The 144,179-nt window shown below is 38.4% G+C and overlaps 1 protein-coding gene across 1 annotated transcript; it reads right to left on the reverse strand.

Annotated features, from left to right (window-relative positions):
* Window positions 1-19,904: 19,904 nt before the first annotated feature.
* On the reverse strand, window positions 19,905-95,684 carry TACR3 (tachykinin receptor 3). The gene is made up of 5 exons (XM_058549836.1): window positions 94,416-95,684; window positions 65,780-65,968; window positions 63,886-64,036; window positions 22,698-22,894; window positions 19,905-20,464 (listed from the first exon to the last, which is right to left on the reverse strand). Exons 1-5 carry the CDS (start codon window positions 94,859-94,861, stop codon window positions 20,161-20,163), a joined length of 1,287 nt encoding a protein of 428 aa, XP_058405819.1. The 5' UTR covers window positions 94,862-95,684; the 3' UTR covers window positions 19,905-20,160.
* Window positions 95,685-144,179: the final 48,495 nt, after the last annotated feature.

Genomic DNA, 144,179 nt, shown 5'->3' on the forward strand with positions numbered 1-144,179 from the left:
AGATCCTTCAAAAAATTAAGAATAGAACTAATATATGATCCAGGTATTCCACTGCTGGGTATTTATCCAAAGAATGTAAAAATGCCAATGCATAAAGATACATGCACCCTGGTGTTCACTGCAGCATTATTCACAATAGCCAAGACTTGGAAGCAACCTAAGTGCCCATCAAGGGACGAATGGATAGAGAAGATGTGGTATATATACACAATAGAATACTACTCAGCCATAAGAAATGATGAAATCCAGCCATTTGTGACAACATGGATGGACATTGAGGGTATTATGCAAAGTGAAATAAGTCAGAGGGAGAAGGTCAAATACCATATGATCTCACTCATAAGTAGAAGATAAAAACAACAACAAGCAAACACACAGAGACAGAGGTTGGATTAGTGGTTACCAGAGGGGAAGGGGGATAGGGAGAAGGGTGAAAGGCGGGACAGAGCACATGTGTGTGGTGATGGATAGTATTTAGTATTTGGGTGGTGAACATGATGTAATCTATGCAAAAATAGAAGTATAATGATCTACACCTGAAATTTATATAATGTTATAAACCATTGTTACTGCAATTAAAAAAAGGAGACTAGGAGGAGCAGCTGGTGAGATAGGAAGAAGACCAGGAGGGTGAAGTATCATGATCCAAGGGAAGCATTTCGGGAAGGAAGTGACCATCTGTGGTGAATGACCCAAGTAGTGCCATAAGGTAAGTAACTATTGGATTTACAACACGGTACCCTTGACAAGAGAGTCTCTGTGGAGCTGTGGGAAATGGAGAGGAAACTGGACATTCTTTGTTGGTCTCATTGAGAGTCCAGTGAAACCAGTGGTGTCTGCTGGTCTCTAGTTATTGTTTAATGCTGACAACAACAGCAACAGCAAGTCCCCATGGGGTCTAAGACACATGGACACAGTAAATAAGCATGGATTCTCCTTCCATGGAGGTTAGCTCCCTGAGAGGCCAATGTAAGAATTTGTGGGATGCTTCTTCTCTGATAGGGTAAGTACTTATCCCCTGAAAAGTTACAACAGGCAGAGGTACAGCGACCCCCACATGGCCCTGCCTTCCTCTTGTGTCACCCCCTCATGCCTGCGCTGGAGCCTTGTTAACCTTCTTTCAGTTTCACAAACAGGACAAGTTCCTGCTTCAGGGCATTTGCACACACTTTTATCTCTGCCTAAAAAAATCATCTCCCATTTTCTTCTGGTGATCTCAACCAGGACCAACTTAGGTTTAAATGTCTCTTTCTCAGGAAATCTTCCCTGGTCTCTCAGATTAGGTTATGTTTCCCTGCTACGCATTCTCATTGTGCATTTTTCCTTCACAACTCTTCCATGGTAATAATTAAATGCATATCCGTGAATTATTTGAGTACTATCTCCTTCACTTGACTATAAGTTCTATGAAGTCTTGGTCTCTATTTGTTCTTAACAATATTTCAAGTGCTTGGCACAGTCCTGGCCTAATGTGAGTGAACAATAAATATGATTGTTCTCTTCTCAGTCATAAGTGGAAATGGAAGGGATTCATTCAATAGTAAGGAAAAGGACAAAACACATTCAAATTGTTCATTCATTTTACCTTATGCCTAAGATACCTTATTGGAATAATTTTGTTAGTATTGCTGAACTTATTGTTAGCTTCTGTGTTCAATTTAACCCTTTTAAAAAAATCTATTCAGAGTTTGAACTATAATATTGACTTAAAAATAGTAATAATTCCAAGGAGGACTACCCTAGTTAATATACAGTTCTGTAACAAAGTTATTCCATCTATCATCTATCTATGTATCTATCTATCTTTCTGTCTATCTATCAATCATCTATCTGTCATCCATCTACCTATCTATCTCTATCTTTGTTATTTTTATATTGCATATATCTTTTAAATATTAAATGATAAATATGGGAAGATTTTGTCAGTAATGGCATAGTGCCTCAGAGTTATTTTTCTGTTATTCTATGGACTTCAGTGTTGGTAATCTACTCATGAGCAGTAGAGAAGGTTCCAAGGGAGGGCATTTTGACACGAGTCCATTACTTTTTCTCCGAACATGATCCTCAACCCAACTTTGACTCACTCTGAACTTGATGTCACTCCATCCTTGGTCTTTATATCTTTCTTCCCTCTATCGTGAGTCCCTTACCTCTGCACTCAAACTTGACCCTCATCTTTTCCTTCATTTCAAACCTAACCTTAAGAGGTTGTTTTCAGATATGGAGTGAACACGTCTGTTCTAAACATTAAACGGTAATAAAACAAAGCTGAATATTTCATATTAAAGTCTTCCTGAATAAAAATGATTACATTAATGTTGTTGGGTCAAAAGAAAATGTTGTGTATTCAGTAGCTCCCATAGATTGTACAAATAGTGTAAAATAATAAAAAAAAATATTTTCATTGCTTATGTCTCAAGAAACACACTGAACACTGAGTTCGATCTGAAATGTTACAGACAGGAAAGGCCTTGATCGTCTCTAACCTGATTAGTGTCCATTCATACGACTTTGATGTATGATGGGAGGAATCTAGGGAGAATGTGAGGAGGACATGAGCCCTTCTTTGTTTGTGTGAATCTAAACTGATACTATAAAAGGTAACTGACTCTGTCTGGAAGAAGTAATTTATTATTTTACTTTGTCAAACCTCAAGATAATTGTAGTGTTGCCTAATGATGGACCATTAGCTTTCTTTACTCTTAACTTTGAAAGTAATTTAACAGTTAGTGGAAAAACAATTGTGGATTATTTAGGCCTCCTTGCCCCTCTACACTCTGTTCTCTATGCTTGACTTTTTCTTCTCTTGGGAGAATTCCTATTTATCCTTCAAGATCCGGCTCAAGCATCAACTCTTCTGTGAAAATTATTCTCGATTCATCTCTTCTTTCCTCCCACTTCTTCCAGGTAGGCAGAGATGTTCTCCCTCATCTGTTCCATGGCACCTTATACATGTATTCTTTAACCATTTGTTACAATGCAGTGAAATTATTTGTTCACAAATGTAACTGGGGCTTAGCATTTTGAGGATTCAACAAGATAGATTCAACAAAGATAGATGCTATATCAATCAACAGTGTCTTAGTCATACATAAGAATTGCTGTCCAAGGAAAAACAGAGAAAACCAATAAAAGAAAATGACTATATAATAACACTTTTTTCTGATTCCATGTTCATCAGTTTCCAGAATAATTGTTTTTTAAATATAGGAAGTTAATATGCTAGTTAGCCAATATTCTGATATTTTCTCCAGTGTCCTGTAAGCTTTGCTAACATTACTTAACTGTCCTGGTTTGGAATCAACCCTGGGGCACCTCCAGGCTTAGAATAAGACCGAAGACTGGGGTTTACTCATCAGGATGACTAGACCTCATTAAATATCTTAGCATCCAACTGGTCGGGGTCTTCTCTGAAAACACTGCATGTTTTGAAATGTTTGGAGATGTTCATGAAATGTTTGAAGTTCATCTACTTCAAAACTACCACATGAAATACATAATGTCCACACTTTAAAGATTAAAATATCAGAGGGTGACAGAATTGTTTGTTTCCTAATATTATTGTCAGAGTCAGAGACAGATATATAAGCCTTTGCTTCACCAAAGTCACGTGGCTGGATCTCACAGTCCCCTAGTCATAGGTATAGGTGACTTCTGGAGTCAAACCACCTGAGTTCAAAACTTGGTTTTACCAGTGGAAATGTGTGATTTGGGCAAGATGCTTAAAATCTCTGTGTTTTAATTTCCCTATTAAATTAATAAATTACTATGGGGATAATACACTACTTCATATGTTGTATAAAAATTAATAAGCCATGTATGACTTTAAAAACACAGACTAAGTTCTTAAATTGGTAACATGGAGGGTGAGGTTGATTGAAGATGGTGATCAATTTTATTTGCTGAAATAAATGTGTTAACTTTAAAAAAATCTCTTACTAAATTGGACATGATTTTCTCTTGCCTTCACGTAAATGTTTCCTGTTGAAAACAGATAAAATAAGAGGAAGAAGTTGAGCAATCTCTAAGTCTGTGTGTTAAGGAAATCCTGTGTCCTCGGTATAATGTTATGGACTATTGTGAATGTTGTCTGCCCTAATTTTCTATATACATACTCACATTCTCTGAGGATGAACATAAAGACAGACAGAAACATTACAAAGTCTCAACCCCATTCTGAACAATGAAATTTCACATGATAACTGAAGAATATTAGTGATGCGGTTATGTAATGTTTAGATATTTTTAGTTGCTTTCACCTCTATCTATAAACATCCGTCCTTCAAAGTCTGCTCTTCTGTGTCATATGAGGTGGGAGGACTACATTTTATCCTTGACCATGTACTCCATGGACTCTGACAGGCTGAAGGGAAATGGCTGTTTCATGTTTGTAGAAACTCCTTTGATTCCTGAGAGAACTCAGGAGGTGAAATCTAAGGAATGTTAAGCCCCAGAGAGGAAGCAGCATCCCTCTGAACTTCAGGTGGGGTGATGGGTCTCAGTCTTAGGAGAAGAGCTGGCGTCTCTACTTCAGTTTCACGCTCAGGGTCAAAAGAACTCTCAAAGCAGTGGCTTGATTTGGGTTCACTACGAATCTGGAGCTCCAAGTTCGAAAGAATGTCTCCCATGATACAAGGTCAGAGAAGGATACTTCCTATGAAATCTTGCTTGTATGTATACTTACAAAACCTGAAAACAAGTTTTTATAAAATATTTAAATCTTTTGTATTAAAAGTTCCGTTCTTCAACATTTACACATGTTAAAATATTTGTTAATCACTGAAGAAAATACAGCACCTTGCAGTATGGAAGAGTAAATGATCGAATTACAGACCAGAATATTAAGAAAAACTTCTGCATAATTGGCGAAAAATGTGTTATGCTTAATTATTTTATATGCTTATACTCATATAAGGAGTATTTTTACTTATTTTGTGTTTTGACATCCAGTATCTATTTTCCCATTTGAGTATATACATATGTTTGTGGTGTGTGCATTTTCAGACATGACAACCGTTGAACTCAAATACTGAAATACTCTGCTGCCAGGAGAAGAGGTACACACAATGCCTTTTCTCTAGAATTTCTTCATTACTAAGGACCAATGCCTGCTGTGTGCTTCCCACTCTTCCCTTTTCTCAATTCAAGTTTGTAATCATGTTTATTCTGTCCCTTCTCCACCATTGTATATTGGATGTGGGGTGGGACACATGGCTTGTCATTTTAGATTGTAGATTGCAGAACCACGAGCAACCCCATCCAGGTCAGATGGAGAGGGCTGCACACACTTGGATATCCTGATCTTTGAGCTGGCAGTAACTGGACGCCATTTTGTGATGCCTACAATAGGGTGTGGGGGAAATAGTTTCTTGAGCACAAATGGTGCTCATAGACATTTGGTCGTCAGATAGGCAACCTGTGGCAGAAGGCTAAATTTCCACCAGAGAGTGATGCTGCCTTCTCATAGTGCAAAGTTGTTGCTGACAACTAGCTGCCTAGACAGGGTCTACATTTCTCTGGCTTGCTTGCATCTGGTGGTGCTGTGTGTCCAGTTCTTGTCAGTGGAATGCAATTAGGAATCAGGTGTACCCAAATTTTCTCTCTCATGATTCAAGAGAACATACTCACATTGGAAGCTGGGTTTTGAAGATACCAAAGACACAGAGGAAAAGAGCTCTGATCATTGACTCAGAGCTTGGAAGAGAACCAGATCCTCCAAGAGCAGGAATTCTATCTTTGGACTTCATGTGAAAAATAAACTGTTTAAGATATTATACATTTCTGAATAATACATTTAATTGATCACAACTTAAGCTAATGCAGGTATGTATTTGGTATTTAAAAGTAAAATTCTCAAGATAAATGAATCATTTAACTTTTATTTTTTGGTCACTGTGAATAGACCATATATTTGAGAGGACTATTTTCAATTTTTGTCTTTAAATGGCACATCTGATTTTTTAAATCATTTTTCATTTTTTATTGAGGTAGTTAAGCCAACATTTTTAGTAAATTCATCACAAACCTATGTTTTCCATACTATCACCTTTTTCTTTAAATTGTACAGGACTAAGAAATCTTTTGTCTCTCATGTTCTTCTTAAAGCTTTTGGGTTGGCAGGCAGCTACCTCTTTGCCATTCCCACTATTTGTGTTGCAGACCCACTTGGGATGGCGTGAGGGTGGGAAAAAGGCAGAGCCCTGACCTCACAAGAGGTGGTTCGGGGGGATGCAACACGAAGGGAAGAGGTGGGATGAGAGGAAACGCCTGGGTAGCATGGGGGTCTATTCTGGTGTGTAGGGAGGAGAATTTCACAAGTTTTTGGACGACATTAGCCTGGATGACTCTTCTCAGTAAAGAGACAATGTTATTCTGACCTGTACTTGCAAGGCCTGGGAGTAAGAAGGTAAAGAGTACGGCCTGGGGAATCTGCGCTCTTCTTGAGCTCTCTTGTCTTTACTGCGTAAGCAGAGAAAGTTCCAGTTCAGCCAAATCCTTTCACTCTTTAGTAATTGGCCATATTTGTTAGATGTGCATTTTAGCACCAACTTTTTAAATATATAAACACATTTTTAAGTACGCAAAATTGTCTTTGAGATGCCTGGGCTCTTGCCCTAGCACCCAACTTTTCTGAGTCGGTTTCTCTTGCTTAAAACCCTCATACAACTCTTCATTGATCCAGAGTCCCCACCGGACCTCCGCTAGGTCCATTCCACTTGGTTTCTCCTCACCTAGTTCAGATTCTCAGTGGCTTCCCTGGTGCTCAGAATTTGTTGCTATCGTGATTACATATTCTGAAATCAATTTATTCAACCGTGCATCGTGCAAACTCTCTCCACCCACTGCACTTGCCTGTCTAAGACTTCATGATGCTCTGCTAGTAAAGGGTGTGTACTTTTGCAGTCTCTGCCTTTTAGGAACACAAAGCTGAGTCTTTACATGTTTCGGTGCTTTCTTCAGCCTGGTGCATAAACACAGACTCAGGGGTTGAATTCATTAAAATCTACTTGTCCTCCTAGGCCACCTAGGACTGCAAACACAGATCTACTCTTAGGCTATTTGGAAACTGGAGGAAGAAGGAGCTCAATAATTGAGACCTTTGGTACAGGTGAGAATTCTGATTTAGAACATGGAACAATATTCTGATGGCTTTTTATTCATGTGCTAGGATCCCTTGCTATAGCCTTTCCGATACATTTTAGAATGAACTGCAGACCTCCTGTTATAAACTAAAAAGAACATTTCATTGATAATAAAATATAAAGTTAATTGAAAGAGGTCTTCACTTCACCTTGTCCTGAAATCTCAGACCAGGCAGAGGTTCAAGTTCTTTAGGAGGAGACTAGGCCATTTATTATTGCTTGTCAGAGTCACAGGAGTTCCTTTTTAATTTATACAATGCCTTTATGAATGTGACATTATATCTAGACAGTAATTATGTTAATTTCCTCTAATTGTGATATCATTTGCCAATCAATAGACAAATAGTCTAACCTTTAAAAACCTGTAGCAATTGTTTGCAAGGCACAGTAACAATAACCTTGAAAAAAATGGAGACATTTCCTGTGAATTCAGTTAAAACAGAATGCTTTACTCTTTTCCTCAGAATCATACACTTTAAAATTTTTATTACTTATACAGTAACAGTACACGCTTATTAAGGAAAATATGGTTAACAGAGAAAAATAAAAGGAAAATTGTAAACAGTGCTTCTACCAGCTGAAGATATCTACAGAACTTTTAGATATATTTTGTTTTCCTGAGGCCCCTATGGCAGACATCTGCCTCTCTTATTGAACACCCAGCATCTGTGTTTGGGGAATTTCCACCTTACGGGGCAGACCCTGCCTCCCGTTTTAGGAGCAGAAAATCCATTACTCATCTTCAGCTGGACTCGGAGCTAAGGGCAAGCACACGGCCGCGGCTACACGAGTCTGACGCGGCCACCCGGGCCTTGGATGAAAGCTAATGAAGCGGAGCAGCGGAGATGCAGGAGAACCCGCTCCAGCAGGGTGCAGCAGGACAGTTCCAACATCCCGGGTGGAGGAGCCGGGCGGCAGCAGCGCCAGCAACACCGCGTGTTGGTTTTGGTGATGAAAGTCTTGCCGGTGGCAGCGACTGTGCCCAGCAGTCCTCGTGGTGGTGTAGTTACTTTAAGGGCTCTGGGTGTCAATTGATATAATGCCGGTGACTGCATTATATTCTTCCAGCTCTTAAAGAGAGGTTATGAGTTACCTAATATGTCTTATAAAATTCCTTTTCATTAAGTTTACCTGAGTTAGTTTTTATTGCTTGCAACTAAAAGCACTGAATCAATGGATGATTTTTTATTATATGATTGGAATCATATTTCAACATGCTTCTGAGTCTGGGGTAAATTCTACCTATTGTGGGCTAGGATTTTCTGAGGGAAATTCTTATGTTCAGTTTCAGGGTCCCTTGGGTTCCTGGACCCAATTGTGATGTGTGTGTGTAGAGTAGGGGCTTCCTGTAAAACACCAAGAAATTCTCAGACCAACAGGGTGTCTGAGAACTCAACTCAGTTCAACTCAATTCTGAAACTATCTATCTGGAGATAGCATCCACAAGTAAAGGGCTCAGTCCTAGAAGACCCCCCTCCACTTCAGGTGCCAGTTGCAAATCCAGCTTGTTATCCGTAATTCTGACCTCTGGCCGACTGGCTATTAATCAGAGGTTTCCACGACCTCCTCCTCTGCTTGGATTAATTTGCTGGAGCAGCTCAAAGAACTCAGAGAAGCATGTTACTTACTAGATAACTGGTTTATCATAAAAGGATATAATTCAGGAACAGCCAGATGGAAGAGATGCATAGGGCAGGGTGTGGGGAAAGAGCGCAGAGCTTGCACGCCCTCTCTGAGTGCAACACTCTCCCCAAATCTTCATGTGTTCACCAACTGGAAGCTCCCTGAACCCTGTCCTTCTGGATTTTTATGGAAACTTCATTACTTAGGTATAATTGGTTAAATCATTGGCCATTGGTGATTGATTCACTCTCCAGCCCTTCTCCCCTCCACAGAGGTGGGGGGTGGGACCGAAAGTGCCAGCCCTCTAATCACATGGTTGGTTCTCCTGGCAACCAGCCCCCATTCTTAGGAGACCTAGGGGCTTTCTGAAATCACACCATTAACAAAAGACACCTCTATTTCTCTCATGACAGGAAATTCCAAGAGTTTTAGGAGCTATGAGCCAGGAACGGGGACAAAGACTAGATATATATTTCTTATTATAAATCACAGTATCACACAGCATTATGTCCACCATAAGGGCAAACATTATAAAGAAAGTCAGTAGCATTTGTAAAAGAGGAACCGATCCTTCTACTGTTTTGTAAGTTCCTTATTAAAGTCTGTTCAACCAACCGTTTGCGTGCTGATTTGTTGGTTTTTTTCTTAAGGCTCTTTTAATGATATAGGTTATTGATATTCCCATTAGACTTTTGCTCCGTGAAACCGCTATTCTTTTTTAAAGGTTTTCTTGATGTATAATTTACATCTGTTTAAAGTGTACAGTTCAATGGATTTTAGTATACTTACAAAGTTGTGTAGCCAACACAATAATTTTATAACATTCTTATCATCCCCAAAAGAAACCTTGTCCCCAATAGCAGTCACTACCCGTTCCCACTCCTTCCTCTCCCCTCCAGCACTAGACAGCCAGGTAACAGAAAATCTACTTTGTTTCTCTGTAGATTTATCTATTCTGTTCATTTCACATAACCGGAATCATACAATAGGTGGTCTTTTGTGACTGGCCTTTGTCACTTAGCGTGATGATTTTGAGATTCATCTATGTTTGTAGCGCAAATCAGTACTTCATTTCTTTTTATAAATTGCCAAATAATATATTGTTTTATTGAAATACTGTGTTTTATTTATTCACTTATCAGTCAATAGGCATTTGGGTTGTTTCCACTTTTTGGCTGTTATGGATAAGGCTGCTGTGAATATCTGTGTACAAGTTTTGTATGGACATATGTTTGCATTCCTCTTGGGTAGATACCTAGGTGGAATGGCTGGGTGCTGTGGTTAATCTATGTTTAACATTTTGAGGAATTGCCAAACTGTTTTCCACAGCAGCTGCACCATTTTACACTCAATTCATTTTAAATCTGTCCACATTCAGTTTCTCCACATTCTTGACAAAATGTGCTATTGTCTGTCTTTTTGATTATTGCCATCCTAGTGGATGTGAAGTGGTATCTCATTGTGGTTTTGATTTGCATTTTCCTAATGACTAATGATGCTGAAGATCTTTTCATGTGCTTATTGGCCATTTTTGTATCTTCTTCAATAAAATGTCTATTCAAACCCTTTGTCTATTTTTAAACTGGGTTGTTTGTCTTTTTGTTGTTGAGTTGTAGGAGTTCTTTATATATTCTGGATATTAAACCCTTATCAGACATATGATTTGCGAATATTTTCTCCCATTCTGTAGGTTTTCACTTTCTTAATAATGTCCTTTGACACATAAAAGTTTTTAATTTTGCTGAAGTCTATTTTATCTGTTTTTTCTTTGTTGCTCATGTATTTGGTGTCATATTAAGAAACCATTGCTAATTCCAATGTCATGAATATTTACCTCTATATTTTCTTCTAAGAGCTTTATGATTTTAGTGCTTATATTAGGGTATTGATGCATTTTGAGTTAATTTTTGTATATGGTGTGAGGTAAGGGTTCAACTTCATTCTTTCACATGTGGAAATTCAGTTCTCCCTGCTCCATGTGTTAAACAGAGTATTCTTTCCTCATTGAACAGTCTTAGCACTCTTGTCAAAAATCAGTTGGTCATAGATGTATGAGTTTATTTCCAGACTCTTAATTCTATTCCATCGATCCAAGAATATGTCTATTCTTATGCCAGTACCACACTGTTTCAATTACTATAGATTTGTACTAAGTTTTGAAATTGAGAAGTGTGAATGGAGCCCTCCAACTTTATTTTTCTTTTTCAAGATTGTTTCATCAATGTGGGTTCTCTACAATTCTATGTGGATTTGAGGATTCCCTTTTCCATTTCTGTGAAAAAGTCTGTTTATAATTTTGATATTGCATTGACTCTTTAGATTCCTTTGGTTAGTATTGGCATCTTAACAATATTAAGTTTTCCAACTCGTGAACATGGGATATCTTATGTATTTGTTTGCTTTTAACTTCTTTCAGCAGTGTATGGAGGTTTCAGTGTACAAGGTTTTCACTTCCTTTGTTAATACGCTGTGGGCTTCAGTTTGCTAAATTCTATTGGGGATTGTTGTATCTATTTTCATAATGACATTGGTCTATAATTTTGTTTTCTTGGGATGTCTTTATCTGGCTTTGGTATCAGGTTAATGCTGGCCTCATAGAATGAGCTAAGAAATATTCTTTCCTTTTCTATTTTTTGGAAGAGTTTGAGAAGGATTTTTTTTATTCTTTCTTTAAATATTTGGTAGAATTGAACAGCAAAGCAATGTGGTCCTAGTCTTTTCTTTGTTGGGTGGGTTTTTTTGGTTTTTTTACTGGTTCCATCTTTTTACTTGTTATAGGTATGTTGAGATTTTCTATTTCTTCTTGAATAAGTTTAGGTAATTTGATTTCTAGAAATTTGTCATTTAAACTAGAGTATCTAATTTGTTGATGTACAACATAGTATTGGTGTGTTCATAGTATTCTCATATTTGTTTTTATTTCTGTAATGTCAGTATTAATATCCCTACTTTCATTTCTGATTTGAGTTATTTGCAACTTCCTTCTTTTTTTCTGTGACAATCTAGACAGGGGGGTCTAGAAAAAAGTTTTGAAATTTGTCGATCATTTCAAAGAATCAACTTTTGGTTTTGTTGATTCTCTTTGTTGGTTTTCTATTCTCTATTTTATTTATCTCTCCTCTAATCTTTATTATTTTCTTCCTCTTGGTAGTTTTGGGTTTAGTTTGCTCTTCTTTTTCTAGTTCCTCAGTGTGTAAAGTTGGCTAATTAATTTGAAATACTTCTTTTTAATGTAGGTATTTAAAGCTATAAGTTTTCCTCTGAGCACTACCTTCACTGCCTCCTATAAGTTTTGGAATGCATTTTTGTTTTCATTCATCTCAAGTATGTTCTAATTTCCCTGTGATTTCTTCTTTGATCTCTTGACTATTTAAGAATAGGTTGTTTAATTTTCCCACATTTGTGAATTTCCACTTTTCCTTCTTTTATGGATTTCTAGCTTCATTCCATTGTTGTTGCAGAAGATATTTTGTATGATTTCAATCCTTTTAAATTTCGAGACTTATTTTGTTGAACAACAATGGCCTGTACTGGAGAATGTTCTATGTACACTAGAGAAGAATGTATATTCTGCTCTTGTGGGGTGGAGGGTTCTATATCCGTATGTTAGGCCTAGTTGGTTGATAGTGTTTTTCAATTTCTCTATTTTCTTGTTGATTATCTGTCTAGATGTTCTCTCCATTATTGAAAGTGGAGTATTGAAGCTTCCAACTATTGTTGTAGAACTGTTTATTGCTCCCTTCATTTCTGTCAATTTTCAATTCACATATTTTGGGGCTCTGTTATTAGGTGCTTATATGTTTATAATTGTTATATCTTCTTGATGATTTGAGCCTTTTATCAATACATAAAGTCTTCCTTTGTCTCTTGTAACCATTTTGACTTAAAGTCTCTTTTCGTTACCATATGTGTGAGATACGTTTTTCTGTATTGAGTCATTTCTTGTTTTCAGGAGTTTTCTCTTTCCCTTTGGCTTTTAATATTTTGACTTTGAGGTATCTAGATGTGGATTTCCTTTTGTTTATAGTATTTGGAGTTCAGTGATTTGTAATTAATTTATTTTTCAGGAAGTTTTTAGCCATTATGTCTTAAAAATATATATTTTGAGCCTATTTTTCCCTTGTCTCTCTTTCTGGTGCTCGCATTATGTGTATGTTGGTGTGCTTTATGGTATCTCACTTTCTCTGTGACTGTTCCTTTTCCTTCATTGTTTTTTTGTCTCTACGTTCTTTAGATTGTGTAATCTCTTTTGATCTCTCTTCAAGTTCACTAGTTCTTTCTTCTGCCAACTCAAACCTACTGCCAGACCTTCTATTGAATTTTTCAACAACCTGTGTTGTAACTTGGCAACCCACACAACTAAGTTTTAGGAATAATTTTTAGCCATAGCTGCTCTGTGGTTACCTAAAATAAGAGATTATTTTAGGGCCATCTTGTAAGCTTGGTGGCCTTCTGATAATTACTTGTGATAAAAGTAAGTTGAAATTTAAGCTTGTCATCTTCATTCTGTAAGTTTTCCAGTGTAAATGTTAGTAGGAATACCACTACCCCCCAGTCATTGCAGTAATTAATGATCCCACAATGGGTAAGTGCAGCTGCCATTCAACTTCCCAAAGTCTTTCCTTCAATAGACCTTTTATCCCAAGTAACCACAGGTGATAGTTTAACCAATTATGATGACACCACATGCTATTGATTATTAGTGCTCAATTTTCCATTGATTAGGTGTTCAGAGAGTGTTCAGGACTAAAGATGTAATTAAACTAAACCAAAATCCCCTGTGCCCACTCTGGGTATTAAGTACTGTATCAGTCAGGATGTCTAGTGAAGAAAAGGTAAATCGCATTAGGTATTTCAGGCAGAGATTTTTGGTTCCATAGATGTTAGAAGTCTGAAAGAGCAAAAAAGAGTGTTGAAGTAACCCAGAGAGTCACACTTGCAGGAATCAGTTATATGGAGTCCTGGGATACACAAGAAAGGAATAGGAGATGTTGCTGGACTCTGAGAACTCAGAGGGGGGACCCAGGGGGCTGGCACTTGGCCTCTGTGAAGGTGTCATCAGCCTCCGGGTGAGGGAATGCAGTGTGGTTCGTAATCTGGTTGCAAAGGGACACAGTACAGTTGCTACTGTCACCTTGGAGATGCATGGAAAGCTAGTCCTGGGGGTATTGAAAGAAGTTAGAGGTAGGTGTCAGCTGTTTGCTGCTGCTGGAATGTCACTGACCAGAATTTCTTTCCTTCTACATTCTGATTTCCCTCTAGTGACTTCCATTACAGAACTGAACAGGAAGCCAGGCAACAAGGAAGAATGGAGAGTGTATTTTTCATAAAGTCTTAGCCCTGGTTATCATGGAGGAGAGTATACAAAGGGAGTTTGGTGGAGAGAGACAGTCAGAAAATACCATCTGACATTGAAAAATGATGGGTATATGAATAACTTCAATCTCACCATAGCTTACATAAAAACTCATTTACTCATTCATTTATTTGATGAGCCCATTCCCAATTCAGGGGGATAGATAATAAATATAATGAATGAGTAAATTATATGGTATTCTGGAAAATGATAAATACTGTGAAAAAATAAAGAGCAGGAAGGAGGATGGGAAAGAATAGTTTGGGGTGTGGATGAGGATTTGTGATTTTAAACAAAGTAATCAGGATTGGCCTCACTGGGCAAAGGTGTGAAGAAAAAGAGGGAGTTTGTCACCTAACTGTCTTGGCGGACAATATTCTAGACAAAAGAAGTAACCAGTACCAGAGTCCTGAGGTTGCAGCATGCTTGGCACATACCAGGAAAGAAGCCAGTGTGGATGGATCCATGGATCCCAGAGCATGGGAGAGAACAGAACAAGTTAGAAGTGACACATCATGAAGGTCCTTCTAGACCGTGGTAAGGATTTGGGCTTTGTTCTGATTGAAATGGGAAGCCCTTAGAGGGTTTTGAGCAGAGGAGTGAGATGATGTGATGCTGTTTTACCGGAATCACTGTGGTTGCTTTATTAAGAGTGAACATTAGGGAGGGAGTAGTGGAGGCTATTGTAATATTCAAGGCAGGAGATGACAGTAGCTTAGACCAGGTTTGCAGAAATTGACAGAGTGTGAATCAGTAGAACATTAGGTGTATTTTAAGAGCTGAGAGGATTTCCTGATGCTTTAGATGTGTGGTGGGCTGGTGAACATGTCTTGCTTCTTTCTGTCTTTCTCCCTTTACGATGAGATGGTGGGATAGGGTAGGGGATGCTTGGCTTGTGTCTGAGTGGGGTTGAGGGACTGGATCTGAGATGATGTCCTTGCAACTGGTTGAATGGATAGGCAGTGAGGGCCATTGCTGCCACCTGCCATGGAATTATCCCTGAGCACTCTTCCTCAGAGCGCAGGGGAGGCACGGAGAGCAGCAGTGATGTTGCTGCGCAAACCTGGAAATAGAAATGTCTGCCTTCCTCCCCTCCTCTACTATCTTCTGAAGGTTACATTCTCGATCTTCAGCCTGAAGTGAAAATGCCATAGCACCTAACTGTGTCTTTCCTAAGAGGAAAGTTTAGTGTCACATGCCCAGAGCCACCCTTCTGTTGACTGCCTTTCTGTAACACTTCTCGAGTGTGGCTTCCTCCTCAGGGCCCGGGGCCACAGGGCAGATTCCCAGAACAGTCATACACACCCATGAGACCTTGTGGGGCCTCCAAAAGCAGCCCAGTGCTGAGAGAGAGGAGGCCATCCGGCTACGCATGCCCTCAAGGAGCTTTGGATGGGGGCAGAATGATAAGGGCAGAAGAGGGTTTCTGATACTCCCCCCTGTGCACACTATGATGCTAATGATGTTTGTGAACATTGTTTTAGTGTTGAGATCTGCCGTACTCATGAATTGGCTCATTCAATCCTCACATCAGCCCTTTGAAGAAATTATTGTTTTCTTTCCATTACTGATGGGTTAACAGAGGCTCATTGCAGAGATTCATTTGCCTGAGGCCCCCCAGCCAGCAGTTGATGGGGCTCGGATCCAGACTCAGGTCTGTGGTGGAGACAGCCTGATGCCATAGCTCTAAACACTGTGCTCTGCAGTCAACTGCATGCACTTCCGGCCCCACAGTCCAATCCCCACTCCTGCCCTCTACGCAGAATACATTCCTACATTTTGATGCCTTTGCTCCCCATAGATGCTTTTTCTGAAGTAAGGTAACTTAGAAAAAGTAGATTTTTTATGAGGAAAAATAAGGAAGGAAGCACACACAGTTTTGAGGGATAGTTGGGTGAGTGTTTAGACAAGATGAGACCCTCCATAGCACATGCTTTGCTAGCCAGTAGGAAAGTATTAGGGCTGCTTTTATTTTTAATACTATTTTTAAGGTTTTTAAAGGAGAAAAAAGAGAAATCAAATCTGTCACATATTACCACACATGTAAAGAGTATGAATCCACAAACCTATTCAGTATAATTGCCACAACTTGAAAATACTTTATTCACTAGCTACAAACTTTATGTATATTTTTTTCTTATATACACAGAATTTTCACAGAGATATTTCACAGCACATAATTCCTGACCTTGTACAGATCTACTGAACGCTACTCCCCATTCCTGCTTGGCCCTAAGGGAAATTATTACAACCTTATTATTCCATATGGCAGTGTCATGTTGATTTCCTTAACTTTTGGCACATAACCAGCAAGTGGGAGCTCAAACTCTTCCTGTTAAAAGTGTGAGAAACCGGGGCTGGCCTGGTGGCATGATGGTTAAGTTCGTGTGTTCTGCTTTGGCACCCCGGGGTTCCCTAGTTGGGATCTTGGGCGTGGACCTATGCACCGCTCATCAAGCCATGCTGAGGTGGTGTCCCACATAGAAGAGCTACAACTCTACAACTATGATACACAGCTATGTACTAAGGTTTTGGGGAGAAAAAAGAAAAAGAGGAAGACTGGCAACAGATGTTAGCACAGGGCCAGTCTTCCTCAAAAAAAAAATATTAAAAAAAAAAGTGTGAGAAACTTTTGTAATTTGCCTGCCTTTGTATTTGATGAAATAATTTACCAGACATTAATCAGAAGCTTCTGGATGAAATTCTTCATTAACAAAAATCAAATTCAAATTTTGAGCTGGCCAGCACTGATTTTTCACACTTGTTCTGTGCTTCTGAGCTCCTTGGTATTCTTCTGTGAGCTTCGTGAGTGTGGAGGTCATGCTGAAGGTAGCCAGGTCTCTGTTTATAAGAGATTGGTAGGATCTGGAAAAGAATACGAGTTTGGCTGCTGGGTCAGAAATGTCACCGTCATTAAGTTGTGAGATGGAATAATGCAGCAGTAGACCAAGCTGCTGAAAAATGAAAGATGTTAGATAGGATTCTACAATAATTATGTTTACTTTAATTCTTTCCCATGCAGGTAATTGCAAAACACTTTGTCCAGATGAAAAATAAAAATACAATGTTTATTATTTGTTTCTTTTTCTTTTAAAAAGAGAATATTTAAAACAATGCAAAGCTTTTTGAGTCTTTTAGATTTCTCTCAAAATATTTTGTATTTTTCTGGTACTGATCTAAATCCAAAAAAACCTAGGGTGTTTTAACCATCTGCCTGGTATTCTGAGCCAATGTTTGCCTGCAAGCAATGAAAAAGATTCACACTGAACTTTAACATCAGAGAGTAAAGTGAATTTTGGAGGCAAAATCTTCCAAACCCTGGCCAATAGGGAAACACTGGCATAGCCTTACTTAACGTGACTCCTCCCGAAGCTGATCTCCATGTGTATTATTCTATAATTGTCAGCGTCAAAATTCAGAGAAAAAGGCTAAAATCTTATCTCTTTCATATTATCCTCATTTACTTTATCATTATTTTTCAAACTTTTGAGCTTAAAAATTTCTACTTTGTAAGTCTTCATTTAAGAGTCGAGAGTATTGAGTAAGAGTCAATTTTCCATAAAAAGTATTTAGAAAGATACTATCTGGATCTCAGGTGTGGTATTCCTTCATGCTAGAAGGAATGATACTTGGTAAGCAAAACAACAACAAATCTACTAACAAAAAAACAAAATAAACAAAACAGCTGATTGGAGCAATATTTTTCCTTAGATGTCTTAGCAAATTTTACTGAATTTCTCTAACGTGTGTGAAGGCCAAGAGTTATGTTTTTCAAATGTATTTTGGTGGTGGCTGACTACACTGAATCTGAGGGCCAAACTCCACATTAATATTCCACAGCTGAATGTGGTCCCATGTATCTAGAACATTAATTAACGCTAGTCCCATAATCATTCTAAATTTAAGAAGAAAATAATACTTGCTTTAAAATATTAGACTTTTTCTTGACACTTTTACATTACATAAGGAGCATTTACACTTTTTGGAATGAACATTTAAAATATATTCACACACATCAAATAACTAAATAATAATAAATTTGCTTATCTAAAGCATGCACACAAGATTCGTAGAGTTTATTGAGCTGTTTGTGGCAACTCTATAATGAACACTTACTATTTCAGCATTCAGCTTTGAACTTAATTCTTTGAAGTTGTGATATTCATTAAAATGATTGTATGTGTCTGCACATCAAATGTGTGTGTATGGTGTGTGTCTGTTTAATTGGTGTATTCAGAAGAAATTCTGCTCAAACACCTATGGTGGGGTTGCTTAGAATTTAAACACTATAATAACTAGATAGTTTTGGCTTTAGGTCCAAATTAGGGAGGATGATTGGAAAATTTAATGTCATGGCAGTAATAGACATGATTTTCTCTTGAATAATTGCTTTTATCTTATTCTTCAACAAACAGTTGGTTCTATATTGATGGAGGCATAACAATCCAGTAAAGTGTTACAGGTAATTATTTTAGATGGATAGCTTTAAAAATGTAACTGAATATTTTAAAGGAGAAGTTTGCACTATGCATCCACATTCTCAGAAGGTTTCTGCTTTCTTGAGCAGGATTGACCGTATCTCTAATTCAAGGAGAGACGATTTGTAAGCACTGAGGTCTGGAGATAAATTCTGCACTTAATGGTGCACCGTGTTTGTTACGGCTCTCAGAAATGTGCCAGTCCATTTTTCTTGTGGCAAAACAGGTGCTTTTTGGGGACGGTTAACCCGTGTCCTTCTGGGGGCCTTCCGTGTGGACTAAGCAGAGAGAGGGAAAGCTCCCTCTGTGGAAAGGTGTGTATTAGACTTGTGTTGCCCGGCATTGGTTCAGTGTCCAGACTGTTGTCTGGCTTTCTTTTCTAACAGCCGACACCTTTCTACATTTTGTCTGATTTACCTGTTTGTATATTAGTATACTTTTGGTTTTGCCACACTTATGAGTTTTTTCCTCTAAGGATTTGCATTTGAATATATTTTCTGATATTTTCCCCTAGTCCTCACTCGTTTTTCAATGGAGGGAGAGGAAAAGGATGCTGAGCAATTGATAAAGTTGATGTCCACCCTAAACTTTTCCCTTGGGTTTTGGAGAACACGTCTTCCTTTGGAGCTGCCTGTGTTCTTGTCTGCCTGCATAACTATGAATTACCAGCTTTGGTTCTTGCCTAAAAATTGGTTTCAGAGACAAATGAGATTCTTCCTTTCTTCTTTAGAAGGCATCTTTAGTGTTTTATAATCTACTTTCTTTTTTTTTTAAATATATGTGAAAAATAAAATAAAGAGGATCGTAGGAATTTTCTTTGTCCTTTTAAGGTCCTAACTTTGACCATCTCTTAGCTTGGCCCTTTAAAATATGTGATGGTCAAAAAAGTAAACGATTACGTTTTTATTTTGAAAACTTTTTCTCATAGAAAATAATAAAGAGAATGGTAGGTAGGTGGCTGCCTCATAATTTGACTAGATTTCCTTTTCAGTTACATTTGATGTAGCAAATCTTTAAATCTTCAAAAATTTTCATTTTACAAAATGAATTTTCTTGAGCAAAGCTTTTCACTCATTCTTACTTTTTGAGTTTAATTTTCCATCACTCTAGTGGGAGAATGAGTCATTTAATTTATTTCTATTTTATAGCTACAGATGAAAATGTTTTATTTTCTATAGATTTTGTTTATATTCGTTCACAATATTATATTTTAAAGCTTCTTTAATCTTTTGGAAAAATCTTATGTCATTTTAGTGTCACAAATGTATATTCGATTTTTAAATGAGAACACTTTACAAGTATTTTTCAGTTTGTTGAAGATAATAATTTAGAGTTTTCAAAGAATGAATTTAAAGCCCTTTTTTTTGAGGGGGGCAAATATCTTAAGTGTGTGTTTGTCGCATTCCTATGCTGCCTTTCTCAACTGAGGCGTAGCTGCCTAAAACCCTTTTGTTTCCAGAGTGTGCAGGACGGACAGACAAACAGTCAGGAGAACAGGGCCTAGGCTGGCACCGCGGTGGCCTCACGCTCCTCCTCCTCCTCCTCAGGACTGGAGTTAGGATTACTCATCCACAGACGTGTGGGATGAGCTGATGAAACTTGAAGCGGTGGAGGCAGATTTGGAATTCCTGCAGGAGCAGCCTCCACTTGGGTCTCTTGGAGTGGCCCTCTTCTTCCCACTGGAGCTGGCGGTTTCCGCGTCATTGGGGTCAAACACCACCGTCATGGACTCCATCTTGGTCACTGTGTACAGGCTGCTCTGCCGAGTCGGGTGGAACCTGGTGGTCTTGAGCTCCAGCTCATCGTAGCTGGAAACTTCAATGAAGGGACACCAGCGAAATGCCCTCTTGAAACCGGCTCGAAATCTGAGGAGAAGCAGGCCACAGAAAGAACAAGTTGTGTTTTCAAGCGGAAATTTCCTTCAACTGCCACAGAAAGCCCTACTTAAGGAAACTCAAGAGTTTTTTTTTTTTTTTTGTGAGGAAGGTCACCCTGAGCTAACCTCCGTCACCAATCGTCCTCTTTTTCTCTGAGGAAGATTGGCCCTGAGCTAACATCCGTGCCCATCTTCCGTGCCCATCTTCCTCTACTTTATATGGGATGCCGCTACAGCATGGCTTGACAAGCGGCGTGTCAGTGCACACTGTAGATCTGAACCTGCAAACCCTCGGGCCGCCAAAGCAGAATGAGCGCACTTAACCACTATGCCACCCGGCTGGCCCCATGGAAACTCAGTTTTTTAATTTAACTTTCCAGTAAAACTTTTAGAATTTTTTTTTGAGGTATAATTGACATAGTGTATTAGTTTCAACTGTACATCATAAGGATTCCTTATTTGTATACACTGTGAAATGATCACGATAAGTCTAGTTAACATCTGTCACCACACAGTTAACACATTTTTTTCTTGTGATGAGAACTTTTAAGATCTACTCTCTTAGCAACTTTCAAATATACAATACAGTAGTGATAACTATAGTCCCCATGCTGTGCATTACGTCCCCAGGACAGGCTTATTTTATAACTGGGAGTCAAATCTTAGAATTTATACCACAGTATTGCTTGTAGTGTTTTAAGTTTTTCTTGTTTGAATTGCATATTAATTTCCCAAGAAGAAGCTAGTTGTCAAATAGTAAAAGCCCAGCACCAGGTGGTCAATATGCCACAGAAACAGTGTACATTTCTTTTATAATTTTACACATTTGCACAAGTGTAGTTGAATTAGGCTTGCTGGTTAAGGCACTTAAAAATGACGTATTTCAAAATAGCTTCTTTCAGAAATAATTACACATTTATAAATTAAAGTCTCATTTAATAGAATTAATTGCTAATCTTGACAGTTTTCATTTAATCATATATGAAAGTGCAAAATCCTTGGCCTTGTAAACCATTACATGAAGCTGACTGGAAACAGATATGCTGCTGTGGGGTCACTTGAATTGATACGTGGCTTATGAAACTAACGGGAAAGGTGAGAATTAACTACTGAACAAACTCACGGCACAGCGTGGTGGACAGCAGCTTAGGATGCAGCTCAGGCAGCTACTTACGTGAGGTCCCCTTTCTCCTTGTTCTCAAAGCAGCTCAAAACACATTGGTCTATTACGGGAACTATCAACCCTGAAGCTTCACCCCACCCTCCACGTGCTGGCCTTACAAGTCAGGTGTTTTTATCCGGGAATCACATTTCACCTTTTCCCCGGTCTTAAATTTGAGTGTGAATACTCCTATTTTTTTTTTCTCTTTGGTGAGGAAGATCAGCCCTGAGCTAACATCCGATGCCAATCCTCCTCTTTTTGCTGAGGAAGATTGGCTAACATCTATGCCCATCTTCCTCGACTTTATATGGGATGCTGCCACAGCATGGCTTGACAAGCAGTGCGTCAGTGGGCACCCGGGATCTGAACCTGCCAACCGTTGGGCTGCTGAAGCGGAGCGTGAGCACTTAACCACTGTGCCAACAGGGCCAGCCCCCTGAATACTCCTACTTTTATTTTACATTCAAATTAGAAATAGCTTTCCTCCGACCACCTCGGTTTCTTCACACCCCATCCCACTGGAGGCTACACCTCTCACTCACTGACCTCACTGCTCAAGAAGGAGGATTGGGATCCCCCCATCATCCTCACAGCAATATCTTCTATTTCAAAGTCTATTTATGAGACATGATTTTTTTTTTTTTTTTTTTAAAAAGAGCCCTCTCACTCATGCCATCATCTCTCCGTCTTATAGAAATTATTTGTGCATTTCTATGAAGCATTTTCATTTCTGTGAGGACTGGGGTCCATTTTCAACATATCTCCTTTGGTCATAAGGGCATTTCCTTTCTTTGGCAGATAAAATTCTGAAGGGCTTAGAAGGAGAATTTGGCCCATATAAGAACTGCCCAGTTGGAACCTCTAAGAATGTTGTATTGATGATGTAATCGTTAAGGTGAGATATTTCATCAAGTAGGGGAGAGTCTAGAAAAAAATCAAGCTCTGTCTTTTCTCAGTGAATTTTTCAATTTTTCCTTCCTTTTGCATTTTAAATTAGCACCAAGAAGCTGGAGCAGCGTTATCTGCTTCAGAAATTCGGGTGTGGTGATTGTGTCTGTACCTCTTATTCAGGCAGCAGTAAATGATGGGGTTGTACATGGTCGAGCTCATCGCCAGCCAGAAGCTGGCCAGGTAGACCTGCTGGATGTATTTCCACCGATTCAGCTGTCGGTAGATGGCCGTGAGGACGAAGTAAACGTGATAGGGCAGCCAGCAGACAGCGAACGTCACCACGACGATTATCATCATTTTTACAACCTAGAAAGAAAGAATGAGGTTATTTTTGGCAAATTTAAAAGTTTCCAACAGCTTACTGCAAATCATATTTTTCTGCCAACAGTTAAATCCATAGCGTGCCTAAGGAATAGTCAGTCTATCAAAAAGTGGGGAGGTAGCCCAGGGACAGCCATCTGAGGTGAGTTGTCACCATCCCACCTGCACATAACCCCCATGAGTGGGGGCACTAACTCAAACAGAGACAAATGTATTTTAATTGGCCTAGAAAATAAGTGTTTACAAAACCCCACAGAGCCTGGGGGAGAGAGAAGCGGAGCTGGGATTCGACCATGTGCCTGCGTTGTCTCAGAGAACTTCATCTACAGAAACTGACCGCTGGTCTCTGTGGATGAATATTAGCTGGAAGGCTGGGCTGTCCCTCAGTAGACATCATCGCCTGAGCACAGCTTCAGACTATTCAGACTTCTTTACTCTAATACTGGGCTGGCCAGGCAACCTTCCAAGTATTAGCTTGATTCCCTGATAACCTGATATTGGGGAAGCTTTCTCCGGATAGTGATTACAAATATTCACATTACTCTGGGGAAACACCACTGACTAAATCTGTAACTAGGCGATCAACTTATGCGACTGTTTGTACATCAGCTCCCGTGGATTTGGATGGATTACTTCCTCTGTTTCCACACCTGTGGACCACAGTATTCCAGTACACCCTGGCTAAGGAGAATGTCAGCCTATGCATGAACTTGCTTTCCAACAGTAGCTGAAGACCTACACAGACTGTCAGAGGCTTTGAAAGTGGCTTCCAACCACCAACATGGAAGAAGTCCAGAATGTGGGGAAAGTAGAACGCACATGGAGAATTAAATGAAAGCACGTCTGGAACAGAGGTTTCTGATAATTTCCAATTCATGTATATGGGTCCATAAGGACCTTGTTATAAAACATTTAGAAACTTATTTGAAGACTTTTAGGAAAAATCTAAAAGACCCTAAAAGAAAAGATCTTTCACAGTGAAACACTGCTGTAATGCTGTAATATATTTCATTTATGTATTTCTATAAAATACATTTTAATGTTACCTTAGGTCTCTGCTCACAAAATCTTGTGGAGTTATTTTGGGTACCAAACTTTCAGGACCCCAGGCTTGATGTAAATACAAAAGCGGAGTCTTGGGTGGAAGAAACTGCATTGCTTTTTGAAATGCCAAAATCATGGAATTGTAGCCCTGCTCCTCATAACATGCTCAGGAAAGAGCACTCTGAGCACAGTCCTAGAGCAGCCAGGCAGTAAATGCTGAGCAGGAAATGTTAGCAGTTGGCAGGCTTCCTGAAATTCCCGGGATCTTTAGGTGAGACAAGAGACTGGGCTAGAGACGACTGAAATCTTCCACCAGGTGTTAACAAATTTTGTTGTAACTTGATCTAAAGATTGAATGATGTTGGGTGTTTCATGAAGCTGGAAGACTTATCCTGCTCCTGAGGCGGTGAGATTTGTTTTCCACGGCAACGCGGACAGTCATGGCTGTCATTTTTCTTGGGACAGCAGGAGGAAGGGAGGTGGGACAGATGATGTGGCTCTTACAGTTAAGTTGCCTGTTTTCAGTAGTTAAGAATCCACTTTACTCACATAAGCAGACTGAAATGCACGTCATATGTCTTATTATGAGAATAACTGGGCACATTTTCTTTGTGAATCAAAGAGGAAAAAAATCTGTGATTTTTGTATCCTGTACAGATTAGACTGGAATGCCTGCAGCTGTTCTTATCTATCACATGAAATTAGTTTAGGATGGATGATTTTGAGGTTTAGGTCATAAAAGAAAAAGTCTAGGAAATTAAAATACTGCCAACCATAAAAGAAAATCTAGGAGTCCTCTTCTTCAGGGCAAGATTTATTCTTTCTAAATGTCTGAACTGGAAATGGTCAAGTCCATGTGACAGAAAACTTCTCGTTTTGAAGAGAAACTTCTCAGAATGTATGTTTTGAAGAACCACCCAGGGACCACACCCACCATCTCTCCATACCTTGTCTGCACAGACGTTCTCAAATGGACCACTGTATTTCTTTAAGTCAACATTACAGGCCACTTATTCTAACCGCATATTAGCAAATTAAAGTAATATTCTCAAGAGCAAGATACGGAAAAAGATTTAATAAAAGCATCAAAATTCAAAGCACAACTTCATGGGCTGTTTAGGCGGGGCTAGTCTGCTTCAGTCTCAAAGACTATGCTTAATATATTTCAGTCCCAAGCGAGAAAACAAGAGTTAAGTAGTAATACTTGTGAAAGAACTGCAGGATGGTCCAGAAGATGAATTGAATTTTGTACGTGGGTAATTTCAGAATTAGACGAGAATATGGTCACATGGTGTTAGTGTCGCCAAATCCAACTAAGGTATATCTAATTAACATCAGCCTCACACAGTGCGTGTCAGAAATTGTGTCAGCCCAAACAAGTGAAGAAACCTATGTGTGTGTGTACAAACATGGAAAGTACTTCCGTGAGTGCTCGTGTGCTCACATACTCGTGTGTGGTGTTGTGTTTGGACCCTACCTCCTTACACTTTGTTGGTCATGTTTCATTTTTCATGTAATTTCATTTTTCCACTGGAAACTTAGACTTTGAGAGCATTGTAAGATTTTAGACCTACAGTGACCTGAAGCCAAAGAAAGGGACGCAGCCACGAAACAGAAGAAGAGATGGGATTGGAGAAGGAAGCACGTTAAGGCAAGAAGAATAAAGACTGATGTTACAGGATCTTGAGTAGAGATAGAAACTTATAGGGGCTTATTATGGACTGAATTGTCCCCCAAAATTCTTTTTTGTTTTAGTTTACAAGGTCCTTTTCTTTCTTTTTTTTTTTACTTTTTTCAGCTTTACTGAGATATGGCTGACATATAACACTGTGTAAGTCTAAGGTGTATGATGTGTTGATTTGATACACATGCATCTCGTGAGATGATTACCACAGTAGGGTTAGTTAACACCTTTATCACCTCACACACGATTACATTTTTTTGTGGCGAGTCCATTTCAGATTTACTCCCTTAGCAACTTTCCAGCATACAACCCAGTATTGCTAACTATCGTCACCAGGTTGTACCTTAGATCCTCAGAACGTAGTTATCCTACAACTGGGCCAGTTGGGGGACATGCAGGCCAGGTGTCCCAGGGGCCTGTGGGCTGGCCTCTGGATGGAGTCCATGATGGGTTAGTAGGATGCACATCCTTTAGAGATGTTCTGTTTGGAGTGTGCCTGCTGTTCTCCAGGCACTCATGGGCCCCTAGACCTGCAGCTCAGGACTCAGCCCTCTGGGTGGAGAGAGAGAGAAATGGGCCTCCGGCTGCGCCCCCACAGCTGGGGAAGCAGTGTCACTCACTCTCACCTCCCCCAGGAGAAGTCGAGGTTGAGAAGGGCCCTCTTGGCACTGAGCTGTGTGCCTTGTGGGAGGGGAGACGTGGTAAAGTCAAACCGTCCCTCTTACTCTCTCCAGGGCCCTCAGTCTCAGAATGTTTTTGCTCCAATGGTGTGCTGGAACTTCTCTGCGGGACTCCTGGACTCTCACAAAGGCTCTCTGGTCCATGGGTGATTGTCTAAATCAGTGTTTTCCAGGGGCTTCTGGACGATGGCCCAGAGGGCCAGAGCCAGTCCACGGGCCGAAGCAGAGTCCGTGGCGGTTGAGGTCTGTGTGACTGTTACCTGACCCATGGTGGGAAAGACTCCTCCTGGGTTCCTTATGTATGGTGTACAGTGCTGGTGACAGAGCCAAAACCGAAAGGTCTGTGGCCAGATCCTCAGGGTGTGGGGCTGTTTCGGGGTCTACAGCCGGGCCTACGGTGGTGAGTCCGCGCCACCCAGTGCAGGCCCGTCTTCTCCAAAAGTATCTCCTTGTTCTTGGACTGCACCAGCGTTTCCAATATCCCCCTGGATCCCTCAGCTCCCATAAAGGCACATTTTCTCTGGATAGATGCCAAATTGTTGTTGTTGAGCAGGGACATGACAAGAGACATCTTATTTGTCCATTTTGCTGATATCACTACCCAAAATTCATAATGAGAGGTACCGGGGGTTAGGGGAGAGAGCGTGTTTGGAGATGGGGTCTTTAAAGAGGTAACTAAGTTAAGATGAGATCATTAGGGTGGGGTCTAAACCAGCATGACTGATGTTCTTCAAAGAAGAGGCGATTAGGACATAGACACAGAGGGAAGACCACTTGAAGACAGAGGGTTGCAGCCATCTGCAGACCAAGGGGAGAGGCCTCTGAAGAAACCAACCCTGCTCACACCTTGAACTCAGGCTTCCAGCCTCCAGAACTGTGAAAAAATAAATTTCTGTCATTTAAACCACCAGTCTATGGTATCTGTTATGGCAGCCAGGGCAGACTAATATAATGTCTGAGATGCTGAGGACAATACATTATACAGCTCCATTCCAGCAAAGTAGGAGGCAAAATACTCTACAGGGTCCCAGAAAATGGAGATTTCCAGAGAGGTTTGGATGCCTGTAAAATTGCTTTCAGTGATGTAAGGGACAGACCAGGATCTCCATTTCCATCTGTTGAACCTCTCTTAGGTTATATGTGGTTTTCCTCACAAGCACTGTTTTCCCTGGTAACTCTTGTGCGGCAGGAATAATGACAAGCACACAGAAAGCTTGCTGCTGAGTGAGATAGATTCTTCCTGGTTGTTATACACCTCAAAAATCCAATTGAATCTGTCACTCAAACTTAGACTGAAGAGTGGTCCCTTTGATTAAGGCAAAAGGCGTCTTTGTTATCACATAGGTAGGAGCAGAGCTGGTATAGCTTGTTATGTTAGAGGAAGAGAATTAAAACAGAAAATAGTCAGAAAACAATTTCTATGGTTTATAAAAACAGTAGAAGTAGGTTTATTTCCCAATATTTCAGGTATCTAAATAATCAAGAGCAATTTCAACAAGATTTTTTTTAAATAAATTGTCACATATTATGAATATTGGGACCACGTCATGTTTTTGAGGCTTCTGTTTTATTAGAAAGGGAAGGAATGTTAAAATATGACTAAAAAAATGTGGGTTACTTCAAAGGTACCCATCCAGCAAATTAACACAAAAATGTAATACAAGTATACTATTCATAACATGGACAAAATATATAAAAATACTAATTTATAACGACTACAAGGAGGTAGTCCGGTAATGGGGATGGAGTTGGAAGTGTTTTGATCAACGTCGTCTGCTCTTGCTTAGGGAGATGGGCTGAGTGGTTACATGGTAACTGGACAGCGCTGAGAGCCCGTTCCTTACTCTGCATTTCAAACTTCTTTCTTATTATCTCTGGAAGGCACAGCAGTGTTTTCAAACTTATCCTGTGTTCTACTTAAGGACGTTCTCATCCGCGTTTCACATTTTCAATTTCCTTTTCCCTCTCCTTACCGCTTCCTGTGCCAGTTTCTGCTGATCCAGACTCCACCCCAGAACGCAGCGCTCAGCACGCAGAGTCCGCACTCGATGCGTCGTCGGCCAACAGTTCTCACACTCGTTCTGAGAATTACCGGAGGAAAATCACATGATAGTTACATTGTCCTTGGAGAGAAGCAAGGCCAGTGGACTCGTCTGAGGGCAGTGCTGATGGATGAGTTGTGTCCATCTTTTGATTTTCGTAAAAGACTTAGCGCTTTTTATATTCATTTAAAAACTTTCAAATATATAAATTTATTTAACCTTCATGGCAAAACTTTGACCACATATAGTTTCTCCATTTCATGGATGAGAGACTTAAAACCACGAAGGTGAAGTGAGTTCCCAGGATCCTAAAGGCAAGTTCAGAGCTAAGATTCCCGGGTCTCTTAGTTCTTCATTAGCTGGGGCTCATTTTGTGCTCAGTTGGCTTCTCAAGACCCTTAGAAACAGCCCTTGCTTCTTTCCTCGTTTAGCATGCTCAGGGCATGTGAGGTGAGGTATTCTCCTAAAGCTGGGGCAAGGAGAGAGAACAGCGGAAGCTGGAATGGTGGAGCTGGCCGGGAACTGGAGGTTGGAATCTGGCTTATCCATCACTATGAGAATACGACCGATTTATCTGCACTAAAACTATGAAATAGGGACTCAAGACTTCAAATATTTTATGTGCTCCTCTAGAACTGCCCACTTCCACATTCTTCATTTATGTAGAGCATGTTTAAAGGCAAATGGAAAAGAGGATAAATCTTTGACAATCTCATATATTCATGATACCTAGCTGCCATAAAGCAGGTCTGCTGAAAGGACTATTTTAGTCCCCCAAAAATAGTTACTGTTAGGGTTTAAGATCCTTTGACAGTCACAGAAGGGGAGCGAGTCAAGAGGATTTATGCCTCAGTTTCCTCTCTGGGGAAGAAGGTGGAAAAGAGGAAACAGCCTTGGTCAACTGCCAGGCTGTGGGCAGCGTGGCACGGGGCCGTCTCCTCCCTCTCTGTTCCAGGAGCTGCAGAGAGATCTGGTATCTTGAGAGTGGGCCTGGCCAGGAAAGAAGGGCGAGGCTGACGGCACTGCCAGGCCAGCAGATTCCATGTCCTGCTCTATGTTGACATATCTTGTCCTTTTAAACACACAGTGTTATTAATGAGACGTTGTGGTCTGAAGTGCTGAGCCAGTGAGTGTCTGAAGATACTTTTGCAGTTGGCTTTTTATCCTGAAGGTCTATAAACTTTAACTGATTTTTGAAACAGCATAAATCTAGAACATGTAAGATTACTCTTTTTTAATCTGGTAGAAAATAACATCAGCCACTGAAAATTAACATTTTTCTCTACAATATATGACAAACTAAGAAAGCATGGTTTATAAACCATGAAGATTGGCACGGATATAAAGCATGGTTGTCCTTATTTGTAGTTACCTTGAAATGGATCTTCATGATTTGCACATGCTCATCACTCTGCCTGGAATGCCCTGACCTGATTTCCTTCCCTGCAAAATTCTCCATCCACCCTTTGGGAGGTCACCTCCAGGTCACCTCTCTGAGCAGCTTCCCTCGCTTCTCCATGCAGGTCCTGTTAGATACTTCCTAATTAGACTCAGCTTTTCATACTTACATTTTATGACACAGATACGTGTTTTAGTCCACATGTTTCTGTTTCCTTCTCCAGATAGGGGCACATGCGTTATTCATCTTTGTGTCTCCAGGACTTACCATAGTTCTTGACATTCAATAAATACTTGTTGGCCGAGGGTATCTGGTTTTCCCACCCATTTCCTGAACACTGTAATTGCAAGGGGCATAGTTTATCCTTGTCTTGCCAGTGTTTTGCCCTATCATGCACATAATAGGAATTCAAGCATATTACTTAAGTGAATAAAACAAAAATACTTTAAAATTATCTACACCTAAATTAAAATCATTATTATTGCCCTTGGCTTTTGTGTTAGCAGGATGCCTGGAAAGAACAGCTGTTTGAACGATGTGATGGCACAGCCTTAAGAAAGAAGTTCGGAGCTGGCCCAGTGGCATAGCGGTTAAGTGCGCGCGCTCTGCTGCTGGCGGCCCGGGTTCAGATCCCGGGCGCGCACCGATGCACCCCCTTGTTAGGCCATGCTGTAGTGATGTCCCTTATAAAGTAGAGGAAGATGGGCACGGATGTTATCCCAGGGCCAGTCTTCCTCAGCAAAAAGAGGAGGATTGACACAGATGTTAGCTCAGGGCTGATCTTCCTCAGAAAGAAGTTCAATTATTTTTGCTTACTTAATCGATTGTACACTTAGGTTAGAGTTGTCCTACAATAATGCTATTTTTCTAAAGAAACCAAGGGCCTAGACTCTAGAGATACAGTGCTAAACTAAAAAAGAAAAATGTGTTATCTATTTTCACAGCACTTTCATCCTATTAAAGAGATAGTCATTATATAATAAGTCCACAAATACATATGAAATTACAAATTATAATAAATTCCATAGAGAAAAATAATCATGTCTAGATTTGTAGAATACAATGGAAGGTCTATTTGAGGAAGCAATATTTAAGCTGAAATGTAGAGGATGCTTGGACAGGAGAATGGAGGGCACATCACTCTGGGCCCTGATAATAGTGTGAGTGAAGACTGAGAAGAAGGAGAAAGTTTGATGTGTCCAAGCAGCGAGAGCAAGTGACACCAGAACACAGTGCATGAACAGCGAAGTTGCACAGAATTAGGTTGGCAGAGTAAGAGGCAGCAAGATTCTGTAGGACCCTGTGGGTTATTTTCAGGGTTTGAAATTTCTTTTATTTATTTTCTTAAATATATTGGGAAACCACTGAAAAATTGTAAGTGGACTGCATGAGTTGATTTACATTTTAAAACCATCATCTTGTAATGTACAGTGTGGTGACTATAGTTAATAATACTGTATTGTATGTTTGAAAGTTGTTGAGAGAGTAGATCTTAAAAGTTCTCAGCACAACAAGAAAAATTGTAACTATGAGTGATGATGGATATTAACTAGACTTATTGTGGTGATCATTTTGCAATATATACAAGTATTGAATCATTATATTGTACACCTGAATCTAATGTAATGTTATACGTAAGTTATATCTCAATAAAATAATCTTCCTGGATGCTGAATGGAGAATGAATTTGAGAAGAAGTGCGGATGGGGAAGTGAGTTGGAGAGGCTGTTGTAGTGGAGCTGTCAGTCAGTGACAGTATCCTGGAGAGTTATGTCAACGGAGATGGAGAGAAGCAAATAGATGGGAGATACGTTTAGGGGGAGAATCTTTGGATTTAGTGATGGATCAGATGAGGATGAGAGGGAAAGGGAGGTTTCCAGGATGACTGCTTTCGGAGTTAATGTCCGGGTGAATGGAAGTGCCATGTCCTGATATTCGGATGACTTAAGAAGAGTCTACTTTCAAAATCGTCCCATTTGCAACAACATGGATGGGCCTGGAGCGTATTATGTTAAGTGAAATAAGCCAGAAAGAGAAAGACAAACACTGTATGATCTCACTCATATGTGGAATATAAACCAACACATGGACAGAGAAAACTGGACTGTGGTTACCTGGGAAGTGGGGGTGGGGGGTGGGCACAAGGGGTGAAGGGAGTCATATATGGGGTGATGGACAAACAAAAATGTACAACCCAAAATTTCACAATGTTAGAAACCATTAAAATATCAATAAAAATAAAAAAAAAATAAAAAAAAAAAAGAAGAGTCTACTTTTATGCCAGACATGGAGACTTATGGAGACTTAGACTCAGAGACCAGATTTGAATATCACAATTTTAAAATACCTGACAAATAAGTGAAACGAGGACATCAAGCATGCAGCTGATTACATGAACTTAGAGCTCAGGGAGGAAGTATCGACTTGGAATGTATATTTTAGAGTTAGTGATCTCTACACACCCAATAATTCTGTTTCTTTGGAGAACCTTGACTCATACAGCTGTAATACCTGTTATCCTGCACAGCTCCCTATTATATACTCCGTATTTTTGGCCTTCCTTGAAGCAGCCTCATTTCTGAGCATTTTCATTTTCGTATAAAAATATATTTGATCTAGGGGAGAACACATTTTCTTTCTGGTCGTCCAACCTATTCCTCATCAATTTAGCTAATGGCATTTGGTGTTGCCTCATACTTTATTAGTTCATTGATTCTGGAAATATTTATTGAGCACTTGTATATGTATATATGATATTGGCTCACACAACTGTGGAGGCTGAGAAGTCCCTTGATTTGCCATCTGCAAGCTGGAGACGTATTGTGGAGAAAATTGATGTTCCAATTCAAGTGGTTAGGCAGAGAGCAAATTCGACCTTCCTCTGCTTTTGTGTTCAATTCAGGCTCTCAATGGATTGAACAATGCCCACCTGCATGGGGGCAGCCATCTGCTTTACTCAGTCCCCCAATTCAAATGCTAATCTCTTCCAGAAACATCTTCACAGACACAGCTGGAAATAATGTTTAACCAACTATCTGGGCATCCACAGCCCAGTCAAGTTGACACATATAATTAACCATCACAGTAGCATAGGCTTCATTATGCTATTGAACTGAATTTTGATATGTTACTGATAGAGAAAGATAGATATGTCTCCATTGTTCGTTACTTTCTATGTCAACGGTGACTACAGAAACTGTTTCCATACAAACTTATTTTTGTAGGGTGTGATATTGTGTCAGTGTAGATTTATTTATACCCTAAGGCAAATGTAAGTCAAAATACATATTCTAGAAGCTAGTGCTTTCTTCTCTTAGCAGCAATGATAAAAAGAAAGAAATTGCTTTTTATTGTAAGGAATAACTCAGAAAGGGATAACAGCGTGTGGGTACCTTTAGTTTTATTTTATTTATTTATTTTTTGGCTGAGGAAGATTCACCCTAAGTTAAGATCCACTGCCAATCTTCCTCTGTTTTGTATGTGGGCTGCCACAACAGCATGGCCACTGACAGCCAAGTGATGTAGGTCTGTGCCTGGGAACCGAACCTGAGCCACCAAAGTGGAGGGCAACGAACTTAACCACTAGGCCCTACACTTAGTTTTTTATAAGACTGTTTTATATATATATATATATATATATATATATATATATATATATAAAGCATAAAATTAATCCAAGGCATATAGTATCAGTATCTTTTTCTACTATTATTTAAGATCTCAACTGGTTTGTAAAGTTCATCTGAGAATAAAAGAAAATAACTTGTCTATATTTCTACTTTAGATGCATGAATAATTTCTGGGAATGAGTAATATCCTCTGCTCTAACAACTCCAGAAATGTATTTTAAAACATCAAATTTAAGCCCTCTCTATAATATGTCAGGAAAATGGAAGTGTTTCAGACAATTAAATGTTATGGATTTAGTTAGATGAGTAATGTCAGAAATTAGTGACTTGTGCTAGAGGAAACTCCTAGACAAGATATTGGAGAATACCAAATTATAAGTGAAACATTAGTACAAGTTTGTGAGTCACTACACAGCACAAAAGATACAACCAAAGAAAAAGGGCAGGACGTGTTATAAAGATGTTTCCAGTGTAGGAAACATCAATATATTATATAGCTTGTATATAATATACACAAATATGTATACAGAGTATATTATATTGTCTATAGTATACACAGAGTAGCTTGTATATGTATAGACACATATATATGTATGTGTATGTATATATATGTATATAAAACATTTTTCCAAAGAACAATTATAAACTCTTGAGAAAATATAAACAGCAATGACAACCACAAGACTGTTTCATGGCACTGGAGAGTGATGGGAAGCAGGCTGATACTGGAGGCTCTGTAACCCGAGTGAGACCCCTATCTCCCCTCTGTAAACCTCTCCTGCATCCCCGGCTGCCCTGTAGTGCACATGCACAGCCAGGCTGGGAGAAGCTCAGGAGGGGAACAGCTGAAAACTCTAAGAGTAGAGAGATGTTAGATGCTACCTGCCACAGCGGAGACAGTTGAGAGTGTGTCTCACCAGACGAGAGGGTCTCAGTAAACACCTTGGGTGTTCCCATAAGGTCTAGGCCTTAGGAGTAAATATTATGCCCAGGATTAAGAGATTAACCCTAAAACTAAGGGCAACACTAAAAGAGATTTATCCTAACAAAGTATAAAACCAAACCTCCACAAATTTCAAATATCTACCAGTCATTTCACTGCCTGTTAGGAGAAAGCACAGCATTTTTCAGAAGGAGATAATAGCATCCAGAGTCTTAAAATCGTATCTTACAATATCCAGTATACAACCAAAAATTATCACACGTGCAAAGAAATATAAAAATGTGATCCATAACGAAGAAAAATTGAGTCAATAGGTTTTACAATTAGCAGATAAGGCCTTTAGATAACTATGATAAAGATGTTAAAGTATTTACAGAAAAATATGGTTATAATGAGTTAAAAGATGGAGAATTTCAGGAGATATGTGAAAATTGTTAAAAAAAACCACATGGAAATCTTAGAACAATATCTGAAATCAATATAAAACATTAGATGTTTTATTTCAATTTTGAGTATGTAAGTAGTTGATAACTACTTGATGATACTTGATTGATCTCGATTGATCTCATATCCCTTTCCAATATTATGCGCCTAGAATAAGACTTTCTTTTGTTTCTATCACTACTAGAAGAGAAATATAATTTTTTAACAAAGTGATTTGAGTGTTTCATTTCCATTAATTACTGCTATTTCTGGCCGGAGTCTATTCTTGCTAGCAACTCACAGAACATGAGAATTGGTGCACAATGCCTTATCAAAAATGAAAACCAGATTTGCCCCCAAAAGAGTCATCATCTTTTAAAAAATATTAGAAGATTGTGATTCATTTGAGTCATAGTTTAAGACAAATAAGCAAGCAAAGAAACATAGGAAACTTTGATTCATTTTGAAATATTCTACCCTGAATATTGAGTATAAATTTTCACATGTAATAATAATTATTTTTTAAGTAATGAGTCACTTAGATAGAGAAATGAAGAATTTAATTAGCATCTATCCCCACTTTGAAATGAATTGTTTATCAGGCATCTAGGAGAAATGGTAATTAGGAGAAAAAGTACACCTCAAAACCCCATGAGGTTTAGGTAGAGAAAAAAAATTGAGGGAAGAAAAAGAATACAATATGCTGAAAACTCAGCATCTAAGAATTTAGAAGAATCAACTTTTCACTGGTTTTCAGTCTTTCTTCAAGGGCATTTGGTCACCAAAAAAAAAATGAAGAAAATAGATTCATTCATTAATTTTATAAGCATTTATAGGGTTGCTGAATTATGCTAGACTCTGTAAGTTGTTGAATATCTAGAGGTGAATAAGACGTGAACTATGCCCTTGACTTTGTCAAGTTTGTTGGAAGACAGAGTTAAGCAAATGGTCGTTTCCTAGACAATAATGTTGTGAGTTGATGCTTTTTGCCATGTGACACTATGGGAGCACATGGACAAACACTGAATGCAGTCTGGGGTGGAGGTATTGAAGAGGCATTCTGGAGGAAGAGGTGCCTGTGACTCATTCTGAAAGAAAAATAGGAAATATCCAGGTCTGATGAGGGGAAAACGGAAAGGGGGTGGGGAGAAGAGTGTCCCAGTCACAGAACATACAGTATGCGGAGCTCACGCCTCTCTCGGGTCTGCTGCACATGGTTAGACTGGATGTCTCGTGTAGCGGGCAGTGCTGATGAAGCAGCTGGGAGAGACAGACGGAAGTGAGATGAGGGAGGGCCAAGAGGGGTTTACAGCCCAGAGAAGCCATGGAAGGATTTTAAGAAATTTAACAAATTCTGATTTTAGAGAGATCACCTTGAAGGCGGTGTGGAATGGATTTCATTTGAGTGGGATAGAACAGCGGCAGGAGGGTTGTTGGTAGACAAGTACATTGACCTGGCAAAAAACGTCGTGGGTCTAAACAAGGGTAGAGCAGGAACTTCGGAAAGAAGAGTCTATTTGGGTGATTTTAGAGGTAATTTAAAAGAACTTGTCATTGATTAGATTTCAATTCAAGAAAGGGAGAACTTATAGATTATTTTCAGGTTTTTTTTCTTTTGGTCTGGGCCACTCTATGGATAACAGTAATATTCTACTATTCTACTCTGAAGAATTTCAGAGACAAAGATGATTATTTCGTTTTGATCAGTTTATTTTGAAGTATCTATTATACATAGGCCAGGGTGAGAGATGGTTAACAGAATTTTAATTTGGAGCTCAGAACCTGGACCTCGGAAGAGAAGTCTAGACATGAGCATAATGTAAATGTAGATTTGGAAGTAATTTTCAAAGATGTTGATGTCCTGGAAGTGGATGAAATTATCCAAATAAGACTCTATACGAAAGCTATAAAACTAGGAAGAATGGGCCTCTGGAGTGAAGACTAGCACTTAAGTGGTAGTTAGAGGAAGAAAAACCAGAAAAGGGTTCAGAAAAGGAATGGCCAGAGCAGAGAAAAGAGGAAAATATGGAAGGAGAACCTTCTCAAATGGGAAATGGTCAAAGGCATCCCTTGCTTCACTCTGGTCAAGGACTGAATCTATCCAATGAGCTAGCAACAAGGCAGGCAAAGGTAACTTTGGCAAGGGTAGTTTCAGGGGAATGGTGTGTTGGAAGCCAAAAAGCATCAACCAGAGCAGTAAAAGACTGATAAACAAGAGGGGAAAGCAAATGTGAACAGCGCAAGATGGAAGAGATGTGAGCATGCTGACATCCTGATGGGGAATCGCAGTGAAGTGAGAGAGGTCAGGGATCAGAACAGAGGTGGTTTAATTGATGGACGATTGCTCTTGGGAAGGATGTGCCAAGGATCCAGACACAGGTAATGTGTGGATAAAGAACACGAGAAGACGGTGACCAGACGAAGATGGCAGAAACTTGATGAGCTGTGCAGACAGTGAGCCTTGTGAGCAATCTGTGGCCACTTGAACCCCTAAGCCCCACAAAGTGAATCCAAATATGATGCCAGGAATTATTCGGGTACCACAGAAGAGCTGGGTTGCTATGTAGACATGGAAATCAGTTGCAAAGAGCAATCAGACTCAGAAGAGACCCAAGTCAAGGTGGTTGGAGAAGGGCATTCATCAGCTGTAAGGAACCACACTTCCAAAAGTAAAATGAAATGCATATTAAAGTTTTAATCAAAATGAATCATAGGGTTGGGGCCAGCCCGGTGGCCTAGCAGTTAAGTTTGTGCTCTCTGCTTCAGGGGTTCGGATCCAGGGCGCCGACTAACACACCACTAGTCAAGCTATGCTGTGGTGGCGTCCTATATAAAGTAGAGGAAGATGGGCACAGATGTTAGCCCAGGGGCAATCTGCCTCAGCAAAATAGAGGAGGATTGTCAATGGATGTTAGCTCAGGGCTAACCTTCACTGCAAAAAAAAAAAAAAAAAAAGAATCACTGCATAAAATTTTTGATGGGAATGCTCAGATCATTTGCTGGATCTACCTGCCCTCTAATTGGCGTATACTTCCAAGTCTCTTGGATAAAGGATTCAAAATGAATAGCTTAATCCTTTCTCCTTATACCTAAAATTAATGTAAATAAAACTATACATTTTTTTCCACTCAACTAGTATAACCTGGTACTTTAGTGGGATGAGAAAAATGAGTGTGTGCAAAACAACACATTTCGGAGAAACAAGAATCTAATATGTGCTGTTAAATCACCCGAGGACAGGGACTGTGACTTTCCACCAAAACTTTAAAAAAATATTAGCAACTTTATGTACTAGAAAATAGTTCCTTTTGCTTATGGAAAATTTCTTTTGGTTTGTCATCACAGAATATAATAGAACAGCCATTTATGTGCCTTATATGTATTAAAAAATGAGATACTAAAGGAAAATATTCCTGAACTATGTTTCCATCTCAGGCTGTGGGACTTAAGGAAGATGTGGGTAAACACCTTCAGGTCTGAATCATTTGCTCAAAGCTGCCTAAATTCGAAGTTGTCTTATAGGAACATAGGAGAGCAATAAAAACTGAGTTGTAAGGTATAGGGTCTCCCAATCAATGTATTACAGGCAATCCCTAAATAAATGTAAGTTGATTTACTTATTGCCTCAAAGCACTGCAGTTAGAGCTCCCTGATCATTCTCAGTAAAAGTCGTGGTCTGGTAATGAAATGTTCCAAGAGGTGCCTCATGAATCCTTATGGCCGGAAGGTAGACCAGTGCTGTGATGATGGCGACCTGGCCTGTATTCTCAGTCAAATGAATGACACAGAGTCCTCTAGTTCTCCACGAAACCTTGTTTGATAGAAAACACTTTCTCTTGTTTAAGCTGGATGAACTGTGGCATATAAGCTTATGGCCGCCAGTCATCGGTGTTTGATTTCCAGTGAGGCACTGTAAATGAAGGGAATCATCATCTCATAGTTGATCTTCTGCTTTTTAGTCAGCAGAGGTAGTATTTGAGGACCTGTTGTTTATTCTGATTAATATTGGAGCTTCTATTTCCTTTGATACACAACTACTATTCTGTCCATTGTTTTCGGTTCTGTTAGGATGTTTTTTCTTTACAGATTTAATATGTGAAGCATTTATGTGTTCCTTTAAGGTGTCAGCGAAAAATCATTCTTCTCATCTGGACTTAGATGGCTGGGGCAAAAGGCCTCAGAAATTCCTATTTCAGAGATTTGTATAATGCTGCCAGATCATGTTGGAGAATAATGAAACAATGAGGCAGAAATAATCTAAGGATAATACCTGAGAATCAAAAGGTAAGAATATGGACAATGTATTATTTCACCAGTTGTAAATATTTCTAAATAAAAACAGATTAAAGACACGTTTGGGAGGAGCAGAAATAATTTGAAAAATCCATAAATTTGGAAAAACACTGAGTAAAGCATATAGACGTACAGATAATCATAGAACTTTTGAGATAGACTACCTAAGCAAAACAGTAGGGGAAAGTCTATTCAGAAATGAAATAACAGTAGCAGAAAGAGGTCTGAAAAGACTTAGAGCAGGCAATTAGAATTGTGTGTATAAAGGGTCTATGCAGCATGGTGTGACAGAAAACAACAACAACATTATTCTTCTATTTATAATCCTCGCCTGACATGAAGGAGAGTGAAATTGGGTACATGGAGGATATTTTATTTGCTGAGAAGGGTACTGGATGTCAATGGGGATTTGCAAGTTTGGAATTATTTGAATTATAGGGACAGTGTTACAGTTTGAATTGTAGGAACAGCGCTAGCTAATTTGTCTTGAAAAATTGTATGTGATGGTCTTTGGAGGGGATGAATCAAGGAGGGGCTACAAGAAGGAATGGTGGAAAGGGAGAAGGGAGGGGGTAGGAGGTGAGGAGGGAGAGACACACCACTGGGAGCTGACCTGAGAAAGATGCTTCCTTTGGGCTAATCTACAAAACCCTCAGTAAAATTTACATTTTCCACTCAGGACACACGAGAATGAAAAAAAAATTATATATACGAAGTTAGTTAAAATCTGGGTCACGTAAATAATGGTAAATGAAAATAAGAGATTGCTGGGAACCGGCCATCATAAAACGCTGAAGGAGTAGGGGTCACTTGTACAGTGTTGTGCTGGGGACTGTGTCAGGCCAGGCACTTGAAAAGACTGCATTGTCTCTTGTCGCAAAGATCACCTAAAGATGGAAAGGTGAAATAATTTCAAAAGGAACTGTTTCCTCTAAGGCAGGAACGAAGAAAGAGCAATAGAGGAGAAAGGGTAAGCGAAAGGGCTCTCGAAAGCAAACTGCCAAGGAGGGATGAGAAGAAGGAGTAAGACGTTCTCGTCAAGCAGACAGCGTTTCCTCGTCTTGTATCAGCTGAAGGACAGCGTTTGCAATATGGTGGAGAGGAGCTGCCCGGGGCCCTCACGCCTAGCACTCGCTCACCAAGGAGCTGGATCTTCCCAGGGAGCAGAAGTCCTCCTTGGCACCAGGACGCTACCAGAATCCATGAAATGATTTAATCAGAGGGATCCATTTCTAAAAGTCTTAAATGTCTTTGTTATAGGCTGAATTGTGTCCCCCCTCAAACTCATATGTTAAAGTTCTAACCCCCAGCGCCTCAGAATGCAACCGTATTTGGAGATGGGGAATTTACAGAGCTAATTAGGGCACAATGAGGTCTCATGGGTGGACCCTGATTTGGTATGACTGGTGTCTTAGAAGAGGAGATTGGGTGCAGACAAACACAGAGGGTCGGCCACATGTAGACACTGGAGGAAGAAGGCCATCTACAAACTAGGGGACCTTGAAGAAACCAACCCTGCTGACACCTTGATCTTCCAGCCTCCAGGAAACTAAGTTTCAGTTTTTAAGCTACTTAGTCTGTGGTGCTTTGTCACGGCATCTCTAACAAACTAATAGGCTCTTCTTTCCAATCCTCCCTCCCGCATGACCTCACCACGCCCAGATCATGTAGGGCAGACAGCATGAAATGTAACCAACATCTGTATTCAGTTACTCAACCTGGTGACCCAGGTGAGCCACACACCTACACGTGTGTCATCCACGTAGCTGCTCTTGTGGCTGAAATGGCTGTTTAATCTGGCATCTTCCGCTGGTTACTCCCAGTGGAGAGAGGCCTGGACTGTGTCAACCTCTGTGTCCTAGCTGTCAGCCAAAGGGACGCTAAGAAAGAAAGTCTGTTCTTCATGTATTCTTTGGGTTTTAGGAAAGGATTTTTGCTTTTGGAAAAAAGATTTTTAGCTGATGTTACCAGCTGAGGGCCTGGGGCAGAATGGGAGGCTCGTGGAAAGATTTGCTGGGGTAGTAAATACGCTATGGAGATTTGCAATGCTTAAGCCTCAGAGTACACCGTGAAATACACTAGATGCCATCCATCATTCTGTCATCTGAATCTTTCTATTAGTCATTGTACTTGGCCACACAGTTTATATTTGATTTTAATAAAGTTAGTCCTGCGAAACGCTGAAATATAGCTTTCTCCTCTATGAAAGAAAGAAGACATCTTTTTTTTCATCATAGTTTAATGTTAAGGGAATTCAGAGTTTTATAATGAGTAATATATGCATGATATAAAATCTTTTTACTTACTAGAACTTTTGGTTCACTGGAATACTATATCAAGACTCTATATAATAGGGGGAGTCTTATATATTATTTTACTTGGGGCTGGGCTAAGAAATGTTTTTATTTAATGAAATATGGAAAACTTTTAATAACAGTTCAATTCATTCAGCAATAGATAAGTAGACCTCATTTTTGTCCTGAGGATATTAATGTAGTCCTGAAGACATTCGCTTTGTCCTGAAGATTCAGACCAAATTCTTTCCTATGGTGCTGGGACTAGGGGCAGAGTACTAGGTTGGAGCTCAGGAAGCCTAAATTCCAGAACTGTCTCTCCCTTTTAATGGTTTTGACCTTTAGCAAGTTACATGATGTGCTTGCACATTTTCTTGTGTATAAAATCAGAAGGTAGCTGACTCACAAAACCCTGTTCTTTCATCCTTTTATCCATCTACCCACCATCCATCCACCCAGAAGGCATTCTGCTGGGTACTGAGGACAGATGGTGAGAAAGGCGCATCTCTTGCTCAGCTGTCTACAATAGATCTGAGAATCTACTTGGGGTAAAATGCCCCACATTACTTAGGGACAATACCAAGCATCATTTTAATTTAGCCTGATTTTAATCTACCTTATTCTTTGCTCATCTATTTTTCAGTACACTCTAATAGTCACTTGAACTTATTGTTGTGAGGTTTAATTGTAAACCAAACAACTGTAAATGGTTATTAAATATTATATCATTGTTGACAGAAGTGAATATTTCAGGTATTGACACACAGCCTAGTTAAAATTATTTAAGTTTACATTAAAAACTACTCAAGGAAGGTAAAATAGGAGAACATGGATAAGATTTGGAAATGGACGTTGGTCTTAGGAGAGGGAAGTGATAGTAATTTTTGTAGAGATTTACTGTATCAGACAAGAAGTGGAAAACATTGAAATAAATTCTAGCAAGAATCTTGTCAGCCTAAAAGCTGCACTGAAAGCTCATGAACAAGGAGGAAAGAATACAAGAAGAACAAAGACTGATCTGTTTCCAGATAAGAGATTCCATAGAGAAAGGTAGAAGATCATGTCAGTGTTAAATAAAAAGAGCTAACAGTGGTTTATACCATTAAGAACGGATTTTACACAGATAATTGAAGGAGATGAGATGTGCTATGTGTTACATGGACAATAAAATGAGATATTTAGTTTACTGAAGTAATTTGCTTTCTTAAAATTTATGTATTGAGTATACATTGTAGAAAAAGCTAAAAAGTGTCAGAATGCTGATATTATGAATTATTTCCCCTCCTTTTTAAATCTGTTTTACTGACATTATCTATAACGCACTTTAATGCTGTAAAAGGAGGTAGAACGGCATGGATTACTTCCTTAACTTTGGTGTCATCTTGGGACCCAAACCAGATTCCTCTACTGACTCGACACATGTCTTAAGCAAGTTAAACTCTCTGAGCCTTGGTCACATCATCACTTAGACATACAATAAAACCTCAGAGGCTATGAGGCCACTAAATGGGATAATATATGTGACTGAGAGTGCTTAGGCATATGGTCTTATTATAATCAAAAATAACTAACTAAATAAAGAAACATTGAGCATCTGAAGGAAAATATCTCTAGAGTATGTAACCCTTATGGCCACTAGGTTCTGAATAAACAAAGCAACAGAGGTCCATGGTAGCTTATTATTAGTTTTTTTGTGTGTGAGGAAGATCAGCACTGAGCTAACATCCATGCTAATCTTCCTCTTTTTGCTGAGGAAGACCAGCTCTGAGCTAACATCTATTGCCAATCCTCCTCCTTTTTTTCCCAAAGCCCCAGTAGATAGTTGTATGTCATAGTTGCACATCCTTCTAGTTCCTGTATGTGGGACGTGGCCTCAGCATGGCCGGAGAAGCGGTGCGTAAGTGCGCGCCCGGGATCCGAACCCGGGCTGCCAGTAGCAGAGCGTGTGCACTTAACCGATAAGCCACGGGACCGGCCCCCATGGTAGCTTATTTATTATGAATTTAAATGAGTTGATTTGTATCTTCAGTTGAAGCATTTGAAAAATAGCCACGTGGTTTCCAGAGTTCATTGTCTTAGGGTTTAGGTTAGTTGTATTTGTTCTATTTTTGAACCACAGATTTCCCCAACTCCAGTTAGCTCTTTTTCCAACAAATGGGGTCTCTCAAAATAGAAGCTGGAGAAAGTGTATAAATGTGAGTCAATACCAGTCAACCCATCACCATGCTGAGTACACACTGCAAAGGCATCTCCTGCTGACAAAGGGTGGAAGCTACTGGACTACACACTGTTGACACAAGTGCATGACGATGACGCAAAATTGCATGGGAACAGAAGAAGAGAGGTGGAACCTTCCAGAAGGTGGAACCCACTCTCTTCCTTGCAAGATAGAAACAGCTGTATGACTTTCAGTCAGCAACTCGTCTTCTTCAAAGGGAATTTTATTAACCTGTTACTAACTGGTAACCTCTAGTAAAGAGGAACAATACTATCAAAAGATTTTTCTGCATTGGTTGAAAACCTTCTTTTAACTAAATTAGAAATAATAACAAGTAGAAATAATGAAACAAATATAAATAGAAGCTGGCAGTTCTGGCAAAAGGATTTTTCTCTGTTCCTCTGAGTTGGGCTTCAGAGGCGGGGGTGTGGAGCCTTGGAGGAAGGAGCAGGAGAGGGGAGCAGAGGACTCTGTGCTCAGGATCCCCACAGTCACAGTCCTTGTGTCACTCGGAGGGTGTGACAGAATGTTCTTCTCATGAGAACGTCGAAGGCGAGTACAGAATAGATTGACATGGACGTGTGCTTGTAGATGACAGAAGTGTGGTTACAGCACCAGTTGTCATCTTCCTCAGTGTGAAGAAGTGTTCCCTCTGCTGGAACACACCTCCAGTCACATACGGACCACTTCTACCTTGCTGGATTCTCCTAAAATGAATTTATCATCTTCACCCCAAATAGGTGGATTTTCTCACAGGCTTCATAATTCTTGTCAATAGTGTCATAATTTTCTCAGCAATTGAGTCTTTCAATAGATTTTTTTTTTTTTTTTGGTGAGGAAGATTTACCCTGAGCTAACATCTGTTGCCAATCTTACCCTTTTTCTCCTTTTATGTGGGCCACTGCCACAATATGGCCACTGACAAGTGGTGTAGGTCTGTGCCTGGGAACCAAACCTGGGCCACCGAAGAGTAGCATGCCCAACTTAATCACTAGGCCACTGGGGCTGTCTCCTCAATAGAATTTTTTCATTTACTCTCCCTCAGTCTTCACGTCTAATAAATCACCAAACTCTGAGGATTATTTTAAGTTTTTCACATTGATTTCCCTTTTTATTTCACTTTTACCTTCTTTAGCTTCAACTTCCTTGCTTATGTATCTCTAAAGTAAGATAAACCTTTTCTATCTATCCCAGAGCATTATTGTGCGTGTAAAATAAAATAATATACAGACTGTGAGCTATAAAAGGTTATAGAATTGGGAAATTTTTTTTGTCGTAGATTCTGAGCTAGTTTAACACTCCGTCATTGCCTCCATGTCTCACTATCTTGTGCACTGTGGCTGTGCATATAAATATATTATGCATATTTATGTATATTTCATATGTATTCATGTCTTCATATTTATACGAGTTGTGGACACAGAACTACACCTACAAACAACACGACATTGTACCATGAGTCGATACTCTAGGTATTAACGTTTCCTGGGATTTTCCTTCCTGTTTCCTGTCCCACTAGTACTCCTATGAAACACTTGCCCAAGCATGCATCAAAGAACATGTTTTTTCTTTCCCCAACTAGACAAGGCTCAGGTAGAAAAAGGAGGTGAAGGGGCGGCTGAGACTGGAGAGAGAGTGTAGGGATTGAAGTCTTAAACTGGAAGATGAACAAGTTTATCTTTGAGTGGAGGGGCTCCATGCTCAAGTGGCCTTCAGTGTGGGTCTTCCCATCCCTACCCCTGCACAATACGCCATCTGCAGACAATAGTACCACATGGTGACTGTGGTGACTTCCTGGGGTCAAAGGCACGAGGGAAAACTTAGCCTCTAACCAAAATCAACTGCACAGAACCCATTAGAAAATTTGCTATGAGGAGTTTATCAGGTTTAAATAGGGTCACTTGTGCACAATGCCCGTACACGTTAGATGCTGAATAAATATCTGATGGGTCTCAGTCGTGGGTACTTACAGTTGGAAGAGAACCTAGAGGTGATGTAGTTCAATCTTCTCATCTTACAAAAAAGAAATGAGTCCAGAGAAAAGTGGTGATTCACACAAGGTGACGCTGAAGTATAACACCAGGTCTACAGCAGCTGACCCAAGTCCCAGTTCTCCTCCTGTGTCACAGCACTTGTCGTCTCTTTTGTTTTACATCATGACATCTACCGCTCTCCTCCTAGTTTTCTCTCTCACTCTCTCAGGCACACACAAACATCGTGCTCATTTGGTTTCACAAATCCAGGTTTTCTCCAACTAACTATAAGAAACAATTACATTTATATCTGTCTACTGATATTTGGCAATGGCAATTATTATTTTTAATAATAATTACTAAAAATATCATTATACAATTACATACTTATATATTATAATAAAAATTATAATATGTAAGTATAATAATTATTTGGCAATGTAGTTATTGTGGAATTGTTTTAGTTGCAGCAAAACCTTTAATTAATATCAGCTTGCTTTAGGATGTTATATTAACTAAGGAGAATTTATTAAGGAGGGGTTCTGCACAGTTTTTATTCAGTATGTATTTAAAAGAGCTTTAGAATATTAAAAAAAAAACTCATGTGAACTAAAAACAAAAAAATACTATACATTGAGCTGATTTTCAATTTTCAATGATGAAAAACAGATTTTAGTGCACATTTTTGTACATCAAACAGATGCCTCCTCATTTTGATAATTGCATGCAGTTCCAGTTTACTGATGAACTGTTTTCCAAGAATTAATTTTTAAGTTGACTACTGTTACTGGGAAATAATTTTTCCTTAAAAACAATGTTATATATTTTGATTAATTTAACCTACGAAAGCCTTTAACTCAGAACACATCAATAAAAAATACAATAATACAATTCGATGTACTATTGATAATTAAACAAATAGAAAAATAAGTAAAGAATTACTTTATCCTATTTACTTTCTCCCCTTGAGCAAAGTACAGAAATGATCAGTACAATATGGAGATTAAGAACACATTCTCTGGAACCAGACTTTCTGGGTTCAAAACCTGACTGCTATTCAATAGACTACACAGTCACTTAGCCCATCTAACGACTGTTTCTTCATCTGTAAGATGAAAACAACAGTAGTGCCTTCCTCATGTGTCATTGTCAGAGCTCAATGGGCTGACCTATTTAAAGCATTCACATCGAGTGTCAGGCACATAGCAAGCACAATAGATGCCGGTTTATGTTTACAGAGCTGTCAAAGCATTGCTCTTTTTATTAGTGACTATAATTAGGCTTATGTTTGACTCATGGATAGACAAAAGCAAGTGCAGATTGAAATTGTATATTTATGAGCATTAGGTGCCAGATACTTTAACACATACATTATCTTGATTAGCCTTCATCAAAAAATTTCCACGCAGCCTCTGTGGAAAACAGTATGGAGATTCCTCAAAGAATTAAAAATAGAGATACCCTATGATCCAGCCATCCCACTACTGGGAATCTATCCAACGAACCTGAAATCAACAATACAAAGAGGCTTATCCACCCCTATGTTCATTGCAGCATTATTCACTATAGCCAAGAAGTGGAAGCAACCTAAGTGCCCCTCAACTGATGATTGGATCAAGAAGATGTGGTATATATATACAATGGAATACTACTCAGCCATAAAAAAAGACAAAATCATCCCATTTGCAACAACATGGATGGGCCTGGAGGGTATTATGTTAAGTGAAGTAAGCCAGACAGAGAAAGACAAACACTGTATGATCTCACTCATATGTGGAATATAAACCAACACATGGACAGAGAAAACTGTATTGTGGTTACCAGGGGCAATGGGGGTGGGGGGTGGGCACAAGAGGTGAAGTGAGACATATATATGGTGATGGATAAACAAAAATGTACAACCCAAAATTTCACAATGTTAAAAACTATTAAAACATCAATAAAACAAAAAAGAAAAAAGAAAAAAAATTTCCAGAAAAGAAATAGTATTTCAGTCTTTTATAAATGAGAAAATGGAGGGTGAGAGATTAAGAGTCAGGAACCAGTAATGGGCTGTCCAGGAATCAAACCAGGCTGTCTGACTCCACGGTTCATGTGTTTTTCCCATTAACACTGCACGGATATGTGGTGTTTGTGTCAGGTATGCTGTCAGAAATGCGAGGAAACCATGATGGTCCTTTTCTTGCAAAGAGGGTCTTTACTTATGGCTCAAGAAGCTGAGCAAAAATAAGCATATATGTGACACAATATGGTTGAAATACACACAACGTATGATAAGAATCAAGACTAGAGAACAAATATTACAAATACCAGAATCCTATGAGCAAAAGGTTAAAGTAAATGAACTTTTACTTTTTACTTTTTTAAAGTAAAGTTAACTTTTGTAAGAACTCAGTGGTAGAATTTCTAATTTTCTCCAATTCTTACTATATTATCACAACAAATGAGAGTAAACTCTGGCTGTGTAATTACTACTTGGTTTATTGTTCTTAGGGCTTTCTAAAACAGCATTGATAAAAAATATAGTAGCCACATGTGGTTATTTACATTTAAATTTATGTAATAAAATAAATTAAATTTCGTTTCTTAGTTGCAGCAACTGTACTTCGCGTGTTCATTCAATGACTACCTGTGGCTAATGGCTACACACTGGACAGCCCAGGCATGGAACATTCCATCATTGCAGACGTTTCTGCTGGACAACACTGTTCTAGAGTAAGTCAGGATGTATAATGGAACGACCAGGCAGGAAATTCTAGTGGGCAAGAGATTGATTAAGGGAAGCTGCCAGTTCTTTGCAGTTCAACGTAGCGGGAAGAACAGTCATCACATAGATATTGTGATAATTAAATAATATATATGTGGAATTTATTTACAAAATATGACTCACTATAAAATATAGGTCAACATTATGTTTAAAAAGCTAAATAGCCAGTTTTATACCTCTTTACTTTCTACCACTTGATGCTTTCTGATCTCAATCCCGGCAAATAGATTCACAGTAAATGCCTAAAGCAATGTGCCATTTACTGAGAACAGCTTCACGTACTGGGCATTGTTTGAAGCACTTAACATGTATCACTTCATTTAACCTCTATACAACCTCATGAGTATGTATTATTATTATTTTCATTTCGTTTTATAGGGATTGTAACCCCTCTGAGGCTCACACAGGTCATATTGCCCAAGCATGTACCAGACTCGGCATTTGAACTTGGCTGACTAAGAGTCTCGGTCCCCAGCCACACTTGTGTAAGAGCAGCACAGAAGAAGCCATTCGTCTACCCACTCGCCAGCCCATCCACACCTCCGTCACTAAAGGTTTATCATCGTCCAATCCTCCCACAGTTAATGCATATAAGCTAATTCCATCAACAAGAATAATTTTTAACTAGACAAAATGATTTTATAAATTTTATATGTAAAAATAAGCAAGAAAAGCTAAGAAAATTCTGGGAAAAAAAGAACCAATAGAAGTGGAGAGTGGCCCGTGCATATTAAATACATTACAAGCTTCCTTACTGAACCAGTGTGGTGACGAAGCATGAACAGCCAGATGGAACAGAACAGAAAGCCGAGTGAGTCTCAGACACACTGAGAATGTAGAGCATGATGACCATGAGATTTAAGTTAGTGCCAGAAGAGAGGGTTACTCAGTAAATGAGGGTGGGTACAGCAAGGAAGCACCTAGAAAATAAAGCTGATGTCTCATCCCACAACTTATACAAATGAACTTCAGACGGATCTAAGTTTTAAATAACAAACACATTGTGGAGCCGCTGGAACAGTCTGATTCAATCTAATCTATCCATATAGGGATTTTATAAAACATGCAATAATTGATACTGTTCACGTGTGTGTGTCCTGAAGTATTGAGAATTGTGGGATGGACGTCCAGTTCCATTCTCGTGCATGTGGCTGTCCAGTTTTCCCAACGCCATTTACTGAAGAGACGGTCTTCTCCCCGTTGTATAATCTTGGTTCCTTTGTTATAAATTAATCGACCATATATGGTCTCTCTGTTCTGTTGCATCGATTGATGTGTCTGTTTTTATGCTAAAACCACACTGCTTTGATTACTATAACTTTGTAATATAGTTTGAAATCAAGAAGAGTGATGCCTCCAGCTTTGTTCTTCTTTCTCAAGATTGTTTTGGCTATTCGGTTTTTTTTGTGGTTCCATACAAATTTTAGGATCATTTGTTCTATTTCTGTGAAAAGTGCTATTGGAATTTTGATAGGAATTGCACTGAATCTGCACATTGCTTTGGGTAATATGGACTTTTTTTATTGATTTTTAATAGTTTTTAACATTGTGAAATTTTGGGTTGTACATTTTTGTTTGTCCATCACCATATATATGTCTCACTTCACCTCTTGTGCCCACCCCCACCCCCATTGCCCCTGGTAACCACAATACAGTTTTCTCTGTCCATGTGTTGGTTTATATTCCACATATGAGTGAGATCATACAGTGTTTGTCTTTCTCTGTCTGGCTTACTTCACTTAACATAATACCCTCCAGGCCCATCCATGTTGTTGCAAATGGGATGATTTTGTCCTTTTTTATGGCTGAGTAGTATTCCATTGTATATATATACCACATTTTCTTAATCCAATCATCAGTTGAGGGGCACTTAGGTTGCTTCCACTTATTGGCTATAGTGAATAATGCTGCAATGAACATAGGGGTGGATAAGCCTCTTTTTATTGTTGATTTCAGGTTCGTTGGATAGATTCCCAGTAGTGGGAGAGCTGAATCATAGGGCATCTCTATTTTTAATTCTTTGAGAAATTTCAATACCGTTTTCCATAGAGGCTGCACCAATTTGCATTCCCACCAGCTGTGGATGAGGGTGCCTGTTTCTCCACATCCTCTCTAACACTTGTTGTTTTTTGTCTTGGTGATTACAGCCATTCTAACGGGCATGAGGTGATATCTTAGTGTTGTTTTGATTTGCATTTCTCTGATTAGTGATGTTGAACACCTTTTCATGTGCCTATTGGCCATCTGTATATCTTCTTTGGAGAAGTGTCTGTTCATTTCCTCTGCCCATTTTTTGATCGGGTTGTTTTTTGTTGTTCAGTTGTGTGAGTTCTTTATATATCATGGAGATCAACCCCTTGTCAGATGTATGTTTTGCAAATATTCTCTCCCAGCTGGTGGGTTGTCTGTTCATCTTGATTCTGGTTTCATTTGTCTTGTAGAAGCTCTTTACTCTGATAAAGTCCCACTTGTTTATTTTTTCTTTAGTTTCCCTAGTCTGGGTAGGCATGTCATCCAAAAAGATTCCTTTATGACCAATGTCAAATAGTGTGTTGCCTATATTTTCTTCTATGAGTTTTATAGCTTCAGGTCTCACCTTCAGGTCTTTGATCCATTTTGAGTTAATTTTTGTGAATGGCGATAGCAGATGGTCCACTTTCATTCTTTTTCATGTGGCTGTGCAGTTTTCCCAACACCATTTATTGAAGAGACTTTCCTTTCCGCATTGTATGTTCTTAGCTCCTTTGTTGAAAATTAGCTGTCCATATATGTGTGGTTTTATTTCTGGGCTTTCAATTCTGTTCCATTGATCTGTGTGTCTGTTTTTGTACCAGTACCATGCTGTTTTGATTACTATTGCTTTGTAGTATGTTTTGAAGTCAGGGATTGTGATGCCTCCTGCTTTGTTCTTTTTTCGTAGGATTGCTTTAGCTATTCGGGGTCTTTTGTTGCCCCATATGAATGTTAGTATTCTTTTTTCTGTTTCCCTGAAGAATGTCATTGGGATTCTGATTGGGATTGCATTGAATCTGTAGATTGCTTCAGGTAATATAGACATTTTACCTATGTTTATTCTTCCAATCCATGTGCATGGGATGTCTTTCCATTTCTTTATGTCATCATCGATTTCCTTCAATAATGTCTTCTAGTTTTCATTGTATAGGTCTTTCACCTCCTTGGTAAGATTTATTCCTAGATATTTTATTCTTTTTGATGCAATTGTAAATGGTATTATCTTTTTGAGGTCTCTTTCTGTTAGTTTGTTATTAGTGTACAGAAATGCAATGATTTTTGTAGATTGATTTTGTACCCTGCGACTTTGCTGTAGTTGATGATTATTTCTAATAGTTTTCCAATGGATTCTTTAGGGTTTTCTATATATAAAATCATGTCATCTGCAAATAGTGAGAGTTTCACTTCTTCGTTACCTATTTGGATTCCTTTTATTCCTTTTTCTTGCTTAATTGCTCTGGCCAAAACCTCCAGTACTATGTTGAATAGGAATGGTGAGAGTGGGCAGCCCTGCCTTGTTCCTGTTCTCAGAGGAATGGCTTTCAGTCTTTCCCCATTGAGTATGATGTTGGCTGTGGGTTTGTCATAGTAGCCTTTATTATGTTGAGGTACTTTCCTTCTATTCCCATTTTGTCGAGAGTTTTTATCATAAATGGATGTTGTATCTTGTCAAATGTCTTCTCTGCATCTATTGAGATGACCATGTGGTTTTTATTCTTTGTTTTGTTGATGTGGTGTATCACGTTGATTGATTTGCGGATTTGGAACCATCCCTGCATCCCTGGTATAAATCCCACTTTATCATTGTGTATGATCTTTTTAATGTATTGCTGTATTCGGTTTGCCAATATTTGGTTGAGGATTTTTGCATCTATGTTCATCAGCAATATTGGTCTATAATTTTCCTTCTTTGTATTGTCTTTGTCTGGTTTTGGTATCAGGGTGATGTTGGCCTCATAGAATGATTCAGGAAGTGTTCCATCTTCCTCTATATTTTGGAATAGTTAGAGGAGGATGGGTATTAAATCTTCTTTGAATGTTTGGTAAAATTCACCAGAGAAGCCATCTGGTCCTGGACTTTTATTTTTTGGGAGGTTTTTGATTACTATTTTAATCTCTTTACTTGTGACTGGTCTATTCAGATTCTCCATTTCTTCTTGGTTCAGCTTTGGGAGGTTGTATGAGTCTAAGAATTTATCTATTTCTTTTAGATTGTCCAATTTGTTGGCATATAATTTCTCATAGTATTCTCTTATAATCCTCTGTATTTCCATGTTATCCGTTGTAATTTCTCCCCTTTCATTTCTAATTTTATTTACTTGAGTCTTTTCTCTTTTTTTCTTAGTAAGCCTGGCTAAGGGTTTGTCGATTTTGTCTGTCTTCTCAAAGAACCAACTCTTTGTTTCATTAATCCTTTCTACTGTTTTTTTGGTCTCAATTTCATTTATTTCTGCTCTGATTTTTATTGTTTCTCTCCTTCTGCTGAATTTGGGCTTTGTTTGTTCTTCTTTTTCTAGTTCTGTTAGTTGTAATTTGAGGTTGCTTATTTGGGCTTTTTCTTGTTTGTTCAGGTAGGCTTGTATCGCTATGAGTTTCCCTCTCAGCACCGCTTTTGCTGCATCCCATATGGTTTGGTATGGCATATTTTCATTTTCATTTGTTTCCAGATAGTTTTTGATTTCTCTTTTAATTTCATCAATGATCCACTGGTTGTTCAGTAGCATGTTGTTTAATCTCCACATTTTTTTCACTCTCCAATTTTTTTTTTTTTTGTGGTTGATTTCCAGTTTCATAGCATTATGGTCTGAAAAGATGCTTGTTATGATTTCAATCTTCTTAAATTTATTGAGGCTTGCTTTGTTTCCCAACATATGGTCTATCCTTGAGAATGTTCCATGTGCTCTTGAGAAGAATGTGTAGTCAGCTGTTTTTGGATGGAGTGCTCTGTATATGTCTACTAGGTCCATCTCGTCCAGTTTTTCATTAATTCTACCATTTCTTTATTGACTTTTTGTCTGGATGATCTATCCATTGATGTAAGTGGGGTATTAAGATCCCCTACTATTATTGTGTTGTTGTTAATGTCTCCTTTTAGGTTTGTTAATAGTTGCTTTATGTACATTGGTGCTCCTATGTTGGGTGCATATATATTTATAAGTGATAAGTCTTCTTGGTGGAGTGTCCCTTTTATCATTATATATTTCCCTTCTTTGTCTCTCTTAACCTGTTTTATCTTGAAGTCTACTTTGTCTGATATGAGTATGGCAACACCTGCTTTCTTTTGTTTGCCATTAGCTTGGAGTATTGTCTTCCGTCATTTCACTCTGAGCCTGTGCTTGTCTTTAGAGCTGAGATGTGTTTCCTGGAGGCAGCAAATTGTTGGGTCTTGCTTTTTAATCCATCCTGCCACTCTGTATCTTTTGATTGAAGAGTTCAATCCATTTACATTTATGGTAATTATTGATATATGAGGGCTTAATGTTGCTGTTTTGTCACTTATTTTCCGGTTCTTTTGCATTTCCTTTGTTTCTTGTCCCATTTGTTTCAGACTGCCAATTCACTTTGGTTGTTCTGTCTTACGACTCTTCTAGTTTTCTCTTTGTTTATCATATGTGATTTTGTTTTGATTATTTGTTTAGTGGTTACCTTGAGGTTTGTATAAAAAATCTTGTGTATGAGATAGTCCATTATCTGATGGCCTCCTATTTCCTCATACTAAGTCAATTCAATCACTTTCCTCTTCTCCTTCTAAGTCGTTCTTGTTATACCTTATTCTATCTTTTGTTGTGGCTGTGTGTTTACAGTGATGAGGTTAAGTTTATTTTTGGTGAATTCCTTCCTTCGATCTTTGATTTTGGTATTTAAGTGGCTGCTAACCTATTCCAGTAAAGATATACTATTTTTCTGAGTTTGTCTACCTATTTTTCTCCTTGCTCCAAGCTTTGTATTCCCTTTCTCTTCTTTTTTCAGGCCTGAGGTCCTTCTTGAGTATTTCTTGTGGTGGGCGTCTCGTGGCCATGAAGCCCCTTAGCTTTTGTTTATCTGGGAAAGTTACTATTTCTCCATCATATTTGAAGGATATTTTTGCTGGATAGAGTATTCTTGGCTGAAAGTTTTTGTCTTTCAGTATTTGGAATATATCATTCCAGTCTCTCCTAGCCTGTAAAGTTTCTGTTGAGAAATCTGCTGAGAGCCTGATGGGAGTTCCTTTGTACGCTATTTTTTGTTTTTGTCTAGCTGCCCTTAATATTGTTTCTTTGTCATTGACTTTGGCCAGCCTTACCACTAGATGTCATGGAGTGGGCCTTTGCCTGTTGACATATTTAGGTGATCTGTTGGCTTAGCTTACTGGTATTTCCTGCTCCTTCCCCAGATTTGGGAAATTCTCAGCTATTATTTCCTTCAATAGACTCTCTGTTCCTCTTTCCCTCTCTTCTCCCTCAGGAATACCTATAATTCTTATGTTACCTTTCCTAATAGAGTCAGATACTTCTCGGAGACTTTCTTCATTTCCTTTTAGTCTTAGTTCTCTCTCCTCTTCCATCTGGAGCATATCTGTATTCCTGTCCTCTATAATGCTAATTCTTTCCTCCATATTGTCAGCTCTGTTCTTTAAAGATTCCAGATTCTCCTTTATCTTTTCCATTGTGTTCTTCATCTCCATCAGCACTGATTGGTTTTTCTTTATGATTTCAATCTCTTTTGTGAAGAAACTCCTAATCTCATTGAATTGTTTCTCTGTGTTGTCTCGTATTTCATTGAGTTTTTTTATGATAGCTATTTTGAAATATCTGTCATTTAGGTTATGGATTTCTGTGTCTTCAGGGTTGGTTTCTGGGTGCTTGTCATTTTCTTTCTGGTCTGGTGATTTCATGTGCCTTTGCACTGTGGTTCCTATATTGGCTTTGTTATTCCTTATCCTGGAAATATCTGGTTGCAATTTCCACCCGCCGCCACTGTGTGGGGGCAAAGGGCTGTGTAATCTGAGCCCCCTGTGCTCTGCCCCAGCTGTTCGCTGTGATCTTCTGGTCGCTTGGTCTGGTCTGCTCGGCTGAGCTGCAGGGTCTGGCTTGCAGGGAGGGGGAGGCTCTCTCTTTTGCCCGCTGGGTCCCTGGTGTGGGGGGCTTCTCGTTCACCCCTCATTACCCGCTCTCCTGGGGTGCTCAGATGTTGATGGTACTCTGTAGCAGTTCTGAGTCCTCTGTGTGGGAGTTTCCCACTGGCTGAGAGAGCCCGAAGAGCTACGATTTCCCCAAAGAGGGCCGCCCCTCCCCCCTCTCTGGGAGCCGCGTGGACCAGGATCACTGACCTGATGGGGAGGGAGAGGAGTTCTCCATACCTCTCCCCACTTCCTCCGGGGCCCAGCACGTTCCACTCTCAGATGTGCAGCAGTGTGGATCTTTCCGACCTTGCTTTTCACTGTCTAGGATTTCGTTGTTGGTCCATGACTGTTCCTTTCGTTGTATCTTATCAGGGGAAGAGTTTACAGGAAAGCTCACTCCGCCATGATGCTGATGTCACTAATATGGACATTTTAACAATGTTAATTCTTCCAATCCATGAGCACAGAATATATTTCCATTTATGTGCATCTTCAATATTTTTCATCAACATCTTATAGTTTTCAGTGTGCAGATCTTTTACCTCCTTCGTTAAATTTATTCTTAGGTTTTTTATTCCATTGATACAATTGTAAATGAGATTGTTTTCTTAATTTCTGTTTCTGATAGTTTCTTATCAGTGTACAGAAATGCAATAGATTTCTGTATATTGATTTTGTAGCACTTGTTATAGATTTCATATGCTAAGCTTAATTTTCCTGCAAGAAATCCATGATGCCTGAACCTGGTCCCAACCTCCCCTGCACCTATAATTGCAGAATGAGAAATATTAATGGAGAGTCCATAGAGAAATCTTCTCAAGCAATTGCCCAGCACTCAAGGGCTGCAGGTACTTCCTCCTAAGGTGCTATATTTTCTTACCTTTGTAAAAAGGAATAAACACTTCCACTTCTCAAGTACTACTGGCAAACCACAAAGAAAGATGTAGAAACTTTTTTAGGCTTCTCAGAATGATTCCTACCCACTGGCACCCATAGAGAGCAGGGAGAAGATTGAATCAAAGGGCCTAAAGAAAGAGGCATTTGCAGTTAATGCCCCACTCTGGCGGAGGAGGCAGTCCTGATGGCGGGGGGTAGCTTGGGTGGGGTAGAAGTTAGCTGAGGGGAACACACAGCTATTGGTTTTCTTTAAGCTTCACTGTTTCAATTAGAAGTATGTTATGGTAATATTATTCATATTGATCAGAAATTTGAGATGTTTTTTACTGTGTTTTGATTTTAGTTCTTTTCCTTTAAGACAATAGTTTCTAAGGACCCAACTGGATAACTTTTCATTGTATCCTGATGGATTAAAATATTTATATAATTTCAGAAATATAAAAAGCAGGTGTGTTCTAGTGGTCTTCATTGATTCATTAGCCAAATCACAAACTTTTCTCAAAATATCTAAATGAAAAATAATCATGAATTTATATACAAAATTGCTTACAATACTTATCTTTTTTTTTTTGAGGAGATATTTAGTGATACATAACAGAAACTTAAAAAGATATTTTATGGTTCTTGACTTTCATTTTCCTAGAAAATCCACTAACAAAATGTGGGTTTTTTTGATTGGATGATAATATACATTTTTAAAAGAAAGTAGAATACATGAGAATGTATTTTTTTAAAATATGGAGACATTTTTAAAGGGATCTATGGTTTATGATTAATAACATGAATAATAACACTATTATGACAAATTATTAGGGAAAGACATGGAAATAAGCAGAACTGTGTCATGGAGGCATAGACACACAGACAGGTGAGTCACACTGCATTACATACAAGCTTGTACATCTACATAATGTACAGATATTTGAAGTTTAAGTCATATGGATAATATCAAGGTTTTTTATTGGGACAAACTAAGTGCAGTACACAAAGAGAAAGAAATTGGTTATGGGGAAACAGTCAGACAGAAAAATTCTAGTTTTTTCACAAAGCCAGCATTTCAGCGGTTCTCAATTACTCTGAACATTCACCACTGCGGACATTACACAGTGAGCTCTCTTTTAGAAAAACATGTACATATCATGGTACTTTATGTGCTATAGGTGTGTAGATAAAGGAAGACAAGTGTTCAGAAAAAATTCAGATTAATAGCACAAAATGTGATGTAAATATTAAAACACAGAGAAGGAAATGTGCTATCAAATTCTTGATTCACCTTGTTTTAATGAATATTCTCCAAGACAATATCAGTTATGCTCTAATATTAGAATATTAGTTTTTGGCTAATTCTGAAAATTTGAAAATAACTCTGTCTTCCCCCATGGTTAAGCTGTTGTTGTTACTTTGGTTAAATGTAATCACAGGAAATTTGCCATTTATATTTTTTGTGAAATTAATGCATAGATAAAAACAAGCAACTTTAGGCCACTTGGAAACTGATTTTATCCTTAATTTTATTTATCTTCACTAGAAATCTTGATAAGATCTACAGCAACATTAAATACAAATTCTCAGTTAATTTCTTCTTCGTGCCCTGGAGTGGATTCTGACTCCTAGCACCCCTGTGGACAGCAGAGCTCAACCCTGTCAGCTCTTTCTGCGCCATCCTCTCCCCTTCCAGAGCTGTAACAGACAATGCTCCACTGTTATTCATAGGATTTTCATGGCCAAATTTTTGGGAAGTGGGTGGCCAGAGCCTTCATAGTCTGAGTCTGGAAGCTCCACTGAAACCTGTCCATCACAGGAGACCCTGCTGGTATTTGAAATCCCAGTGGCACAGCTTTTAGCATCACAGCAACATGCAGATGCCACAGTATGACCACCAAAGGGTGGTGTGGTTCCCTGACTGGGAAACAAAGCCTGGGCTGCAGCGGTGAGAGTGGGGAACCCTAACCACTAAACCACCAGGGCTGTCTTTTGATTAAATAAAGAGGTAAAATGAGAGTCAGATATCAATGTCTGGACATGAGCTCTGCATTCAATTTTAGGTTCTCCATATCGAAAAAGGTAGAAAGTGGCACTAGAATAAGGAATATCAGCACGAGTTGAGTGTCTACTATGTAAAAGGCATGGTGCCAAGTGTTAGAACAGTAGCATTTTAATTCCAAAAAGTCCTTCTTCAAATCTCCACCATTTTCAGTAAACAAACACTAAGAGAGTTAAAGAGATGCATCTCAGATCACACCTGGACAGGTCAAGAATTAGAATTAGGACCCTTGACACCCAGACCCCGCTCTCTAGTCAGGGTGGGATCAAGACCTCACAGTGTGAACAGCCCACTGTGCACGGGGTACTGTGCTCTTGGCCTTCCCAGTTCCTAATTCAGTCGTCTGATATTCTGCCTCTATCTACAGATATTTATCATGGCCACAGAATTGGTATTTTTGTAATTGATTGATTTTGAACAAGCTAGTGCTGAGGACAGAGCCCTGAGTACACCCCCAGAACCCTCCAGTTAGACCGACACCATTCTCTTCTCAGCACACGTGAAGTGTCCATGTTCAACCAGCAGTAATACAATTTGCAACTAGTTCAGTTTTCTTTACCTGATTTATAAAGATATCACAAGACTGCAAATGATTTTTCTGATATCAGACAGACTTTGTCTATGACATTTCCACAATAGGCACTTTTAATAAACGACCTCGATGAATGAATTGAAGTTGATATAACTATTCTCATTGTTTTCATTTTCTATCTAGCCACCATTTCTTTTTCTTATAGATGAATTTAATAATTATAATCATTTAAATATTAGCTATGTTTTATGTCTAACTCACGTATCTACTAATTAGTAAGATTTATTTTCTTCCCATCTTGCTAACCACTGGCCTTCTAGCATTTATATTCTAGGTAGTTATCCCAAGACACCAACAGACTCACACAAATACTTTGGGATATATTTTGTTATTGCCAAGAATCTTAATATCATTTATAAGAGAAGGTCACTACCTTTTTTTTCACCCAAATTGCCAAGAAAGTAGTGTTAATTTATGAGAATACTATGTGAGAAAGATGGATGGCAAATCTTCTGTTTCCAAAATGAATGAGTTCAAGCTGTAGCCATGTGGATTTAGTTACAGACAAGCTCGAATGAGCAATACAATGGCCTACGAGACAGGATCTATGCTTTCCTTACTTCTAGATAGTTAAGGAAACAGGATGATATTGGCAAGACTGAAAAAAATAGAGAGCATATTTGATTTCTTTAACCCCAAATCTTAAATCTGAGATGTTAGCCCTCTGCTCATGTCCTCCTCACACTGCATTTGATTTTAATCCAGAAGAGCAGGAAGGCAGGCGGTTCATGAAGTTTTAGGTTCTGATCAGATCTATCATTCTGGAACAGAGTTTTTAAACTGAAAATGTATTTTAAATTAGCTTGTGAGTTGAGCACTAGAATTTAAAATCTGACTTTTCATATGCCAACATTTGGTATATTAAATAGAGAGGTAAGATTTCAAATTTTGTTTTATAATTGTTGTGACATACATGGTATTTCAGTCAAGGTTTAATAGGTAGCGAAAATCTGTGACTTACCTACAAATAAGTAGAATAAACCAGACAAGGATCAGTTTCTTTTCCTGGACACTAAATTATTCTCACACTGGAATGTAAGCATTCATATAACAAGCTCAGAAAACAGAATAATGTTAAAAAAGCATCCTCTTAAAAATTCATAAAAATATTTGAATTTAAATTTTCTGTTTGAATATTATAACAATGTACTGAATAGTACACATTTCCTGAAGGAGAGCTTTGGCAAGAATATTAACCAATTACCCCCCAAAAATAGAACTCAGTTACCAAGGCTTTGGGGATTAGTGATATTAATAGGTATTTTATATTTTATTACTATCTGAAGACACTCTACGTAAAGTGCAGGGATTCTTAAGTTAGCCACTTTGTTACGTTAAACAGACGTTATCATTTCAATATACATGTTTAAATAGACTTATGTTTAAAGTCAGTGAGTAGAAAATATACAGGATTTTCAAACCCAGAAAATTTATTATAATTTAAGGATAACTTTGGTTGTGTTATGAGGTATACAAAGTGCTTTGAAATTGTAAAATACATTACATAAGAAAGAGTTTATTAATGTGCTTGCTAACATTTTTTTGAAAGACTACTTCTATATATGTGACTCAAATGTTGGACGATCCTACAGATTGCCTCCTAGAGCTTAGTAAACTGCTTGGAGCCATAGAATTTTAGTACTGATTTTCAGGTTTTATGCTCTCATTTTAACGACGAGGAAATATTTCTAGAGGTATTAACTTATTTCTCAGGACTAATATGTAGTCTTTTTACCTGGTGCCAGCCAGAACCACAGGTATTATTTTCAGACTATGTATACACTTGGGCAGAACATGCAAAGATTGAGTGGAGTGATTAATCCTAAATTATCTGAAAGCTTCATGTTAGTTTAATTTCTAGACATGCTGGGTGCTGTGTAACTTCGAAACATAATTTATTTGTACTGGCTGTTCTTCAACGAATTTAACCTACAGAACTTGAAATTGAGCACAATTCCTAAAGATTGTGGGAGAAAGAGAATTGGAAGCAATGCTTCCCAATAGCTGCAAAGATCTCAGCAATCTGACTAAAATTTCTTAAGCTTTTATTTATTCTGGTCCATGTGTCTTTGGGGGCTCAATCAACATTCACTATTCTTTTATTACCAGGAGGCTGGTTCAAAGATGTTTATGGAGTTGTTTTTCCCAACAGTCGTGATGAATTTGCACTATTGTAACCAACACTGTCTTATTTCATCTCTCAGGTCCCACCTGTAGTACTAAAGATGCGTTCTCCAGGAGACAGCATATAATTAAATCGCCCATCAAGGGTCAGATTTATATCTTTGATCTAAGTAGTCATATTAATATATGAAAATACCATAATCATTAGAAATAACTGTATTCTAAACCATATCAGACAATATTTTAATTTTAGACAAAAGGAAAGAAATTAAAAGAAGACCTAAGTATATTTTGAAATTTTAAATTTTTGGACAAAATGAGTGTCACTTCTGAGATATTGATGGTCATTTCAGTAAACGACCGTGAAAGAAATCCAAGCACAAGGTGATTTATTCTGAGAAGTCCATGGCATGAATGCCATTTTGTATTATTTCAAGCCAGAACACAATCTGAGAGAAAGACATACAGACTATATCTTTTAAATGTCTTACTCTTTTGAAATATTGCAGAAGGGTCACACTCTCATTTGAATTGATAATTATACTTTGAAATTGTAGCATAGTAAAATCAAAAGGGAATATTTATGCCTTATTCTCATCAGTTATATACGGGCAAAAGCAAAAATGTTCCCTTCTGCTTCTGTTCCTTCTGAGACTCAAGTCAAAAATAAAAAGGAATGCTCAGGGGACTGGCTTGGTGGCGTAGTGGTTAAGTTTCTGTGCTCCGTTTCAGCCACCCAGGGATCATGGGTTCGCATCCCGGTGCAGACCTACACACCGCTCATCAAGCCATGCTGTGGAGGCATCCCACATACAAAATATAGGAAGACTGGCACAGATGTTATCCCAGGGACAATTTTCCTTAAGCAAAAAGAGGAGGATTGGCAACAGATGTTAGCTCAGGGCGAATCTTCCTCACAAAAAATAAAGGAACACTCAGATTCAATTTTCACTTCTCAATAGAAAAACATTCCATGTTTCTGAAGAAAAAATAACTACAAACTACAACTACTGGATTTATTTTAATTTGTTTAGGAGGGAACAGGAAAAAAACTTTTAAAAATGCTAAACCAAGAAGAAATAAAAGACAAGAAACCAGTGGGTCCTGCAAAGACAGAAATTATTCTGTAATACGTAGAACATCATGTCAGTTATCTAATGTGATGATGCCTAAAACACAGCTCTGAGAAGATATTCCCCAAAAGAGTATCTTGCAACATGAGCAAGATATTAGAAAATGAGAGTTGAAATTACAAAAGAGAAAGAGAAACTGTTCATATAAAACGATGTTACTGAAGTTCTCTGAACTTTAGAATTTTTTTTAGGTGCTAAAGGCATAGTTTGGTTGTTTGTGTACTTCATTTTAAGGTAAGTTTTTCTGAATGGGAAATAAAATGAAATTATATATATTATAGGCTGAAATAAGTAAATTGATGTGAAAAAGGTCATGCTTACTTTCTGCTTTCAAATACTAGAGATCATGATAAAATGTTAACCAAACATATCCTGTTTTACCATGATTTGCCAATAACAGAAAAAAAAATGTTAGTATTAAAATGAAATCAATTTTCTACATTAGATTTTTAAAATTTGGTTGATCTTTGTTAAGTGAGTGTTTGTAGATATGTGGTTTTAAAATTGTTGAGTGTTTTTTAAGGGAAGTGCCCACAGAGTTGGTAGTAGTTCTACATAAATAAGTGAACCATAAATGGAATGAATAACAATTGGCATAATCAGCATGACTCTCTTGTCCTTGGAAAAACCTCTCTGGTTTGCATTAGTTGCACATCCGCTGGAGAGAGGAAGATGGAATAGATGACTCTAAGATTCCTTTTTTTCTTTTTTTTTTTTTTTTGGTGAGGAAGATCAGTACTGAACTAACATCGGATGCCAATCCTCCTCTTTTTGCTGAGGAAGATTGGCCCTGGGCTAATATCCGTGCCCATCTTCCTCTACTTTATATGGGACACTGCCACAGCATGGCTTGATCAGTAGTGTCTCATTCCGCACCCAGGATCTGAACCCATGAACCCCGGGCCACTGAAGTGGAGTGTGAGCACTTAACGGCTACCCCACCAGGCCGGCCCCTAAGATTCCTTTTAACTCCACAAATTTATTTAAAAAAACCTTAGTCATTGAGTCATATAATGGTAGTCAGAAGAAAATCTTAATGAAAAAAATAATCCTAGTAAAATGTCAACATAATAACTTTTAGAGGTCTTCTTTAATTGGAATTGTTCAAAATAGGTCTTCTCATGTCACCCAACAAGTTGTAGAAGAATATTAATGCAGCTCTCTTCTCTGAATCGGACTTAAGGATGGCTGTGTAGAAACCAGACAGGGAGAGAGGAGGAGAAGGCGTGTGGATATTAGGACATTACAGCACCTATGAGAATGAGAGAGATTCCTGGGAAAGAGGGATAAAGGAAGTTTCTGGAAGGTTATAGAGTACATCAAAGGCATTCTGTTCAGTAGAGGACAGAGATACCTAGAGCTGCAGAAATACAGTCAACTGGGATTCCACTTACAGTGAAATTTTAGAATTTTCAGGTGGAGTAATTGAAAATATTCTGAAAAAGGTAATAAAAAGCCCTGCTGTGGGGAAGTGACTATTCTGTCACAGACTGGTACTGCACATGGACAGCGGCTTATGGAAGACAAAAGCAAGTAAAAGAAAAGATTGACGAAAGGAGAGAAAGAGGAGAAAAAAATAGTAGTAAAGCAACAGATCCTGTGCTATTAAAATGCCATAACTGGTTTCTCCCTCTGCACTGCGCTGTAGTCAACAGAAACGCGAGGTAATTCCGCGGACAGTACCTTCCTCTTCGCCTTTAGCTGCTCGTGGTACTTGTCACAGGTGTCTCCCGGGACCTCCCCACCCCACAGCGTGAGTCCCACCAGGGTGTACGTGACCCCCATGACGAGCAGTGGGAAGCAGTACACCAGCACGATGACGATGACATGGTACCTGCAAGAAATGAGAAGAGCATGTTGGCTCGTAATCTGGGGGACTTTGAATTTATTCCATTTTAAGTCATAACTGAAAATGCAAACATTACTTCCACATTTTCTCTAAGTCATCATTTCACAAATCCATCAAAATATGCTACTGTCACTGCAGTCGTCCGAATGCTCCCAGTCAATCTTTGTCAGTCTTTGCCTCACATCTGAAAACCACAGCTGAGCCTCAGTGCTCAGTGAAACTACACATGTCCCCTGCCCAGAAGTTCAGGATGATGCCTGTCCTCTGCGTGTGGCTGTGGCGTGAACCCAATCAAGAGGGTCATCAGAGGAAAAGAGGTGGGACAGAATAAACCAACCAACTGACAGGCATGTTCTTCTTAAGGAAGACTCTATGCATCCCTGTAACATCAGTCGTATTTGAAATAAATTGGTTTTCATCCAAATGGAAAAAAAATGTAGCTAGATACTCTGAGCCACATTGGACCCACAAGCTATTTGTCTGTGATTTAAAAAAATCAGGTAAAGATGTTTACAAACATTTTTCCAAAGTCATAGCATATTTGGTTGCATTATTAATTTAGTAAATAACATACAAAAGTGTTAGTGACACCAAAGTCATGATACTATAAATTGTTAAACTAAATTCTAGGATTTCATGGCTTTCGATCAAATTATAAGGATGCAGTTAGGGAGGAACAGGACAGCAACCAATAATGTAACAGCCAGACTGGAATTTGTATAAGCTTCGTGCAGCTCCCACTGTCTGAGGGAGGCTGGAAGGTAATTGAAGAGGTTGGTGTGCTAGTCTCCTCACACCTGTGTCTTTTATAAACCGAGTCTTAAGCCTCCTCACCTTCCTGGTTCCTGATCAAATGAGGAAGCAATTCAGTCAACAAAAAATTTAATTTTATTATTATAACTAATTTTATTTTGTTATCATCCAACTAAGATTTATTAATAAAGGATGGAATGCAGTTCTCAGTTTAATTACTGCTGCCTGCTTTTCCTTCAGTAAATACTTCCTAACATTTTTCTTTAAAAATCTGGACTCTGGGTAAGGCAGAGTTTGATAAAATGGCTGCTTTAAAAGATGACCATTATGTTTGCATCATTTTTTATTTTTAAAGGGAAAAATAGGTCACTAAATAAGATTTTCACTGAAATAAAATTTAAATGACCAGAATAAAAAACAAAATGCAAATAATTGCACAATTAGGATTTTTTTCTTTTGCTTTTCTTAGAGTGGGTCCAAAATATGAAATACCAAATTCTATCATATACCCAGCGTCCTATTTCCTTTCCAACATAGTGTTTAAGTTTTTTCAATGCTAAAACAACAGAACACGACCAAGAACCCACCAGGACTCCCCTCCCGTCAGTCAGGCTTCCTCCAAGAGCCATCAGCACCTCGGGGCCTCTGGCCTCCCTCCTTGGTCATTTCTCATCAACAACAACCCGCTTCACTCTGTGCACTGCTTCCGTCTCCAGGGGTCTCCTCACCTCCTCCAGGAAGCACTCCAGAGTGCCCCACAGAGAAGTCATCACATTTTCCCAGTTGGAAACCTGTGTGACTTATACAGACTTATCAACCACATCACACTGTCTTACAGCATTTTCACATCTCCTTCCCCAATAGCGTGAGCCCTTGAGGGAAACGTCTGTGTCTTATTTGCTTAGTTGTTGCTCCCAGCCTACAGTTCAGTGTTCAATACGTTGAACTGAAAATCATGATGGAGAATGAACTCACGTGAAGTGTTGTTTGGGACCCTCTGGCCACTGCACGTAGCAGAGCGTGCGGCCGGGCATCACTTTGGTTTTGGAGTAAAGACACTGGGGGAAGGCGAGCAGAAACGCGAGAATCCAGATACCGCCTACGACGATCTTGGTGGCCTTGGCAGACAGTCGGGGTTTCAAGGGATCGATGATGGCCATATACCTGTATCAAAACAAACAAACCACCTTGTCAGCTCTCCATTTAGTGGGATTTAAAACGGAGTTTCAAAGGGCTGTCAATGGCCAGGGTTGTCTCTCTTCTGGTAAACGAGCTGACAGGATTTTGCTCATGTAGAGGCAGCACAGAAGAGAATCATGGCATAGTCTTAGAAATCAGGCAGACCGAGGTTCAGATCCTACTCTGCCACTTATCTAACCTTTTGAACCTCAGCTTCATTATTTTTAAAATAGAAATAAGAACACCCACCTTTTAGAGGTGAAGTCAAGATCAACAGAAACACCGTAAGTGAAAGGTGCTGATTATTCAGCGCTGTGCCTGGCCCATCATCAGAATTCATAAATGTCTGCTAAATGGAACTGCAAAGGTGTGTAACAAGTGCTTAAAAATACGAGTTCTGTACCCTAACACTTCCATTTTTAGAAGAAAATTCTGGAGAACTAATATGGATTATACCTACGTGATTGACAAAGATGAGGAACCCCTCTGAAGGATATTGTCAACATATCCATTTAACAGCAACAAGAGACAAGTTCAGGATTCAGATAAGTATGAATAAATCAAGTGTGATTAAGGCTTTGCCTTCCTGTTACCTCCAAAATTGAATTCATGCTGCATCATGAAAATCTTCTTAGTGTCTATGTTAACTATGTGTAACATAGTTATTGCAGAAAGACATATTTGAGGCTCTAAAAAAATCACACTTACATATGATTTTTAGAATGCAACTTTTTGGGAAATTGGAAACTCTCTGAATATGGTAACAGATGTCAAGCTTTATTCACCTGGGAAAATAGTAACAATATGTCTGGGAGAATCAATTTCCAATTTTAAATTGGATAATATGGCTATTTGCCAAATTCTGGCGAATATTCAGAGTAGAAAATAACATAATTATATTTTTGCATATCTATCAATAAAACATATTATTTAGATTGTTTTATTTTTACTGTTGGACATTTTGTACTTTTCAAATATATTCTGATTTATACAAAATTTTGAAAGGTAATGCCTTCATCAGAGAATGAGTATTACTTAAGGCAAAAACATTTTAACCTTCAGTATAAATATTTCAAAATAAGGATAACTCATTAATTTGCTTACTGCTCTTTGCTTTTATAACTGTTAGGCAGAATTCAATTTTCAGTAGTTATATTGGAACTTATCTATGTGCTATCTGTAATATTAACTTTAGTCATAATTTACTTACAGGAAATATCCTTAATTTATTATGTATGACAGCTAATAGGTAAAAGTGAACGTTAGATATAAAAACATCATAAAAAACAATATTTTGGCTTAGGAAAATAAAGTAAATCATACAAAGAAAATGAAATGCACATGTCTGAAGCTGAAAACAGTTTAAACTTCACCGTCATGCTTATGTTGATGAAGATAATAATAGCAACACATTAAATTGTTAACCATGACCAGGCAACTTATTATATACATTATATATATTTAAGATCCGGAATAATCCAATCAATCAAATAATATTATTATCTCTATCTTATAGAAAAGAAAACTGATGCTTAAAGAAATTAAGTAAATTGATCAAAATGACCCAGATGGTAAGAGCTGGACTAAACCAGTTCTGCCCATCTTCAGAGTCACATAGATACAGATTACGGCTTTGAATAGAACGATTCATGTAAGGGACTGTGGGAAAGGTAGACGCCTTCCAAAGAATCAGAAGTCGCATTTTGCCTCCGAACCCAAAAGTGTTTACGTGCAAAATTAAAGTCAAACATACAGAGGCTTTGAATGTAGCTCCCACCGCCGCTGTCATAACTTACAGAGCATTTCTCTCATTACATTGTTTTGTGGGTGTTAACAGAGTCAACACTGGACTTATCACTAATTTTGTTGTACTGAACTGGACCTCCTCAACTCTGTCATAATCTTTTGCTTTTTGACTTGCCCTGGAAATTTATGACTGCAATTTGAGTGTTTAGACAGTTGATTTTCTGAGACTAAAAAGAGAAGTTGAGTGACATGAGCAGGATTAGAGTGTGGTACAGCTACTGCAGCACGGATAACTCAAAATAAACTGAAAATTTCCTATTGATTTTTTTGGCCAATTAGTCTAATATTAGAGAAATTATTTCCTCACAGGTAGAATATTGTTTTACTTGAATTATATGGAAACAATCAATTTATGTTCTCACTAACACTTTAGTGAATGTAGAAATTTTGAAACCAAGCTGACATTTCTGCCATTTCTGGTCTGATTTATTATTCATTCATTCAGCCAAATATTTATTGAATGCCCTCTGTGGTGTTCCAGACACTGTAGTGATGCAACAGTGAGGAAAAATGGTCTTCGCGAGCTCACAGTGCGGTGAAGTAGATAGATACTGATCAGATAAGCTCACCCATAAATGTAAAGTTACAAATACAAGTGTTACAAAGGCAAGGTATATGGCCATGTGAATGCATTTACTGGGAAAACATATTTAGATTGTGCATCAGTCTTCCTTAAGAAAACTTATTCTGGGTTGAAACTTGGCAGGGTGGCTGGGCAAGGTGGCAGAAGGTGAGGGCTACAAAGGAGATTTCTGGGGAACAAATACCATGTGAAAAGCTCCTGTGTTAACAGTAGGTTTCTATGGGTTGAATTTGTCCCTCTAAAAGAGATATGTTGAAGTCCTAACCCCCACTATCACAGAATGCGATGTTTTTTGGAAATAGAGTCTTTATACAGATAATCAAGTTAAAATGAGGTTATTAGGGTGGGCCCTAATCCAATGTGACTGGTATAAAAGAGAAATTTGGAAACAGAGAGAAACACATGGGGAGCTCAAGTGAAGACGGAGGACAGAGGGATGCATCTACAAGCCAAGGAACGTCAAAGACTGCCAGCAAATCCCCAGGAGCCACAAAGAGGCAAGGAAGGACTTCCCGACAGGTTTCCAAGGGAACAGGGCCCTGCCAACATTTATGATTTCCAGCTTCCAGAATGTGAGACAATAAATTTCTACTGTTTGAGGTCCCTCCGTTTGTGGTACTTTGTTACAGCAGCCCCAGGAAACCAATAGGAGGGGATAAGGATGGGAGAAGCATTGTGCACTTGGGTAATTAAAGACAACTTTAATTAACCATAGAAAGTGAAGGGGCAGGGGTTTGAGGTGAAGTTGTAGGCAGGTTATAGATTTTGTTCTCTGGAAGGTGATTCAATCAGGGGAGGAGAGTAATCAGATTTTAGTCTGGAGAATGGACTGAAGGAGGGAGAAAATGGAAGAGGGAAATACCTGGCTGTTATTTTGGTTTGGATGAGAGATGATTGCTGCTTGGGACAGGGTGTAACCACTGGAGATTGAATTACGTTAATGGTTTGAGGAAAATAAAGAAATGTTGAAATATTGTAGAAAGGGAGAGCCACTTGGCCAAAGAAGTAGTTAGAATTGCCAGGCGCTGCTGAAGACCAATTTGAACCTGGTAATTAGGAATTGATTGTGCATCAATATTTCTTATCCTGTGACTCTCCAGCAATAATAATTTGCTCCACAGTTGGCATGGAGAAATGGATCCTTAGGCTCATCCAAATAGACATCGTCTGGACCCTGAGAAGAAATTATCCAATTCAAGATATAATCTCACTCAAATGGTTGTCAGTACTCTATTCTTCCTTAAAAGAAATATGTATCTTCAATGTGATCACATTACCTTTTCTTAGGATTTTGTCTGAGCTTCTCACTACCATCCTTCCCTCACCAAACAGATTCCTGAACACGTTAGAGTCTCTTCAGTATGACTGCTCCATAAGAACAGCTAAGATTGGATTCTTCACTCTTCAAATTAGCATACCACCTAAACCAGTTTTAAAGTCACTTTTTATCATCTCTAATAGAGCTGAAATCCTCAGAAGCATCCATTGGAAGCTCCTATTTCTAATGCCATCTTTTATCAGTTTTCCTTTCCACTCTAATAAGACGAATTTCCTTCACCACCAACTTTTTCTGATATAACTGAAGAGGTCTTTTCTGTTTACTTTTGCAAAACGGAATTTTTTGACATAACTTCACTTACCCTCAATAAGTAAGCCTTTTCCATTTTGTAGTTATTCTTGGTATCTGGTATAAGTCTTCCTTTTGTCAGTATTTCTATTAAGCTCTGTCTCTTGGTCTTTATGTGCTTCTACACACTTTAGAATTTTGATATGACGGCAGAGTGCCGTCTTCGGATGTTACTTGATTACGTCAACCATGTGAAGAATATCTGCCTGAAATGACACGGATTTTACTGTTTTCCAATTTGCTTCTGGCCACAGTAGACAGTGTTTTAATCTGCAGATCCCAAATATAAAATATTGTCTGGCTGTTGTCGTGCAAAATAAAGATTAGTTGCAACAGCTGCTCATGACCCATAAAACTTCAGCTTAGGGCCTTTCATGCCCGAGAATTTTCTACTTTGACAAATCACTACAGAGAAATATAACCTTTCTTGAAATTGCATTTTTTTAGACAAATTTTATTTTGTGCTTTTTCATGAATTTTTAAACAAATTTAAGAATGAGCTAATTAATTATAAATATTGTCCTAGTGAATTTTGAAGTGAACAAGTTTATTAAAATAAACCTATACATACATACATTCATATATATGTACATATGTAATAGGAATTTTAAAATATTATCTAGCAAGAAACAAATCATTTGTTCATTTACTAGATTTTTTTATTTTTTAAGTAAAATTTATACTTGGAGGGAAATTATATTTGAAAAATAAAATTTCACAATAGTGAAAGTATTTGATTTTCATTGCATATGCTTTCAATTTAAATTTAGCAATTAGGTTTATCTATTTATTTATTTCCTGAATATGTTTATTTTCAACTATTCCCTGAATGCCAACTTGTTTCCAGGATTGTGTTGCATTCTTTGGCCAAACTGATAAACGAAGTAGATGTTGTTTCTACTCTTGTGGAGTTCAGAGTCTGATGCAGAAATAGTATACTATGCAAATCGTCATAACATACATAAGAAATGATTACCTAAGTGTCGCTGGGACAACATTGCCTCTTGGATGTTTGGTTCGACCTTCCTTGGAGCTTAGTGTAATGGACTGTGTGAGTTCTGCTCCCTCCCCCATGATTTCTAAATATTTCCAACCTGACCTATTTGGTACCTTCTGTTTCCATTCTTGAATCTGTATAAAATATATTCATCTCACCCAGTGTGAACCTGGATGCAAAATTGTACTGTCATGATTTCCACAAGAAAAACACAATTATATAAAGCATTTCAGATTTCAAGATTTCATTGGATTTAGAAGTTTAGGGGAGGGGTGAACACAGGTCATTCTTCATCCTGATGGCTCCAAACTTGACTTTCTTCTCTTTGCTATACTTCCTTAGATTGCAGTTTTCTAAACCTACATGCACCATGGGCGACTCTGTCATCTACAGTCCCTGAGAAGCTCAGCCCTGTCCCCTATTCTCTCATTAGGCTAATCCATCTAGCCCAATCCTTTGGGAATTCTGCTGAATAAAATTGTCCCCATTGTGTAGACTGTGAAGTTATGAAGACATGAGTTAGTAATTATAGAGTATAAAATAGGGAATTTGACCTAGTCTGGGATAGACGTTGAAATGATGGTAGAGATGTTAGGCATGGTTTCCCCAATGAAGCAACATCACATTAGAAGGATAAATGGGAGTTAATTAGAGTGGAGGTGGGATTAGAAGAGAAAGTGGAACAGCAAGTCCTGAGGTTGGAGAAAGCACCTGATATCTGGGTATCAACAAACTTTTGGGACCCCTCTCCCTGGTCTAACAGGCGAATCTTGAAAGCGAGCTGTATGGGCTTAAAGCAGTACAATAAAAATCCACGCTGTCCTATGAAGAAGCTGTGCAGGCCATTTTAAACCCACGTTAGAATGACCTGCAGCCCCTCATCTCATGACGGAAGATGCCAGCTGGACAGATCCACAACAGGAAAGACAAAGGGTACCTCGCTCTCACATTTTCCAGCCTCATTTCTTAGAGATAATGACCCTGGTCCTTGCCTCCCTCCACACATAGATAACAGTGACATTACAAGCCTTGTTTGATGTATAACAAAAAGCTCGTGTTCCTGTTATCCTTGAAGTATATGAATATTAGATGTGTGAGCCCTTTCCTCCACGGACACTGCTTTGTTAAAAGGTGTATAAACCACAGTCAGATCTGTAGACCTCGGAGCAGCTCCTCACAATACTCTGCTGCACTGTTTCCCAGGACTTGAGTTCCTCACATTGATTACTGAATAAACTCCATCATTTAACCTTTAGACTCTTTATTTCAGTGGACACGAGTTGCTAACGAAGGCCAGTTTCTCTCCGGCACAGAGCAGAGGGAAAAGCAGAGGTGTCGGATGAAGCTGGAGACGGAGGTGCTAAGGTGACTTCACTGATAATACATTCAATACAAATTCAGATTTTCTTTTCCAACAACAAAAGCAATAATTCCTAACACCTGTTAAATCTTTACTATGACCAGACACTGTTCTAAGAGCCTTATGTATAATTCATTTAATCTTTAAATTCTAATTATTTATAGTAGTTATAAACGACTTTATCAAAATACTACCACATTAGTAAACATTACATGAAACAATTTCTCCTCCTGAAAAATTTCAGACACAGATTTAGAAGTGATTTTCTATATTGAAGTATATAACTTACTGCTAAACATTATTTCCTGCTACTTATACTGTCTCTGATGATAAATAATTTAAAAATCAGAACATAATAGATTATTTCATCCATGAGATAATATAAAATTCTAAATCAATTCTTTTTTTTGTGAGGAAGATTAGCCCTGAGCTGACATCTGTTACCAGTCCTCCTCTTTTTGCCGAGGAAGATTGGCCCTGGGCTAACATCCGTGCCCATCTTCCTCTACTTTATATGGGAGGCCAGGAAGTGGGCGAACTTAACTGCTAAGCCACCAGCCTGGCCCCCTAAATCAATTTTTTAAAGTCCAGTGTACTAAAATTTTATGTTATCTCTATATTGTCTCAGAAAATTGATGGGAAAGTATGTTATATAACCACTTCTATATATCATTTCAAAAGTGCTGCTTTCACAAAGTCACTTTTATGTTATCAATCATATATTAAAACTTTAACTTGTTAAGAGCTTAATTCCCTATGAAAATACTTTTGAACTCTTAGCAGATTATTTTCATGCAAGCAATGCCTTCATCAAAATATATTTGAATGGGCCGGCCCCGTGGCTTAGCGGTGAAGTGCACGCGCTCCGCTGCTGGCGGCCAGGGTTCAGATCCCGGGCGCACACAGATGCACCGCTTCTCCGGCCGTGCTGAGCCCTCGTCCCGCATACAGCAACTAGAAGGATGTGCAGCTATGACATACAACTATCTACTGGGGCTTTGGGGGGAAAAAATTCTAAAAAAAAAAATATATATATATATATATATATATATTTGAAGTTGAATTTAATCTATAAATATTTCCAGTATTCAATCTTTTATGGGGATGACACAAGACACTATACATAATAGTGTACATGATATTCTTTTTATATTGTAAGGTAACATGCTTCCTAAAATGCATACAAAGCCCTTTTTCAGGGCAATAGAAAAGACATTCAATCCAGCTTCATTTCATTTTACAAGAGGAAGAGTTTTTAGATGAAGAGAGAATTAAAAGGATTGCCTCAGAGAGGAGGCATTACAGAGAATAAGAGCGGAAGAAACCCCCAGGCAGGAGCAATAGGCACGTCACATAGTAATCAGTGGGCGAAGGAAGCAGATGTTTTTAACCAGAAGACTCAGGGCACTTGCTCGCTTTGGTCAAATATACGAGGAGCTGTAGAACAGATAGTAGGGCAGTTCTGATCACTCCAGCAGGGAGAGCGAAGACTCCAGTTTCTGGAGAAAGATGAGCACAACTCTCCAGGGACATGATGGACTGTCTGCAGTGTATTAAGTTGTTTTTGGGGTCTGTTGTTGAAGGTCCTCAGCATAGAACGAGGGACCATTTATTGAGTGAACTACAGGACTATAAACTTCCAGATGAATTATTGACATAGATGAGAGCAGCCTCCCTCATAGCTTTGAGATTCTAATTTTAATCAGAAGGAGGTTGTCTGAAAGCTACTTATCTTCCAGGCTCTTATATCCAGGATTATGACAGGAAGCAGATTGCTGGGGACAAGTGAGTATTGAAAATTGCATACATTCGAAGCGGCCGTTATTTCTTTGTGTAATTTGCAGAGTACTACAAGTATGACATATATCAAATAGTATTTAACCAAAATTCCCTTCCATCTATCAGCTTCCCCTTATAATTATTTGGCTTCCCTTTTTATATGCCCTCTATGCATGTGATCAAATAACTCTACACATTATAATTGGCACTACAAGTCAATAATTCTGGCAGATATTTCTCTTAACCAATAGCAACATTAAGAGCTATGAGATGGATGGAAATGATTTTATATCTCCTGTCCTACCGTATGATGGCTTCAGAAGAAACATGACTATTACTATACATACATGAAAATATGTTTATGTTTGACTAGTTTTTTTCACTCTTGGAAAACTAATACTTCTTTAAGGGTATTCACTGTAAATATTATTCATATATACATATGAGTTATTCAAAACACCTTCCTTTTTCTTATTTTCTTGGAAAATCATAAATCTTATCAGTCCGATTGCTGATGTTGCCAAATATGTTCCTTTCCTCCCTTCCAACTATTAATGCTTGAACAGTGGAAACATCATCATAATCGGTTTCCCTGTCATTACTCTTTCCCAGCTTTCTTCACAATGTCTTCAAAGTTGTCTTTCTAAAATATTTCACTATTTCTTCACTTCTGAAGGATTAACTGCAATTTGGCACACCTTTACTACAGTGACACCAAATATCTTACCTTTCCCCCAAACTTACTATATTGTATCAGCCAGAGCTCCAGGAAAGACAGGCACACTTGAATGGGAAAACTGAAGAGAGTTTAATGAAAAGGATGTTTACAAAATTTAATAAAGAAGACATTTACAAACCCCATTTTACAAAAGCATTAGAGAAATCAACTTGAAATGATGTTCCTAGGACTAGCAAGAGCAAGGAGTGGGTGTCCCCTGCCTCAGGTCTGAAGGATGAGAGGGTCCTGTAATCTGAAGGGGGGAAGATGAAGCCTTGGGGGAGGAGCACTTGACAGAGACATGGGAACAGCTGGAGACATGGCTAGTCTTCAGCAGTCCTGAAAGGAAGGAGTGGTAGATTCATCCCAGAGACACTCTCCTCTCTTCCTCCCATCTCCTCCATGTTCTCCCATTAGTCAAAGCCAAGAAGAGGCCCAACAGCAAGGGACCCTGCTGATGCAGTCAGTCCCTAGAAGTGGTCAGCCTGGTGGGGAGGGGGCAGAAAAAAGAGTGGCATAGATAGTAGATGTGAACTGAAAAACAGAAATTATCCAGCTCAAATATCCATTAATAATTTCATGTTTTTCACATGTTACCTTCCTTGCTGGAATGATTTTTCTCTTGCTCATACCTTATTCTAATCTTTTACAACTAGAAACATCTACCCATCCTTTATTTCCACTCAGATCACAGAATGATCACTGTGGATTCTTGCCCTTCTCTCCGTCCAGAGTTATTTTTACCTCCTCAGGGCTCCAACAGCATTATGCTCAAACTTGGGTTTTAGCTCATTGGAGATACTGATTTATCCTCCTCTGTGTTCTGTAGCATCTGACAAAGTATCTACAGTGGTCGACATGATTGTTGAGTAGTAACTGCAAACGGTTGTTGAATATTTGGACAGATGGATGAGTGAAAAATTGTTTACAAATGAGGACTTTAGCACGTATATATTTTTTTAAAGGAATAGTCTTCTTAACATTGCTAAATGGGAATAATAAACATAACAGAGTATGATTATAAGGTTATAATAACATTAAATTACACAATGTATACAAAGAGACTGAGATAATGTCATTCACAGTAGACACTCAACCTATATCGTCCTAAACTATGTTGAATAAAATGAAAACAACACTTGGGACAAAAAGACAACTATGGTGGTAAGTTGAGGCAAAAGCAAACAAAAAATTATTTAAAGTGATTCTTAGGTACTTGTGATTTGCATGGAAAGAAAAAAAAGTTTTATGCCAAAATTCTGACCTAAAGATTAAAAAAATTTCTTTTGATATCGTCCCTGGCTCTTCAACAGAAACCTCTTCCATCAGGGTAGTGCAGTCGAGGTGATTTATATTCTAAATCTCTCCTTTTAAATCAACTTCCCATGTGGAGAGTAACAAGACCTACGTAATTTCAACAAGGGCGACTAGCGCTCAGTGATCCAATGATGAGATGGAAATATACAAGGTTACACTTGGAGATTTTGTAAGTTCTTTGGGTGCCCTACAAATTAATTCCCTTCAATTTTGTCTAATATGGGTCTATAGTAATCAAACTACTTTCTGAAGTGAACAGTGGCCGGTGGCAGCTCCTCTGTATTGTACTTAACCTCAGAGAGATGATGGGACCTGTGCAGCAGGAGGATGCACACGTCTCTGGGTATTTACGTTGTGATGATGTAAATGCCTGTTTAACTTCGAGTGGAAGAAAGCAGGTAATAGATAGCCTCCAAACTTGGGTAATAAAGATGGGAAATGGAGGCGTTTTTATAGCTGATTGTTCTTTTGTATTTTCATGATATCTTATTAAGGTAATTTGAGTACAAATTATTCAATGATAGAAAATGATGGGAAAACAATTCTTAAAAGTGCCTTCATTCATTCATTTAGTTGTACAATAAATACACGCAGTCATTATCCTAGATGCTATGAATATGGTCGTCAACAAAACAGGTGGTAGTAAATACTGTGAAGAAAAATAAAACAGCATAAGTGATATGAAATGACAGGAGGCTGCTGTTTTAGACAGCGGTCAGTTCACCCAAGACACATATTGAGAAAATGAGAAGGCAGCCATTCATTTCTTGGTACGAGTTACTTCTCTGTCCTCCCACAGCACACCTACAAATATAACATAATTTTATTTTTATAGTCTTTCTTGCATGTGGCCCGTAACTCTTTCAAGTCTTCCTGAACAATTATGTGTCAACAAATTAGACAACTTAAGTAAAATTGAAGAATTCATAAAAAGAAACAAATGACTGAAACGGATCCAAGAAAAATAGACAATCTGAGTATACATATAGCAGGTAAAGATATAAAATTGGAAATTAAAAATCTTCCAAATCTTTGTCCCCCCACAAAGAAAAGTCAGGTCCAGATTGTTTCACTGGTGAATTTGTCTAAACATTTAAAGAGGAAATATTACCAATCCCTCACAAACTCTTCCAGTATATATAAGAGGGAACACTTTCCAACTCATTGTGTGAGATTAGTGTTACCATGAGGTCAAAGCCAAAGGGGGTCAAAAGGCACAAACTTCCAGTTACACACAAATGTCACAAGGGGTGACATACACCACGGTGGGGCCTGTAGTTAACAACATGGTGCTGTGCATTTGACAGTTGTTGAGAGAGTAGATCTTAAAATTTCTCATCACAAGAAAAAATATTGTAACTATGTGTGATGATGGATGTTAAGTAGACTTATTGTGGTGATCATTTGGCAATATACACAAACATCAAATCATTATGTTGTACACCTGAAACTATCCACCATGAAAAAGTGGGATTTATTTCAGGAATTCAAGGTTGATCTGAAAATCAATTAATGTAATATACTATACTAGTAGAATAAAGAACAAAGACCACATGATCCCATCAACAGAGGCAGAAAAGCATTTGACAAAATCCAACATCCTTTCATAATAAAAACTCTCCACACACTAGGAATAGAAAAGAACTTCCTCAACCCAGTAAAATGCATTTATGAAAAATTTATAATTAACATCATACTTAATTGTTAAAGACCTAAATCTTTCCCCCTATAATCTGGAACAAAGCAAAGATGTTCAATTTCATCACCTCTGTTCGAAATTGTAGTAGAGGTTCTAGCCAGAGTAACCAATCAGGCAAAAGACAAAAACAAAAAACCAAAAAAGAAAGAAAGAAAGAAAAAGCATCCATATTGAAAAAGAAGAAGTAATACTGTCTTTATTAGCAGATGACATAATCTTCCATACTGAAAATCCTAAGCAATCCACAAAACCCAAAACCCATTAGAATTAATAAATAAGTTCAGCAAGGTCACAGGACACGAGTCCAATCAATTGCATTTCTGTGTACTAGCCACGAACAGCCTGAAAATGAACTTGAAAAATTCCATTCAATAGCACCCAAAAGAGTAAAATACTTAGGAATAAATTTAATAAAACATTGAGACTTGTACATTGAAAACTACAAAACGTTGCTGAAAGAATTTAAAGACTTCAGTAGACGGAGAGGCAGTCCACACCCATGGGTTGGAAGACTCAATATTGTTATGCTGACAGTACTTCCCAAATTGATTGAAAGATTCAACACAATCCTTATAAAAATCCCTATTATAATTCTGGAATTTAAAAGCTGATCCTGGGGCCGGCCCCGTGGCTTAGCAGTTAAGTGCTCGCCCTCCACTACTGGCAGCCCGGGTTCGGATCCCGGGCACACACCGGCGCGCCGCTTCTCCGGCCATGCTGAGGCCGAGTCCCACATACAGCAACTAGAAGGATGTGCAACTATGACGTACAACTATCTACTGGGGCTTTGGGGGGAAAAAAAAAGTCATGCATGATCCCCAGATTTAGAAAAAAAAAAAACTGATCCTAAAAATAATTTGGAAATGCAAATCTCCTAGAATAGTCAAAACAATTTTGAAAAATAAGGGCAAAGTGGGAGGACTTACACTTCCATAATTCAAAACTTATTATAAGGCTACAGTAATCAAGATAGTATAGTACTGGAATAAAAACAGACATGTAGATCAATGACACAGAAATATCAAGAATCAGGAAATAAACACATTTACATTCAATTGACTTTTGACAAACGTGCCAAGGCATTCAACGGGTGGGGGCGGGGGCGGATTGTAGTCTTTTCAACAAACAGTGCTAGAATAATTGGATATCCACATGGAAAAAGATGAATTATACTGTTATCTCACACCATACACAAAAGTCATCTCAAAATGGGTCACATATAAACATAAGATCTAAAACTATGAAACTATCAGAAAAACAACAGAACTTAATCTTCACAATCTTGTGGTAGCTAACGATTTCTTAGAATTGACCACAAAAGCACAAACAATAAAGGGAAAAAATATATTGCGCTTTACCAAAATTAAAATTAAATGCAAGTTGTGAGTCCAATAAAGCACTTGTGTCCAAAATACATAAAGAACTCTTACAATTTAATAAGAAGATGTATAACCCAATTTAAAAAAGAAAACAATTTGAAGTCTATACAAAAGACTACATATTGTATGATTCCATTTATATCAAATCCCTGAAAAGTCAAATCTATAGCAGGAGAAAATAGCTTGGTGGTTGTCTAGGGTTGGGTGTGGAAGGGGCAGTGACAACAATTGGAAGGGAGGTTTCTTTCTGGGGTAATGGAAATGTTCTAAAATTAGATTGTGTCAATGGTTACATAACTAAAACTTTAAAAATCATCGAATAGCATACTTAAATTGAGTGTATTTTATGGTATGTAAATTATAATTCAATAAAGCCGCTAAAAATAAAGTCTCAATAGAAAGAAAACAAATAATCCAATTTAAAAATGAGCAAACAACTTGAACAGGCACTTCACCAAGAAAGATGTATTAACGACAAATAAGCACATGAATGATGTCGGGCTCAATTATCCATTCGTGAAATGTGAATTAAAACCACACTCAGATACGACTACACACACATTAGAATGGCTAAAATTAAAACAAAAATACTGACAATAACAATTTCTAATGAGGCTCTGGAACAACCCTAATATACTGTTGGTATGAAAACGAAATGGTACAGCGACTGTGGAAGACAGTTTCACAATTTCCCGTAAAGTATACATTTACCATATGACCCAGCAATCCCATTCCTAGTTATTTACCCTAGAGAAGTCAAAACTTGTGTTCACACAAAAATCTTTGCACGGTTGTTTATAGCAGCTCCTTTCATAATTGCTCAAAACTAGAAATAGCCCCACTGTCCTGCAAAGGTGGATGCACAAGCAACTTGGGGGCATCCAGATAGTGGGATACTCTCAGCAACAAAAGGGAGCAGACTTTGACCCTCAGCAACTTGGATGAATCTCAGAGATGTCCTGGCGGGTGAAAGTAGCCAGTCTCAAAGGTTACGTATTGTATGATTTTATTAATATGATACTTTTCCAAAAAGACCAGACCACAGTGGTGGAAGATAGTCAGTGGTTCCCAGCGTTAGGGCAGGGAGAGGGTGTGAATACAAAAGTACAGCATGAGGGAGTTCTCTGTGGTGATAAGATTGTTCTGTTCTGATTGCGGTGGCAGTTACGTGAATCTATCCATGAATTAAAAATCCTAGATCTGTACATCAGTTAAAATCAATTTTACTATGTGAATTTAAAAATAAAACATAGCCATATAATTGGAATTTACATTTCACACATCGTGAAATAAAATTTGTGATTTCTAATCCTATTAGACATTCTTGGTATTAAAATGTTTGTGTGAAAGTGGTTACTACATAAACACTAACCAAAAGGAAAGATTGGCTATATATTACAAGGCATGAAGTGTTACTAAATGTAAAGAGAGAATTTCATAATGATAAAAGGGATAAATTCTTGTAGGAGTTCATTACCAAAGTTATTAACCTTGTGCCTGTCATTTATATTGTAAATAATTAAAACAGCTTGCTGGCCATTTAATTATACTTTAGTGTCCTTGATTTTGTGGTTGAACTACGAAATGTTTTTGCAGAGTTTTACATATTCAGAGTGACTAATATTTTTCTCTTCATCCTAGTGCTCCCCTGATACTTAGTAGCTAAGACTATTCAATCATAATATTTTCTGGGGTTTTTAATGGTTTTATTGTTATATTTTAACTACTTTATCTGATTTTGTTTTGTTTTGCTGAGGAAGATTTGCCCTGAGCTAAATCTGTGACAATCTTCCTCTATTTTGTATGTGGGTCGTTACCTCAGCATGGCCCATGACAAGTGGTGTATGTCTGCAACCGGGATCCGAACCCCGGGCCACAGAAGTGGAGGGTGCCGAACTTAACCACTAGGCAACAGTGCCAGCCCAGTCTATCTGATATTTATATTAATGCATAATGTGAAGCGAGACTGTAACTTTTTTTCCCAAGTAGATAAATTCCAAATTTCTTATTTTGACTAATTATGCTTTTCTTATTGATTTGTGGTATCTTTTTGTAATAATCCCATATATGCAGGAAGTTCATTACATATACTTATCAACCTGACTGTTGATTCTTGTTCAAGTTGCAAATTTTTTTATTTGTTATAACTTTATAGTATTTTCCCATCTCATTAGGCAATTTCCTTCATGATTATCCTTATTATTTACAAACATTTCTTAGTTAGTCCCAGCAGCTTATTCTGAAAACTTTTAGACTATTTTAGATTCTATTAAATTTCCACTGTGGTTTTACTGGAATTATATTGAACTTTAAAAGAACATATATATTTCTACTGTTCAGTCATTTCACTATGTGTCTTCCATTTTCAAGTGTGTGTGTAAAGTCTACTTCACATAGTTCTCACATATTGCATTTGGGGTGGATATTAGTTTATCAGGTTATATCAAGTACCGTATATTGTAATTCACCAAGAATTCTGTTGGGAATGGGTATTGAGTTATCTTGCATGCATTTCAAAATCCACTTGGATGATCATACGCTTATTTTTGACATCACACGTTAATAGTTTCTGGTATTTAGACATTCATACTTCCCTGGGTTGTCTTTTCTAGTAGCTGTTTCCTTTCTCCCATTTTCCTTTTCTCTTCTACTTGCAAAGCTATATAATTTGTATCTCTGACAAAGTTATTTTTAATAATAGTTACAATATGTGGTGAACAGAATGGTCTGTGTTAGCCAACTAGCTAAATAGCATGCAAATATCTGGGAGAAAAGTATCTATTTATTACTAGACTTAGGCAATTACGTTGTGATATTTGATATACAGGCAGTCCTGGAATGCAAGTTAGTACGGGGACACCAAAATGACCAAGCAAGCTGAAACTGCAAAGCTATCTTAATAATTGAGAAAAATTACAAATTTTCTATGACCTTTAACAATTTCTTTCAAAAATTAAAACTCTCTTACTTTCAGTTACGCATACATAAGGAAATGAAAAAAAAAGTGAAACTAATATTTCATACAGTAATTTTAAACATTAGAAATGTTGGGAATGGAAGTGTTTTATTTCTTGTGAAAAATGTATTGTGGGACTTTGGGTTCCTGGTTCTCGATATAAGAAGCTGGTTAGTTGCCACTCCATCCGAACGAGGAAAAAGCTGCACAGACTGAAAATCAACAACTTTTCTTGGATCTGTATGAGAGGGGAGGATGCAGGGAAACCCTGCCCCTGTGACTGGAGAGGCAGACACCTGAGCAGACCCTCAGGAGCAGAAGCTCCAGGGGAGCCAGTCCGGGGGGGAAAAAAACCTCAACTGCAATTGACGAATCGGTGGAGGCTGGGAGTGGACAGTTCTGAGAGTTCGGCTCCAGGGGACCCAGTCAGAGGGGGTCCCCACAACACTGTAGATTTCATCCCAGGAACTGGACCAGGTTCCTACATAAATATCAAACACCCCCTCCTACTTCTGGCAGGAGAGGGGAAAAGGAACCCTTTTGAAACACATCAAAGACTCTGTTCTTCTTCACAAGGCTGCCCTCAGGGGAAACGAGTTAGCCAGAGTCTCCCCTGCTGGGGTATCATCGGAGCCTAACTGACCTGGGGGAGGCGTTTGGGCAGGTCCAGCCCCATCCAGCCTCCAAGGGGGCGAAGGGAAATATCTAGTTCTGGTCCACTCCAGCCGTCCTGTCCCATCCGAGGGAGGAGAAAAAAACTGAGAAGCACTTGTGAAGTTCGAAGACCAGAGGCATAGGCTCCCTGAAGGACTGAGACCTAACCTGGGACTCCAGAACACTCCCCTGCTCACCCTCACCACCACACACAGCACATGACAGGTCACTGGTGCTTTAGCCCTGCTGTTGAGGGATGTGTCATAGACCTGAATCTCGGGAACTGAAATCTGTGCGAGTGAGATGTGTGTGCACAGAATTGGTAACCTGCTTGTGCAAACTTATTTATTTTATCTTTAGCATACGTATTCTATCTGTGAGCTGCCAAAACTTTAAAACTGGTATTCTTTTTTATGTTTCTAAGGAGACCTGTTCCACTTCTGTTCATTAATAATATTCTTCAGCAATTGTTCTGTGACTGGTGAATGGGGATTGCTGGTAATTTCTTATATGGGAAAGACACTTTATAATTTCTTTAAAATAATATTGGATTACATTAGTTTTGTTTGATTCTGAAATGCTATAGCCTTCAACATGAAATTTACATTTGTAAATCTTTGTTGAAGAGATATTGAAAATATCTTGATTTAAGGAGTAAAACATTTTAAGCTAATGAAAACATGATGCATAGTTTAAGAGTTTTGAATTTGTTTCACATCATGCAGCAAGATAACTGGAAAAACTACCTTCATACACGCATTCAATATGAACGTATAAAAATCAGTACACATGATACTGTGACATCTTTTAAATTCAATAAGTTTATTCATCTGGGTATTCTGAACTGTGATTAATAGTACTCATCCAACATAAACACTCAAATTTGTGAGTATTGTGATTTCTTCAAAATTGTTCCTTATGCTCACTTGAAAATCTCCAAATCTTTTTCTTTATAGATAATTCAGCTTAATGTGATAATAATACATTAGGTTGTATAGAGTATTTAAAATGTTTTGTTTTTATTTAAATATTAACTACTCATAGCCGATTTATTAGGAAATATTTTCTATTCTTTTGTAAAATGAACTTTAAAAATGCTTCTACAATTTCTATGTCTTCTGCTCTGACAGTGTAAGTGGGCTTCCCTGCTGTGTGTTCTCATAGTTCCATGAACTCTGTCTATTCATTCATTCAGTCAAGACACAGGTCTAGCTTTGTCCTTAAGGAACTTACAACCCAGTAGGGCAGACAGACAAAAAACAATAAACATTATAGATGAGATAATTATATAGTATTTTGGAAAGCAACATATGTGATAAAGAAAAAATAAAGCAACTTAAAACAGAGTAGTCAGGGCCCAGAACTAGTGCAGAGGTGAGCAGCATGGCTGTCTGGAGGAAGCGTATTGCACAGAGTGTAAGATCCTGAGGTGGAAACACGCCTATTGCAGTATATGCAACATACATCAACCGAGTGTTGACGAAACAGCGGGGACCAGTGATGGTGGAGTGGTGGGTAGCAGGAGATGAGGTGGGAGAGTAACAAGGACCAAGTACTGTAAGTTCTCAGAGACCATTGTACAGACTCTGACTTCTACCCTGAGAGAACTGGGAGCCACTGGAGGATTTGGGGGCATATATATGATCCAACTCATTCTTAACAGGATCTCTGTGGTTGTTGCACTGAGAGCAAACCAAAGGAGAACAGAGGAGGAGCAGGACCAGTTAGGTGAGGACAGTACTGACTTGGACTGGGGAGGCAGAGGAGACATCTCAAGGAGTGATCAGATTCTGCGTATGTTGTGGAGCAGAGGTGATGAGGTTCTGCATTTATTGTGGAGGAGAGGTGATCAGGTTCTGTGTATATTGTGGAGCAGAGGTGATCAGTTTCTGCATATATTGTGGAGCAGAGGTGATGTAGTTCTGCGTATATTGTAGAGCAGAGGTGATGAGGTTCTGCGTATATTGTGGAGCAGAGGTGATGAGATTCTGCGTTTATTGTGGAGCAGAGGTGATGAGGTTCTGCATATATTGTGGAGCAGAGGTGATGCGGTTCTGCGTATATTGTGGAGCAGAGGTGATGTGATTCTGCGTATATTATGGAGCAGAGGTGATTCAACTTGCTCATGGCTGGATGTGGATATAGAAGAAGAGATGAGTTGAGAACACTTCTCAGAGTTTTGACCTGAGGCTCAGATTTTGGCCTCAAAGGCTGCAGGAGGGGTGAGTTTTGCAGGAGCCTCAGGAGCTCAGTTTGCGTTCTGTCAAGTCTGAGATCCAAATGGTGAATCATGCAGGCTGTTGGATCTGGGACTCTGGAACCCAGCTGAGGGTTCACACGGAGATTTAGTTACAGTTCCATGAGGGCATGGGCCATGTCTGCTTGTTTATTCCAGGGTGCCCCATATCTATACAATGTTTAGTGCTCAGAAGGTACTTAAGAAATATCTGTTGTGTGAGTGACTGCAAATATGGGGAGTTGTGTGCTGATAAATGTTTAACCACAAGCACTGTGAGGAACAAAGCAGAAAACACAAAACTCCAGATTTCCAGTGTTTGCAGATTTTTGTGGTGTAAATACTCCTACCATAATTTAAGCCACCAAAGTTACATCACTGAATGGAGAGCTGGGGACAAATGTGGGCAGTTGATTTCTCCAGCCCGTGTAAACCAGCTCCAGAACACAGCCGAGCCCACCATTGCTTTGTGATGTATAGTACACACATTTTCCTAACTTACAGATGTGCATAGAAGAGAATTTTAAAAATCTTGATACTTGGGCAGATGTGAAGGGAAAAACATCTCATAAATGATAATACAGGCTCAAAATAGAGGACCTAAGTGAATATTTGAAAACCTACGTCACCTACCAAACTGCATAATGGAAACACTGGACTAATTTATCCCAGTACCTTTAGGCAGGCTTGGAAATTACTCCATGCAAATGAGATATCCTTACACAATTCCTGGGGAAAAAATTCACAGCCTACTAAATAAATCCATTATAATGTTAACAATACTCTCTTGTCAGAGATGTCTTCATAACTTCTAAGTCAGCCTAGAAGGTGTGTTTAAAAATGTTCCCATAAAACATTGATCACAGAAATATCTACACCAAGTTTAACCATGTTGTTCTCTTCTGGAGTCCAAACTGTTTGGCATGTATCTCAGAGTTATTATTGGTTCTTTAAATGGTATTTATTTAATTAATTAATATTTAAAAAATGTATTGTGGTAAAATATACAAAACATAAAATTTACCACTGTAACTATTATTTTATTTTATTATTTTTGGTGAGGAAGACTATCCCTGAGCTAACATCTGTGCCAATCTTCCTCTATTTTTTGTACATGGGATGCCACCATAGCATGGCCTGGCAAGTGGTGTGTAGGTCCGTGCCCTGGATCCGAACCCTGGGCCACCGAAGTAGTGTGTGTGAACCTAACCACTATGCAACCATGCCAGCCACCTTACCATTGTAACTATTTTTAAGTGTACAGTTCAGAGGTATTAAGTACATTCACATTGTTGTGCAATCCCCATCACCATCCATCTCCAGAACTTTAATTAATAATGTAGTTTGTTTCATGTAAAAGAAGTGCATTTTGTTTTAGATAATTAAAAAAAAGAAAAGTATAAAAGAAAATAAAATTACTCCAAGTCTCACCATTTAGAGCAAATCAAATCTCTATCTGCCTTATTGCACATATAGAATTATATCAGACTTAAATCCATGTCTAAAAATTCCTCAGGTGTTAGAGATCCTGCTGAACCTAGGATTCAGACCCCGACAGTGTCTAGTGGAGTGGTGGGGCTGCAAACCACAGTTGTCTGTTTTCGACATTCATTTAATGTACCAGTGAGCAAGCCCCCGTAAAATGCTGTATGCCCAAAGCGATGTGGCACGGGGACGAGGAGGTACGGACAAGTCCTCATCCTGCACACACAGTTAGAGCTGAGCCCCGGGAAGAGAGAGCTGCAAGGAAAAGAGAAGGAATGCTGGTCATCAAGAAATTATTAATGGAGCAAAGATTCGGGACAAGATCATTCTTCCGAATTCTGTTTGGAACACAAACAGACATCACAAACATTTCAGGCAGAGGGCGAAGTCTGTAACTTATGAGTTTTGCAGATTTGGATGCAATGTGTTCCAAGCAACAATCTGAAGTGTTGACATTTCCTTTTCTTTTTTCTGGCCAGGGTTGGGGGAGAAGGGAACTGCTGAGGAGGACTGCTGATGCACTCTTGTCAGACCTCCCAGGACACTTTGAAATAACGGGGAGACTAGCAAGAAATGGCTTACAAGCAAAGGTTATGGACTAAGAGAATTTAAATATTCACTTTAATGTTACCACTTTTATACACATGTGCCTGGAGACCTGAGAGAATTGATGTTATATTCCAACATGATTTTTTAATTTCTACATAGAATTTCGTTTTTAGATGCCCCATCATTTATTTGATCATTTCCTTTTGTTGGGATTTTTTAGTTGTTTTCAGTTCTTTAAATTTTGGTTTAAAAAATATCCTTGAATATGTTGGCAAATTGCACTTTTGAAAGATGGTTGACAATACATACACTACTGTTAGGTTTTATGAAATATTAATTGACATTTTAAACTATAAAAATGACCATTTCATATGATTCAATCCAAAAATATGTGTAGAGAGAAGGTCAAATACCGTATGATCTCCCAAATTAAGTAGTAGATAATAACAACACACACACACATAGAGACAGAGATCAGATTGGTGGTTACCAGAGGGGAAGGGGGGAGGGAGGAGGGTGAAAGGGATAATTAGGCACATGTGTGTGGTGATGGATTTTAACTAGTATTTGGGTGGTGAACATGAGAACATGATGTAATCCATGCAGAAATAGAAGCATAATAATGTACACCTGAAATTTATACAATGTTATAAACCAATGTTACCACAATAAACCAAAAAAAAAAAAAAAAACAATTACCGTAAAACAAAATAAAACAAAACAAAAATACGTGTAGAGAGCCAGCCCTGATGACCCAGTGGTTAAAGTTCCATGCGCTCCCCTTCGGCAGCCTGGGTTCGGCTCCTGGGCACGGAACCACACCACTCGTCTGCCAGTAGCCATGCTGTGATGGCGGTTCACATAGAAGAACTTACAACTAGAATATAGAGCTGTGTACTGGGGCCAAAAAAGAGAGGAAGATTGGCAACAGACGTTAGCTCAGGGCCAATCTTTCCCAGCAAAACAAAAAACAAGCTGGGCTTTGAAAGCCCATGCTCCATGGTGCCTTGATAAAAGTAAATAAACAGATGAATAAATAAATAAATACATGTGCAGAAATGCCCTGTTCACTACATACTTACCAATCTCTGACAATTTTAAAAGAAATCGTTACATCTCATCCCTTCAACTTTCATTTATTTGGTAACTCATGACTCACTTATTCAGCGACCTGGATTGTGTGCTCACCAAGTGCAGACCAGTGTAAGAGGTACAAGGAGACAAAGAGATTAAGAGCAGAACTGAACCCGTCTTCATGGTGGTTACACGTCTATTTGAGGAATTATTAAGCAACTATTCTTAAATATAAATATGAAATTCAGTATATAAAAAATGCTATAATTAACATGCGCCAAGAGAATCTCTAAAGGGACATCTAATTTACATTGGGAGGCTCATGGAAGGTTTCCTTGTGAACGTGACGTTTGAGCTGTTATCTAGACGAGGGGTACATTTAACCAACAAGAAATTGGCAGAAGGGAATTGGAGACAGAAGGAAAACTGTGTGTCACAAGGCTTTGTGGCAAAATGATAGCATCATACATTCAGGGACTTGAAAGAGGATCACAGTGGCTGGAACAGAGATTAGGCCAGTTGGGTTATGGTATGAGATGGAGGTAGACAGGTCAAGGGGTCAGCTATTCAAGGCATTATTGTCTGGATTAAGAATATTCTTCTCATAAGAGCAATGGGAAAACATCGCAGCATTGTAAGAAGGGGTGCAGAAACATGTGCTTACATATGTTTTGAGAAGATCATTCTTTGTCACAGTGTGAACATATCAGGGTGGATTAAGACTGGATGCAGGGATGTAGTCCCATTTGTTTATTTTTTCTATTGTTTCTTTTGCCCGGTCAGACATGGTATTTGAAAAGATGTTGGATAAAGAAGCTGTGGTATATATACACAATGGAATACTACTCAGCCATAAGAAACGATGAAATCCAGCCATTTGTGACAACATGGATGGACATTGAGGGTATAATGCAAAGTGAAATAAGTCAGAGGGAGAAGGTCAAATATCGTATGATTTCCTTCATCAAGTAGTAGATAATAACAACAATAAACAAACACATAGGGACAGAGATTGGATTGGTGGTTACCAGAGGGGAAGGGGGGAGGGAGGAGGGTGAAAGGGATAATTCGGTACATGTGTGTGGTGATGGGTTGTAATTAGTATTTTGGTGGTGAACATGATGTAATCTATGCAGAAATAGAAGTATAATGATGTACACCTGAAATTTATACAATGTTATAAACCAATGTTACTGCAATAAACAAAAAATTAAAAAATAAATAAAAAATAAAAACATGAAAACAGAGGATCCAGCACACAGCCACGAAAGACAGGCGAGCAGGAGGGAGAAGGAGATCAGGGAAGCTGGGCGCCTGTGGGGAACACCACTGGAAGCTCAAGGAATGGGGACTGAAATGCCCACGATTGCACAATAAGACTCTTAGACCGAGTGTTGGGAAAGAAATGCAGATTTCAGTGGTGGGAGGAAAAAACGGCAGGTGAGGAAACGGAGACACAGAACACAAGCAACCCATCATTTTATGTTTGCTAGACATTTTATTTTTTCCTTTGTGGACTCTCTGTTTATGTCTTTTGTTCTTCTTATATTAGGGTTATATCTTTTTATTATTATGTAAGAATAGGTTATAGATTAAGGTGTTTTTTTTAACACTGTCTGTTAAATATGCTGCAAACTCTTTTTTTGACATGTTCTTTCCCACTACGGTTAATATAACCTTGATGTCCACCGGAATCTGCTAGCTATATTACAGACACTTCTGATTGCACCTGACTCTGTGACGACTTTGTGTTTCATCCATTCAATTAATGCATATTTATTGCTTTCACTAGGTGTTCATGATTAATTTTATAAGAATTTGTACCATGATTTTAACAGAACTTTCACAGCTCACTACAGCAGTAATTTTAATGGATGCAAATGGGATATTTTTAAATCTTGGCGTAAGAACTACAAATTGTAGAAAGAGCCAAAGATACATGATAAATTTTCTAAAAGTAATCTTTTCCAAAACATAGTTTTAGTCACTGTTTTGCAAAGAATGCAAAAATAAAGCAATTGATCTTAGACTAAATTCACTCAGTTCATCCTCTGGGCTAAATAATGATCAGGTCTTACTGTAACACTAATAAAGAGTATTAGGCGCACAGGCAGTGGCTCTCCCTAAGGTGGAGAGGAATGAGGAGATGGCTCAGGGCACTAGAATTATAGATTGATCAAGGAGTTTAAAAAATGTTATCAAGGTGTTTACATCCATAGTATTTATAGCAATGACAAAATTTACTGTAATACATTTAGATAAATTGTTACCAGATTGAGGTCTCATGACTTTTTATTACTGAATATTTTTATTTGTCCATGATAAATTTCAAAAGAAATAGAGGTTCTATGAATACTTTGAATAAAACTCTATGAATAACAATTATCTTTATGAAAAAGAATCTTCCTAAAGAAATTAAAAAGCAAAGAGTAGCATAGAAGATCAATTTTTATCTATGTATTTAGCTAAAAAATATAACTTAGTTCAGTTAGATTAAATATTTCTTTTAATAATTACTCATGTTAGGTGTGTCCCTGGGTTTGAAGAATGAAAAGCATTTTTTGCTATCTTTGTTAATGCTTTCAGACTATTAAATAAAATATGTTAAATTAATTCCTTAACGTTTCCAGGTAAGAAACAGTGAACATCATTTTAAAAATTCTTTAATTAAATATTCTAATCAATACTGGACCATGTGCTCTGAAATTGTCCTTTACTATATGTTAATAAACCTTCTTAGAGTTTCTAACTTAACCTCACAAAGGTGCTTAGAAAATAGTTTCTGTTTTCTAATGCTCCCATGTATCAGATGGCATATGCTATAAATGAACAGAAATGACAATATTCACATCATGTTAACTGTTCTATTTATAATTTTCTAACGTCTACATCTCCACTCAAATATAGGCAGTACACATGTAAGCTGTGCTGTGAATACATGTACTGCACACAGCATGAACTAGTGCTAATTCTAACCTCACTGAAGGTATAACCTCGTCTAATTAAACTCTCAGTCATCACAGCTCCTTAGGAGCCACGACAGTGTGGAGGTGAAGGGAGCTGGCCCTGGGTACACTGCAGGGCCTTCAATCCTGGCTCTACTGCTCATCTTGGGAAAGCTTAGCATCTCTCAGACAAATGTCATGTTTAAGTGTTACATTTCAAAATGGCAAATTTGGGAAGGGTGGCAGAGAGAAACAGCGACTCTTCATTGGCAAGTAATTCCCCACTGTGCGTGTGTTGTGTGTGTGTGTGTGTGTGTGTGTGTGTGTGTGTGCGTGTGTGTGTGTAGATAGTGAAGCAGCTTTCCAGGCAAGAAGAAACCATGTGTAACTGAAAGATGGCTTCTTAGCCAACGAAAACACAGTTTTGTAGGAATTTCTAACAAAGCAGAAAGTAACATGACTCAGGATAAGACGAGAACCTGTGATCTCACATTCAAATCTCCAGTAGAGTGACCAATATTATTATTATTTTTTTTTTGGTGAGGAAGATTGGCCCTGAGCTAACATCTGTGCCAGTCTTCCTCTATTTCTTTGTATGTGGGACACTGCCACAGCATGGCTTAATGAGCAGTGTGTAGGTCTGCGCCCTGGATCCAAAGCCTCGAACCCCAGGCTACCGAAGTGGAGTGTGCAAACTTAACTACTATGGCACCGGGCCGCCTCGCCCAATATTACATTTTTAAAAAGTGGAAGCAGAGAGCAAGCAATTCTCCCAGTGCAGAATGAGTGCCTAACACTTCAAGGAAACTCAACGCTTTTTATTCAACAAAATGTGTGCCCATTGGCTTGAGGTCCTCCATCCATAAAACACAGGTGTTCATGAAGGGAATGTCTGCAATCCTTTCAGATCTACCACTTCTAAGGTGATAGGAGGTTTCAAGCACTCTGCTGCAGCTGAAGGAAAGCCATGTGCGCCAGAGTCAAAGCTGAAGTAGCTTCAAGCTCAGAGGATCTTTTGATTTTAGGCAGAAGCAGGGAGTGTCGAGTGCGTTTCCATTTTGGGAGGACACAATTCAGTTTCTATTAAATGAGGACAGAAAACACTCACAACTCACTAAGCCAAGTGTTCACATTGCAGTCTAAATGATGTATTCTTTATCAATAAGAACTAAGTAGGATTATGTAACCCTCATGGTTATTTCAATACAGCACTCCTTATATAGGAGAATATGATTTCCATAAGCACATACTGTCGACCATATTCTGTGTGGGGCAGGGAGTCCCTGCCATCATAACCAGAGCCACCGTGACTCACCTGACCTTCCTCAGAGGGTCGACTGTGGACCTGAATCCGTAAAGTCCCTGCATTCACCACGGAACTGGTTTTTCCCATTCATGTTGACAAGACACCAATGCAGAAAGATTGCATAGACTGGTCAACTACCGAGAGTTCTAACTGTTATATTTGTATAGTATTTGGTTTTAAAAATTGTCTTAAACAAGTTTTTCTCTATCTCTGTATTTCTTTTTATCAATTGTTTGCTCACATAAGAGTATTCCTTTAAATGACAGTTTTAAAAAAGATTTTCAGTATCTGAACTGAGTGTCCCCCAGGTTTTGTTGCAAATTGTATGCTCCGTAAATTTTGTATAGTTTTTGGTGACTGAAGAATATTTTCTAGTAAAGGGTAGGTAGTAAAGTATTCATTAATTTCAAACCGGTGAATATAATGAAATAGCATTACATTATCAATTAAAACAACTCCAAGACAATTTCACATTTTGTATAAATGTTGGCAGAAAATAATTAGGAAAATAACTTCTTTTTCCTCAGACTTAAAATACCAATTTCACACACACTAAATTTTCATAATGCATCATTAACATTTCAAGAAGATTGTGAGAATTTTATAACACGATATGCTAATGCCTCTCCTCTTGATCACAAAATCACAGGTTTATGAGAAACAAAAAAGAAAAAGGAACCAAATCAAAAGAAAAAGGAAGATGTTCAAACCAAAGGAACGTTCGCCTCTATGTTGATGCAGCAGGATTAGAGGCAACTGCACTGTGCCCCCACTTGGGGCTGATTCTGATCCTTTTTGGCACTCACTCTGTCCCTACAAAAGTGACGTGTGAGGCGTGTGGAGATCAGAGATGGAGGGGAGAGGCAGGAGCGCCAGCTTCAGAGGCTTTAAAAACTGTGACTTTGTGCTGATTTATCCTAGTCAGTGGCAACTAGCCACTGCTCCTTCAGTCAACCCTCTGAGCCTGGGATGTGAAGATAATTTTTAAAGGTTTATGTTATCAATAGCTCTGTGTTCGCTATTTCAAAATAGCGAACACAGAGGATGGACTTATGGAAAGTATTTGTTTTTTCTTATTTTTTATTTATTAATGGCAACTTAATGCACAAATGTTGGAGGTCTATCCAGCTTTTTTAATTGCCAAAGCATCTCAGAATCCCCACTGTAGACAGGGGAACATTCTAAAAAGTTATTTTAAACAGTTACAAAGTAGTGTGTCTCTTTTTTTAACCATTTATTCCTGGGGGTTTTGTTGCCCATCATCTGAAAGATTTGGGTGCAATCTTCCAGGCATAGGGTTTACTCAGTTCATGGCCTTCGCAGATATTGGAGGTGAGATCTACTCCAAGACACTGTGGAAACTGCCGGATGACAGCAATCTTTTGGAGGTAGCTTGTTGCCTCGGATGGATTCGCCATGATTGGGAGGCCAAACCAGCGTTGGCCTTGGGGCAAGGAGAGAGCATGCGATGGGTGGGGTGAGGACCAGCAGACCAGAGTGAAGAGGGAGGGTGGAGGGTGGCTCACTGGCCCCTTCTCTGACAGAATAGTGACTGACAGGGAGAAGGAAGCTGGGAAGGTCCGTTTTACAGAGAACATGTTTTGCAACAATCCTCTGAAGAAGGCATTTGAGGAAGTTTCCTGGTATTGTTTCCAGCTGCGCTGGTCCTACTCGTGATGACAGACTTTCCTGTCTCCCTCACTCGCCTCCTTCAGTCCCTCTAGATGCCCTTCCTGGGTATCTGGGGTAGGATCTGGGGTGGGATCTGGGGAAGTGAGGGGCCGTAGAGGCAGAAACTGGCTCAGCCACGGGAGGACTACCACTGGGTTAGTGACCTCCTTCTCCAGGACTCTTTCCTAGTCCCTTTTCTTTCCTCAAGCTCATCTTGTCACATGTCCTTTGTAGCTGTACCCCCTGCTCGGCTCTTCTCTCCCCTCACCCTCCCTCTTCCCGTCCCCTCACCTGTCCACCGCGATGGCCGTCATGGAGTAGATGCTGGCGAACACCGCTGTGATGGGAAAGAAGTTCTGGAAGCGGCAGTAGTTGGCGCCAAAGTACCACTCGCTGTGAAGCGCGTAGATGAAGTTGACGAGGGTATTGAAGGCGGCCGTGGAGGCGTCGGAGAAAGCCAGGTTCACGAGGAAGTAGTTGGTGACGGTCCTCATGCGCTTGTGCGCCAGGACGATCCAGATGACCACGAGGTTCCCGGAGACCGCCACGGCCACCACGGTGCCGTAGGCCAGCGACCAGAGCGCGATGCGCCAGGGCGGCTGCACGAACTGGTTGGCGAGGGCGGCCCGCGGCGGCGGGGGCGCGGCGGGGGCGCCCGACAGGTTGCCGGCCGGGCCCAGCAGCGGCAGCCACTCGCTCTCGGCCGCCCGGGTCCAGTTCGCGGGGACGGAGGCCATCGCGGGGTGCGCAGCCGGGTCCCCGAGCTCTCCTCTCCGCCCGGGGACTGCGCGCGGTGCCGGCTGGCTCGGGGAGGAGCCTGTGACGCGGGCGGGCAGGGAGGGGCGGGTCGGAGAGCGCCTCGGGGTGTCCCCGCGGGGACTGGCCCCCGGGTCCCCGGCGCCCACGGTCGCTCCGCGGGGCCCGAGCGGCCGCGCGCTGCGTCCACCGCCGCCGGCGGGAGGGGCCGCGCTCGCCCGGGCGTCGTTCCGTCCTTCAAGACCCGCTCGTCTCCGACTTGCAGACGCTCTGCGGGTGCCCCGGCTCCCGGACTCTTCTCCGGCGCTGTTCTCGTCTACACCGATGACGCGACCCCGGGGCCTCCACGCGCGGGCGTGGCTGCGGCCGTGCGCCTTCGAGCCGGTCAGTGTCGCCGGATTCGGAATTTCCCGGGACTTTCTGCCTGTGAGTTACGTTCTCACTTCTCAGGCCCCCTTCTCCTCGCTCCCACTTCCAAAGTCCACCGTTTCCCCTCGTCCTCTAATCTCTGCCGCCGGGAATCAGTCCCCCAGGCAGAGAGGCTGCGGTTTCTCCTGGAGGAGTCTGCTCGAGAGGAATGCCGTTCCTCACTGGGGTAAACTAGAAATTCCGAGATACAGGTTTCTTGGAACACAAGACTTGGGCGTCCCCTTCTCTGAGACAAGCGTGTCTTGTAAGTGATCTAAGTAGCGCACTTGGTATAAGAGTTGGACAAGCGGCGTCTTGGTGTTCGGGGCCTGACCTTGAGGATGCGCTAGGGTAACCTGAGGTCCCGGGGGCCTGACAGTGAGCCCCGCTGGGAGCAGGAGAGCTGGAGGCCGGAGTCTGAGCCCATGCGGGTCTCACGGGCGCTTTGCAGCTTGTCCCAGAGAGAAACTCTCTTTATTAGTCTCTTGGGCGCAGGCGTGAAGGGATTTAGGATTAAACATATTTTAGCTATCTCCTGAATACACTGAACTCTTTGAACCTCATTTGAAAATGAAGATTTAAAAAATCTAATTTACAAGGTAATTACAGAGATGAGTCTTTCTACACCAGGCAGGGGAGAGACCTCAATAAATGTTAGCCCCCTTCCCTCTTGTTGTCATTGTGGATTTCATCTAAACATTTTCAGGTAAAGTGGCTCAGAGCAGCAAGTTTTATTTGCTTCAAGAGAAGATAGCTTGTGATTTGTGAACGTTCTGTGTTTTTAGTTTCCCAGTTAAGAACATATTCTTCAAAAACCCTACAGTGATTATGCACCGATGGATTTCGGGTAACAGCTAATAAATGTTTTCCTTCTTATAGTTTTCAGGATGAAAAAAGTGGTGTATAGAAATAAGTTTGAGGCAACGTGATAGCAATATTGACACAACACTGCTTCAAAATAAATCCATGCTAAAAACGATAATTATCAAAAATTATTGTTTTCTATTTCTTCCCTGAGAGGCCTTGAAAATATGTGATAAATCATGAGTAAAGTTAACAGGGATTCCACACTTCCTGTCTACTAATTCTGAATTAAACCATTTTCTTTTGAAAGGCGAATTACTTCTTTCTGCCAAGTCACCATCTAGAAATTGAGTTACAAACGAAAGCCTCTTTCTTCCCTAATGAAACCAAGGAAGAAATAAAACAAACTCCTTTGTGTAACACACACCATTGTTCAAGATTACGAATGGGGTCATGTGGTGTTTGGTAATTATGTGTATTTTGATCAAATATTTAAACTTGTGAAATTCCTTAGTTGTGTACAAATCCATTCAGTTTACTCTGCTGCCTCACTTATCCACACAGACTGTCAGTCTGTGATTCCATCTCATTGGACTGACACACGTGTGGAGGTGACAGGACAGAAGACTAGGTGACACTGATGGAGCTAGGGGTAGTCACAGTGAAAGGGGTTTGAAGAGTTCTTTCCTTTCAGAGGAAGAGCGGGGTCCAGTCACGGCTGCCCTTTTAGGTCTGCCCTAGATAGAGAGAACCTCCCTGCGTCCCAGCAGAGATGTCCTTGTGCGTTCATGGCTTCAGTCATTCCTCCACATGTGTGTGGAGTTACCTCCTTCCAGGAGCTGCGCCGGGTACGAGGGTGCAGCAATGAAGCTGCAGACACCAGCCAGAGGTGAGCCTGTCCTCGTGGAGCCTGCAGGCCACGATACTTCTGACATTAAGGCACGTGTTAGGAGCAGCAGAGGAGGAAGGTACAGAGGACAATGGGAGTATGTACTGAGCAGGAGGAAGTGGTGCCCTCTGGATTCTGTCGACTTCTCTTAACAAACTTCTTTGCGAGGATGAAATGAAGTGCCAAAAAGAAAGATAGACTTGCCAGAAGCTTGTACCTTGAAAAATGGGAAGATTTAGGAGACAATGGCTAAGGAGGAGGGTTCTCGATGAGGAGAATTTGGTGACTGATCTGCTCGCTGTAGCTCCAGAGTCTGAACCCTGCTTTTATCTGGGCCAGCTCTGCTGGTTTCCTAATTCTTCTTCATCTTTTTCTCTTACTATGAGAACTCCAAAAGTCTAGGCCTTGGAACGCTGAGGGAAGGAGTAGGGGGCAGGGGAAATGGTGACTCAGAGAAGGATCCTATACTCTTAGATTTAAAACTCGGGAGTGTGTGTGAGCATGCACCTGTGCAAATGCACGAGGATGCTAGGAAACAAGCCGGCATGGTACCCTGGGAGATGTTGACAGCTATGAGCCACAGTGATGAGTCAGAGGTGATTGGCGGCTTCACTGTCAATGCTTCTAAACACACACACAGCATAGTCACAGATTACCTGGGGATTAGCTACTACAGTCTGCATGCAGGAGACAATCACATCATCAAATGTGCCCTTGAGAACCCTCTCTGTCACCTCTAAAGGAACATAAGTGCACACACCGTGTTTCCTAAGGAACGGATAGCCAGTCTTCACACCAGAATATATTGCTGCTGCTTCAGTGTAGCACAAGATAAAGTATTAGGTTGTATTCAGAGCCCAGATGGTATAAGATGAATGTTTTAAAAACTAGAATCACACTTATTTGTGCAAAACCTTTACAGGACGAAAGCTGAGAAGGACTGAATTGAAGAATCAAGTCTCCAGTCTCCTCTTCTCCCTGAGACTATGCTAAACCAAAGAAAAGGGAAGTGTGTTATCTGAACAACGTAGATTGTTTCTCTCCCTCCTTTCTTTCTTTTCTCTCTACCTCTCATTCTCTTTCTTTCTTTCTTTCTTTTCCAAATATATTTATTGGGATTTTAGAAAATTAAATGCATGTATGATGCAATTCCATGGAATTATATAGTGATGATAATTTTGCATTTTTACCCTCAAGTAATTTGGAGACAATTTTCCAAAGAAACCAAAATATATTCATACAAATTTGTTAAAAAATAATTCTATAACATTAGGATTTGTTTATTTTTTGTGTAAGAAAAAATAGAGTTCTGATCAAGCAAATGTAGGGTGGTGGGTCAGACATCTGTTGATTATCTGCAAACACAGGGATTTCCCATGTAGACTCAAAAGATGCAGGTAACATAAGTAAGGGAAAAATTAATCTTTCAAAACTCATTGAAGTATCTATTACTCTAAATTTAAGAATTGCTGAATTTAAGGGGGAAGGTAGTTGGATAATTCAGTTTCTTTTTAGTCCTCAAAATGAGAGCTCCTATCTGTTAATTGAATCAAAGTTAATTAGTACGATTATAGGATTCCATGATTAGTATATAATTTCTGTGTTACACATTCATTTACTATCATTTAAAGGAGGAATCAGAAATTAGTCCGTATAAGAGGTGCTGATGTCTTTATTTACATGTGCTTCACTTACAGTTGGTATAATTTTTAATTTGAAATATGATTACTGATCAGCTTTGAAATAAACTCCATAAGAATGGAAGTATATTAAAGAGAAAATAGGTAAAATTTGCTCATAAGAGTGCACAAAATTTTCTGGGTACACATTTACTCACAAATGTTCTTGGTGGTCTAAGAAGATTTTCAAGAACATAATCTATAATCAAATCAGCATTTGACATGGTTTAATCTAAACTATGTGTAGATTAAAAATTCAAATAGAGGTAACTCTGAGGTAGGAATTACATTCTGATCATTGTACTATCATATGCTGACTAGTGCAGTATTCCACAAAGTTATAGATCAAGAGCTGAAAAGAAAGCATACGCTGTCAATATATGCGCATTTATGTATTCACAAATTATGTATATTGCATGATTACACTAATAATTAGGTACATTAAAAATATTCAAAAATAAATAGGAAAGATGAGACCACTGACAATATTTTTAAAAATATACATGTACGACTTCAGTATGCAGTCACCGTTTACACAAAGCAGCTTTGCTTGTGTATGCGAACATTCTCCACACTTCCATAATTAATTTAAAATGATGTTAATGATGCCACAAAGGCATTTTCCTCACACAACCTCTACAAACAAGTTATTAGCAACCCTGCTACTGCATGGCTGCCTGTGGAGTTGGGAGTCAGCAGATGTGTGCAGAAACGGCTCTTATAATATTGACGTATTTCCTAATTGATTGAAACATAGATATTTTCTCTTTTTCTTCCCATGAAGTCCTAGCCTCCTCCCTAGGAACCTTTGGAGCTCCTCAGTAGCCCAACTACTAAAGATATAATACTTGTTACTGAAATACCTGTAGGTACTAGTTCCCACAGGATTGTCAAAGAGGGAATGATAACTGTTACTGGTAAGCTGGTGTGTTTTTAGTATCTGCTGAGGCTGCCACCGGTCCTGGTGAGCAGCCCATCTCTCCCCCAGTACTGACTGTAATTTTGTTTTTCTCTTATAACTACATTGTATACATTCTGAGAGGTGTTCCTAGTCTTTTTTTCTCTATATGCCCTGTTTTTGAAAATGTAGTTTTTTCCCCTAAATGAAAGTGTTTCAGGCACATATATAATGACATTATCATAGAAATATATATAGTCTACAAAATATATAGAAAAGTATAGTGCCACAATTTTTATTAACATGTCTATTTTTTGAGTGAGGAAACTGACAGAGAAGTAGTTTGAAACTCGACTGGCATGGCCGGGATTCCAATCCACACGTTTCAGCAGCAAAGCCCACGGTCTCAATCACCCACTCTCTGGCCTCAATTTAGTTGGGGCCTGTCTGGAAGAGGCTAATGTGGTTTTCTGTGTCCAGTCATCTCAGGGGGAGTGTAAAACAGCAAGGGTGAAACAAGCAAACAAACAAGACACCCATGTTCCTTAAAAGTCAGCACAGGAAAAGGGAAAGTAAAGGGGAATGTGTTTTTAAGTTATTTATACTTCAATTTATATGGCCATACTAGTTAGATATTTTGAATATAAAGGAGTTTTTATGAATTTCACACAGAAACAAAGCACCTGTGAGGGTATTTTACTTGATGGTTTCATTTCTAATCTGAAAAATTGCAGGTTCCTGATGGAATCAAATTACTCGACATGGAAAGACGAGGGATTTCCAGGAAACTGTGGCCAGGTATCTGATGGTGATAGGGTTCACAACGTTGTGTGGTCAAGGACAGGAAGTATTTCTCTCTCTCTCTCTTTTTTTTTATTAATAGGACCTCCAATCTTAATTTTATAGATACATTTTAAGAAAAATCCATTTTCTAATCTATAAGGCAAATTGATTTTAATTTTATGCTTAAATATGGGAGAATTATATTAATTTTTAAACCACCCTCGTGGCTTCATTTTATTTTGTGGTTTTCTAAGGCAAAGCAAAATTCCCCAGGTAGTTGAATCTCTAGATTCAAAAGTCTTGTAGGGTTTTGAAAATGTATTGAGTTTATGTACACTAAAGCAGTGTGAAAATCTGAAAAGGCTGAGAGAAATGACTTCTAAAAGTGTCTAGGAAGAACAACATTTATGAAACCATACACAGGGGGCATCGTTTCGTCTAAATGGTTATAAACGGTTCTAAACCTACGCCACTGGTCTCTAGGTGAGGAGCGTGTTGTCCACGTGGTGCCAGAGTGTGGAGGACACAGTAGAACTTTTATTATTTGTATAGTTAGTCTTATCCTTTAAATGTTTTATGTTATTGGTACATATTTTAAAATTTGTGTAATATATTAGTGACGTAGAGCAAAGACATACATTATACAGCAATGATTGTATGTGTGTGTGTGCTGTGTGCACTAATTTGTCCACTGGCAGAAATCTGTTATAAAAGATCTTTATGCTCTGCTTCTCCTACCACTACGGTCCCCACCCAGAGGAGTGGCTCTGCTTTCTGCCCCTGTGGGCTTGAACCAGCGGGACCACAAGGATGCTGGGCAACAGAGAACTGCATTCATGCTCTTGTTTGTGCCATCTTCCTGAGTCCCACTGGTGGTATGAAAACTAGGGTTACATAATGGATTTTTTTTTAACTTTAGGAGATTATGCTTATAATTTCTTCTCTACATGGCAGACCCTTAATCCAACCCTGATGTCTTGAATTCTATTTAGCAGGTATTAATCCTTTACCCAGAGATTTAGAACTATTTTTTCTGGAAATATTAGACTAATAATAGGCTTATTGATGTTTTTCTAGCTTATCATGTTAGAAAGATCAAGTGTCACAGTTTTGGGGGGAAAACCTGATTTATGGCTTTGCAATGATCACCACTGCTCTTTTTTTGGTACAATTTGTTATTTGGTATGCGAAATGGAAGCTGAAATATGATTATTCACTTGATTTTTCCCCAAAATTGCAAAGGGTTTCAACTAGGTTAATGTGAGTACTACCTCTGTGCCATTATTTCAGTATTTTACTTACACAAGCAGTTATTAAACAAACAACAGGACATGATAAATTCTGTGTCTCAAGGGGCCTCATTTACATCTGCAAATATTAGTGAAAAAACAAAGAAACAGAAGCTGCATTAATTTACTTTAAATGTTAAGTAATACTCCTATGTTTCCTATATATTGCTAGAGAAAACATCGTTTCTCAATGAGTAGATTATCATTTCAGAGGCCAAGCATAATATTGATTTAAGTAAAATAGAACGCAGCAGAGAAAATAATTATACAGAATATTCAACCCGATTTACACAGGATTGTGCCAATGCTTCCTGCCGCAGGAAAATGACATCTATTTTGATGAATATAATGCCACCAGGTATAGGTGCTTTTGGAGTAAACTCCTACTTGGAAGACTGGAATCAAGGAGAAGTAAATGTTGTCAATATTCTTCAATAGATAAAGAAAGGGACATGTTCTCAGTTTTTCTGGTTTCTGTAAGATCATACCTATTGCCTTGTAACCAAGTGTGAGCTACCGGAGAGAGAGTGTTATCATTGTTAGAGCACTGGTCCAGACTGCTTCCGACCGGGACTGTATTGGTATGGGCAAGGCCCTGAGATACAGCTGAAAATTGCTGCCGTGTTTTCTAGTCTCTTGAAATCGTCGCAGGTCAATTCAGCTAACAGAGCTCTGTTCACCTTCAGAATTCCTATTAGATATATTGTTTATAATAAATTTACTCATTTATTTACAAAAGTTCTCGAGGTCATTTTACGTACCTGAAAGAAATTGCGATGTATGTGATATGGTCCCATTCCTGGAGGAACTCAGAGTGTAACGGGCAGAAGAACAGCAAGTCAACGTTAGAGCATGTTGTGTGGGAGGCGCCGTGTTTGGGATATGCAGAGGACTCTTTGGATTCCATTAAAGAAGAGGATTTTATTCAGGCTTGGAAGAGGAAATTCTTCCTGAAGAATTTGACATTGGGAAAATGAGGAGTACTAACTTGGGAATGAGTTGGGGGGAAGGTATTCAAGGAGAGAACACACCAGATATGAAGACAGGGGCCCATGAACCGGGATGGTTTCTCTTAGGGATAAGGTTGCATGTGAAGGGTCAACTCTAGAAAAACGCAGGAATGAATCAAGTTAGCACACATATGCCTTGTATGCTGACTGAGGAGTTCAGAGCTGCAGAGAATCCCTGAGGCTTTGAGAAACAGTGTAATGATAAAACCCGAGCATCTGAGAGGAGAGTAATTGGAGAAGAGTGGGCCTGGAGACAGGGCCTCGCCTGACAGACCAGTGCCGGGACCCTGGGGTAAGCCTTAGAGAAGTGGCCGGAAGCATTAGCTCTTCATTACCTTGGGTCCTGAACTCCCTTGAGAATCTTTTTAATTTTAATTTAATTTTATTTATTTTTTTGTGAGGAGATCAGCGCTGTGCTAACACCTGCCAATTCTCCTCTTTTTTTTTTTTTTTTTTGCTGAGGAAGACTGGCCCTGGGCTAACATCCGTTCCCATCTTCCTTCACTTTATATGGGATGCTGCCACAGCATGGCTTGACAAGCAGGGCGTTGGTGCACGCCCGGGATCCGAACCGGCGAACCCCGGGCCACCGAAGCAGAGCGCGAGCACTTAACCACTTGCACCACCGGGCCAGCCCCTCCCTTGAGAATCTGACAAATGCTGTGCCTCTGACATTAGATACTCACTTACATTTGTAACGAGATGGAAAATACGATTCCACATATTAAAGAGGTTGCTCTTATGAGAAAAAAAAAGTTAGTGATGGAGACTGCCCTGCACGTGCCTGGAGACTTCAGGCTCCTGAGGTGTGTGTATGATGCAGTGGGCGCTAAGCAGCGTGAGGATGTCATGGCAAAAGGGGACTGAGACAATGAAGTCACTTCTCTGAAATAAAGTTAAGAACAGAATTCATTAGAGGAAATGTCAGAGGATTTTAAATTACTAAACCTTATCCTGGAAAATGAAATAAATAAATGGATCAATTACCAATGACTTGAGAAAATTTTAGGATGTAATGATAATTGTCAAACAAATATCCACCCTTCTCTCCTCCCCCAAAATAAGCATGCCCAGAAAGCTTCACAGGGGATTCTATGAAACCATTAAACGTTGACAACTAAAATGTGAATGAAGTACAGAGCATAGAAAAAGAAAATCTTCTATGTTATTGTCATACAGAAACCATAATATTCATAAAAGACTGACAAAGGTAGTTTAAAAAAGAAAATTATAGATCAATTTCAATGCGAATATTGATACAAAAATCCTAAAAATATTTTTTAGTAACATAATCCAGTGTAATAGAACCTGAACAAGCAGGATTCATTTCAGAAATGGAAAGACAGTTCCATAATTCATAATACAAATATATCTAAACAAAAAAATCATACAAGCTCATGCAATCATGTCTAGATATGCTAAAACCCATTTGATTGAACACTCATTTTTGATAAGTTCTCTTAGTAAAATACTTTCTTTAATATATAAAATATATATGTATCTCATCCTAAATGCCACGGTTACGCTTAATGTTAAAAATATACATTCTATTAAAGTCAGAAAGGACAAATGTATATATGGTCACAACTATCATTTTATTATATTTTTCTGGATTTTAATAATCATTTTGGTTTCTGACACTTCTAATATTTTTAACAGCTCCTAACTGATATATTAAGAAAATCAAGTATGCAGGAATTAATACTTCCTGAGGAAGGATGCTTATTTATTTATTTTATTATTCTGAGGATGCAACTCCCCCAGCGATGCAGCTTGTAAATATTAAAGTAGCAAGCATCCACATAGTGCTTACTGTGTGTCAAGCATTTCTCCAAATGCTTTACATGTATTAACTTATTTAAACGCACAACGATCTTGAGTTAGGCAAAACCAAGATGTAGGGGAGGGGAGTAATTCACCTGAAGTCACGCTAGTGACAGGCTGTGGAAGCAGGACTCGGCGTGGCCGCCAGCACTGCACTTCTGGCCTCCCAACAGTAGCAGGTGAGCTTTCACTTCCAGTTGATTAGTCACTTGATTTTGACATTAAGCTATAAATCCTATGGCTTTTCTCTCCAGTGGATACAACTTTTTCCAGAACTCTCTTTAAAACTACGTGTTCATTTTGTGCTTATCTCCAGCTGTTGACTTTTGAAAACTCTTCCAAGATGAGCTAATCTTTGATATGTCCAAAATGAGATGTTATTTTTCTTCTGAATTAGAAAAAACAGCTGTATTCATGAGTTGAATTATTAGATGTCCCACTTTCTTTCCCAGTTAAAAACATACTTTTAAATAGAAATTCAACAAAGTATGTAATCAAGATTGTTGTGAATATTAAATGAGTTAATGTATAATATCATATATATGATATATGAAATTCTATATAAATACTATTGTATATGTAATATTACATACATGTGACATTGCCACATATATGTCTATATGTAACATATTATATACATTTACACTATTACATATACGCCAACATAGTAACGTATATATTATATATCTAATTGTATACATGATATATACAATATTGTGTATATATACACTCTTATATATGTATATACTGTGTATATATACAACATACACTATTATGTATGTGCATATTGTATATATACACAATATCATATGTATCATATATATAATTGTGGTTGCTATGTTGACATATATATGTAATAGTGTACATACATACTATATATTACTTGTATGCACCTATGTGTAGTAGTATATATAATATTATTGACAAAAAAACCCTAAAAATATGTAATAGTGTGTGTACATTAGGTACATTACAGTATTAGGTACATTACAGTAATAGTAAAATTATTTGGAAAGAAAAACTTACTAAACATGACCTGCCTGTACCATATTTCCATTATTCTAGTATGAATCCAACCTTGGTTGTATACCAGATTCCTCTGTGGAGCCTTGATCCAGACCTGCTCAATCAACACGGCCTGGATGAAGCTCAGGTGTGTACATTTTTATGAAGACCCACAGGTGATGAAGGTTTGTAAAGAGGAATGGGTTCATCCAGTGTGGTGCCAAGAGCACGCTCTTTGGAGTGACATACTTCTGGCTTCTGAGACAGGCTTCTCCACTTCACCAAGCAAAGCTTCTCTGGGCTCAGTGCCCTCAACAGTCAGTATGACACCTCTGCAGTCATGCTCTAGTAGGGACAAAATTCATTTATTGATCCAACTAACACAACTCATTGTGTGTAAAGTATTCTTCTATATACTTTAGAGACAGAGGTTTACAGCAAACAAGCAAAAATGGACTCTCTGCCCCAGTGGGAGAAAAAAAGGTTAAAATCAAATAAACATTAAAGTAAAGCCAGCTGATAAAGTACTCCATAAGGAACAGGAATGCGGGAAGGTGATAGAGGCTTCTCTTCCTGAGAAAGTGACATCTGGCAAGAACCAAAGGAAGCGTCGGTGAATCATGAAATACCCGGAGCAAGAGTGTTCTGGGTTGACGGAATGGGTAAAGCGAGGCAGGGAAATGCTTGGGAGTTTCTAACACATCTCAAGGGGGCTGGTCCGGCTGAAGTCACATGAAACGTGAGATAAAGTGGTAATTTATTGATGTTGGAGAGAGAGTCAGATGCCAGATAACACGGACTGTGTAGGTCTTTTTCTTTTATTCCAAGGCAATTGTAAGTTATTGGACAGTTTTCAGCAGGTCAGTGCTGTGATCTGAACTTGAGTGGCCTGCATTTTATCAGCATCACAGGGGTCACAGAGACCTAACTGTGATGGTGGTCTAGAACGGCTGAAGAAGAATGGTCGCTGGCTTGGACTATGGTGGTGGAGCTGGAGATGTCGAGAAGTTGTCAGATTTCAGACATAATTTTAAAAATAACATCAGCAGGCTGGCCCCGTGGCGCAAGCTGTTAAGTGCACCCACTCTGCTGCGGCGGCCGGGGGTTGGTGGGTTTGGATCCCAGGCACGCACCGACACACTGCTTGTCAAGCCATGCTGTGGCGGCGTCCCATATAAAGTGGAGGAAGATGGGCACCGATGTTAGCCCAGGGCCAGTCTTCCTCAGCAGAAAAAGAGGAGTGGCAGATGTTAGCACAGGGCTGATCTTCCTCACAAAAAAAAAAATAGCATCAGCAAAACAAAATAGATGTGAAAGCTCATTGTGATATTCTGGCGTAGTTTCCTTTTTGCATTTACTTTCCACTGTTATTTTAACATTTTATATGTTTCATTAAAAAAATCTGAGCCTCCTGGCTAACTCTGCCCTCAGTTTAGGAAATAGAAAATTTTGTTCAGTATTTAATAGACTTCATATTTCAAGTTAAATTACATAATGGAGCTTTAATAAAACATTTTAAAATCCGGAATATTAAACATCGTTACAAAAGAAACATCAATGTATTTGGCAATAAATATACTACATAATTCTTTTGTCGTCACATAAGTTAAACACTAGCAATTTTCAAGCACTAGACCGTGAAGGCTTAGTAGTTCTGGCTTCCAATTTTCTTTATTCATCGTGATAAAATCACCACTCCTGCTCAGTTGTTGACACAGGCGGAAAATTTTAAACCCATTGCCTCTCTGATGAACAAGAACAGGAAACCAAAACAACCACATCAACAGTTTTCCTGGAAGCAAAGCAAATTATAATACATTATAAGTGTATAACTATCATATATTTATAATGTATTATAAATGTCAACTTTTGTTACAAAGAGGTTCCCAGAATCTTTGTTCTGAAATAATTCTCCACTGAAGATTTACTTTGCTTGTTCTATTCTAAGAATTTGTTCACATCATGACTTACAATAATGTTTTCTTACATGTGTGTGCCCCATCTAACTCAGTCTCGCCTTGTTTTATTGTTTTCATAATAATGAGCTAACACTGAAGGCTTGTTTTGCAGCATTAATACTTATTTACAGCTATTATAGATCATATTAGGATGAACACATTTGTACATAAATCGTAATCTTTTTCTCTGTTTTTACCTTAGTTTAAAGTATTTTTCAGGATGTGCAGCTATGACATACAACTATCTACTAGGGTTTTGGGGGGGAAAATAAATAAAAAATAAAATCTTTAAAAAAAAAGTATTTTTCACAGAATTCTGAGTCAAAGTTCTGAGAACCTCTAAGGATATTGACATATATTATTACATTGCTTTTCAGAAAACTTCCCTGAATTTATGTATCTACCCGCCATGTGTGAAAATGCCTGCTTCACTTCATTCTCAACTTCAGAATTCGTTAAATGTGTCACTCTTCTATCTCTGAGAGCTTAGGATATTGTTAGCCTGTTACATAAAGTATTGAATATTTTTATCAGCTCAATGCAAATCTGCCAGGGACACGATAGGAAGCAGGACAAATTCACATAAGTTGCACACCAACATTCTTACTCTCCTCATACCTAAGAAATTTGGAGTCAGTGTCAATGCTACTGGGTAAATCAAAGCTATGATACTTCTAGTTGGTAACGAATTAAGTTGGTGTTTGGTGTTTAGAATGACACATTTAAGGATTAATATTTAGAAAATAGAACTATTATCTTATTATTTCCACTGCTACTACCAAGTAAAAATCTTGGCAACGATTTCTAATAAATAAACTGAAAAAAAGAGTAGAATGTGGAAAAAGTTTAATGACAAATTGACATATCAATAAACAGAGTGCAATGGCATAAGCAGTTAATGGGGCTTTTGTTTAAATGTCTCAGTGGTTTTGTAGTAGAAAATGAACTATCTCTCTGCATTGAGCAAAGTTGCCAGTTTTCATTTTAGCTCAGAAACAAACTTGCTCTGAGATTTTAGGAAAAAAGAAAAATCTTTTAAGATCTCCATTTCCTCTCAGAAGATTTCCGGGATTCATGTCAGCTCTAAAATATTGTGATCACACAATTCTCACAGATGAATACAACTCATCAGTCAGACTCCATCAAAAATGTGAATGCCCCCTAATTAATATAACCACTCGTTTTGCTGGATACTTAAATTGTTTCTACTTTTTCACAATAATAAATCATACTAATATAAGCACCCTTGTATGTTGAACTATATAGACCTATGCAGTGATACTGTTGGGAATATACATATGACATGGATTAGCTGAGTCGAATTGAATACATGAATTTTAGAAATATGTGAAGTCAAATTTCTGTCTGGAAGTCTCCTATTTTATACTATCAAGAGCAGTGAGTTAGAGTACTTACTTTTCTGACCAAACGTTGGACATTATTGGATTCTATTTTCTCCCCAGTCTGGTGGGTGAACAATATTACCTCCTTGTTGTTCTTAATTTGTGTCTTCCTGATAAGTAGTCAAGTTGAACTTTGTTGTATGTGCCATTTATGTTTCTTCTACTATTAATCACCTGGCTTACAACCTTTATGTATTTATTTATTGATCTTTAGCATTAAATCTTTATGCATTTATCTATTGAGGCATTTATCTTTTAATTTGCATAATAGGAACTTTTCATAGGTTGTAAATACTAATTTATGTTTCAGATATCCCCCAGGTGCTCATTTGTCCCTTGACTATGATGTCTTTGTTATAAAGAAGGTTTTAATGTTTAGGTGGTCAAATTTGACAGTCTTTCCTTTGATGATGTTGAATTTCGCCTTAGGAAGAAATTTTCTGCCTTAAGTATTGTCCTTGAATGCTTTACAAGTTGTATGTGCGTGCGCTTAATGGGCATTTGTAGTCTGTCGAGAACAGGATAAGTACTTTGAGAGAGAGGTCTAATTTTGCTTTCCAGAGTGGACATCATTTGTCCTACAACAATCTGTGAAATAGTCTCAAATTTTACCCACATAAAAATAAATGTGCATTTATCTTGTGTTAAATTCTCACATTAGCAGAAATCAGTGTCTGTTCTGCACGAGGCCCAGCGATGCCATCTGCCTTCCTATACCAAAGACACATGTAAGTGTCTGTAAGACCCTGGTAACTCCTTCTTTGTCTTGTAATTCCTGATTTCCTACATTAGCTGTTCTGGGACATTTTGTTTTCTAAACTAACTTTAAAATTAATTTTCAAATTCCAAGGAGAATCCTTTGGGGTTTTGTTTGGAATTATTTGAATTCATAGATTGTTTTTGGAGAAAATAATATATTTACCATATCAAATTTGTCGATAGAAAAAATGTGAAATCTACATTTTTTGTGACTTCTCTTATCTTTTTAAAGAAAACTTTATAGTTGTGGTTTTGGGAAAGTTCCTTGATCTTAACATTTTTAGTAAATTTATTGCTTGCATTTCTGTAATTTTATCTTTGTGGATTCAGAAAGGCAAAAGGAAAATTTTCTTTTTTATTTGGCTTCAGTTAGAAAGCCTTTTACATCTCTTCATCTCTTAAAAGAAAAAAGGCATAAAAATATTTACCTTCACAGGGTTTCTTAATGGTTAAGTGAGGTGAGGTACGAGAACACTTTACCCACGTGAGGAATGGGATAAATGTGTGGTGATGTTGCTGTGAGGGTTAGAAGTACAAGGACTAGGCCTTAGGTCTAGTGAGATGTTTGCACTTAATAGCATATGTGTTAATACATGTCTAGTAGATATGCAACTTTAATTATGATTATCCAACCTTCTCTGCATTTGGACGGGTTCTATCTGACTATTAACCACTTCTTTCTTCATTTCCCATACTAAAAATAGAGTCTAAAAACTTTAAATATTATGCTAACTCTAAAAATAAGAAGTGTTACTTATTTGCTTATCACTATTTGCTTGTCAGGAAAGTCAACTTTATTAGTTAGGAATACAGCTTCAGCTAACAGAAAACCCCGAATAATAGTTCCTGTTACATTTTTCTCACATGAAAGAAATTTAGAGTGAGCACTTGCTAATGCTGATCTCTCTGCTCCGTAATTCCTAAGAAAACCTGGGTCATCTCCATCTTTATGCTCTGCCATTTCTGTGTGATGAGCTCTGTTCAGTGCCAAGGTTCCGCTTCTTCCGTTATGGACTTCTGGTTCCCATTCAAGGCAAGAAAGGGCCACCAAAAAAAAAAAAAAAAAAAGGGAAAAACAAGGGCACTTCCAGCAGCATTCATATACTTTTATCAGGAAAGTAACAGCCTTCCACTGGAATCTTTCCTTGTGCAAAGCCATGTCACACAGAATTCCGAGAGACGAACTCTGGCTTTGCTAGCCTTGTGTAGAGATAGGCAAGGATAAAGAGGTTGAAGGGGTTTATAGTATGTTTTGGATCAACCACTCTGCATTTCTGGAACTAAATAAATCTGGGAGGAAATGAGCTAAAAATAAAAAATAAGATATTCATTGACTTATGACTTATTATCACAAATGACATTTATTTTCATTATTTTAAATGTACCTGTATTCTTAGCAAGTCAAATGACTACACACAGAGAGCTTTGTGACATTTTTCAAAGAATCACAGATAAATGAAACTCTTTTTAAATGTAGAAGCAACATGGGCCCTCATGAATCACTTGTTTGTACACAATTTCCACAATTTGTTCTTCTCTCGGTTATGATGCCTCCTTGAAGCTGGGAAACATTTCTGTCTATTAAGAGTAAACTGAATTATATGAAGGATGAAATAAAAGCACATACATGAATATATTTTAATGGATAGTTATGAGAGTATTTTAATTCTTAGTAATAACCAAAACAAGGGAGCTAGAACAAATATTCAGTGTCTACTATTTGAAAGGCAGGATCCTATGCACATGGATGAGGTGTTGGGCAGCGTAGATGTGATCCCTCTCCTATAGATTATTGTTCAGTGGATTGAAGAGACAAGTGTTCTGTTTTAGAAATTTACATGCATAATATATAATCAAGACCAAATTATAATGTAGGCATTATTAATGCCCCTTTTTTAAAAATATGAGGCTTAGGAGAAAAAGTGACTTAGTCAATGACATAGAGTTCTGAAAGCATCAAATATTAGTCCGATGAGCCTGAACACCAATCTACTACGTTCCCCTACACTGCCATCTAGTACTAAGTTTATATTACATGAAAATTTAGCTATTTATATTCTACCCCATTAAGTGTTTTCAATTCCTAACAGAGGGCTGTACATATCAGACAAATGGTCTAAGTCTTACTTTTAAGCTCTTTGGATCTCGATTTTGTCATTTATAAAACAGGTAATAACAATTTCCCCATAAAATTGCTATAGGTTTTAATGAGAAAATAAATACAAGAGACTCTATTATAGCACCTAGAAGTGGTTGTTCATTAAATGCTAGCAAGTTTGTGATTCACAGTGAGATTATAAACCCTATCTGTGAAGGTGGGGACTTGTTAGTTCTTCTCAACATGAACACAGCTAGAATCGTGGATGTAGCAAGGGCTCTGTAAATATGTGAGATTAACCATTTGGTGTTTAGAAAGAGTAAGCAAACGTTTTAATAAATTTAAACAAGTCACGATTTTCCTTCTGTGTTAGGATTTATCGATAATAATCTGAGAAATGTGAAGTAAAACAGAGAGGACCAGTTATTTACTACCTATACAATTGGGGGAAAAAGGAAAACAGTTATTGTCATAAAGAGTGGAGAAACACTGGCACGCTCACTCTGATTGTGGTGGTGTTAATGTGGGCATCATATGAAAAGCCTTCAAAGGTGTGAGTTTTTTTGATCCAACAATTACAGTTTTAGGAGTTTATCTTAAGGGGATTATCAGAAATTTCGTAAAGTAATTAATGTATGAGAATGTTCATTATAAATGTATTTATAATAATAATACTCTGAACTAGACTATTAAACATCTTACGGTCCTTCCATTCAAAATAATATGCAACCATTAAGAGAAATTATCTTAAATACTTAATAACAAGGGAATTTTTCAAATCTATTATTAAATTAAAAAGCACTACTGATTCAACTACCCAGGCACAATAGGAGCATGGCTGTGTTTCTGTAAGTCAAGAACTTTATCAACAAAAATATGTCCCACTGGGGACCTGCATTAGTTTCCTGTTGTTACCTTAACAAACTCCCACAGAGGGGCGGGAAGCAACACAATTTAATCACAGTATGGTTCTTGGGTCAAAAGTTCTGGAAAAAGCTCGCTAGTCATGGTTTATAATCCTTGTTATATGTTGCTGGATTTAGTTTGATGGTATTTTCTTGAGAATTTTTGTGTTTATATTTGTAGGAGATACTGTTCTGTAGTTTTCTTGTTATATTTTTGTCCAGCTTTGGCTTCAGGGTGATACTAGCCTCATAGAATGAGTTGCTAAGTGTATCTTATTCTTATATTTTCTGGATGAGTTTGTCAATTATTGACATTAATTCTCAATTAAATATTTGGTAGCGTTCACCAGTGAAGTCATTTGGATTTGGAGTCAACTTTATGAAATGGTTTTTAAATTAGCAATTCAATCTCTTTATTTGTATAGTTCTGTTCAGATTTTTTACTTCTTTTTGAGTCAGTTTCAGTAGTTGGTTTCCTTTTAGAAAGTAGCCCATTTCGTCTAGGTTTCTGATTTTATTAGTATGTGGTTGCTCATAGTCTTTTCTTATAATCATTTCTATTTCTGGAAGGTGGTAGTGACATCCTTTCTTTCACTGTTGATTTTGGTAATTTGAGTCTTTTTCTTGTTGGTCAATCTGGCTAAAGGATTGTCAATTTTGTTGATCTTTCCAAATAATTAACTTTTAGGGTCATTGATTTTCTTTACTGTTTTTCTATTCTCTCTTTCATTAATTTCTTCCTTTGTCTATAATAGACTATATTTATGTGGATTTCTTCATATCATTGGATTATGCTTTTTTATTCATCCTAATAATCTCTGATTTTCAAATGGAGTGTTTAGACTAATTATCTTTTAATGTGATTATTGATGGTTATAGATCTGTCATCTTGCTATTTGTTTTCTATTTTTCCTATATGTTTTTGGATTACACATTAGCTGCACATTTTTTCCTTATTATTTTAGTGGTTGTAGAGTTCGGTATACAATTTAATAGTTTAGTTTAGTCATTTAGAGTTTATAATATACATCTTTATCACATTAATCAAGTGATATTACATCACTTCAGATTTATTATAGGAAACCTAAAACTTGTGTTTCTGTTTCTCTACTTCAGACCCTCGTGCTATTGTCACACATTCACTCCTCCACGTGCTGCAGACACCACCACACTTCACAACTGTCTGGGTTCAACTGTCAGTACCGCTGCGTGCACTCTCTCGCTCCTCTTCCCAGCGCTCCCTTCCACGGTGTAGACCCAGATGCCCACGTGGCACCATTTTATTTTTGCCTGTAGGACTCCCTTTGACATTTCTGGCAGTGTGAGTCTGCTGGTGACGAATTCTTTCAGCCTTAGTCTATCTGAAAAGGTCTTTATTTACTTTTCTTTCGGAAATACATTTTTGCTGCAAGTATTCTTCTCAGCTGACAGATTTCTTTCCAGTGCTTTAAAGACGTTGCCACAAGATTCTTGCCTGACTCATATTTTATGAGAATTCTACTCTTTTCCTCATCTTTGCTCCTCCTTGCATAGGGTCTATTTTTTCCCTGTTTTAAACATTTTTTCTTTATCCCTGATTTTTAGATATGGTTATCGTGTGCCTTGGAGTTTCCATCAATTTTCCTGTGATTGGGGTTCATTAAGCTTCTTGGACCTGTAGGATTGTAGTTTCATTAAATATTTGGTAAGTTTTCAGTCACTATGTCTTCAAACATTTTTCTGTTCCCTCTTCTCTTTTTCAGGGATTCCAATTACATGTACATTAGGCCTTTAGAAGTTGTTCATGTTTTAGGAATATTGTTTCTCTGTGTGTGTCATTTTAGATGTTTTCTACTGCTCTACCTTCAAGTTGTCTACTTTTTTTCTGCATTTCTAGCCTGTCGTTAATCCTATACACTGTATTTTTATCTCAGACATTATAGTTTTCACCTCCACTAATTTTTGGACTTTAAAATTTTGGATTTTGGACTTTAAAAATTATCATCCAAGTGTCTATTTAAAGTGTTCAATCTCTTCTCTGGCTTTTTAAACAACTACAATGTGGTTATAATAGCTTTTTAAATGTCCTTATCTGCTAATTCTAACATCAGTGTTAGTGCTGAGTTTGTCTGATTGATTTTTCTCATTTTGAGTCATATTTTCCTGCTATTTTAAAAGTCTGATGATTTTTGATTAGACATTAACATTGAGGCTTTTACGTTTTTGGGTGGTGGATAATCGTGCATTCCTACAGTTTTTGAGCTTTTTGGGGGAAGAAATTGAGAATAGTTTGTTCCTTTCCAGTAATGCTTTAATTACTTGATATGTAGGACCAGAGCAACGTTTAACCTGGGATCAGTTAGTCGCCACTGCTGAGCAGTACCTGCCTTCTGAGTGTTCTGCCAATGCTGAGTGAATTATGGGGTTTTCAGGTCTGGTTTATGGAGCAGACACTACTCCCGACCCTTTGTGAGTGCTGGGCACACTCCCCTCTAGTGATTGAGTGCTTCTCCCCTGGCATGCATATTGGATCAGAATTCTTCTACATTCTTCCAGAAGACACTGTCCCTGTCAGCAGGGTTTCCCCTCCATGAAAGCCTCTTCCCTTGGTCTTCCCGGACCCTCAGCTCCATCTCCTCTAATCAGGAAGGCAGCTTGGCTCCACCTTACCTCCTCCTCCTTCCTCTCCACCTGCAAACTCCCAAGGCAGGAAGTTGGGACAATTGTAGGGCTCACCTTGTTAGTTTCCTACATTCCAGGATCTTTTTCCTGATGTCCAATGTCTTGAAAACAATTGTTTCACCTATTTTTTCTTTTCTCTGTAATTGTTTCAGGTAGGAATCTAAAACCAGTCCCTGCCCCTTCATGGCTAAAGTAGACATCTCCCTATCCGACCCATCCACCAGAACTTTCATCTGAGATGGTCATTTTCATCTCTAGAAGTCTGATTAGGGTCCTGTTTCATGTGTTTGAGGCCTCTACTTACTAAATTACAGTTTCCCTCTAGGTCTTGACCGTATGGAATCCAGTCGTTACTGTTTCTTACCCCTGGGCACTGATTCCATCCCTGGCTCATCTCTAGGTCGGGCCTCCTCATGAAGGGCTGTACTTCCCTCTCCTTTGCATGTCTGGATGCGACACACTCTGAATTTACTCTCTGGGTGCTGAGTGTTACTCCTGTGGATACTTCTGAGCTTGTTCTGAGATGTGGCGCGGTCACCTGGAAGCGGTTTGATTCTTTTGACTCTCCCTGTTGGGTTTTGTCGGGCAGGACTGAGGCACGTGTGCTCTGGGGCAGCTCTCCCCTGTTTAGAGAGGAGCCTTGCTGGTCCTCTAGGCCGTGTCTCATAAATTATGAGCTTTTTCCCACTCTGGTTGTAAGGAGTAGGGACTTTCCCAGGCCCTGTGAGACCCCTCTGATGTGTGCTCCACTCCCCCAGCCCCCTGCTCTGGGGTTTCTCACAGGCATGCAGCAGTCAGCACTCAGCTGAACACGTCAGGGTGGCCCTCTGCAGACTGCTAGAGTTTACCTATGTGTTTCTCTCTCTGTACCTGTGACTCGACCTGCTGTGGCTCCCAGGCTTGTAGCTCTGTCTCCTCAGCTCAGGAGGCTCTGAGCTCAGCCTGGGTTCCCCTCCTGCACCAAGGCCTGAAACTTTCTCTAGGCAGCGAGACTGGTCAATACTAAGGCTCACTTCCTGTTTCTTCATCTCTCAAGGATCACTGTGTAGTATCTGTGAGAAACACACTAAACGTTTTTTCTTTCCTATAGAAAATAGAGAATTTAATGAAAACTTATTACCAAGTGGATTAAGTATATATTAGCATAATAAAATTTGGAGGGAGGAAGCAATATCTTTCCTCATGGGCTAAGTTTAATTTAATAAGTTTCAATAATACTTTAGAATTTCTGTCAAATGAATTAATGATTTCACAGGAAATTATACTCTGTCTTGATATCTTACAATTCAAGTTTGTAATAGATGTTAAATATTATGCAGGAGAATTTAAGGAAAAGTACTATGTCAACACGGTAATAAAAACTTTGCCTTAGGAAGGCAGAAATTTATGCTCTGTGAATTTTCTTATCTAGCCAATAACATTTTTAAAAATGAAATATGTATCTATTGGATACCACTTTGCCTTTTTTCTTCCACTGAAATAGGCATTTGAATGAACCGACTGAATCAAAATATATAAGTATTTTTAATGTTGTTATAGACTGTTCTTTCTACAATTCAGAAGTAGCATTTCTCCATTCGTGGAAAGAAGACTTGATCAGAATAATGAAGAAACAATAAATGGCATAGAGCTCAGGGCTTCTGTCCTTGTGTCCCAAGGAGAAGGAGAAGCTGCAGAAACTGACATTTAATTGGGAGCCTCCAGAGAAAAGACAAAACTCTTATGCTGGGAAAAGGGCCAGAAAGTCAAAGAAACACTTAATATTATAACAAACACAAATACTGCCTTTCCATCACAAAAGTAACTAATAAGAGAAAAGAATATTAAAGATTGGCTAAGCTCAAAACTGTAGTTAGCAATTGTGCAACTTCTGTTAAAAATAAGTGTAATCATTGTGGAGGTTATTTCTCTTTTCCCATGATTTTGCTGAAAAATAAAGGATTTTCACAATTGTCTATATCTGTTCTCCACAAAGATGCATATGAAGAAGTAAAATGAATGTTAACAGTCACATAAATACTAGGAGAGACAAATAGAAATACACTAACTGAGAGTCCTTAAATTATGCCACATAAGGAGATATGGGTGGTTATTTACAGATGTAAACTCTAATCTCTGTATCAACCACCTAAATAACAAAATGGAGAAGTGTAGGGGCTGGCCCCATGGCTTAGCGGTTAGGTACACGCGCTCCGCTGCTGGCAGCCCGGGTTCGGATCCCGGGCACGCACCGACGCACTGCTTCTCCAGCCATGCTGAGGTCATGTCCCACATACAGCAACTAGAAGGATGTGCAACTATGACATACAACTATCTACTGGGGCTTTGGGGGGAAAACAAGGAGGAGGATTGGCAATAGATGTTAACTCAGAGCCGGTCTTCCTCAGCAAGAAGAGGAGGATTAGCATGGATGTTAGCTCAGGGCTGATCTTCCTCACAAAAAAAAGAGGAAAAAAAAAAAAAGAAGTGTAACTAACTAGCCAACAAATGAGATAAAAATGAATTAAAAAATACTCAGTTTCAAAAGTGGATCGGAAAATGGGTAAAGTAAAAAAGTAAACATGGACTAAAAATGGAACAAATAGCAACATTGCAAGTTTAGCCCAACAACATCAATAATTATGTTGAATATAAATAAAGACCACAATTCAAAGGTATGAACTGTCAGATAGAATGAAAAAGCAAGACCCAACTATATGCTACCTACAAATCTTATTTAAATAAAAGACACAAGTTAAAAGTAAAATGATGGGAAAAAAGTTACACTGTGCTAAAATAATCAAAAGAAAGTGGGCATAGCTATATTAATATCAGACACAGTAGATTTCAGAGCAAAGAATATGACCAGAGTTAAAACTGGGTCATTTCATAATAATAATGAGGAGATAATCCCAAACCTTTCTGAACCTAATAGTAGAGCTTGAAAACACGTGAGGCAGAGACTGATGGAACCACAAGGAGAAATAGACTGATACCCAGTCATAGTCAAAGATTTCAACACCTTTCTTTCAATAATTGATAGACCAAGTAGACAAAAGTCACTAAGGATATAGAAGACTTAAACAACACCGTCAACCAAATTGAGTTAATTGACATTTATAGAACACTCCACCAATAGCATTAGGATACACATCCTTTTCAAGTGTGTACAGAATTTTAAGATAGACTATTTTCAAAGCCATAATACAAGTTTTAATAAATGTAAAAGAATTTAAGTCATATATAGTTGTTCTCTGATCAAAATGGAAATAAGATAGAAATCAGTAACTGAAAGATATCTGGAAAATCCTAAAATGTTTATGAATTAAATACTTCTAAATAATTCATCATTTCATGAAAGAATCAAAAAAGAAATTAGAAAATATTTTTAACTAAATAAAAATGAAGACACAACATATAAAATTATTTGGGATGTAGCTGAAAGAGTACTTGAAAGAAATTTATATCACAAAATGTCATTACCTGAAAATAAGTTCCCAAATACATGAACCGAGCTTCTACCACAAGAAGTTTTTAAAAGAACAACAACAACAACAAAACAACATCCCAAACTAAGCATAAGAAATATCAGACTAAAAAACAGTGAAATAAAAAGAAAAAAACTAATAGAGAAAATCAAAATAACCAAAAGCTGGTTCTTTGAGAATGTCCATAAAATTGATAAATCTGGCTTATTAGGAAAAAAGTGAGAAGACAAAGATCAATGTCAGGAATTAGAGAGATATCAGCACTACAAGTTCTACAGATATTGAGAAAGAAAATAAGTGAATATTAGGAACAACCTCAGGCCAAACAATTCTACAACCTGGAAAAGGTGGACAAAGCCTTGAAAAGCACAAACTGCTGAGTTCACTCAACATGAAACAGACGATCAGGACAGCACTGTGTTAAACTGAGTTTCCACAGAGAAAACCTCAAATCCAAGGGGCTTCATTGGTGAATTTTACTAAACAGTTAAGGAAGAAATACTACCAATTTTAAGCAAACTATTCCAGAATATTGAAAGGAAGTGAATACACTCCAATTCATTCTATGAAGCCTGCGTTACCCTGATACCAGAATCACACAATAATGTTACAAGAAAATAAACCACAGACTAATAACCGTCAAGAAAGTGGATCAAATATTTTGTAGCAAAACTTGAGCAAATGGAATCCAACAGTATGTCGAAAGGTAAAAACATCAATGGCCAAGTGGGAATCATGACAGGAGTTCAAGTTTGGTTCAACATCCATAAATCAATAAATGTAATTAACCATATTAACCAACTAAGAAGAAAAACCATGTGATCATCCTAATAGATGCCTGAATGTCATTTGACAACATCCTACATCTATTCCTCATGAAAACATCTTAGCCACTCCCCAACTTGACCAAGGGCACTTACAAAGAACACACAGATTATGTCAGAGTTAATGATGAAGAAAACCTGAATGCTCTCCCCTTAAGATCAGAATCAAGGCAGGTATGTCCACTCTTACCACTTCTATTCAACGTTGTACTGGAGGTTCTGGCCTGTATACTAACAGAAGGAAAAGAAACAAAGGGCATTGAAATTGGAAAGCAAAAAGACATGATGGCCTTTTCAGGAAATTTAGTGGAAAATATTTTTTAAAAGCTGCTAGAATTAACAAGCAAGCCTCGGGGCCGGCCCTGTGGCGCAGTGCTTAAGTGCGCGCGCTCCACTGCCGTGGCCTGGGGTTGGAAGATTATGATCCCTGGCGCATGCTTGTTAAGCCATGCTGTGACAGCGTCCCATATAAAGTAGAGGAAGATGGGCACGGATGTTAGCCCAGGGCCAATCTTCCTCAGAAAAAAGGGGAAGATTGGCAACAGAGCTCAGAGCTAATCCTCCTCACAAAAAAATAAATAAATAAAAATAAGCAAGCTTTCCAAGAAAACAGAAGACAAGCTCAATACATGTCCATATACTAGTAATAAAAAATCAGAAATTAAGACAAAAAATATCCTAACTATAGAAGCACTTCCAGAACATCAGAGTAAGGACTTCTGAAAATCTGCTCTTCCATAGAAGCAATGATAACAGTGGCAAAATTTGTTAAAATCGACTTTTTCAGAACTCTAGAAATTAACGAAAGGCTTGTAAAATGCAAGGAGCATTTATTCAAGAAAAATGGCTGAATTTCATAAAGAACCTTTCTATCTTCTTTGGGAATGTCAGGGAGGGGGAAGGAGATGTCAGAACATTTTGTTATGCCGGTAAGGATGCTGGGGTTAACTCTGGGATTAAGTAAATAACAGGAGAATTGACAAATGAGTAAAATAGTGTCTTTCAATAAAACATTTACTAAAACATTGAGTAAATTATTTGTAATTGAAAACCTTTCTGAAAGATAATTTCAGGTTTTAGCTTTACCTTTTATAGGGTATTATTACATAAGCTCAAATGTAAGATATTTTTAGTAAGGCTAAATTATATTAACATAGATATCAAAACGATTGTTTAAAAATTTTAAATAATTAACCAGACCAATTGTTTTGTCTATATAAAACTATGATTCGTTTTATTTGTGCATATAATAATTATTTTAGGTAGCTAAGATATTTAAATATCTATTTATTAATTCACTTAACCACATATGTAACTATTTTGTCCTCAAGCAAGATGGTTAAATACTTACTGAAAAATAATGTTTAATATATTGCAGTTGTACCATTTTTTAAATTTTATTTTTATCCTATGGTTTAGCTTTGAAGCTAAAAATTAAGCCAAATTTTCTAATATCATAAGAAGTAGCCTGATTTGGAGACTATGAACCTAACTATGGTTATTACTATTTTAAAATAGCTTCCTACAGGTTTGTAATTCAGATCAATTATTTCAGCTTCTGAAGGACAAGGGCACAACAGAGTCTTGATGATGTTTGCTCTCTGAGGTTCCTATTGCCAGAATCTAAGTAGTTGGAGAAGGGTGGTCACAATATATTGAATTTGTAACACATTACACTCTTGGAGATACAGACTTGGAATTAAAACTCTACTTGACATTTCCAAACTTTATTAAATTTACTATCAGTCAGAACATCCTTTAGGACAGAACATTTTCATTGAGTCTATGGCAAACTATTTTGGTTTGGTATTTAGGACTCAATTACCTTGGAAGGACATTTGCCTGTAGAAGTTGACTGACTCATTCATATTCTGTACTCAAAGACAGCACAGCTTAAAAAAGTGAACTCCATTCCCACTCCTTGTTCTTTATTAAATGCTCTTCATCATTAAATCTACATTTCTGTACCAATAACTTCCTTTGAGATTACTTTTACACTAGAAATGTGGCAAATACCAATACACTTAATTAAGAAGTTAAATCAGTGAACCATGAGAACTCTCTTTGAGTGCCAACAAGACTTACGGAGCATACTAGCATCTTTAGTAAAATAATTAACCACTTGGTCCCCTGTGGTCTCTCAATAATTAGATCAGTTATATTGTTATTTCCATGGGAGGAATTGGACTTACAGAAGCAAGGATTAGAGAGGTTAAAACACGGAACGCCTAGGGAATATATGGTTGGGAACGTTCTTCTTCATCTCACATCTTTTGAACAAGTTACTGGCCTTCTGAACATTATAACATTTTAATTTCTATTTTCTTTGACAGCAGCCCAAAGTTTTTATGGTGACTCTTCTTCAAAAATAAATAACGTCATCACATAAACCAAGCTTCATGAAGAAACGTAGTTGATGTCTAAACTGAAAAAAAGAAAATAGGCATTTTCCCTTTCCTGTGATGTGTATCCAATCCTGCTTTTCACAGACCTCTCTTAGATCAGTTTCTCTCCCATTCCCATCTAACATACCACCTATTAAAATGATCTCTTATCCTTGATGCTGTCTTACAAGAAACTCTGCACTGTCTCCTTGGGGTCCTTCAAATTAGATTTGCCTCCTCTCTTTGGGTCTCTATCTTGGCAATACTTTATATTTTCATCACTCTTCATATTGTTACCTATGAAAGGAAATTTTTCTTTATGTCTTATAAAGAAAATCATCTTTTTGTTACATTTACATATTCTACATCAGAGATTTTTAACCCTTTCTTGTGCTATGGACACCTTTGCAGGCTGGGAAGCCTTTATCCTTCTTGAGAATAATTTTTTAAATTAAGACTTTATTTTTTAGAGAAGTTTTAGGTTCACAGCAAAATGTAGGGAAGGTACAGAGATTTTCCATTTACCCTCTATCTCCCACAGCCGTACAGCCTCCCCTATTAACAACATCCCCCACCGGAGTGGTACACATGTTACAACTGATGAACCTACATGGACACATCATCATCAACCCAAGTCCATAGTTTACATTAGAGTTCTCTCATGATCTGTACATTCTATGGTTTTGGACACATCTATAATGACAAGTATCCATCATTATGGTATCCTACAGAATATTTTCACTGCCCTAAAAATCCCCTATCCTCACCCCACCCAATGGCAACCAGTGATATTTTCAGGTCTCCATAGTTTTGCCTTTTCCACAATATCATATAGTTGGAATTGTGTGGTATGGAGCCCTTTCAGGTTGGCTTCTGTCACGTAACAATATGCATTTAAGGTTTTTCCATGTCTTTTCATGACTTGATAGCTCATTTCTTTTTTGTGCTGAGTAATATTCCCCTGTCTGGATATACCATAGTTTATTCATCCATTTACCTATTGAAGAACATCTTGGTTGCTCCTAGGTTTTGTCAATTGTGAATAAAGCTGCTATAAACATTCAAGTATAGATTTTTGTGTGGACATAAGTTTTCAGCTCCTTTAGGTAAACGCCAAGGAGCATGATTCCTAGAGCATCCTGTAGGAGTACATTTAGTTTTATAAGAAATAGCCAAAATGTCTTCCAAGGTGGCTATACCATTTTGCATTCCCACCAGCAATGTATGAGAGCTCCTGTTCCTCTACAGTCTCACTGGTGTTGTCAGAGTTCCAGATTTTGGCCATTCTAATAGCTTTGTGGTGCTACTTTCATGGTTGTTTTAATTTGCATTCCCTGATGACATATTATGTGGAGCATTTCTTCCTATGCTTTCTTGCCATTTGTGTACCCTCTTTGGTGAAGTGTCTGTTAATGTCTTGGCCCATTTTTTAGTAGGGTTGCTTCTTATTGTTGAGTTTTAATTTTCTTTGTATATTTTGGACAACAGTCCTTTATCAGATGTGACTTTTGTAAATATTTTATCACTGTCTGCGGCTTGTCTTCTAATTCTCGTGATATTGTCTATATGTATTCTGCTGTTGTTAGATGCAGTAGTCTGTAGATGTCAATTATATCCAATTGATTGATGGTGCTGTTGAGTTCAACTATGTCTTGACTGATTTTCTGCCTGCTGAATCTGTCCACTTTAGAGAGATAGGTGTTGAAGTCTCCAACTATGATAGTGGATATATCTATTTCTCTTTGTATTTTTGTTAGTTTCTGCCTCACATAGTTTGATGTTCTGTTGTTAGGTGCATATGTATATAATATATACATATATTGTTATGTTTCTTGGAGCATTGTTATGTCTTCTTAGAGATTGTTATGTTTTCTTGGAGAATTGACCCCTTTATCATCACGTAATGCCTTTCTTTATCCCTGATAATTTTTCTTGCTTTGAACTCTGCCCTGTTTGAATTTAATATAGTTCCACCTGCTTTCCTTTGATTGGTGTTAGTGTAGTCTATTCTCCTCCATCTGCTTACTTGAGATCTGTGTGTGTTTTTATATTTAAAGTAGGTTTCTTGTAAACAACATAGACTTGGGTCTTTTTTTTCATTCCCTCTGACACTCTCTTTTATTTGCTGTACTTAGATCATTGGTGTTCAATGTGATTATTGATACACTTGGATTAATATCTACCTTATTTGTTCCTGTTTTCTGTTTGGTGCCTGGTTCTTTGTTCCTGTCTTGTCAAACCTTGTGGTTTAGTTGAGCATTTATATAATTCAATTTTCTCTTCTTTCTTAGCATATCAGTTATACTTCTTTTTTTAAACTTTTCTGTCGTTGCTCTTGAGTTTGCAATATTTACAGGTAATCCATACCCACTTTCACATAACACTCTACCACTTACCACTTCACAGATAGCGTGAATTTACTTGTGATAACAAAATAGTCCTCCTTCCTCCCTCCTGTACCTTGCACACTTGGTGTCATTCATTTTATTTATGTATGAACTTACATAAGTGTATATATAAGCATACAAATTGATATACTGTTGGTATTATTATTTTAAACAAACTATCTTTTAGATCAAGAATAAGAAAAATAAAAGTTTTATTTTACTATTACTTAATACTTCTTCAGTGTTCTTTCTGTATGTACACCTGGGTTTCTGGTCTATGTCGTTTTCCTTCTCTCTAAAGAGCTTCATTTAACATTTCTTACAAGGCAAGTCGACCGACAACAAATTCTCTCAATTTTTGTTTGTCTGACAAAGACTTTGTTTCTCCTTCACTTTTGGAGGATAACTTTGCGGGGTACAGAATTCTAAGTTGGTGTTTTCTTTCTCTCAACACTTTAAATATTTTTTCACTCTGCCCTCTTCTTGCTTGTGTGGTTTCCGAGGAAGAGTCAGATGTAATTCTTATCTTTGTTCCTTTATAGGTAAGGCGTTTTTTCCCCTCTGTCTCATTTCAGGAATTTTTTTTTTTTTTGTATTTGCTATCCTGTAGTTTGAATATGATATGCTTAGGTGTAGTTTTAGCATTTATCCTGCTTGGTGTTCTCTGAGCTTTATGGATCTGTGGTTTGGTGTCTGATACTGATTTGGGGAATTCTCGGTCATTATTGTTTCAAATATTTCTTCTCTTCCTTTCTCTCTTTCTTCACTTTCCGTATTCTCATTTCATGTATGTTACACATTTTGTGGTTGTCCCACAATCCTTGGATATTCTGGTCTGTTTTTTTCAGTCTTTGTTCTCTTTACTTTTCCGTTTTGAGGGTTCTATTGATATGTCCTCTAACTCAGAGATTCTTTCCTTGGCCATGTCTAGTCTACTAATAAGCCATCAAAAGTATTCTTCATTTCTGGTACAGTCTTTTTGATCATTAGCATTTCTTCTTGGTTCTTTCTGAGGATTTCCATCACTCTGCTTACATTGCCCATCTGTTCTCACATCTGTCTGCTTTGCCCATTAGAGTTCTTAATATATTAATCATAGTTGTTTTACATCCCTGGGCTCATATTTTCAACATCCCTGCCATGTCTGGTTCTTATGTATGCTCCTTCCCTTCAAATTGTGTTTTTTGTGTTTTGGTATGCCTTGTAATTTTCCTTCATAGCCAAACATGATGTAACAGGCAGAAGGAACAGCTGTCAATAGGCCTTTACTGATGTGGCAGTGAGGTTTAGGGAGGGGAAGCTTTTTATATGCCTGTGATTAGGTCTCAGTCACTTTGTGAGCCTATGCCTCAGGACAGTGAATTTCACAAGTGTTTTTCAAATTTTTCTCCCACTTAAATGGGAGAGGATGGCTAGAGGGGGCTGGAGTTGGGTTTTCCTCTTCCCCCAGTTCAGTCAGGCCCTAATGACACCCCAGCAGGTTAGGCTCTGGTTAACTAGTATCTTCGGAGGGCACCTTGTGAAGAAGAACAGAGTGCTCTGAAGTACTTCCAAATGTTTTCTTTTCCCCTCCCCTGGCCAGAAGCATAGGGGATTTTTCTCGAGTATTTACTGTAAGAAATTGGTCGAGTTCCTGGAGGTAAGTCTCACAATAATGTGGGAGCCCCTATGACTGGGTCCCCTGGAGCCTCCGCCAACTGTCAATCACAGCCCAGGTGTGCAAGCCGGGTTCTGGTTCTCACGGTGCCTCTGCTCCTGATCTCTGCTCTGTAAGCAGCGACTCCTGGTACCCACCCATTGTCTCTCCACCTTGGGACAGGGGTTTACCTTGTGGCCTCCTTTCTCTTTGGATTCAAGAAGAGTTGCTGTTTTTAGTCTGTTCCACGTTTACTTGTTAGGACAGAGTGGTGACATCTAAGCTTCTTTATATGTGGAACCAAAAAATGAAGTCCTAGAAAAAGTTCTTAAATACATAGAATAAAGTACTTTGGATTACAAAAGAAACAAATCGTATTAAAATCCATTTGTTACAATAGTAAAGAATAACTTTATGATATGGCAATATATGCCTCATTACAAATTATTAATAAGCTATAGAGATGGGCCTACTAATTATCATAGTTTTGAAACAGTGATGAGAGTGAACAGTATTTAGTGATATCTACAATGACTAAAGTGTGATATGAAAACCTGAGTCATTTCAGTTGATGACGGAGTCACTGGCCCTGTTGACACTTACTGTGGATTGTTGCCTGTGCTCATAACAGGGTCTGTGGAGCCCAGAATGAGGATCTTGCTTTGCATCCTCTTGTCTGCTGGACTGGATGTCTGGAACTGCATTCTCCTTTTACCAGCTAAGTCATTTCTGCCAAGAATCCTGAAATACAAATTCTTAGGAGCTCCAGACTAGAATGATAATTTTCTTTTGAACAAACCTATCTTTCAATACTTTATTGGTCTTTAAATTTACTATGAAAACTTTAAAAAACAAATCAGAATCTCTTGCACACCTTAAATTGGTTTCAATCAGCTTAATCCTGTCTGGTGTGATTTTTTTGCTGCAGGTGATCATGTTGAGGCAGTAAAGTGCATTATAAAAGTTACTGTTCTTGCTTACGTATCTAGTGGGAATGACGTTTGGGAAGCTTCTGTGCCTCCTGGCGTGGCCTTCTCGCTTCTGTCTGCAGGAGGCATCCACGTGTCTGGCTCCGGTGACAGTCTAGAGTAGGGCTAGAATCTTTATGGAGGGTGTCCAAAGAGAAATACAAACATAATTTTAATCTTTTAATAGTCAAAATAACATTTTGCAGTGGAACAATAGATGTAAAGCTATTTTTAACAACTTTACTGAGATATAATTTACACACCACAAAATTCAAACCTTTTAAATGTTAGGTGATCACAATAACCAAGTTTTAAGCATTTCTCTCACCCCAGTGATCAGCCCTGCCTACCTGCAGTCACTGCCCGTCCTCACCCCCAGCTCTAGGGAGCTGCTAATTGATTTTCTGTTCCTATGGTTCGTCTTTCCTGAATATTTCATATAGATGGAATCCTGCGATGTGTGGTCTTTTGTGTCTGGCTCTTTCATTCAGCATAACGTCTGGATGTCCACTCATCTTGTACCACGTGTCGGTACTTTGTTCCTCTTCATTACTGGGTGGCATTCCCTTTTATGGATATTCCTTTGAATAACGCTGCTGTGAACATCCGTGTACAAGTCTCTATGTGGCCTCGTATTTCCCTTTCTCTTGGGTACCTACCTAGGAGAAGTGCTCAGTCATATGGTAAATTTATGTTTTACTTTTTGAAAAACTTCCACACTATTTTCCACCTCAACGGAGCTTTACTTTGCCTTTCCCTAACACTGTCAGCATCTTTTCATGTGCTTGCTGGCCATCTGTATATCTTCTTTGGTGAATTATCCATTCAAGTCTTTTGCCTGTTTTAAATTAGGTTATTTGTCTTCTTCTAGAGTTGAATGAGTTCTTTATGTATCCTAGATAAAAGTCCTTTATCAGATATATTATTTGCAAATACTTTCTCCCAGCCTGTGGCTTGTTTGTTTACTTTCCTAAGGGTGTTTTCTGAGGCAAAAGAGTTTTAAACTTTGAAGAAGTCTAATTTACTGATATTTTCTTTTATCACTGGTGCTTTTGATGTCACATCTGAAAAAAAATCTTTGCCTAAAGCAAGGTCATGAGAATTTGCTCCTATGTTTTCTTCGAAGAGTTTTCTAGTTTCAGTTCTTATATTAGGTGTGACATCATTTTGGGTCATATGTTAAGTCTAAGTAGGATGTGGTATATAAGGTCAATTTGAGTGCAGTATGAGGTATAGGTCTAGTCCAGGCTTTTTTTTCTTTTTATTAAGAAAGAATTGTTTAAATTCTCCTTTTCCTCTTTAATTTTTCAAAGTTAAAAGTAGTCTGGGTAAAATGATATTATGCAGAGAAATCCAGACAGAAGGATGAATGAAGAGATTATTTCCTCTTTCAGTTCCTGGGGGACATGTGAGAATGAAAACAAAGAGGAAGGAGAGAAACAGCTTCAGAACTGTGTCCTGACTCCCCCTCCCTGGGCGCTGCCTCGCCCAAGGGGCAGTTAGAGAGGCGAGAGCAATGGAGGTCAGAGCCGCATTCACTCACAGTCCCTGTGCGGGCGTGTGGAGGCTCCTCGCTGGTGCCCTGCACCAACGGGCATGCGGCTGCGTCTGGTAAATGTGGTAGAAGCATGAGCTGAGCAGCCAGAGAGAGATGGTGAGGCTGAATCTGCCTGAGTCAACTTGGTTTCCACAGGCACAGACACAGCCCCGAGGGGCAGATGCTTCAGAAGTGGTCCCCACATTCAGGGCAAGGTGATGGTGGAACAGCCCAGCAGAAAACCTGGCTGAGCCAGCACCAAGCGGAAGACGTATTTGATTGGTTTCTACCAAACTGACCTCAGGCAGAGTTAGCAAAAGATGCCACTAGTTCTCGTCCAAGTCAAAAGAGACAGGCTTACCAGTTACATCACCTGTAATATTCAGGTGAAGGGGCAACTACACCCGGATGGACAAGAGACGTCACCCCAAAAGGAGATTCTGACTAGAGGACTTGGACCTTCGCCAGCTGCCTTGAGTTTACGCAGGTCTCCTGCATCCCTCACCGTACACCACCCCACCCCTCCCACTTGAAAAACATCAGAGAAACTGAACGGGGGCAGAGCAGGCTGGAGAGCTAAGCATTGTTATTTCAGCCTGAACACTGCCTGAAGCGATTATTAAAATCATCAGACTTGATGAAGCTTTAAACTGGGTTGTTCATTAAAAGAATTTCCCCAATAAATAGCACTTGGGGGATTAAAAATGACCAATTCAGCTACAAACAAAATAAGTCAGTGTGGTTGGCAGCTCTGACAAAGCTCTCAGCAATCTCTACCTCCTGATATCCATGCCCTGTATATCTCCTTCCCTTGCACGTGGGCGGGACCTAATAACTTGTTCTAATAAAGGAACATGGTTAAAGTCATGGGGTGTCGAGTCCATGATTAGGTTACAATCATGGTTACAATCATTAGGTTTGTATCGTAGGTTACTACAATTAGGTTATAATCATTCTGTCACTCTCCTTCTCTGCTGGCTTTCTCTCCTGCCCTCTTGCTCACTCTGGTGAAGCGAGCTGCCACACTGGGGGCTGCTGGGTGGGGAGGTCCACTTGGCAGGAAGCAAGAGAGGCCTCTGGCCAACAGCTTGTGAGGAATCGAGCCTTAGTCACAGCGCAGGAGGAACAGAATCCTGCAACAACCAGGGGAGTGAGTTAGGAAGCAGATCCTCCCCGGGAGCCCTGAGGGGACTGCAGCCTTGGGAGAATCCCAGGACCCGCCTAAGCCAGACCCAGATCCCTAACCCACACAGACTGTGAGAAAATCACACTGCTGTTTTACACAGTAAAGTTCTGGGGAAATTTCTAATGCAGCAATAGAAAACTAGTGTAATAATTTATGTATGTTTTTGCTCACCCGAGTTTTATAAACACCCAAATTCGTCTCAAAAAATCGCTCTCAATCAGCCCACATTATGGCTATGTGGCAGTTAGGGAATCACGGAATGTGGTTGAGAGTTGGAAAGCCTGAATTTCTTACGGGTCATGGGGAGTTACCGAGTGAAAGATGCTTGAGATGTGCCTGCACTGGCTTCCTGGTTGGAGCAGACCAACACCAGGACCAGGTGGAAGCTTATCTCGCAGGTGAATGGCATCTCCTTTTTTCTCCCCTGGAAGAAAAGGAAAATACCTGAAAGAAGATGACAAGATTAACCCCAGGCTTCCCTGGCAAACATCACAGCAAACCTCGAAGTGAAGCAGGATGAGTTAATTATGAGGAGGGTTAGAGACTGCAGGAGGTCAGGGAGGTGGACTCAGTGTCAGTCACTCTGGGGATGGGGCCACAGTCAGAAGAGGAGGGGACTGCTGAGGACGAAGGTGGAGTGGGGCCCAGATGGTAACAAGAGGAACCTGATTTTAGCAAACTGTGTGGTGCTGGAAGGAGGCTCCATTTCAGTGGTGCTGGAGGGGGCTGGTACAGCTGTGCCTTCCCAAATTCCCGTCGGGCTATACAAAAAGCAATTGTAAGTGCTAGGCACTGTCATATTTTGTAGACAGAAAAGTAAACATTATTTTCCTTTTACTTGCTGGTTTTTTGCATTTTAAAATCAACCTCTCTTTTTTCCTCCAGGTCTCAAATATATTACTTGGGCGTTTGGAATGCTTGCAAAAACTTAAAAATTTGTTCAGCCCTTTTAAGATAGGGTGTAGGACAGAAAACTTCTAACCACATAGACTTTCACACCTGACTGGCTGCATTAGAGTCCTGCGTCTGCCACTTACAATGTGTGAGTTTGAATAGGTCATTGAACTTCTGTGAACCTCAGAAAAATGGATATAATAATATTAGTATCATATAGGATAATGTTAGGTTTAAATGAGTAAACATGTGTAGAGAGCTCAGAATAATGTCTGGCACCAAAGAAGCAAAAGACTGAATAGTAGTAATATTACTGTTACTATTATGAAATTGCTCTGCTTACATGGACCACCTTGAATTCATCAAAATGTTAGGATTTCAGGAATCGACACGGCCAGATGCTTCCAAACCTGGTCATTCCTTACAGCCTTTCCTTTTTGCGGTTCTCACCTAATATTCCATATCTCTGCACTTTGGAAATTCATGGACCATCTTTTGCTCTTGGACCTTGTCAGATTTTCCGTGATGAATTCTGATACGGTAGACTCTATTGGTAATTACAAGTCTTGGTTTACCTCACGGTAAAGGGCCTATTCTCAGCCAACTCCATCTCCTGGGTCACAAATCCTTCCACAGACATCTCCAGCTGGAAGTCCTGGCATCGGCAAGCCGTCTTGCCCTCTGCCCGGCATGATCACCCAGTACTGGTGGCCGTAGATGTGGAATCTTTCATTCTGTGCCACCTCACCAGCTATGACAGAAATAAAATAAAATTTAAGGACTCATCTTAATTTCTTGTTCCACAAGCTACATTATTGTGTCTAAGTAAGTAAACGCTTATATCAAAAAAGGCTGACAACCCTTTGACCTCCTTTAGGAAGTCACCTGAAACTGGGGGGCCCACAATATCCTTCAAAAATAGCACCTCTTTAGGATCAAATTATTTTCTTCATTTTGTCTTTCTCTCAAACACAAGAACCATATCTTAAAACAGATTCTTTATATAACATTTTTGAATGCTTTCTGTGTTGACCACTACACCAAATCCCTTGAGTGGATTATCAGATTTAATCCTCACAATCATCTTATGAAATGTGGTGTCTTATTTGAACATCATTTCTATTTGTTTAATTTATCTCTGAAAAATATAGATTTTTTCTCCAGAAGTGTAGGTGGGATTTTGACTTAAACTGTTACTTATTTATAAACTGTTATTTATTTATATATTGTACTCATTTTAGCTTTCATTGCTCCCAGTAAACACCCATATACATAAAAATTATTCTACTATTCCTTGAAGAAAGGGACTTTGGTCAACTTTCCTGTGTATCTCCATCAGTTGGTTCTAGCTTGCTTCATTGTTGATCGACAGACTTAAATTAAGCTTACTGAAATCAAAGAACAATGGTTTAAAGATTTTCAGAAAGAGGAATAGATTTTGGAAAAAGATGGAGGTAATAGCAGTTTATAAATGATAGAAATTAATTGAGTTGTACGCCTCATTTGGAGAAAAATGCATATGGTGTGGTACATCATTTTGCTTGTGGAAAATTGACTTATATAACCATTCAGTCCCAAATTTCCATTATGAACTATGCCATTTCAGACTGTTTAAAATATGCATTGTCAAAAATTTAGTACCTATATTTATTTAGACTTATTGAACGAAACAAGTGTTCATATATATATATATGTATGAATCTACATGGTATGCAGAAAGATAAAGGTTAGCAATTATTTGGATAGTTTGTGTTTCAGTCAAAGATGATTTTATATCCTAGTTATTTATATTCTTGGAGACTATTGAGTTTATATTATACAGATATTTGTTTGAACTGCAGGGTGCTTTTTTTACTCCGTAGACTACATAGGACTGTTTCCCAGGGAGGAGACTGATGTTGGCAAACATACGTGACTGGTCAATCACACACATTGGTAAACGTGGCAATATCACATTTGCAAGATTTTAAGCCTTGGAAACCTGATATATGTTTCATTTTTGTCCTTTTTTTTTTCTATAGTATAATAGTTTTGTCCATTGGATTATAATAAGATTAAATAGAGAATAGAATATTGTATTAATTATTTCATACGCATGTAAATATGCATGAAAGTATTAAGGACAAAAAGTGAACAAAGAACTTGCATATAATAAAGGGATACTAATAAACTTAGTTCTCATATAGCTAAAAGTATATATACATATTTTAGTTTTTTGAGGTCATATTGGCCTTTAACATTGTGTAAATTTCAGGTGTACGTTATTATACTTCAGTTTCTACATCGATTGCATCATGTTTACCACCAATAGTCTAGATTTTATCTGTCGCGGTACACATGTACCCCTTTGCCCCTTTCCCCTTTCCCCCACCCACTTTTACTGTGGTAACCACTAATCTGTTCTCCTTATCTATGTGTTTGTTTATCTTTCACACATGAGTGAAATCATATAGTATATCTCTTTCTCTGTCTGATTTATTTCGCTTAGCATAATATCCTCAAGGTCCATCCATGTTGTTGCAAATGGGATAATTTTGTCTTTTTTATGTCTGAGTAGTATGTCACTGTATTTATATATACCACAACTTCTTTATCCATTCATCTGTTGATGGGCACTTGGGTTGCATCCAAGTCTTGGCTATTGTGAATAATGCTGTGATGAACATAAGGGTGCATAAATCTTTCTGAATTGATGATTTCATATTCTTTGGATAAATACCCAGTAGTAGAAGACCTGAATCATGTGTTATTTCTATTTTTAGTTTTGTGAGAAATCTCCATACTGTTTTCTTTACTGGATGTGCCAGTTTACATTTCCACCAGCAGAATATGAGGGTTCCCTTTTCTCCACATCCTCTCCAACATTTGTTATTTCATGTCTTGTTAATTATAGCCATTCTGATGAGTGTGAGGTAATATCTCATTGTAGTTTTGATTTGCATGTCCCAAAAAATTAGCAATGTTGAACATCTTTTCATGTGCCCTGTTGGCCCTCTGTATATCTTCTTTGGAAAAATGTCTTTTCATATCCTCTGCCCATTTTTGATCAGGCTCTCTGTTTTTTTGTTGTTGAGTTTTATGAGTTCTTTATATATTTTGGAAGTTAACCCCTTATCAGATATATGACTTGCAAGTATTTTCTCCAAGTTAGCGGGCTGGCTTTTCATGTTGTTTACGGTTTTCTTTGCTATGTGGAAGTTTTTAGTTTGATGTACTCTCATTTGTTTATTTTTTCTTTTGTCCCCCTTGCCTTAGTAGACATAGTATTCGAAAAGATACTGCTAAGACCAATGTCAAAGAGTATACTGCCTATATTTTCTTCTAAGAGTTTTATGGTTTCAGGTCTTACGTTCAAGTCTTTGATCCATTTTGAGTTAATTTTTGTTTATGGTGTAAGATAATGGTCTACTTTCATTCTTTTGCATGTAGCTGTCCAGTTTTCCCAACACCATTTATCAAAGAGACTTTCCTTTCTCCGTTGTATGTTCTTGGCTCCTTCGTCAAAGATTATCTGACCATAGATGTGTAGTTTTATTTTTGAGCTCTCAATTCTGTTCCATTGATCTGTGTGTCTGTTTTTCTGCCAGTCCCATGCTGTTTTGATTACTAGAGCTTTGTAGTACAATTTGAATTCAGGGAGTGTGATACCTCCAAACTTTTTTTTTTTTTTTACTCAGGATTGTTTTGGCTATTTCGGGTCTTTTGTCCCTCACTATGAGTTTTAGGATTATTTGTTCTGTTTCCATGAAGAATGTCATTGGGATTCTGATTGGGATTGCATTGAAACTGTAGATTGCTTTAGGTAACATGGAATTTTAACTATGTTTATTATTCCAATCCATGAGCACAGAATATCTTTCCATTTCTTTATGTTTTCCTCAATTTCTTTCAATAATATCTTATAGTTTGCAGTGTATAGGTCTTTCACTTCCTTGGTTAAATTTATTTCTAGGTATTATTATTATTACTTTTTGCAATTGTAAAGGTGATTATATTCTTAACGTCTCTTTTTGCTTTCTTTGTTAGTGCATAGAAGTTCAACTGATTTTTGTAGGTGGATTTTATACCATGCAACTTTGCCGTATTTGTTGATTATTTCTAATAGTTTTTTGGTGGCTTCTTTATGGTTTTCTATATACAGAGTCACGTCATCCACAAATAGTGAGAGTTTCTCTTCCTTTCCAATTTGGATATATGTTATTTCTATTTCTTGCCTAATTGATCCGGCTAAAACTTCCAGTACTATGTTGAATAAGAGGGGCAAGAGTGGGCATCCTTGTCTTGTTCCTGTTCTCAGGTGAATGCCTTTCAGTTTTCCTCCATTGAGTATGATGTTGGCTGTGAGTTTGTCATATATGGCTGTTATTATGCTGAGGTACTTTCCCTCTGTACCTATTTTGTTTAGAGTTTTTATCATAAATGGATGTTGGATCTTGTCAAATGCTTTCTCAGCATCTATTGAGATGATCACGTTGATTTTTAGTCCTCATTTTGTTAATGTGGTGCATCATGTTGATTGATTTGTGGATGTTGAACCATCCCAGCATCCCTAGAATAAATCCCACTTGATCATGACCATTTTAATGGATTGCTGTATTCAATTTGCTAATATTTTGTTGAGGATTTTTGCATCTATATTCATCAGTGATATTAGCCTGTAATTTTCCTCTTTTGTGTTCTCCTTGTCTGGTTTTGGTATCAGGGTAATGTTGGCCTCTTAAAAAGAGTTAGGAAATGTCCTATCCTCCTTAATTTTTTGAAATAGTTTGAGAAGGATAGGAATTAAATCTTGTTTGAATATTTGGTAGAATTCAACAGAGAAGCTGTCTAGTCCTGGACTTTTCTTTTTGGGAGGTTTTTGATTACTGTTTACTTATGATTGGTCTTTTCAAATTCTCTATTTAGTCTTGATTCAGTTTTTGGAGGTTTCTGATTCTAAGAATTTATACATTTCTTCTAGGTTATACAGTTGCTGGCATATAGTTTTTCATAGTATTCTCTTATAATGCTTTGTATTTCTATGGCGTCCTTGTAATTTCTCCTCTTTCATTTCTAATATTATTTATTTGAGCCTTCTCTCTTTTTTTCTTAGTGAGTCTGGCTAAGGGTTTGTCAATTTTGTTTATCTTCTTAAAGAATCAGCTCTTAGTTTCATTCATCCTTTCTATTGTTTTTTCATTCTCTATTTCTTTTATTTATGCTCTGATTTTTATTATTTCCTTCTTTCTCCTGACTTTAGGCTTTGTTTGTTCTTCTTTTTCTGGTTCTTTTAGGTATAGGGTAAGCTTGTTTATTTGAGATTTTTCTTGTTTCTTAAGGTAGGCCTGTATTGCTATAAATTTCCCTTTTAGTACTGCTTTTGCTGCATCCCATAAGTTTTGGTATGTTGTGTTTTCATTTTCATTTGTCTCTAGGTATTTTTTTATTTCTCCTTTGATTCCTTCATTGATCCAACAGTTGTTCAGTAACATGTTGCATAGTATGTACATATTTGTGACTTTCCAAGCTTTTTTCTTGTAGTTGATTTCTAGTTTCATAGCATTGTGGTCAGAAAAGATGCTTGATATGATTTCAATCTTCTTAAATTAGTTGAGGCTTGCTTTGTTTCCCAACATTTGGTCTATCTTTGAGAATGTTCCATGTGCACTTGAGAAGAATGTGTATTCTGCTGTTTGGGGATGGAATGTTCTATATATATATATCTCTATTAAGCCTATCTGGTCTGGCATTTCATTTAAGGCCACTGTTCCCTTGTTGATTTTCTGTCTGGATGATCTATCCATTGACATAAGTGGGATGTTAATGTTCCCTACTGTTATTGTGTTGCTTTCAATTTCTCCTTTTAGGTCTGTTAAGAGTTACTTTATATAATTTGGTGCTCCTGTGTTATGTGCATATATATTAATAAGCATACATCTTCTTGGTGGAATGTCCCCTTTCCTTTACCATTATACAATGTCCATCTTTGTCTCTTGTTATCTTTTTTGGCTTAAAGTCAATTTTGTCAGATATAAATATGGCTACACTCACTATCTTTTGGTTGCCGTTTGCTTGAAGTATCATCTTCCATCCATTCACTCTGAGTATATGTTTGTCTTTAGAGCTGAGATGTGTTTCCTGGAGGCAGCATATTGTTGGGTCTTGTTTTTTAATCCATCCTGCTACTCTGTGTCTTTTGATTGGTGAATTCAATCCACTTACATTTAGAGTGATTATTGATATATGAGGGGTTAAATCTGCCATTTTGTCTCTTGTTTTCCTGTTGTTCTATATTTCCATTGTTTCTTTTCCCTTGTATTTCTGTCTGCCATTTCAGTTTGGTGGTTTTCTGTGATTTTTTTTCAGTTTGCTCTGTATTATATGATTTGTGGCTCTGCTCTGAGGTTTTGTTTTGTGGTTATCATGAGATTTGTATAAAAGATCTCATAGATGAGACAGTCCATTTTCTGATAGCCTCTTATCTCCATTAGCCTATGCAAGTTCCATCGCTCTCCTCTTCCCTTTCTGTTTTTGTTGTCACAAGTTATTGTTTTTTGTATTATGAGTTTGTGGTCAAACTGAAGTGGTTATAGTTATTTTTGATGCTCTCTTTCCCTTTATCCTTTACTTTATAATTAACTTTTTTTCTAACATTCTGATAGAGAGCTGAAATTTTCTGATTTTGTCTGTCTGTTTATCTCCTTGCTCAAATATTCATAAACATTTGCCTTTTTGTTTCAGGTAGGAGGGCAACCTTGATCATTTCTTGTAAGGTGGGTATAGTGTGATGAACTCCCTCAGCTTTAGATAATTAGACTTTGTCTATTTACAAGTCACTGATACACTTTCTGCATTGTATAAGTCCTTCCCCTCTCCCTTCCTCCCTTCCTTCTTCCCTGTGAGTGGCAGTGAAGATCGTTGTAAATGTGCAGGCCCTTGACCTCGACTGTCTGAGGTTTGTATTCTGTCTCTGCCACTTGTTAGTTCTTTGGCCTCAGACAAGACAATCCACCTTGACATGCTTCAGTTCCTCACTGTAAAATAATACTGCCTCATATTTTACTACCTGTAAAGTATTTAGAAGAATAGTATAAAAAATACCGCATATTTTTTTTAACATCCCAGATTCTTGCTTTCATGGTACCTAGTAATCTCCATCACTGTAGAAAGTGAGTTAAATTTATGAGACCCACGCTCTTAAAATAATTTCTCAATTGAATTATAACACATTCAGGGAAGTGCCCAAAGTACACAAGCTCAGTTCACGGAATCATCACAAAGCAAATATCCATGTTCCAAGGAGGACCCTATGTCTGTCCCCATCACTGTCTCATCCCTCTTCCACAAACATAACCTCTATCCTGACATGTAACACTATATATTTATAGAGATATTTTATATCTGTATATAAACTCTAACCATGAACTTGAATGTTATAGGAAGTTTCAGTTCCCAAGTAGCTTAAAATATTTGTTCCTACACAACTTGTGTGTGGGTGTGTATATTTAAATGTTTTATTCTGATAAATTTTAAAAAAAGAAGTGGAGAGAATATTGCAATGAATTTCCACGTACCATTACCCAGCTACATAAATCATTAACTCATGGCCAATCTTGTTTTAATTATATCCCAACTTCACTGCTCGCATAGATTATTTTGAGTCAAACCCAACACATCATATTTCATCCTTAAATATTTGGAATGAATCTTTAAAAGGTAAGGAATCTTTTTTTAAAAGCTTAACCAAACACTATGTCATATCTAAAATATTAGCAGTATTTCCTTAATATCACTAACATCTGATCATACATAAAATTTCCCTGTTTGTGTGTGTGCGTGTGTGTGATGTTGGTTTTTGGAATGAGTTTTGGAAACAAGGTTCATACACTACTTTTGGTTGGCAGGTTCCTTTTTTAAACAGTAGATGATTTCTGTATCTTATTTTTCCTCTGCAATTTATTTGTTGAAGTGACTACATCATTTATCCTGTAGTTTCACACATTCTGAATTTTATTGATTGCATTCCTGCAGTGAGAACCATGCTTCTTATCAACACATGTATCAACATCTTCACTGTGAAGAAAGGCTTCATGCCACGGCATTCTCAACTAGTGGTGCGAGGCCTGCTGAACAGAGAAAGAGGCTCCACCGTGTAAGAGCTCAAAGGGCCACCTTCTCCTGCGCATACATGGACGTTTTGTGTGCACACAAAGTGTGTGTGTATATAGTATATAAAGTATAATGTATGGAGGGGCAGGTGGTTCGAAAAGTCAGAGTGCATGTCGATAGGCCACTTTCAGCACATTTCCAAAGCACCTTTTATTTTCTGCTGAAAAAGAGTTTATCTGAAATACTGTTATGTTTACAAAATGTTTATAGCCTCTTTTCTGACATCAGTTGCTCTGGTGCTCAAAGGGCAGTTCGGTTTCTGCTTTAGAGAGCACTGGTGTTGAGTTTACACTGGTGTATGTGGATGGACTGGTGGATGTACATGAAGACTGCACACTCTGCATCATTTGGGCCAAATGTACAACAGCATTTTAATTTGCTTTTGTTGAAACCTCATAGAATCAAATCAAGACTCTTTAAAACCTCCTCTCTCCACCAGTTTAATTCCACATGCACTTGCCCATCCTTCGCTTGTGACTTCATCCCTTGCTTTGCTGAGAAAATCGACTCTGCTCTGCTTGACCCTGCCCTTGAGGAGACAGATACTCCTCAGAGAAGGAGCAGGGTTTTAGTGGTTAAGTTCTGGGACCAGAAGTCAGGGACCTGGGTTTGGATACTTTTGATAAATTACTGACACTCTGAATTTCGGTGTCCTTTTCTATAAAATGGGATTAAAGTTGTATTTTGCCTCATAGGATTGATATGAACATTAGTTGAGATAGGCTTGCCAAGTGCTTGACACAATCTGGGCACAAAGTGAAGTTCTTGTGAACTGTAGCACATTATGTTAACCATAATCTTTCATCAAAATCATTGTCAGTTATGGCGATCTCCTTCCAGCTCATCAGACACAGTGCACATAGATGAATTTTCCCGAGGCAAACGTCCTGCCACCCGTTCACTCACTCACAAGTGCTCCCTCTCACAGGCACTGAATATCAGTCATCGCTGTAGGAGATGAATAAGATGGGGTTCCTCCAACGGGTGGCTTACAATCTATCCCTTGTTGTAGGAAACTTTCACTGGCCCCTAATTGCCTTTGGAACTGATTCTAAAGCTCTCCTATTTAAGGCTATGCACAATACGCCCAGTAACTGGCAATTTGATCTCATCCTTTCCATTACTTCTCTGAGACAATCAGATTCAGTTCCTTGTGCTTCCTCAGTGATCTTAAAGCCTTCTCATCTTTATGTGTAGGTACCTGCTTTCTACATGCTCCTTCATCCCCACCTTGAGGTCTACAAGCCACTCTTCCAGGGTTATTTTATCCTTTCTTGAATCCTATAACTAAATGCAACGTTGAGCTCTCTGAACCCTCCAGCACATGTCTAATAGCACTGACCTTATTCTGACTTAATTATGTAAATATTTGTATTTGTTTTCTGCCTTCCAACCCACATTAGCCATCATTATAAACTTCTTGAGAGCTGTAACTGTATCTTATATATCTTTTTGAGCCTTTTAGCACCTAGAAAAATGCTTGTACATATAATAAGAAAGCACTTTTTCATTTGAGGAAAAGCAAATATATTCATTTATTATATTAACATCGTATTGAAAGCAAATATTTCTCTTTTTTGATATGCACCCGTGAAGAAAAGGCTGAATTTTCCTTCCACATAGTTAAGAGATCCTATTCTTGATTGATGGTAAAGACCAGTACTTGCTCAGTAATAGCCGTTCTTCCCTTTTTGAGAAGAGCCTTCTCAAAAAGCCTTCTCTGAGGCCAAGACTTCTCAACCAAGGGCTAGATTTTTCAGTCTCCCTTGCTGCTAGGTGTGCTGATACAACTGTATTCAGGTCAAGGGGGTGTGAACACAGTGATGTGCCCGTGAACAGAAGGCGGGAGCGCGGGCGCCCCGCTCCTCTCTTCTCCTCTTGCTCTGACTCACATGTGGCTGTGGGAACTCCCTCCTTGGAGCACAGAGACAGGAAAAAGACAGAAGAGCCTGGTGTATGACCTCAGGGAGTTCGCAAACCAGCCTACATGTCTTATGCACAAACTATTACATGAAATAAAAATTAACTCCTACCCTGAAGAATTTTCTGCTGTTGTGATTGTCTGTTATAGCAGCCTAGCCTCTATTGTAAATAGAACAACTTGTTTATAAACTTATTTTTAAATTTATATAGTTGTTGTATATTATTTTAAAGAGTAGAGGTAGCTTTAGATAAATATGCCAGAATCCTAATGCAGAAATTTGAGAAAAACCGAGCACGGCATTTTCTCTTCTATATATTTAAAAAGAGAACACTTTCAACACTGAAAAAAAATCAGAACAAAAAGTAGAAAATATTAGGGCTGGCCCCATGGCGTGGCTGCTGGTGGCCCGCGTTTGGATCCTGGGCACACACCGAGGCACTGCTTGGCAAGCCATGCTGTGGCAGCGTCCCATATAAAGTGGAGGAAGATGGGCACAGATGTTAGCCCAGGGCCAGTGTTCCTCAGCAAAAAGAGGAGGATTGGCAGATGTTAGCTCAGGGCTGATCTTCCTCACAAAGAAAAAAAAGTAGAAAATATTATGGTAAAACTATTTCCTTTCAAGTGTAAATGAAAATATGTTAACACGATGAACAAGATAGCTGTTACCATATTTTTAAAGTTATATCTACTTAAAGTAGAATGATAGAGATTATTATTAATGCCCAGGAGATTAAAGGCATTACTAGTGAAAATGCTTCGGTTAAATGAAGTCAACTTATGTCAATGTACAGTAACCAATGTTAATATATTACGCTTGGTGTGAAAATGACAAGGCGGCATGGTTTGCCCTGTAGTTTTACGGCTGACCATTACGTTCAATTGAGGAGCTTCCTTTACGAGTTCCTGTATGCCTTGTGGACTGACTTATTCAACATCTCTGAAGGTGTCTCTAGGCTCCTGGATCTCATGCATATTTTACAAATTCCCAGGAAATTCTGATGATCAGCAATTTGACATTGCTGTGAAGTAGAGTTCAAATGCTCAAGACTGAAAGTTAGAATAAAAGTAGAAGACAGCCTTGTCTTGCGGGCTTGCAGGTTAATGTAAAGAGAGAACAAAGACTACAAAGAAATTGAAAACAGTAAATCATTCCCAATCTTGAGAATACCGTTCTGTACAGGAATTTCAACACAAGGAGTTCCTACCTGTTAGTTTTATAGAGTTATTTGGAATTGTTCTTCTTTGATCTCTCAGTGCATAAAATTTTATTGTTTGTTTTTGGCTTCAATTACTAACCTTTTCAAGCAAAAACTTCTTTGAGGTTTCAGGTAAAAAAAATATGTGTAACAGATATATACAAATACCTTCAAGGCAAAGGAACACAATTAGTAAGTATCCTATAGCTATTCTCAATAATCAGGTATAACCTATTTATAATATTTTAATGAAACAATGTCAGCTTAGATGTCAACGATGTACCTTTGTAAAAAATATGAACGATATCCAAGAAAAGCACTTATTAAATATGGTGCTGCAGGAATATTTTACCTTTAAAACCACTAGTTAAGCAGCATGATTTGCTAATTACTTGAGCTATATTTGTGGGAAAACACAATTATCAGTATCCTTTTTCACTTTTTTGCTTGAAGAAGATTAGCCCTGAGCTAACATCTATGCCAGTCTCCCTCTATTTTGTATGTGGGATGCCACCACAGCATGGCTTGATGAGCGGTGTGTAGATCCACACCTGGGATCCAAATTCACAAACCCCGGGCCACTGAAGTGGAGCACACAAACCCAACCACTACACCACTGGGCCAGCCCCGCAGTATCCTTTTGATTAAAATAATTAGTGGTAGATTAAATCCACCAATTTGCTGCCTTAATTCCTTTTAGGAGTTGAGAAGTTACAAATTAATAAAAATGTAAAGATATCAGTTATTTTTTTAGAGTAGAACCCATAGTGGGTGTTCAATATTGGTTTCAAATATATTTTAATTGAATTGAATCAGATCAAATGTTAAAATTCTGAAGGAAAAATATTAAACCACCTGAAGTGTTTACCCCATTAGGTCCATAAGTTTGCTGAGAGCAAGGACAATGTCCAGATTCCTGCCACAACCCCTGTCCAGCAGCTCGGCTGGTCAAAGAACACCGCAGGTTGGTTGTTTGCCATTTTATAATCCATAATTTTTTTTTAAAGATTTTATTTATTTATTTATTTTTCCCCCAAAGCCCCAGTAGATAGTTGTATGTCATAGCTGCACATCCTTCTAGTTGCTGTATGTGGGGCGCGGCCTCAGCATGGCCGGAGAAGCGGTGCATCGGTGCTTGCCCGGGATCTGAACCCAGGCCGCCAGCAGTGGAGCGCGAGCACCCAACTGCTAAGCCATGGGGCCGGCCCTATAATCCATAATTTTAACTGCAGGAAAATTCACATGCAAGACTGAAGAGCAAGACTCTGACTGTTCATTCTAACTGTTTAAACTCTTTAACAAGTTTTACTTCCACATTGATAAATAAATGACAGGGAATAGGATATTGGAGTGTATGAGGAAGCCATTTGGTGTACAACTAATTCAGCTTGAACTTGTTTTTTCCAAAAGGGCCTGATGTGGCCTATTGAGCATGCATTTTATATCTGCTTTAAGTATTTACTATGTCCCAAAGAGAAGAACAATGCCCTTAAAGATAGGGATGTAACTTCCCCCACATCCACGTTTCCTTAAGGATAAGCATCGCTCCCTTAATAAGGGATTGATTACTGACCCACTGCACTCACCTTGTGACCACTGACCTGCCATGTTCACAGAAATGCTGTGCCAGCAAAGCAACTTGTGACGACTGTAAAAGGGACAATCCAATCATGTTTGATGCACGCTCTGTGGCAGTATATAACCACTCTGCAGACCCTGCTTCTCGGCAGTGCTCCATTCCTTTGTGGAAGAACTCTCCCAGGCTACCTGGTCCTCAGACCTGGCTCATAATAAACTCACCCCAATTTTGATTTATAGGTTGGTTATGGATTATTTGCATTGACAACATGCATTTAAGTGGTAATTAAAGAAAAACAGCCTAAGCGCCAGGTCAGCTGTATTTTATTTGGATCATTTCTGCTTACTCTGATTAAATGAACTTTTCTTCTTTCTTCAGGAGAATCCTTTGGGGTATAGGACTCCCAGCAAATCTTTGCTTTTCTCTCTCAATTCCAAAAGATTCATGTACAGTAGAAATGAGAGTCAAGTAGACATCAAAGGCCACAGGGATTTAATTAACTAACACCACAGACCTCTTTGCTCCTCCTCCACCCACTGCTGAGATGAAGACTGAACGAGCATGACAAAACCGAACACATCCTTCTTTATTAGCAACTTGGAGTGAAGTTTCTTTGTAGTCTCCTGGTGAAATTTTGAACTCAGTACAACGGGCTTTATGACTTTAGCACATTCTCTCACAGTAGTACTTGCAATTTCCCTCTACTTTGGAGTAATTTGAATTATAAATGTGTCTGGGAAGAAACTCCTAAAATCTTGAGACTGGTAGCTTACTCAGTAATTTTCTATGTGAAAGC

This window comes from Diceros bicornis, chromosome 11, assembly GCF_020826845.1.
Source record: "Diceros bicornis minor isolate mBicDic1 chromosome 11, mDicBic1.mat.cur, whole genome shotgun sequence".
Classification (NCBI taxonomy): Eukaryota; Metazoa; Chordata; class Mammalia; order Perissodactyla; family Rhinocerotidae; genus Diceros; species Diceros bicornis.

Coding starts and splice junctions, on each gene's coding strand:
- TACR3 (XM_058549836.1), bottom strand. CDS start 94,861: ATGGCCTCCGTCCCCGCGAACTGGACCCGGGCGGCCGAGAGCGAGTGG. Junction 64,037..65,779: donor GGTCCCAAACAACACTTCAC/GTGAGTTCATTC, acceptor CATTTCTTGCAG/GTACCATGTCATCGTCATCG. Junction 22,895..63,885: donor AGCTAAAGGCGAAGAGGAAG/GTACTGTCCGCG, acceptor CTTTCTTTCTAG/GTTGTAAAAATGATGATAAT.